This window comes from Oncorhynchus masou, chromosome 12, assembly GCF_036934945.1.
Source record: "Oncorhynchus masou masou isolate Uvic2021 chromosome 12, UVic_Omas_1.1, whole genome shotgun sequence".
In the NCBI taxonomy this organism is placed as follows: domain Eukaryota; kingdom Metazoa; phylum Chordata; class Actinopteri; order Salmoniformes; family Salmonidae; genus Oncorhynchus; species Oncorhynchus masou.
The window spans coordinates 49,890,631-50,033,252 of NC_088223.1; the positions used below are offsets into that span (position 1 = coordinate 49,890,631).

The 142,622-nt window shown below is 43.8% G+C and overlaps 7 protein-coding genes, 1 long non-coding RNA gene and 1 other non-coding gene across 13 annotated transcripts; 5 read left to right on the forward strand and 4 right to left on the reverse strand.

Moving 5' to 3' along the window:
• Nucleotides 1–20,981: 20,981 nt before the first annotated feature.
• LOC135550288 (endosialin-like) lies at nt 20,982–23,949 on the forward strand. Its single transcript, XM_064980952.1, has one exon. The coding sequence runs from the start codon at nt 21,203–21,205 to the stop codon at nt 23,264–23,266; it is 2,064 nt and encodes a 687-aa protein (XP_064837024.1). The 5' UTR covers nt 20,982–21,202; the 3' UTR covers nt 23,267–23,949.
• A 6,003-nt stretch (nt 23,950–29,952) lies between these two features.
• Nucleotides 29,953–30,034, reverse strand: trnas-gcu (transfer RNA serine (anticodon GCU)). The gene has a single exon. It is a non-coding gene; the product is annotated as a tRNA-Ser (tRNA).
• A 2,845-nt stretch (nt 30,035–32,879) lies between these two features.
• Nucleotides 32,880–41,656, forward strand: LOC135550290 (dipeptidyl peptidase 3-like). Its single transcript, XM_064980955.1, has 18 exons — nt 32,880–33,069; nt 33,610–33,946; nt 34,122–34,211; nt 34,300–34,437; nt 34,559–34,633; nt 34,707–34,797; nt 36,089–36,219; nt 36,352–36,482; nt 36,598–36,656; nt 36,752–36,946; nt 38,639–38,751; nt 38,879–38,971; nt 39,265–39,327; nt 39,559–39,683; nt 39,846–39,966; nt 40,125–40,304; nt 40,439–40,601; nt 40,779–41,656. The coding sequence occupies exons 1-18, from the start codon at nt 33,026–33,028 to the stop codon at nt 40,919–40,921; spliced, it is 2,292 nt and encodes a 763-aa protein (XP_064837027.1). The 5' UTR covers nt 32,880–33,025; the 3' UTR covers nt 40,922–41,656.
• A 212-nt stretch (nt 41,657–41,868) lies between these two features.
• On the reverse strand, nt 41,869–50,566 carry LOC135550289 (ras and Rab interactor 2-like). Of its 2 annotated transcripts, XM_064980953.1 has the most exons (10): nt 50,298–50,560; nt 48,335–48,529; nt 48,142–48,256; nt 47,954–48,026; nt 47,523–47,614; nt 46,325–47,374; nt 45,866–46,174; nt 45,627–45,758; nt 42,617–42,783; nt 41,869–42,415 (listed from the first exon to the last, which is right to left on the reverse strand). In XM_064980953.1, the coding sequence occupies exons 2-10, from the start codon at nt 48,527–48,529 to the stop codon at nt 42,101–42,103; spliced, it is 2,448 nt and encodes an 815-aa protein (XP_064837025.1). In that variant the 5' UTR covers nt 50,298–50,560; the 3' UTR covers nt 41,869–42,100. The 2 variants fall into 2 exon arrangements, with proteins under 2 accessions (XP_064837025.1, XP_064837026.1); XM_064980954.1 differs by lacking the exons at nt 41,869–42,415; nt 42,617–42,783 and adding an exon at nt 42,816–43,300 and having other exon boundaries at nt 50,298–50,566.
• A 491-nt stretch (nt 50,567–51,057) lies between these two features.
• On the forward strand, nt 51,058–55,648 carry LOC135550291 (RNA-binding protein 4B-like). Of its 2 annotated transcripts, none has more exons than XM_064980956.1 (4): nt 51,058–51,101; nt 51,949–52,318; nt 53,680–54,580; nt 54,671–55,648. In XM_064980956.1, the coding sequence occupies exons 2-4, from the start codon at nt 51,961–51,963 to the stop codon at nt 54,963–54,965; spliced, it is 1,554 nt and encodes a 517-aa protein (XP_064837028.1). In that variant the 5' UTR covers nt 51,058–51,101; nt 51,949–51,960; the 3' UTR covers nt 54,966–55,648. The 2 variants fall into 2 exon arrangements, with proteins under 2 accessions (XP_064837028.1, XP_064837029.1); XM_064980957.1 differs by lacking the exon at nt 51,058–51,101 and adding an exon at nt 51,122–51,214.
• A 6,591-nt stretch (nt 55,649–62,239) lies between these two features.
• Nucleotides 62,240–82,582, forward strand: LOC135549128 (alpha-actinin-3). The gene is made up of 21 exons (XM_064979174.1): nt 62,240–62,510; nt 74,051–74,165; nt 74,311–74,430; nt 74,547–74,633; nt 74,805–74,892; nt 75,211–75,289; nt 76,154–76,235; nt 77,882–77,967; nt 78,130–78,222; nt 78,333–78,563; nt 78,655–78,802; nt 78,973–79,123; nt 79,272–79,380; nt 79,575–79,715; nt 79,824–80,006; nt 80,201–80,335; nt 80,594–80,773; nt 80,905–81,051; nt 81,146–81,211; nt 81,763–81,921; nt 82,047–82,582. Exons 1-21 carry the CDS (start codon nt 62,382–62,384, stop codon nt 82,203–82,205), a joined length of 2,688 nt encoding a protein of 895 aa, XP_064835246.1. The 5' UTR covers nt 62,240–62,381; the 3' UTR covers nt 82,206–82,582.
• Nucleotides 82,583–85,202: 2,620 nt separating this feature from the next.
• Nucleotides 85,203–105,407, reverse strand: LOC135550292 (phosphofurin acidic cluster sorting protein 1-like). Of its 2 annotated transcripts, none has more exons than XM_064980958.1 (23): nt 104,885–105,407; nt 100,095–100,182; nt 98,336–98,425; nt 98,041–98,166; nt 97,753–97,897; nt 97,327–97,418; nt 97,102–97,185; nt 96,779–96,996; nt 96,583–96,676; nt 96,411–96,488; nt 96,114–96,265; nt 95,848–95,983; nt 95,093–95,197; nt 94,860–94,966; nt 94,581–94,756; nt 93,226–93,336; nt 92,804–92,921; nt 92,184–92,226; nt 91,954–91,996; nt 91,714–91,849; nt 91,340–91,578; nt 91,037–91,156; nt 85,203–86,309 (listed from the first exon to the last, which is right to left on the reverse strand). In XM_064980958.1, the coding sequence occupies exons 1-23, from the start codon at nt 105,079–105,081 to the stop codon at nt 86,191–86,193; spliced, it is 2,817 nt and encodes a 938-aa protein (XP_064837030.1). In that variant the 5' UTR covers nt 105,082–105,407; the 3' UTR covers nt 85,203–86,190. The 2 variants fall into 2 exon arrangements, with proteins under 2 accessions (XP_064837030.1, XP_064837031.1); XM_064980959.1 differs by having other exon boundaries at nt 94,602–94,756; nt 104,885–105,405.
• A 6,101-nt stretch (nt 105,408–111,508) lies between these two features.
• LOC135550295 (uncharacterized) lies at nt 111,509–122,581 on the forward strand. The gene is made up of 3 exons (XR_010457101.1): nt 111,509–111,563; nt 111,791–111,948; nt 120,932–122,581. It is a non-coding gene; the product is annotated as an uncharacterized LOC135550295 (long non-coding RNA).
• On the reverse strand, nt 122,492–136,590 carry LOC135550294 (complement factor B-like). Of its 2 annotated transcripts, XM_064980961.1 has the most exons (18): nt 136,480–136,590; nt 135,648–135,860; nt 135,359–135,544; nt 134,976–135,158; nt 134,753–134,839; nt 134,426–134,568; nt 131,171–131,318; nt 130,834–130,962; nt 130,573–130,668; nt 127,276–127,413; nt 127,043–127,149; nt 126,300–126,577; nt 125,569–125,648; nt 125,348–125,460; nt 124,852–124,981; nt 124,412–124,464; nt 123,979–124,175; nt 122,492–123,551 (listed from the first exon to the last, which is right to left on the reverse strand). In XM_064980961.1, the coding sequence occupies exons 1-17, from the start codon at nt 136,538–136,540 to the stop codon at nt 123,993–123,995; spliced, it is 2,328 nt and encodes a 775-aa protein (XP_064837033.1). In that variant the 5' UTR covers nt 136,541–136,590; the 3' UTR covers nt 122,492–123,551; nt 123,979–123,992. The 2 variants fall into 2 exon arrangements, with proteins under 2 accessions (XP_064837033.1, XP_064837032.1); XM_064980960.1 differs by lacking the exon at nt 122,492–123,551 and having other exon boundaries at nt 123,793–124,175.
• Nucleotides 136,591–142,622: the final 6,032 nt, after the last annotated feature.

Genomic DNA, 142,622 nt, shown 5'->3' on the forward strand with positions numbered 1-142,622 from the left:
CTGCAATCACGGCTTCCACATCTTTTAATGTCTGTTTTAATCGTTATATAATACTTTTATTACATGGTGGTTTTACCACTGTGATTTTGTTTTGTTTTGATTCTCTCTTCTAATCGAGACGGTGTGTAGGTGTGTTATTGCTGTTTGATGAATTAGAGCATAACCGAAGGTCAGCTGCATTTGGTTCTTTCTGTCTGGAATGGTAGCTGGCTGTAAGCATCAGGAGTTCTCAGGCATGTCCAATCCTTTAGCGTTGAGTTTGATCTCAAGTCACAATGCTCCTGTACCGGTACTATCAGACCTTTTACATTCTCACTATAATACCGTATGGACACCCTCTGGTTGATAAGGTAACATATTACAGTACTAACTCAATCATACCATTAGTCGCCATGGTCCAGCATCGCAACAAGGTTTGGATATTTGTTAGACAATATTTTGGGGAGAGTATGGCACATTACGTAGCCTGCCACAGTTGTTTTCACGTTTAACTGCTTCCTCAAACTTTTAGTTTCGGATATGTCTATTCTAACGACATGTTTGGGGTGAAGAGAGAGAATGGACCTCAGAGAAAAAAAATCACCAGCGTCTCATTCGTATGGGGTCTCAAATTAGTATGGGATTTCAAGCAAGAGGAACACTTTTGCTTTCCTGCGTAAATACTGTAGAGCTGATGACTGTCTGGGAATTCCACTTAAGCATCACCGTTGATATCCTTGCCTTTTTGATGAAGAAGTATCTTGCGATTGGTTGGTAAACACACAAAGGTTGCTGGGTTTTTCCATTTAGTGAAATTTGACCCATTTAAATAGTTGGCTTCCTTAATATATTCTCTCTGGTTTACATTTCCCCTTTGAATGACAAATAGATTATTTCTAATCCACTAATTCAATCTTTTGGCTTTTGGTCAGGGAAGCGATATAATGGAAAGATTGCGGCATGATGGTTATTTCTTCTTTGCTGTGGACAATGTAACATGCTCTTAATGCCCAGAAGATATTGGGAGTCCATAGTAATAAAGTATATTGTTATTATTGCCATTATTGTGTGTTTATTACTGTGTATCTGTTTTGTACATATTTTTTCAGGTGAATGTGATACCTGTAATGACCAGTAGAGGTCAGTCAGCACAGAAACAATAGCTCGTCTGAGAGTTTTACACCATTTGACATCAGAGAGTTGTGCATGCTCATGCTGTACCTCTTCTAGCTCTCGTAGGCCTACCCTGTTTCATGTCAGGGAATGACTTAAAAAAAGCATGATCTCTACACACATATGCCACAAGGATGATTAATGTAAAGATAGTTTGTTGATGCTGGATGGAGTGTGCATGGTGTCCATTCTATCCCGTTCATTTCTAGTCTGTTCTTACATATAAGTAATTGCCAAAATAAAGGAAACACTGGAGTAAATTAGGAATACAATGTCTATTGAAAGCAGGTGGTTCCTGAGTCAATTAAGCAGTTAACATCCCATCCTGCTTAAGGTCATGTGTAAAAATCCCCAGTTTACCATTATTTTGGCTATCATGCATGGAAGAAGATGTCTGTTACTTTGAAAGAGGGGTCTCGAAGGAGAATAGGGGGTTTAAAGTGTGTGTGTGCTAGTCACCAGATCACCGCAATTGAACACTAATGGGAGATTCTGGAGCGGAGCCTGAGACAGCTTTTTCCATCAACAAAACACCAAATGGTGGAGTTTCTCGAGGAAGAAAGTCGCATCACTCCAATAGAGTTCCAGACACTTGTAGAATCTATGCCAAGGCTTGAGCTGTTCTTGGGGCTCGTGGTAGCTCACCGCCCTATTAAGACACTTTATGTTGGTGTTTCCTTTATTTTGGCAGTTACCTGTATGTGGACGAGCAAGCTACAGTACCAACTGGTACCTGTGTGGACTGGGTCACAGTTGTCTGTCCATAGTGTAACATTGTGTAGTATTCAGTGTTTCCTCTATATGCATTTAGCTAAATTGTTGCCGGCACTGGGGGGAAAAAAGGTATATATTTGTTATAATGTAGACGTATATATGTATGCCCCAGGAAGACTCCATTCTCACCATAGCAGTGAGCCTGTTTTACATTCTACTTCCCACTAGGGGCGCAACTATAGTTTTAGAAGTGGAGGTTGGATAAACACTCCAAACAGCCTACCCGACCACTCGGAGGCGTCCGTATGGTCCTGAAGTACACCGTTGGCTCGTTTTGTATCACATTCCAATGAGGAAAATGCAATTTCAGAATCATGTCCTCCCCTGTCCGCAGTGAAAGTTGTGCCCCTGTTTCCCACACAAATAAATGTAAAAGTATGAAACCATGCTATTTTACAACAGTCTAAATCTGAAACATTAGTCCGGGTGATATTTGCTGGTACAGTAGGATCTGCTGTAGCCTATGAAATTCTCAACTGCATTCTGATGTCTTCTTGGTCCCCTGGCCCAGTCAGCTATGGAAAACCCCACAGAAATTGGATCAGGCCTTGGTGAGTTTGATCAAGCATGCATAAGCGTCAATATGTCTGTTGGCATGCTACTGTCAGTGTTGGTGTGTAAGTTCTCCAGAGTTGGCCTGGTGTTAGTGAGTCTGTGCAGTGTGTCGGTGTTGATATGACCACGAGTTCATGTGCTTTTTGTACCCATCACGATACTCACCCTGCTGCAGACCCCCAGGTCCTGGGCGGGTGTGTGGGGGGGACCTGGTGTGGCTGAGGAACCAGGTGGTGGCACCACTGATTGAGGAACTGGTGTTCCGGGCCTGTATGCTGCCCATGCTAGTGCCCTGCACTGGACCCACCACTGCCATCTTCATCGTTCCTCTCTTCTTTGGCGTGGGTAGAGCAATGCAGCTTATAGACATTAGTAGACTGCTTGACATTTCCACCATTATTACTATGCCCATCTCTGTTTCACATCAACATTTGTAGCCCATTTCCACCATGTTATTGAACAGCTGCACCTCAAAGAAGACACGTTGGCAGTTATCCTGCTCTCTGCCTGTAAGGCAAACAGTTACAGAAGCCTTGAAACCAGACACGTTTAATACACGCATGCACTTGAAAATACAAATATACGGTGCCTTCGGAAGGCATTCAGACTCCTTGACCTTTTCCACAATTTGTTACGTTACAGCCTCGTTCTAAAATTGATTGAATAAATGTTTTTCCTCATCGATCTACACACAATACCCAATAATGACAAAGTGAAAACAGGTTTTTAGACATTTTAGAAAATGTATTAAAAAAACTATTAAAAAATGGAAATACCTTATTGACAAAGGTATTCAGACTCTTTGCTATGAGACTTGAAATTGAGCTCAGGTGCATCCTGCAGTCCACAATCATCTCCTTTGTCTTGATCACATTGAGAGAGAGGTTGTTGTCCTGGCACCACACGGCTTGGTCTCTGACCTCCTCCATATAGGCTGTCTCATCGTTGTTGGTGATCAGGCCTACCACTGTTGTGTCATCTGCAAACTTAATGATTGTGTTGGAGTCATGCCTGGCCGTGCAGTCATGAGTGAACAGGGAGTACAGGAAGGGACTGAGCACATACCCCTGGGGGGCTCCAGTGTTGAGGATCAGCGTGGCAGATATGTTGCTACCTACCCTCACCACCTGGGGGTGGCCCGTCAGGAAGTCCAGGATCCAGTTGCAGAGGGAGGTGTTTAGTCAGTGTGGACTACTGCGCTCCAGTCCCGTCTTGGTCCTGGAGGGCAACAGTGTATATTAATCAAAGCAATGCTGGGTATAATATCAGCCACCAGATGTATTTTTTGTTGTTGAAAAGACAGTAAAATGTGATAACAACCAAGCTGTGCAAGAGCGGACATTTGCCGAATGTGTTTAAATATTTCCTGTGTCTTGTGCTATTGGAAACCCTGCTCTCCCAGTACAATGCACAAAGGCTGCTGTTCACTGACCCTGTATCATGTAAATTCTTCTCTAAATGGACTGGAATGTTATACTCCGTGGTTATTTTCCTTCTTCCTGAGTGTAAGGCATGTGTTTAGCAGCTGACCGTTTCTGCCCAAGGTGTCTTGTCATCTGAGTGGGTTCACATAAAAACCACACTTATCAATTGACGTGGGTTCAAACGACAGAAATATGTTTTTGAGTGTCTCTAAATGGACTCAGAAGCATTGGTTTAAGATGGTTTCAGTTCGAAAAACGAGTATTTCCATTCTCTCCGTTTTCTCAGTATTGAGAGAACCTGGCTCAGAGAGGCCGCTCAGGAAGACTCAAGATCCAGGAAACTTTCATTCCAGCGTCCTCATGAGGCACTGTGGCAACAGCACAAGGTCAAAGACGCCGCATCACAGAGGAGTAACTGGAGACTGCCTGGAGTGTATTAACATACGGCAACCGTCAAGCTCCGCTAATAGCCAGTTCACAGGCCAAGGGCCCCCAGAGACATCCCAGTTATCCACAGGCAGAGGGTTCAGGACCACAAGCAGAGATCAGTGGGGTGTGTATGTGAGCATGTACATGCTTCTCTGTGCATGAGGTCTTGTTAAAAAAAATAACAATAATGGCCGATATAAATGTCCCCTCCCCTATTATATGAATAAGAGAGAGAGAGAGGTTAGGAGGCATACAGATGTTAAACAAATCAAGACAGAACTGTCAATAAAATCAAGAGAGCTCTGTCAACCCCTGCCAAACAATAAAACAATTATCTGGGATATTTAAACATCTAGAATGTTGAATCACTTGGTAAGAACTATGCAAAGATAGCACAACATATTCTTCAGACAGAAAAGTTTCGTAATGCTCAAGGACCATCGAATATTATTCCAGAACCAACCATGTACATTTTAGTCATTTAGCAGATGCTCTTGTCCAGAGCGGCTTACAGTAACTAGTGCATACATTCCCCCCATGGGAATCAAACCCACAGCTACCAACTGAGCCACACAGGAAGCTCAATAATATGTTACTACGGGGGAAAAATGAAGCATTTCGACAGGAGAACAGTGTAGAGCGTGAACTTGGTCCTTCTGTATCTCTTGGGGTAACCAGTATCAAGGGCACCCTCCACCCTATCCTTTAGAGCAGGGGTGTCAAAGTCAAATGGACGGAGGGCCAAATAAAAAATTTAGCTACAAGCCGAGGGCCGGACTGTTCGAATGTTCATTGAAAAATTTTTAAATGACGCATATAGTCTAGTGAACCTAATTGAACCTACTGAAAACCTAACAAATATATTCCAATATGATCAGATAAATAAAGCAATATTTTCTTATGGCTCTGTCAGTAATCTTTAATTTTCAACAGACAGAAAAAGACAAATTTCCTTTATATAAAAATCCCCATAACATGAACATTAAATGAAAGAAACCAGAGACAGTATTCAAGGCACCATCAGTAGCCTATATTTTCTATTTTAGCAAAAGTGGGCTAAATTTACTTCAAAGAAAAAAACAATAATAGCAATTTTCTATCATCCACTCAACTGAACTCAACTGTCAGCTCACCTGTCGCGTTTTCCTCTTGCATCTTTTCCCGTATCTTCGCCACCAGTCCGCTCCTGTGTCCACACATCGCAGGTGCTCCGTCGGTTGTCAAACCCACGAGTTTTTCCCAAGGCAGCTCCATCTCATTTACACATCTTGACACCTCTTCATACAAATCATGCCCCGTAGTTGTGCCATGCATAGGACGTAAAGCCAAAAACTCCTCTGTCACGCTTAGGCTGGAGTCCACTCCGTCCGGATGAAAATTGACAACTGGGCAATGTCAGAAATGTCGGTGCTCTCATCCACAGCCAAGGAATATGCAATGAAATCTTTTCCCTTTTTCACAAGCTGCTCTTTTAGATTGATGGACAACTGGTCTACTCTCTCGGCAATGGTGTTTCTGCTCAGACTCACATTTAAAAAGAGTTGCCATTTTTCTGGGCAAACTTCGTCACAAACTTTAATCATGCAGTTTTTGATGAAATCCCCTCCGTAAATGGCCGGGCTGATTTAGCGATCTCTTCTGCCAAAAAATAAAACTGGCCTTGACAGCAGCCTGGCCTTGTGATTTGGCTAGTTTTTTGAACAGAGCCTGTCGAGATTTGAGGCCTCGTTTTAATTCCTCTGCCTTTTGTAGCCTTTGTTCCATGTCCATATTCTTGTTTTTGTCCGCGTGTTTCGTTTCATAATGTCGTCTCAGATTATACTCTTTCAGTACCGCCACACTTTCTCCACACAGAAGACACACAGGTTTTCCAGCTACCTCCGTGAACATATACTCCGACTCCCACCTTGTTTGAAACCCCGGTTCTCAGTGTCCACCTTCCGTTTTGCCATTTTTGATGGGTATCTGAAAGTTAATTTTACTGTGATGCTGACGACTGCACAAGGTCAATAAATATTGAAATGAAGCAGCCTACTGCTCGGTGCGTCACCGTTGCATTGTGGGAAATGTAGTATTGGTGCGTGACCACAAAAGATCTGCGGGCTGCCGGCTTGCTGCGGTCTGCGGGCCGGTTCTAATAATAAATCAAGATCATCCCAGGGCCGTAAAAAACCTTCTCGCGGGCCGGATGTAAAACAATTATCTGGGATATTTAAACATCTAGAATGGCCTTGACTCTGACATATGTGCTTTAGAGGGAAAGTCTGTGGACTGTTTTTCCCCACAGGCAATCATCAATAGTCTGAGGCTTATCAATAGTCTGAGGCTTAGCAATAGTCTGAGGCTTAGCAATAGTCTGAGGCTTAGCAATAGTCTGAGGCTTATCAATAGTCTGAGGCTTAGCAATAGTCTGAGGCTTATCAATAGTCTGAGGCTTATCGATAGTCTGAGGCTTAGCGATAGTCTGAGGCTTAGCGATAGTCTGAGGCTTATCAATAGTCTGAGGCTTATCAATAGTCTGAGGCTTATCAATAGTCTGAGGCTTATCAATAGTCTGAGGCATAGCAATAGTCTGAGGCTTAGCAATAGTCTGAGGCTTAGCAATAGTCTGAGGCTTAGCAATAGTCTGAGGCTTAGCAATAGTCTGAGGCTTATCAATAGTCTGAGGCTTAGCAATAGTCTGAGGCTTAGCAATAGTCTGAGGATTTGATTTCCCTAAAGCTTTAATGTGCCATTTCACCTCCTATTGTTATAGTCTGAGGATTTGATTTCCGTAAAGCTTTAATGTGCCATTTCACCTCCTATTGTTAATGCATTTACCATGATCCATTCACATAGACATGTTATAGTCCTTCACGTAGTCCCTTTTGGCCTTTTCTTCCAGCCCTCAGAAAGACACACTGATGATCGCGAAATATGGAAAAGCTGATGCTCTCTCATCTGGTAAATGAATGATCTATGAGTCATTTTGTACCCAGAATATTCTCTTACTGCAGTGATTCCTTTCGATATGATTTAAGAGAGGAGGAATGATCGCCATTTGAAAAGGACAGCAACAGAATATGTTACTGCTTTTGCTTACAGTTGTAATGATTTGAACATGTAAATCTGTCTGGCTGGACTCACTGTAAAATCACCGAAGTGACACATCTCCTAACTCTAAAATGTTAATCGCGGCATCATACTGTAGCGTTGTGAAATAAAATATGCGCAACTGTGAGTACAGAACGTACAGAACTATAAAGATTAGATGAGCATTTCAGCAAGAGCCCCGTCGCAAATGTGTTGACAAAATCCCGTGTGGAGAAGAGGTGGCGATAATAATCAGAACGTTTCAATTAACTCTTCACGGGTGTAAGTCTGAACGACAGAACAAATCAGTCTCTGGGAGAGTACTGCTCAAAGTAGGGCAATCTTTATCAATCTTAGCCACCCACCGATACACAAACACAGATCAAGTATTTACATCATTTCCCACCAAAGATAAGTCTTAATAGCTAGCCTAAACAAATGTTGATGAAGGAAACAGATATATCATTAATGTGTTGGACAGAGATTTCAGTGTTGGCCCAGGAATCGGAGTATTTCCCACTGTTAAAAAAAGCACTGCAACTATCCGGGACGTATTAAGCACTGTAACGGGAGGAGATTCTCCATTTCCACCTCTTTGCGCAAGAATTGAGACTGAACAGAGTTAAGACTGGAGGAAAACATCTGCCATTCTGCTATCTGTCATCTCAGCACTCAAACCACTTACACTATAATACGGTCATTCTCTATATGCAGATATAGCCCGGAGCCTCCACTCATCTCTCCTAGCAGGAACCCAGGGGGGCTTCAACCCCGCTGTAGCTCAACTCTGTGTATTTGTACTCTCACACTAGGCTGTATCTGCAGCCTTAGATAGCTGTGTGGACCATATAGATCCTATCATTTACATGTAATTCTATGGTGTAGACATTTCCTATAGTGATAAATAGGTCCTATTTGGGAGCTCATTATAGCTCTATTATGTTGACACGCCACCCTGATGGGACGTCTATGCGCCCCCGTCATTAACAGCAGGAACCCGGGGTAATAAACAGGGAATTCCACAATGGACACATTAACTCCATGAAACTACTGTTTACGGTCAAGGTTTCAATGTTGAATGAGTGTTTTGAATTTTGAATGTGAATGTGGATTTTTTGTTTGTGAAAGAGTGATTCCCTGGAAACATTTTCTTATTAATTGCAAACTGTTTGAGACAGGGTGTGGATAAGATGTGGATATAATTATTCAATTTTTCCTTTACTCCATACCAAAGTCAATGGGAATTTGTTCCCTTCCATTAGTTGACCATATGGCTTTAGTTAATTGTTTCAATATGTCTAATGGGAGTCTCCAGCAGCAGGGTTGGGGAGTTACTGATTACATGTGGTAAAGTTGCATGTAATCTGATTACAAAACAAATGTAATCAGTTAAGTTACCAGCTAAAATATTGTAATCCCATTACAGATACTTTTGAAAAACTAGATGATTACTTCTTGGATTACTTTTTTATTCAGATAGGATGAAAATATACATTGACACATTTCTGTTTTCTCAATGACATTCAGTGACAACCTGCTGATTAGAAGGTCCTGTGTAGATTTTATTTTCAACCAGCAATTATTAGGAGATAACACTGGTCAACTTTTTCCACACTTTTACAGTTCATCAACTGTTGTACATTATGATATGAACACAACAAAAACATAATTTTTTGACTGGGCCTTTAAGGGACTTTCGACTTAACGTCTTATCCCTGTGCCTATCAGCCTTTTATTTAGATTATGATTGAATTTCAAGTAAAATTCACAATATTTTCTTTCTTCTTTGTATATATCTCCAATCATGTGTTTTATAAATGGCGCCGGGGGAGAAGGCAGATGTTTTACGTGTCCCCAACCGATTGTGTTTTTGTTAGTTTATTTGCATTTTTTGTAACTTATTTTGTACATATTGTTGCCACTATCGTTTCTTATGACCGAAAATAACTTCTGGACATCAGGACTGGGATTACTCATCACGGACTGGCAGAATATTTATTTTCCTTTAACGAGTCTGACGAGCCCGACGCAAACTATATACTGCTTTCTCGTGAATAGGCCCAGATCCCTGTGATTTGCATGAAGAGGTGGCGGAGAAAAAGGGGCCAAAGGGCGGGCTGCCTTCTGAGAATTTGTAGGCGATCGAATAAACCCCCACTTCCTTCAATTCTGCTAGCAAACGTGCAATCTTTGGAGAAAAAAAATAGATTAAACGTGCAAGATTAAACTACCAACTGGACATTCAAAACTGTAATATCTTATGCTTCACGGAGTCGTGGCTGAACGACAACACTATCAACATACAGTTGGCTGGTCATACGCTGTACTGGCAAGGATAGAACAGCGGCGCCTGGCAAGACAAGGGACGGAGGGCTATGTATTTTTGTAAATAACAGCTGGTGCACGATATAGAGTATCTCATGATAAGCTGTAGAACACTGTCAAGGCCGTCGAAAGAAGTAGACCAAAGAGCAGCATTGTGAGCGTACATCTTACTTTATTTTAAAAGGTCGCCAACAAAACAACAAACGAAGGAAACAACCGTGACGCTTACAGGGCTAAGTGCCACAAACAAAGTTAACTACCCACACTGAAAGAAGGGAAAAAGGGCTACCTAAGTATGATTCCCAATCAGAGAAAACGATAGACAGCTGTCCCTGATTGAGAACCTTACCTGGCCAAAACATAGAAATAAAGAAACCTAGAAAACAAAAAATAGAATGCCCACCACATCACACCCTGACCTAACCAAACAGAGAGATAAAACGGCTCTCAAAGGTCAGGGCGTGACAGTACACAACCCCCCCCCAAGGTGCGGACTCCGGACTCCGGACGGTAAACCTGAACCTATAGGGTAGGGCCCGGGTGGGCATCTATCCGCGGTGGCGGCTCTGGTGCGGAACGTAGACCCCGCTCCACCTCTGGCTCACCCCGCTTTGGGCGCCTCTGGTGTGGAGACCCTCTCTGCGGGCCCCAGACTGGGAATATGTTCCGGGATTCCTCTGATGGCATTGAGGAGTACATCACATCAGTCATTGGCTTCATCAATAAGTGCATCGATGATGTCATCCCCACAGTGACCGTATGTACATACCCCAATCGGAAGCCATGGATTCGCACTGAGCTAAAGACTAGAGCTGCAGCTTTCAAGGAGCGGGACTCTAAACCAGAAATCCCGCCTTGCCCTCCGACGATCCATCAAACAGGCAAAGCGTCAATACAGGACTAAGATTGAATCATACTACACCGGCTCTGATGCTTGTCAGATGTGGCAGGGCATGCAAACCATTACAGACTACAAAGGGAAGCACAACCGAGAGCTGCACAGTGACACAAGCCTACCAGACGAGCTAAACTACTTCTATGCTCGCTTTGAGGCAAATGGCACTGAAACATGCATGAGAGCACCAGCTGTTCCGGATGACTGTGTGATCACGCCGATGTGAGTAAGACCTTTAAACAGATCTACATTCACAAGGCCGCAGGGATTACCAGTACGTGTGCTGCGAGCATGCGCTGACCAACTGGCAAGTGTCTTCACTGATATTTTCAACCTCTCCCTGTCCGAGTCTGTAATACCAACATGTTTAAGCAGACCACCATAGTGCCTGTGCCCAAGAACACTAAGTTAACTTGCCTAAATGACAACCAACTCACATCTGTAGCCATGAAGTGCTTTGAAAGGCTCGTCATGGCTCACATAAACACCATTATCCCAGAAATCCTAGGCTCACTTCAATTTGCATACCGCCCCAACAGATCCATAGATGATGCAATCTCTATTGCACTCCACACTGCCCTTTCCCACCTGGACAAAACTTTAATTAATATTGTTTTGCATTTTTTAATGTGCAAATAAATAATGTGAGAATACTATTCATTGACTACAGCTCAGCTCATCAATAAGCTAAGTACCCTGGGACTAAACACCTCCCTCTGCAACTGGATCCTGGACTTCCTGACGGGCCACCCCCAGGTGGTAAGGATAGGTAACAACACATCTGCCACGCTGATCCTCAACACAGGGGCCCCTCAAGGGTGCGTGCTCAGCTCACTCCTGTTCCCTCAGGACTGCACATCCGGGCATGACTCCAACACCATCATTAAGTTTGCCGATGACACAACAGTGGTAGGTCTAATCAACAACAACGATGAGACAGCCGATAAGGAGGAGGTTAGAGACCTGGCCATGTGGTGCCAGGACAACAACCTCTCCCTCAACGTGATCAAGACAAAGGAGAGGATTGTGGACTAGTTCCTTGGTGTCCACATCACCAACAAACTAACATGGTCCAAGCACACCAAGACAGTCATGAAGAGGGCACGAGAAAACCTATTCCCCTTCAGGAGACTGAAAAGATTTGGCATGGGTCCTCAGATCCTCAAAAGGTTGTACAGCTGCACCATCGAAAGCATCCTAACTGCTTGGCCTCCGACCGCAAGGCACTACAGAAAGGGTAGTACGAACGCCCAAGTCTAGGTCCAAGAAACCAGAAGACTCCTGAAAAGCTAATCAAATGGCTACCCAGATTATTTGCATTGCCCCCCCCCCCCATTACACCGCTGCTACTCTCTGTTGTTATCGTCTATGCATAGTCACTTTAATAATTCTACCTACATGTACATATTACCTCAACTAACCAGTGCCCCCGCACATTGATCCTGTACTGGTACCCCCCTATATATAGTCTCGCTATTGTTATTTTACTGCTGCTCTTTAATTACTTGTTACTTTATTACTTATTCTTATCTGTATTTTTTTTAACTGCATTGTTGGTTAGGGGCTCGTAAGTAAGCCTTTCACTGGAAGGTGTTCGGTGCATGTGACTAATACAATTTGATTTGATGTATCTCTCTTAAAAATCTGATAATGTTTTTTGTATGGTTTTGTTTTATAAACATTGAAAGGGGGTGCTACAAGCCTCTCGCGATTTCTTACCTCTCCTGCACATTACTTTTGTCTACCTTTTAAACTCTCCTTAATATTGTTTTGCATTTTCCTATGTGCAAATAAATAAATACAAATACATTAATTAAAATAAGGGGAAAGTAATCCAAACGTAACTTAAAGTAATCCGATTACATTGCTGAGTTTGAGTCATCTGAAAGATACATTACTGATTACAATTTTTGGACAGATAACTGGTAACGGATTACACTTAAAAAGTAACCTACCCAACCCTGCCCGGCGGCTTGTACGTGGTGCCTGGAAGCCAACGTAAAGGACATGGGCGAGAGTATGGGCGGTCTGACCAATACAAGAAAACAGCACTTCACATCGATACAAGATGTGTGAATTTGGGCATCAACTTCATCCTTAGTCAGAAAAGTCTAGGGTTAAGAGACACGTCGAGTAGCATATAGAAATAGGAAATTATTAATAATCAATTATAAAAAACAAATGTCATCTTCGCTGCAGGGTAGCCCAGTGGTTAGCGCGTTGGACTAGCAGCCGAAAGGTTGCAAGTTCAAATCCCCGAACTGACAAGGTACAAATCTGTCGTTCTGCCCCTGAACAGGCAGTTAACCCACTGTTCCTAGGCCGTCATTGAAAATAAGAATTTGTTCTTAATTGACTTGCCTAGTTAAATAAAGGTAAAAAAATATATATACAGAAATACCAAAACTAGAAAGATCAATTGAGAATACAGAGACTCAGAGTATGTCTGCTGAACAACTGAAAACAGACTGGGACAGAGTACCTGCGCTATTTTAATATCTCCAGGGTTCCTTCATACAGTAGGACTGGCTAAACAAAGGCAAGACAACCAGCCATCATTAACTTTAAAAGGCCTTATCACTGCACTGCACAGCAGACAAGGTCTGAGGTATGTGTAAATTGGCTACCAGGTCCATGGAGACGGAGGCAGCACATGGTTTACACATTAAGGAGCAATAACTTGCACTATGCGTGCGTCAGTGGTGAGGAGAGAAGGAGAAGATCACACCTGGGACCTATTCAATTGGATGATGTCTCAACGTATTTACTGTACATAGAAGAGGACAATACACATACTGTATATGTGTCTTAAAACACAATGGCTATACTGCTCTACCAAGCAAAAAGGCAGTAGCTGCTCATAGAGTGGAACTGATAAAAATGGCTTTTTATTGACCTTCGGTTTCAAATCAAAGTCAAATCAAATCTTATCAAGTCACGTGCGCTGAATACAGCAGGTGTAGACCTGACAGTGAAATGCTTACTTACTTACGAGCCCCTAACCAACAATGCCGTTTCAAAACAATACAGATAAGAGTAAGGAGATAAAAAGTAACAAACAATTAAAGAGCAGTAGTAGTGACATAATACAGAGTCAATGCGCGGCGGCACCGGTTATTTGAGGTAGTATGTGCATGTAGGTAGAGTTTACCACAGTTTCACCGTAACTTTATGCAGTGACATTAACTCATTAACTCAATGACATTAACTCATTTTCAACCAAATTAGCAGTTACTGCCTTTTTGCTTGGTCGGGCAGTAATAGTGGAATCGGCCATAAAGTTGAGAGGAAGCCCAATGCTATTTCATCAGAAGGGGACCCTAGTGATTCTAGTATATTTTGTATAGAATGTATTCTCTTCAATGTTGAGTGGATAACCCTGTCTGTTCTATCTATTGCAATTCTAAAATGCAGCTCCAGAAGTCCTTGCAGAAAAAGGCAACGGCTGGGTTCTGGCTGGATATGGAAGCAGGAGGGGCTAACAGATCTGAGACTCTCATGCAGACTAATTGAAAAGCCAGGAGAAGCGAGAGAATGAGAAGGAGAAAGAGCAAGCCCTGCCACATACAATCTTTCTTTCCTCTGTCTGAGAGCTGCACCAGAGAGGTCCGCATGGGTCTCTGGGCTCTGTCTGAGAGCTGGTCAGATGTTTTACGTCCTTGTGTCCTCCCGTCTGTTTTTAGTGCAACGGCAAGGTCAGGAGGAAAGATGTGGGGCTGAACGCCCCTGCATGTTTGGTCAGTGTCCCAGAGGGTTAGAGTTAGATAGTCTAGTCTAGTGTGCACTTGGATAGATGTCCGCTCTCAGTGGTTTCATTGTTTTACCATTCCTATTGGTTGCCTAGTTGATTCATAGATTGATCCAAGACGAGTTTGGGGGGACAAAGACAGGTCTGGTGACTATACCTTCTCTCCACACTGTAGCCTATATACCATACAAAGTGAGATGTACTGCATTTTTTCATTATTAACTACCGTGGCCCAGGGGCGTCGGCACGCCCACCCAATCAGATTGAGAAATGCCCTTTACTTGTCTGTTCTAAATGGGACATTATTTGTCTTTTTACCTCAACATGCAAACACCATCAGATATACTTGATGGCAAGAAGTGCACTGGGTTAGTCAGATTTGATGAAATATAGGAGAACATATTAACTGGAAGGATGTTCACTCTCACGGGACAGATTGCCAAAAATAACTAACTGAAAGCCACACCCCCAATAAGCCACGAATATGACTGAGACATATGTCACTGTGCTTCTATTGCTATATGCACTATGCCACTGCCTATTGCATATGTCAATTTAGAGGGCCGATTCAGGCTTAGAAATGTATGCTTTCCTATGCATGCCTTTCCTACCCACTTCTCAGTATTTGGTATTAAGACTTATCTTATTCAGTCACGTAAAGTGCTCTGCAAGTGTGGCTATGTTGCGCGCTCTGAATACATTTAATTCAATCGCCGAAACCCCTCTGGCCAACAGATTTTCTCGTGGATTTTCAATAGGGTTTCCAGTACATGTATCTTAATTAAAAGCAATCCCTTTGAATACGGTGTACCTTTTAGTTCGAATTTTGTTGACAGACTCGCTAGACTATAACGGGAGAACGGGTTCAGAATATTAGGGATCATTTGAAGATAGACATCTAAATATATGCATATTCGTCTCCGTTTCAGCACCAATTGGTTGATTTAAAAAATAGTCTGATCTTGTAGATTATTTAGGTTTAGGAAAGTATTTCTGAACCATAAAAAAAAACAGGTTTGGAGAGCCTTTACCCCCGGAAAGAAAGAAAACGGTGGTATGATTCATTCTAAAAATGTATCCATTCAGTTCTTCAACCCATTGTAAAGTTGGAAAATTAGTGTACATATCATTCCTATAGGGAGAATAGTGTACAATAGTTGGTTATGCCCTTGTCTATTGCCTGCACTAACCATGAAACTGTATGATGACACGGTCAAGTATTGCGCCGTGTGTCGAGTTCAAACTGTTCCGGCTTGGTTTGCATTGGGTTACATTGGGTCCATAACAATTGAAATAGCCTACATGTTTTTATATATTATGAACTGTTACAAATTATCCTCGGCAACAACGAAATGGACGCGACAGCGTTTACAGAAGAAGCAAATGAAGGTAAACGAAAGAATGGAATTAAATGGAATGATAATGTAAGCTCCACCAACTGAAGGGAACTAACAGTAGATTGGAAGTTGAATATATGTGGTTATTAGTCATACTGATATGTGTAGTTATTGGTCTATACTGATAGTGGCTAATATTGAACATGTTACTAATTGGAAAATGAGAAAGTCAGGGTAGCCTATAATTAAGACTTTCGAGAGTGCCCATCCCTGCAAATTAAAAGGCCTTACGATTTAAATTATGCATAATTGCACAGCATTTCGTAAACATTACTGTGGGGAAGTTGATATGTTGATACACTACCATTCAAAAGATTGGTGTCACTTAGAAATGTCATTGTTTTTGAAAGAAAAGCACATGATTTTTCCATTAAAATAACATCAAATTGATCAGAAATACAGTGCAGACATTGTTAATGTTGTAAATTTCTATTGTAGCTGGAAACGGCTGCTTTTAATGGAATATCTACATAGGCGTACAGAGGCCCATTATCGGCAACCATCACTCCTGTGTTCCAATGGCGCGTTGTGTTAGATAATCCAAGTTTATAATTTTAAAAGGCTAATTGATCATTAGAAAACCGTTTTGCAAATATGTTAGCACAGCTGAAAACTGTTGAGTTGATCAAATAAGCAATAAAACCTGCCTTCTTTAGACTAGTTGAGTATCTGGAGCATCAGCATTTGTGGGGTCGAATACAGGCTCAAAATGGCCAGAAACAAATAACTTTCTTCAGAAACTCGTCAGTCTATTCTTGTTCTGAGAAATGAAGACTATTCCATGCGAGAAATTGCCAAGAAACTGAAGATCACGTACAACGCTGTGTACTACTCCCTTCACAGAACGGTGAAAACTGGCTCTAACCAGAATAGAAAGAGGAGTGGGAGGCCCTGGTGCACAACTGAGCAAGAGGACAAGTGCATTAGTGTCTAGTTTGAGAAACAGATGCCTCACAAGTCATCAACTGGCAGCTTCATTAAATAGTAGCCGCAAAACACCAGTCTTAACGTCAACAGTGAAGAGGTGACTCCGGGATGCTGGCCTTCTTGGCAGAGTTCCTCTGTCCAGTGTCTGTTTTTTTGCGCATCTTAATCTTTTCTTTTTATTGGCCAGTCTGAGATATGGCTTTTTCTTTGGCCAGCTTCCCGGAGTCGCCTCTTCACTGTTGAGCTAAACACCAGTCTCAATGTCTTTTCCAGTTGTAAATTACAGTGCATGGAGAATGGTATTATTTCTATAGAAAAAAAAGATCTGTAAATGCATTTTTCCACTTGGAACTGGTAGGTTCACTAGATGTTATTCATGGTTTCCTCGTGGGTAAAGGTAGTGGAACTATTAGGGAATTAAATCAAGATTAGAATATGGTCTGTGTTGACACATCTCCGCCTCACCTTCATGTATTCAATCTCCATCCCGAATGAATAGCAGGTGAATAGCATGCTATCCTCATGCTTAAGATCAGAATCCACATAGAGAGAAATGTGCATAAAAATGTAATTACGGGGCTTCCCGAGTGGCGCAGCGGGCTAAGGCATTGAATCTCAGTGCTAGAGGTGCCACTACACACCCGGGTTTAATCCCCAGCTGTATCACAACCGGCCATGATCGGGAGTCCCATAGGGCAGCACACAATTGGCCCAGCGTTGTCCGGGTTAGGGGAGGGCTTGGCCAGGGGGGGCTTTACTTGGCTCACTGCGCTCGAGTGACTCATTGTGGCGGGCCCGGGGCCTGCCGGCTGACCTTGGTCGTCAGTTGAATGGTGTTTCCTCCAACACATTGGTGCAGCTGGTTTCTGGGCTTACCAGGCGGGTGTTAAGAAGCGCGGTTTGGTGGGTCGTGTTTTGGAGGACGCATTGCTCGACCTTTGCCTCCCGAGCCCTTTTGCGGAGTTGCAGCAATGAGACAAGATTGAAATTGGGGAGAAAAAAAGGGGTAAAATACAAAAAATCCATTTAATTACGTTCCATTTAAGAGCGCTTAACTCGGGTCGGAATCCACCCTTTAACAAGAAAGATAATCTAGTGCCTTTATCAGAGTCAACACACCTATATTTTTGTTTTAAAAATTCAAAATCTCCTCTCAGCCTGGTGAATATTAGGAGATTACCAACGCCGGAGATGAGAAGCAGGTACGGGGAGTTGAACATTTAATGTAGGTGAGACATAGAACAGGACTAGAACAGCGTCAGAACCAGGTAACAAATGACATACGGACATTAATGCAGCAGCGGTGAACAGAGCTGGGGAACCGACAAATATAGAGGAGGTAATAAACAGGTGATAGAGTCCAGGTGAGTCCAATAAATCGGTGATGCGTGTGACGAGGGAAGGCAGGTGCGCGTAATGATGGTGACAGGAGTGCGTAATACAGGGCAGCCTGGCGCCCTTGAGCACCAGGGGGAAGAGCGGGAGCAGGCGTGACAGTATCCCCCCCACACTCCCGGCATCCCACCCGGCATCCCACCTGGGCGAGCCTGACGGGCCGGCCGAGGCACGGACGCTGGACAAGCCGGCTGGGCGTAAAATCCCAGTGAACCGGCAGAGGCGTGGGAGCCTGGCGACCCATCTGAGGTGTGAAAGCCTGTCGATCCTGCTGCGGCATGGGAGACCGATGACCCGGCTGAGGCGTAGCAGCCTGACGAGCCAGCTGGGCATAAAAACCTGCCGATCCGGCTGAGACCTGACGCGGGATGTCCGCCTGCCAAGTCAATCGGGCCAAGGAAACCTCTCGAGCCAGCTAGGGCGTGGGAGCCTGACGAGCTGGCTTAGGCACCCCTGGTTCCATCGGCGGGGGGCCCCGGATCCAATGTCACCACCAACCGGAAAGCAAGCACATTCTGTAAGGACCGACGCCGGAGATGAGAAGCAGGTACGTAATACAGGGCAGCCTGGTGCCCTCGAGCGCCAGGGGGGGAAGAGCGGGAGCAGGCATGACAGAGATGAGAGATAAAATTGTAAATGCTCCTCTTTGCTCCATGACAAAATGTGTAAAATTGCAGGAAGTTAGCTGCTTTTTTTTGGCCCACCCAAATTTTTGCTGGTACTGAATCACTGGTATTATATAACAGATGTTGCTGAAGTTGTGAAATTGTGGAGCATAACTTCAATGTGAACTGCACTCCAAGTTTCAAACTATACAAAGATAAATGATTCAGTGTTGCCAAATCAGTGAAATGAACCATTCTATTAGTCAAGTTAGTAGAAGTTATTTATTTAGTTATGATTAAGTTTGAATAAATTAGTTTTGTTTTTTGGGTCATGTGTTCATCAACACCAGGTAGGGGAAGCTCAAACTGCCGAATGGATATATGCATGGCTTTGACAAAAAAAAAGAATCAAGAGGTGAAATTGTAAAAAACATATTTAAAAAAAGGAGAAGGAAAAAGAGAGATTAAAGGGATTCCATGCTCGATAAGATCTGCAGAGTTGGCCTGCAGGAAGTGATCTCATACAGTTCAAGTTCTCTATTTGTTTGCATTGAAACTCCAGCCAGTGGAGCAGGCCAATCTTATACACATCTGAAACGTCTTGATCAGATTCTCTTACATAATATACATACATGCATAGAGGAGCAGAGCTAAGTGTTGTTTCCCTACCACTGTGTCAAAAGACAATGGCAAGGCCTAACCTGACCATCACATTGGTCATTCCAAAAATGAAGATGAATTGATGACAAAAAGAATCTGTGGAGTACCTGAAGGTAATGTACCTGAAATAACCTAGAAAACAAATTAATCCAGATGTCAACAGCAGGAAGACTCATTCCTCTATATTTGTAGCACTCAGCATGGTACTGTATCTAGCCTACTAGCATTATGGAAAACACGATTAGATAGCCATCTGGAAGGATATTATCCTGAACCAAAATTGTTTGACTTGGAAAAGACCAGTAAGATATTGGACTGTTTGAAATATACTGTATTTTGCCCCTGGGATGGTCAAAAAAAGCAAGCCTGTCACGCCCTGACCTTAGAGTCTTTTATGTCTCTATTTGGTTTGGTCAGGGTGTGATTTGGGTGGGAAATCTATGTTCTGATTTTCTATGTTTTTGTAGGTCTATGTTTTGGCCGGGTATGGTTCTCAATCAGGGACAGCTGTCTATTGTTGTCTCTGATTGGGAATCATACTTAGGCAGCCTTTTCCCTTTGGTAATTGTGGGAAGTTATCTTTGTTAGCTTCACGTTCGTTTGTGTTATTTCTTGTTTTGTTGGCGACATTTGAACTATTAAAAGGAAAATGCACGCTCACAACGCTGCGCTTTGGTCCACTTCTTCCCATGACGGTCATGACAAAGCCAGGCAACCTGCCGTGACAGTGATGCAGTAGTGGGCCCTAAAGTATCAGAAACAAAAGGTATACTTAATTTACCCACTATAATAGAATAGATTCAGAGAACAATAACAGCCATTGCTTGAACTGTGACTGTTGGATGACCTGTACAATGGTAGAGTTCCTACTTGTATTGGGAAGGCCGCAATTAACTTCCTTGCTCTTTTTCATCTTTACCCTAAAAAGCCCTGCACACGAAAAAAGTAGTTGTCTGCATACTTTTCCATTTTGTAAACCTGCGTAGTCGCACATCTTGGTCCAATCATCTAACACTCTACCGATGTCATAATGAATTTTGTCCCTCCTGTCTTTTCACATTTTCAGGCGCCGTGTGCCGAGGATGAACTGTGTGCCGAGGATGAACTGTATTCATACATAATGAATAAATCCAGCCACGTATAAACTCTCTAAACGTCACAGACAACAGACCTTTCAAAAAAAGACCAGATGTTTACAAGAAGCTGGACATGGAATTCAGTACCCGTGATGGAGTGTCTCACGGTTGAATATACATCAGAAACAGAATAGAGGGAAAAAAATGCCTAAACGACTAGACTATAGGAGTAATCAGTCCCTGGGACAAAAACAAGGGTTTATCTGAGTCACCACTCTTCCTCTGTCTGAAAAACTGGGATAGTAAAACAGTTTCCATTATTGTGGATGGAGCTGAAGTGGTTGATGTGGTTGGTAGCAGGGTTGCAAGAAATTCCATTAAAGTTATGAAAACCATATGGCACAAGGGAAAACCAGCGTCCAGCACAGCAGCCCCCCCTCCTCCACACACTCAGTCATTACCCGCCCCCTCAAACCTTTTTCCCTTTACGCACCCTCCTTTCTTTCTTCCCTCCCTCCCCCCTCTTTTCTTTCTCCTGCAGCTCAGTTAGAATGCTGCTAACACCGCAGAGGTAGACAAGCAGGGAGCTCAGGAGAAGGCCTCGGACTAAATAACTCTGACTAATAACAGACGAGTTTTGTTCGGGAGAAGTGGTCGAACATTGAAACAAGGCTGAAATAAACTTTTTTAATTAAAACTTTTTTTTTTTTTTACTTGGAGAGGTGTAGGGAGGTGGGGGGAAAAAGACAGTGGTTCCAGATAGGGAAGATGATCTGTGCCTTGCGCTCCTTTGCTCTCCTGTGGGCCTGCTGGCTTCCCTGGACTCTGGGACAAGAGCTGCAGGAGCAAGATGCTCTCTGCGCTGCAGGTGGCTGCTACGCCGTCTATTTCCAACGCAAGACTTTTCGGGAGTCAGCAAGGTTCTGCAAGGACAAAGGTGGTTCCCTGGCAACCCTAAAGAGTTCTGAGGAGGTGACTGTGGTCCATGAGCTCCTGTCGTCTGTGGAGCAACGCGGACCACGGACCAGGGTCAGACTGTGGATGGGGCTCCATCGCCAGCCCAGGCAGTGCTCTGCCACACGCCCACTCAGGGGATTCCAATGGATCACAGGTGAACAGGACACGCAGTACACCAACTGGCTGAGGGCGGACTCACCTAGTACCTGTGCCGCGCCCCGCTGTGTCGTCATGAGTGTCAACACTGCTGCTGACACCCGGGAGCAGCACGACAACTTCAAGTGGCTGGATGGCTCCTGCTCGCTGACTGTGGATGGATTCATGTGTCACTACACCTACCGGGGGATGTGCCCTTCTCTGAAGAGTGAGGGAGGCGGACCTGCTCTGTATACCACCCCTTTCAGCCTGCTCAGCACCATCCTCACTCACATTCCCTTTGGCTCAGTGGCCAACCTTCCCTGCCCAGATAATGAAGACAGCTTAGGAGACCAGTCTGTTCTTTGCATGCTGAGGGAAGACGGGAGTGTGGGCTGGTCAAAGGATTCCCCACTCTGCTCTGATGGCCTCCAGGACTGGTGTGAAGAAGAAAATGGTGGCTGTGAACATTTCTGTCAGAATGCTGAAACACAGTATTACTGTGAGTGTTCTGACGGCTTCACACTGGCAGAGGACGGCCAGACCTGCCAGCCGAACCATTCCTGTGGCAATGCCAACTGTGAGTTTGACTGTGAGGAGACCGCTAAGGGATTCCGCTGCAAATGTCCAAACGGATACCTGCTGGCACCTGATGGACGCAACTGCCTGGATGTGGATGAGTGTCTCCGGGCCCCCTGCCTTCATATATGCGCCAATGCTCCTGGGACATTCGAGTGCCACTGTAACCAGGGCTACGAGCCCGATGAAGATGGCGAGTGTGTGGATGTTGACGAATGCAACGATTCCAGTCGCTGTGAACATCGATGTGAGAACGCACCCGGTTCCTTTGCCTGCCACTGCCGCCAAGGCTACACTGAGCTGCCCGACGATCCAGGCTTATGCCAGGACGTGGATGAGTGCCAGACCTCCGGCAGCTGCCACCAGAAGTGTCTCAACTATATGGGTGGGTTTGAGTGCTATTGTGAGGCAGGGTATGAGCTGCAGTCAGACCAGTACTCCTGCATTGCTATTCCAGAAGGCGATGACCAGTATTCATCAACAACCACCTCGTCCTACCAAACCTGGGTTACAGACCAAGACTGGATTACAGACCCCACACGTTTGGAGTGGCTGACAGAGCAGACAGTCCTTGAGAGGCTTCCGACTGACCTGGGCTGGTTTACAGAGGCCCCGCAGGAGGAGACAACATCTACACCGGTTCCTCGCAGGCCGTCGGGTGGCCATAACTCACACTGGAGTGTTCTCGCACGGAGAAAGCCCGCTCGGAACACTGTCACACCCTCGCCCAGCTCCTCCTCGCAGGAAGATGATGACACTCAAAGCCAAGCAAGTGATCCCTCAGTGGTGTCCAGGGTTAGTGACAGCCACCGCCCAGCAGTCCAGAATGACAAGGGAGCTGGGAGAGTGGTAGAAACCCCAGACATAGACTCTGATGCTAAGGCCACCACCACCACGCTCAGAGTCCCATCTCCAGCCCAAACAGTGTTTGCATCAGGGGCCCAGTGGCCTGAGAGTAAAGGCAAAAGGAAGCATGACAAAAGCTGGCTACTAGTAGCACTCCTGGTGCCCCTGTGTGTTTTCATTGTGGTGATGCTGGCTCTAGGCATTGTGTACTGCACTAGCTGTGCTGTAAAACAAAACAAGAGCATCACTGACTGTTACCGCTGGATCAGCACCTCCAAGTCAGAGGGGGAAAGCAAGGCGAAATCTCGTGCTTGACCATTAGAGGTGACACTGTCTTTTTAGTGGATAGTTCTGAAAGAGGGGGGTGAATAGGGGACAGGGTTGAATAAAAGGACACCGACAGGATCCAGACCACCCATCTGATGGCCTCTGCCGCCACCACTTGTGAAACTGGACCCCTGCAAAACTCCCGTAGAACATCCCAGCGTCTCTGAAGTCCATGTAGGAAGAATGCCTATTTTTGGTGCTCCAAAAATCACGACCACGTTTAAATGAAGCCGTGTTTTTTTTTTTTTTTTTTTGACGTTGTAAAGATCTGATAAATGGTCATGAGGACAAGGGGATATGACGTCGTCGAGAGGAAGTGGTTCCTAGTTCACTGCTGGTGCTTTTTTTTTGCCCACCGTCAGAAAATGTCTTCAGTAATTGTTAATTCAACAGGTGATAAAGTTAATGGCATTATGTGGTGTAGACCTCGTCGTTGAGGCTGCTCATAATAAACAGAATAAACTTCAGAGTACTCATTTAAGAAACCCAGATGAGAAACAATCCCATCACATGAATTGTGTGGAGGTGAAAAGAAACTCTCCAATTATATAATCTTTGGATATGTTGCCGTTTGTGATGTTTACCCACGTGTGTTAGTCAGGCCTAATCAAATTGTGTCCTTCTAGATGCACTGAATATGCGTTGGATTTGAATAAAGTCAATAAACCATTGCTGTTTTGTTTGATTGATGTACCTCATACCATGAAATGATTAGGAATATTGTGTAATTTAGACTATCCCAACAGCATAGTAGTGGTTAGAGTGTTGGGACTACCAACAGAGAGGTTTCAAGTTCAAATCCCTGAGCTGACAAGGTATAGATCTGTTGGTCTTCCCCTGAACAGGCAGTTAACCCACTGTTCCTAGGCCATCATTGAAAATAAGAATTTGTTCTTAACTGACTAGCCTAGTTAAATAAAGGTTAAAAAAACAGCAAGAGAAATTCGTATTTGTATCTGCCTCTTTTTGACTTTACTTGGGAAACAGCGCCCCCACGCGGTAGGGCCTAGGCTTACATTTGTAAAAGATCGTAGTAGATTTACAACTGTATCCCTTTCACTCACCAAAAATGTGAGGTTCTCTTCTCCTTAAGTTAAGACTCTATCTATTAGGTCAGAACACATCATAATCATCAGGACTTTTACTCAGCCTATAGTAAGTGATCATGCTATAATTGCTTATCATATCCATCTACTTATTTTTCCTAATTTTGGTAACACTTCCTATGAATACCCTCTTTATAATGCATTTGAGTAAAGTAGAGTATAGTTCAGTACAATACAGCAAAATAGAGTATAGTTCAGTACAATATATGTTACTGTATACTGTCCTCTACTCTAGTGTGCTCTACTGTACTCAACTCTACTGTACAGTACACTACGGTACTTTATTGTACTGACCTATACTCTTCTCGAATTGTCTTTTCTGTGTATTACACTCTACTGTACTATACTGTAATGTGCTGTCCAAGCCAAATGTTTGAAGCAGGCGTTTATGATTGGTTCAGAATTGGACGGACTATATTTCAAATACTTTTCAACGTCCATGGATATCCGGTGTTGTTCAGTGCTCAGCGGGTGAGAGGGCAGTTACATTAAATGGACACACGACAGAAAGAGAAAGAACACACTGAACATAACAGTAGGCCAGTGGAGGGAGGACAGTAGCAGGTGACCCAACTGTGGTTTGTGACATCTATGATTTCCCATTGTAGCCAATTCAATTGCAGTCATTCTGTTAGATTTTTTTGGTCATTCTGTTACCAATTTTGTAACAGAATGACGCATTTGAATCAATATGTAATAAACCAAATTGTTAGCAGCAAAAACACTATAGCCAATTGATAGGCCTACCTTCACTTGTTACTTCTGTGAACTTGCATTATCCTCCCTCCTCATGAGGGAGAGAAATTAGAAAATATCCTAAAGGTATGTGGGTTTTTGGTAACAGAATGACAAAACACTCGTCAATGTTTCTTAAACTTACAGAAGGCAAATCATTTCTGCTAAACTAAACAGTGCTGTGTTGGAGACCTAAAGCGAGACCGATTCAAGACCAAGACTGGGAGGTGGAGAATGTGTCCGAGACCGAATCAAGGCGAGACCAGAAAAATGTGAGTCCAATTCAAGATCATGATTGTAATTCTGTCAAATCGCCACCAAAATGTCCATTATTTCTGTGTTCATATTTCAGAAGAATATATATATATATTCTTTAGACACAAATGATCACTAACCCCAAAACAGTGGGGAAGAATGAGGACCTTCTACACCTTCAGAGAAGGGCTATAAAATAATAATAAATATTATTATGCTATTCTTTTCAATGATGTTCTGATTTAATCTCTTCAGTTTTTTAAAAGGAAAGTGTTAACACTGAAGAGAAAAAAAGTTCCAATCAGGATCCGGGTGTCACGGGCGTCGTAAGAAGTGGACCAAGGTGCAGCGTGGTAAGCGTACATATTCCTTTTTATTAGAATGTCGCCAACAAAAACAATACAAAACCACCATGAAGCTTAACAGGGCTATGATGCCTCTAACAAAGTTAACTACCCACACTGAAAGGAGGGAAAAAGGGCTATGATTCCCAATCAGAGACAACGATAGACAGCTGTCCCTGATTGAGAACCATACCCGGCCAAAACATAGAAATAAAGAAACATGGAATGCCCACCCCACATAACACCCTGACCTAACCAAATAGAGAAATGAAACGGCTCCCTAAGGTCAGGGCGTGACAGTAGTACCCCCCCCCCCTAAAGGTGCGGACTCCGGCCGCAAAACCTGAACCTATAGGGGAGGGTCCGGGTGGGCATCTATCCGCGTTGGCGGCTCTGGAGCGGGACGTAGACCCCGCTCCACCTCTGGCTCACCCCACTTTGGTGGCGCCTCTGGTGTGGGGACCCTCGCTGCAGGCCCCGGACCGGAGGCCGTCGCTGGGGGCTCCGGACCAGAGGTCGTCGCTGGAGGCTTCTTGCCATGGATCATCAATGGGCTGGAGAGACACCCACGAGGCCTGGCTCTGGGAGCAGGCACAGGACTCACCAGGCTGGGAAAGACATACAGGAGGCCTGGTTCTGGGAGCGGGCACAGGATACACTGGGCCGTGGAGGCGCCCTGGAGCTCTCGAGCGTAGGGCCTGCACAACCCGTCCTGGCTGGATGATTACTTTGGCCCAGGACGTGCGGTGTGCAGGCACAGGACGCACTGAGCTGTGCAGACGCACCGGAGACACAGTGCGCAGAGCCGGCGCAGGATAACCTGAGCCATAGAGACGTACTGGCGGCCAGATGCACTGAGCCGGCACCCTCTGACCTGGCTGGATGCCCACTCTTGCCCGGCCGATTCAGGGAGCTGGAAGGTAGCGCACCGGGCTGTGAATGTGCACTGGAGACACTGTGCGCTCTACCGCATAACACGGCGCCTGACCAGTACGGCGCTCGCCACAGTAAGCACGGAGAGTTGGCTCCGGTCTCCAACCTGACTCAGCCAAACTCCCCGTGTGCCCCCCAAAATGTTTTTTTTGGGGGGGCTGCCTCTCGGGCTTCCTTGTTAGCCGTGTTGCCTCGTAACGATGGGCACCTTTACCAGCTGCCTCCGCCTTCCTGGCTGTTTCCACCTGTTCCCATGGAAGGCGATCCCTTCCGGCCAGGATCTCCTCCCATGTCCAGGATCCTTTGCCGTCCAGGATGTCATCCCATGTCCAGTCCTCCTTTTTACCACATATTATAGCGTACATATTCCTTTTTATTAGTATGTCGCCAACAAAAACAATACAAAACGACCGTGAAGCTTAACAGGGCTATGATGCCTCAAACAAAGTTAACCACCCACACTGAAAGGAGGGAAAAAGGGCAACCTAAGTATGATTCCCAATCAGAGACAACGATAGACAGCTGTCCCTGATTGAGAACCATACCCGGCCAAAACATAGAAATAAAGAAACACAGAAAACAAAACATAGAATGCCCACCCCACATCACACCCTGACCTAACCAAATAGAGAAATAAAAACGGCTCTCTAAGGTCAGGGCGTGACACCGGGAAGATAAATCTAGCTAGCTAAGTCAGCTATTGGCTAGGCCTTCAGAAGCTAAATAGAAGGCATCTGCCCTGTATTAGAGCAACATTTTGGAGTGACAGTGGAATCAACCAATCACATTTTGACATGTAATGGTTGGGACCGTTTTTTTTACAAAAAACGAATGGAAACTTTTGCCTTCTCTAAGGTCAACGGGGCACTGCACAATAGTGAGCAGTAGTTTTCCACGGTCTAGCTATCTATCTTTTGTTGTAGGCTAGTTTGCAGCGACTGCAGCAGGTGTTGTCGAAGAGGATGTTGTTGCTAATTTGTTTGCTTCTCCCTTTTCAAGAATAACTTTCAACAACAAGTTAACCTTTTACTACATTGGGCTGAATCAGGGTCACACAGAGTGATTATTGGTTGTCTTAAACAAATCAACTTTGAAGCAAAAGTATACACCTCACACACATGGTTATGGGCTTAAAAAAACAAGACACCTGTACCATGTCAGATATAGAGTTGAAATGTATTCAATTTTGAGGTTGCATCCCAATATTCCACCTTATATAGACGTCACAGAAGACTGAAATATAAAATATAACAAAACTGTCCAAACGAGTATAACATTGTTGATGCCCGTAGCATTGAATGCAAGGGAAGCCAGCGAGCATTTGGTCTCCCTTGATAAAAAAAAAAATACATAATTATAACCAATCATCGTTGAGCTAAACTGGGTGAGTGGTCCTGGCGCACCAAAAAAAAGTGTCAAGGGAAGCCCGTTTGGATTCAACCAATCAAATTGCATTGGGAACATAATGTCATTGACAGAAAAAACTTGAATTGTTGCATCTCGTTGTGTTGTTGTACTCTGGTGGCTAGCTAGCTAGCTAAAATTGGCCCTTTCCTAAATTAGCCATGGATGGAGATAAAGATTTGGACTTGTGGTTTTACTTAATTCTTCATACTGGCCAGTGATTATAACAGTGATTCTGATCCAACCATTAAGTCATACATTGCTGTGCTCTTGGCCTGAGAAGATGGTAGTTCAATGTGTAGCTAGATCATCTAGTAGATTTAGAAGGCTAATGTTAACTAGCTAAAGTTGCCCACGAATGGAAGTTAGGCTAGCGAGCAAGCATTTTATACAGGTATCCTAGGACAACAAATAATAAAAGCATATAGTGTATGACATAGTGATAGACAGTTTTGGCAACATGAAAGGGAGGAGGATGGCATTGGCATTTCTCTACAAGTAGGGTGAGTCAACATGTTTTTCTACTTGCAAACATGCACACCCACACACACAGAAATCAGAACCATGGACAGCCACATCATATTAAGTTTATGTTGATTGGACTATATTGTTTAACGGTGTCTTTTTGTTGTCACTGTACTACACTAAGCATAGGTGATTTGATGATGTTGAAATGTTGAAGATGAAACGATGCAGGAGGCAGCTCCTGTTTTCTTTGTAACTTGCGGCCACTCTCTGTGGTTCTAAATTAATAGTTGTTCAGTGGTCCAAAAATGAGGGAAACATTAACTTGCTTGACCATGCTGTGGGTCATGTAGGTCATGTAACTGTCTGTTACATGCCATATCCTTTGTGGACAGAGGTTGTTCTCTAGTGTTGTGATGAAACAAAGGTGTGGTTCAATTTATTCTTATTGTATTCTTATTGTCTCGGCCTTTAATCATATGAACTAACAGGATTATAGAGCAAACAACGCAATTATCCCAACACAGGTTGTAATATGACTTTTTTTACTGGCTTCCCCAGTGATTTTACCCACGGATAGCTACTATACATAAGTGTTGGTATTACCGTTCGTCATTTCAGCATCATGAACCTGTCACACGCTGAAGGCCTTGGTCCAAAAGGTTCGCCACTGCGCAAACATGTCTATAATCGATATAAATACTGTTCAGGTATGAATGTTTTAGGAAGGAGTGTATATATTTGGCCTGGCGAAGCAGTGTTATGGGCTTACTGAATGGAAGCTGATAATTATGAGTTTTTTAGTACGCTGTTCTCGGCTGGTCTCCAGATGTAATTACGAGTCCTCGCTGTCCGAAACCGAGTTACGACCGACACAGACAAGACCAAGAGATTCAAAATGTGGTATTGAGACCGGACTCGTACTACAACACTAAATAAGTATACATGTTATTATTAGTTGACAGGTGTCTTTACTTCAACATTATTGTGTTTTGATATATTTCTAATAGCTTTTAAGACTTTTTCTGGTAGATGTTTTCTAAGACCATTTTCCATCTGACAAGAAATTAAAGCCTTTGCTTATTCCAAACTTTTAGGATGGAAAATGGTTGAACATTTTATATATTTGGTTCAGATTTGGACCGACAAAATCCCCCCAAAACATATGGAATTTTAGCTTTCATTTCACAATAAATATTATGTGCTCCTATTAACTTCAAGTTAGTACTTATATGGGGCTTTTTACATGGAAATGCAGCATGCCCAGTACTAGCCTAAATTACCAGGCTGTATAAAGCTATTCGCCTATGTCTTGCTTTTGTAATTCATATTATAAATAAATGCTGTTATAATTCACATGTAAAGTACCTTTTGCACACAGTCGTAGATACGAAACAACACCTACAAAAGTAATTGTTGGAAAAACATTTATCGACGAGGATGGGATTCGAACCCACGCGTGCAGAGCACAATGGATTAGCAGTCCATCGCCTTAACCACTCGGCCACCTCGTCAGTTAAAGTCATTGCGGAAAATATCAGTTTATATACATTTAAGCTACCGTAGTAAATCTAATGTAGCTATAGATTTATACAAAATTCTAAGGTGGGAAAAGCAGTCTCATCTCAGTCAGTTGCCACTGGGCGGTGTGCAAGATAGGCGTAAGCGGAATATTTGACGGAAATGCTAGCTAGCTGTCAGCAGTCTTTGCACAACAGAGCTATGGCAGTTTTTAAACTCACATTTATTGATTGAGTGGTCACTGTACAGTAAGCTAAAAAGTTTAAATCTTTATCATTGTAATAACGTGCAGTATTTAATAGGCTGTACATCAAAGTGTGTTAGTTAAGTTGAGTCCATTACATTTGTTGTAAAATTCACAATAGGACTTGTTTTGGAGAGATATATGGACCTTACAGAAATATTGGCTCCATTTCTTCTTGCCTGGAAACCCGATGTTGAATTGGAATGAATTCTATGTCTGGCAGAAAATAGCGTTTGTTTGAATCAGGAAAGTGTCCTCTCACGACCTCCACAAGACAGAATGTTGTCTATGAGATACCCTGTAAGAGCCTTATGCATAATAAATCCAATCAGTGTCATAAGTAAAACAGATTTGGTCATGTGGCAAGTATATTTTTGCCAATGGGATGAGTATTGAATACCAGCGGAGGTTATACACCATATAATCAGACGTTTATGGACACCCCTTCAAATTAGTGGATTCAGCTATTTCAGCCACACCTGTTTCTGACAGGTGTATAAAATTGGACATACCACCATGCAATCTCCATAGGAAAACATTTGGCAGTAGAATGGCCTTACTGAAGAGCTAAGTAACTTTCAACGTGGCACCATCATAGGATGCCACCTTTCCAACAAGTCAGTTCGTCAAATGTCTGCCGTGCTAGAGCTGCCCTAATCAACTATAAATGCTATTATTGTTTTTGGTATCTTTTATTGCAATGGTCAAAAACTATACAGCACAAGCAGACTTGAACATTGTTTGAGGGTTTTCATGATTTCACACTCACAGCCGAGGTCTTGCAAGGAATCGTGTCGATGACTGTTCTTCCTTCACAGGCTCCTGTTTTGGATTGGACAGTAACTGAAGGAGTGGGATGGGTTTTGTTTGTTGATGTGTCCAGTGACGTGTCCTTAAGTAAAAATACTTAAGTCGTTTTCGGGGATATCTGTACTTTACTTTACTATTTATATTTTTGACACTCGAGACCCAAACTGCTACAGACCTATATCTATCCTACGCTGCCTTTCTAAGGTCTTCGAAAGTCAAGTTAACAAACAGATTACCGACCATTTCGAAACCCACCGTACCTTCTCCGCTATGCAATCTGGTTTCAGATTTGGTCATGGCCATGCTCAAGGTCCTAAACGATATCATCATAACCGCCATCGATAAGAGACATTACTGTGCAGCCGTTTATCCCATGTGTATCTCTGTGTTGTTGTTTGTGTCGAACCGCTTTGCTTTATATTGGCCAGGTTGCAGGTGTAAATGAGAACGTGTTCTCAACTAACCTACCTGGTTAAATAAAGGTGAAATAAAATAAATACAAATAAATACTATTACTTAACTACATTCCTAAAGAAAATGATGAAAATGAAAATTACTCCATACATTTTCCCTGACACCCAAAAGTACTCGTTACATTTTTAATTCTTAGCAGGACAGGAAAATGGTCTAATTCACACACCTATCGAGAGAACATCCCTGGTCATCCCTACTGGCTCTGATCTGGCGGAGTCACTAAACACATGCTTCGTTTGTAAATTATGTCTGAGGGTTGGAGTGTGCCCCTGGCTATCGGTAAATTTAAAAAACAAGAAAATTGTGCCGTCTAGTTTGCTTAATATAAGTAATTAGAAATTATTTATAATTTTCCTTTCGATGCTTAAGTATATTTTATCAATTACATTTACTTTTGATACTTAAGTATATTTAAAACCAAATACTCAAGTAGGATTTTACTGGATGACTTTAACTTTAATCATTTTATATTAAGATATCTTTAGTTCTACTTAAGTATGATTATTGGGTACTTTTTTCCACAACAGGATGTGTCTATTTTTGTATTTTGTATGATGTTTTTCCTCGCTCAATACCCCGTCCAGTAGGTGGCGGTAATGCAGTATTTACATTGGATGCCGACTGCTTTTAAACCCCACCGAAGAAGGATACTGAGCTCACAATTTGACGTTCAGACTCGTCCACAAATAGATCAAGTTTATAGCCATTAGGCTACCTAGTGGTGTGAAACCGAGGCTTTCTGAAGCCTTTGGGGCTTTCACCAAATTGTGCCAAAAAACGGTTCATTACGCAGAGTTTTAAATACAATGGACATTAGTGACATCTGCTGGTCAGCAACGACAAGCAGCGGTTGATGTTCATATAGAATTGTTTTCAACAATATATCTAAAATCTATCAGTTACCGTACAGGTTCGCACCTTCCATTGTGCTCCCCTTTTTTGTTGTTGCTGTGAATCCCTTCTTTTTTGTTCTCAGAAACGGTGAATTGTATGGCATTTATGTAGGATGCGTAAGGCACACGTTTATACTTTACTCAATAAAACGAATTGTTTGAACAACAATGTGATGAAAGTGTATTTTTACATAAAAGATTTTTCAAATGAATATGCCTTAATCTTAATTCAACCCCAATCCCTGGTTGTAGTCCCTAGAAAGCCCAACACCCCTTGTCTAACCGTTCGACTGACCCTATGAAAGAATCCTAACTGAATGATTATGTGTCCAGTAGAGGTCAGTGTGTGAAAGCAAAGCAACGGAACCACGGCGAAATCTTGCGTTTGAAGAAAAGAAACACGTGATCAAACTGAGCTTTGGACGTAATTGATCAGGTGATAAAGTAACTTTGAAACGAGCATCAGTACTGTACATTGTTGTCGGATCACTAGTGCTTTGAAAACGTAATCGGAGCTCCGGTACCGATCGTCCCATCAATAAATATACCACAATCACTGCTGGATGTTTCGTTGTAACGTGATTCAAGGTTTGCGTATTTGGAAGAGGTAGCTACACACATTTTTTTTATGTAGCAAGCTACACAGGGACTCACAAAGCATTAGCTAGCTGACTGACTACTGGTAGCTAGCCTTGTCGAACACACGTGGTTTTGTAGGTAACGTTAGTTATAAAAAATATATATATTTGGTATAGGTACGCGAAGCTAGCTGTTAGCCTGTGTATAGTTAGATAGCTAGCTACCGGCTATTACCATGTGCTACTGTTAGATCATTGAAATTGTTTGTGGTTGCCAATTTCTCTAAGTGTATATGGTATATACTTGGGCGTTCCCTACCTTAGTTTGCTGGAAAGTTTAATCGAACTAACCTGGCTTTCGCTCGGATAGATGGATGGCACCTACTGTAACCGACACACTAGCTGTCTAGTTAGTTTTGATTGCAATGTATTTTAGTTGCCGCTAGGAAGGATGCTCGAAATGTGTCACTTGACGACTTGAGACGTACGTAACCTGTGTGTAAATCTACCCATGCAACTACAACTATTTCTTGATGCTAATAATACCATGCATTTTTGTTGACATCTAGCTACACATTCTCAGCTGTGAGCGTTGCGTCGAAAAGGAAGCCGCAAGCATCAAGACTGTTGTTCACCATGGTGGACTCTCAGTATTACCTCCCCAATGACATTGGGATCTCCGCGCTGGACTGTACTGAAGCGTTTCGCCTGCTGTCCCCTAGAGAACAGCTCTATGCGCACTACCTCTCCCGGTCTGCCTGGTACGGAGGACTGGCTGTGCTACTGCAGACCTCGCCCGAGTCTGCCTCCATCTTCGTTCTCTTACAGAGGCTGTTCCGCAAGCAGCCACCAGCACAACTGGGGAATGTGGCTACTGCAGCTGGACTCAGTCCTGAGGAGTACCAGGTAATGCAATAACCCACAGAGCCTGGAGAAAGAATGAGTCAAACAATTGTATACACCGTAGAATTGGAATGTCTAACCACACCCAGATGGTACAGGCTCAGCGATTTATCAGGTGACAGGTGCACAGGTCTCAGCCTGACTCCGAGATAATAATAGCTATTGGTTTTTTTGGCAGGCCTTTCTTGTTTATGCTGCTGGTCTCTATGCCAACATGGGCAACTACAAGTCATTTGGAGACACCAAGTTCATTCCCAACCTACCCAAGGTAGATCGTCCTCACTTTTTTTATGTCTGAATTATAAAAGCCTTGACGGAATGGTTATGTCCTCTAATAACCACACATTGCGGCGTAGGAGAACCTGAAGGCCCTTGTGTGGCAGAGCCAGGCCTTCCAGGACAGCCCCAGTGAGATGGAGGCCCTGTGGGACAGCTGCTCCACCCTCCTCTACTCCCTTGAGGACAAACAGAAACAGCTGGGCTTGGGGGACAAGGTAAGACCTCCTGGTGCCAAACACTCACCTCACGTTTGCCTTATGCTGTGTTGGGTCCGCTTAAATAAATCCTATGTACTGTAGTTGCTGATAATGATGTCGCTTTGTTTCTTGTCCGCAGGGAATCACCACGTACTTCTCGGGGAACTGTTGTTTGGAGGACGCCGAGTTGGCTCAGAAATTCTTGGACTCAAAGGTGTTTGTTCGTGTATTTAAGTTTGTTGTCTTGTGTTCGGATTGCAGGATTTAAAGTGTTGTCTCCTTTACAGAACCTGAGTGCCTACAACACGCGATTGTTCAAGAAGAAATCCGAAGGGAAGAGCTGCTATGAGGTGCGCCTTGCGTCTGCTGTGCAGGAGGGTGAGAGTGCCTTTTTCCTTTTTTTTAAAAGCTATGCGAATAAAGACGCGCTATAAATGATGTCGGAGCTCAAGCTCTGTATGCGTTTTGACTGGCGGTCGTCCTGGACTTAAGCATCCTCCAAAAACAGCATGCGACCAGAAGTTGCACCCATCCCTCCCGCTAATCGGGCAACTTTTGCACATCGTTGATCTGAGCGAGGGCAATGCTGTACATCTTAAGAGGACCCGATGTGTTTTGAAAGATGAGACGTTGGCGATTCAAATAAATACCTCTTTGATGAATTGCAAGCAAACTCAAAACAGCGGTGAGTCGAGAAAATGCATGTCACATTTCCTTATCGTTAAACTCATCACTACGTTTGATGTGCAGTTTACAAGATGACGTGGCGTCTTACCCTGGGTTGTTCTGAACAGAATGAGCCTGTTTGTCTGTTGTGATGAGAATTCATCAGGGAACACGCACTTGACCGCACGCTTGACGATTTTGTATGGCTGCCAAAATTGCGATCTCTTTCTCTGAATTGCCCCGTGAAAGCTTTAACACTGTAAGATGGTATTTTATAACATAGCTAGTCATGTTGGCAATAGAACAAGCGTTCAAATGATGCCCACCTGACCCAGGTTGCGATTTTTGTAGTGGGCCATTTTTGGATTGTGTAAATAACAACGATAATTGTGTGATGACAGAGATGCAGGGTTGTGTTCCAAACAAAACGACTACAAGTGTTCTTGCTCGAGTTCCTCAACGGCACACCTAGGAGAGCTCAAAAAAAGCACCTTATATTTAAAGACTCATAAGTGCATTGACGTTACTTAGGAACTGTGCACACCGTGGAGAGGTGTATATGTGTGGCCCTTGGAGACACCAGTTTGTCCTCACACTCAAACCCCTTGTCATTTGTTTGTTGTCTTATGTTGCACCAACCCGACATTTTCCAGGAATTGTCTTATATTACTGAATGTATCCCAGAGTATTTTCGGATTTCGTTGTCAACAAATGCAGCGAGAGGTACAGTTAATGTAAAATGCACATTGAATCAAGTGCAATGTTTGGATTCAGTCTTGATAGGTGAACTGTTGTCCTCGACTTTGGTCCAATCATTTTCTGATTATCTCAACTGTTCCCTTTTTTTAAAAATCGCTACCATGTTTACGCAGTTCATATTTCTTCTGTAAGGAACATCTCAATTTAGCCCTATCCATACAGGCCAATTCCTACACGTGTAAAGGGTTGACGTCAGTAATGAGTCCTCTCTTTATTAAATCAATTTTCTCTGTCATTGCTCTAGACTGTGCAGTGGATGGGGAGGGGGAGACCAGGTGCGGCAGATATAACTTTGAGGACCGTGTCTTCACGGTTTCCAGGGGAGACTATGATCACCTCATGAAGAAAGTGAGCGAAAATCTGGAGAAAGCTAAGGTCAGTTGAAATAGTATTTTAATTCAAATGTATGTTCATCCCTTATCGACGAAAGTACGTGACTCAAAACTACTCATGCGTCTTAACGTGTCAAGTTTGGTCCCATGCGAACCGTCTTCTCTTTAACGGAAGGACCACGCGGCCAATGAGAACCAGAAACGAATGCTGGAGGAATATTCGCGGAGTTTCACCTTTGGGTCCGTGGAGGCGCACAAGGAAGGCTCCCGTTTCTGGATCAAAGACAAGGGGCCCATTGTGGAGAGGTGAGAGAGCGCTGCCTTCCAGATTTGGCCTTCTGGTCTGTGGATCACAGAAGCAATCCCTTCCCCTGTCGTTTTTTTTCTCAACTTGATGTTTGTCTTTTCCTTTCTCTCCTAGTTATATTGGCTTTATCGAGAGCTACAGGGATCCCTTTGGTTCCAGGGGAGAGTTTGAAGGTACAAATTAAGAGGCAACGCAACCACTATTATCATTAGGTGTTTTTGAATACTCTTTTTGTGATCGCATCGGGGTTTGTCTCCTCTTTCCTCAGGTTTTGTTGCCGTGGTGAACAAGGCGATGAGCGAACGCTTCGCTAAGCTGGTGAGCTCAGCTGAAGTGCTTCTGCCAGAGCTGCCATGGCCAAAAGACTTTGAGAAGGACCGTTTCCTCCTGCCTGACTTCACCTCCCTGGACGTGCTGACGTTCGCTGGTAGCGGCATTCCAGCGGGCATTAACATTCCCAACTGTGAGTGCCACGGCCGAACTGACTCTTTATTCAGTTAATATTGACACGGCCGATCCACACCACACGTTGTTCGGGTCTCGAAAGGATCTCTAATGACTTCGACTTAATGTTGGTCAATTCCATGTGAAAAGGACCCAGGAGCACCAATATGTGAAGTTTATAGGAGCATGTCAAATGAACGTCGAGTCTGTTTTTGGATACATTTTCCAGCCATTTTCCATCTTAAAACTTAAACGATGGCTTTGATTTGTGGTCAAACAGAGAAAAAGGGTTCATAGAAAACATCCACCAGAGATGTTAAAAGTTATTATTGTCTTAAAAGTTATTGCAAATGCATCAAACCACCATGTTGAAGTAAAGACCCCCTGACAACTAATATCGACACTTACGTTTAGTTTGAGAAATGATTTGCCTTCTGTGAGAAACATTGTCATTCCGTTACCAAAAACCAACATCTTTAAGATATTTTCTCATTTATGAATGAACGTTCACAAAGTAACAAGTAAAGGTAGACCTACCAATTAGTGTTTTTACTAATATATTTTATTGTTTATGAATTTAGTGATTCAAACTCGAAATTATTTTACCGAATCGGGAACAGAATTACTGCATCTGAATTGGCTAGTGGGAAATCATAGTCACAAACCACAGTTAGGTCACCTGCTACTGCCTCACTCTCTCTCTCTCCCCTCTCTCTCTCTCCAGTTATTGTTACAGTACCTCTCCTGGCTCTTACTGACATCTACACATGAGCCTCCTCTCGTTCCGTTTACTTTAACCTGCATGCATGGACGTTTAAAAGTAGTTGAAATTTGGTCAGTCCGCCCTGGCTCTGTTTTCACCACGTCCACAGACATTTTTGGTCCGACCTTGATTTGGCTCAAACCTTAAGACGTCTGTGATTGGTTCAGATTTGATCCAGTCACCAATCAAAGACGTCTATGTTTCCCGACTTTGGACAGCACAGCGAAACAGATTACTATAGAGTACAATATAATGTACTGAACTTTACTGTACTGTGTTGTCCAGACATCTGAAACATAAACCTCTATGATTGGTTCAGATTGGGTCCAGACCAACTACGTTTGGTCTTGTTTGGGGCGGAGCTCATTAGAATAATAGCCAGGGTGTAGAATAATCCCCATATATGTAAAGGATGACATTGTGTATTTCTAACTTTTTTTCTTTCTGTACATATTCAGGATACATTACCATGAAGAGAATAGCATTTATATCCGTAATTATGCATTTCTGTGTTGTACAGATCAGTGACCCATAATGCAATTCCGTTACCGTAATTCTGTTACTGGGTGTAAATCCACTTCACTTAACTGTAGTTCGATAACCAAAATATTTAACTCGAGGTGTCGTATATCTGACACCACATTATTTCTGCAGACATCTTGGGATCTTAATTCAGAGTAGATATTAAACCGTTTTTGGAAAACGTGGTCGGGTAAAAACTGAGGGAGTTTCCATCGTCATTCTGTTACCAAACTTTGCACCTGCACATTTTTTCCAGTAAATGTGTTTCTGTGAAAAAATAAAAATTGTGTACATCTTTCAAATAAGTCCTAGTGCATAGTTTTATGGTCTGTTAAACGTTGATATCAATCTTTTTGGGGGGCATTTTAATTCCGCTACCATGGAATTATCCCCGTTATCTCTGAGTGTGTGTCTGTGTTTGTCTAGATGACGATATCAGACAGTCGGAGGGCTTTAAGAATGTCTCCCTGGGAAATGTTCTGGCTGTGGCATACGCTACCCAGAAAGACAAGCTCACCTTCCTGGATGAAGAAGACAAGGTAATCAACTTTCTAACCATGACTTTCGTGCCATACCAAATAACCACGAAGACTGAAAGGGGGGGGGTACAATTATGCCCATCAGATCTTTTTTTCCCCTTCAATGGTCTCTGTCTGTTTCTTTCAGGATGTGTACATTAAGTGGAAGGGGCCTTCCTTCGAGGTGCAGGTTGGCCTCCATGAGCTGCTGGGCCATGGCAGTGGAAAGCTCTTTGTCCAGGTGAGAGAGAGCCATCTCCATTCATGTTCATGTCCTGTATGGTCAGTCCTTGCATCTATAGCCCTTTCTATGAATTTGAGTGTTTTATGTTTCTCCAGCTCAATCGCCCAGCTGTTCACCACAACAGTGGCGGGGCGCCACCGTTTTATTGTTTGAACGGATTGCCCCTTTAGTGTGTTTAAAAAGTCTGGTTTAAAATCCATTGTGTTTACTGTTATGTAGTCTCTGAACGGGGGGATGCACAGTGCTTTGTGACTGATTGTGTTTTTTTTAATGTGTTGTCATGTGTACAGGATGAGAAGGGAACTTTCAACTTCGAGCAAGATAATGTTCGCAATCCTGAGACGGGAGAAAAGGTGAGCCTATATACCTCAGTCATTTGGGATCATACTTTTATTTATGTATATTTTCTTTATTCTTTCGCTTTGGTCTCGAGAGAGAATGATTTTGCGAGAGCGTGATGGATTGTTGTGGTTCAGTAAACTATATGTTTTAAGGCTGATGATCGTGACCAATGTTAAAATGTCTGGTTGCCGATGAAGGGGTTTAAGTGAGTATTGGTGTAGAGTATGGTTTCTGTGCTTCAGATCACCACCTGGTACAAAGGCAACGAAACATGGGACAGCAAATTCTCCACCATTTCTTGCTCCTATGAAGAGTGCAGGGCCGAGTGTGTGGGGCTCTACCTCTGTCTCAACAAACACGTGCTCAGGTCTGTTAGTCTGTGCTCTGGTCTGTTTAGCCGTGCTCTGGTCTGTTTAGCCATGCTCTGTAGTCACTAAACCTAAATTTTTAATATAAAAGCCGAATGTATTAACGGTGATCTTATGCGGGTCAGGACGCTCTAACGAGGATGTTGTCCCTGGGTTTGCAGTATCTTTGGCCATGAGGGCGAGGATGCAGAGGAGGTGGTGTACGTCAACTGGCTCAACATGGTGCGTGCTGGCCTGCTTGGGCTCGAGTTCTACACCTCCGAGAGCAAGAGCTGGAGACAGGTCAGCTACACTAAAGTTCAATCATTTACGAAGTACATCAGCCTCACTTGATCATGCTAGCTTTCTGACTCTATAGCTCATTGAATATCTTCCCCACTGCCTGTGTGTGTGTCTTATCCCGCTGTGTGTTTAACTAAACCCCCTGTTCTCTGTCTCAGGCCCACATGCAAGCTCGCTTTGTGATCCTGCGGGTGCTCCTGGAGGCTGGCGAGGGGCTGGTGACCCTGAAGGAGAGCACAGGAAAAGATGGGCGCCCAGATGCCCTTATAACGCTGGACTGCAGCAAGATCCACACTGTGGGCAAGGGTGCCATCGAGAGGTTCCTATGCAAACTACAGGTACCGCTGTAGAAGGCTTGGAAATGTCTTGATCGTGGCTGGGATTACCAGGATAGATAATCAGCCGTCAATATTCACAATAAAAGTTGAACAAAGTTTCCATTTTGACCCATTATTGTCTTTTGTCCCTGCAGGTCCTCAAGTCCACAGCCGATGTGGAGGGAGGCAGAGCTCTGTATGAGGGCTACTCGGCCGTGTCCGACGGTGGTTCTCACAACTTCCTGTGCCTGCGGGAGACGGTTCTCCAGCGCAAAGAGGCTCGCAAGATGTTTGTTCAGGCCAACACAAGGGTCAAAGGTTAGTCTTCCCTGTCTTAATGCCAAGAGGGTTATCCACATTTACATGGCACAGCTCTTCATGTCTAACATCGTCCTACTAAGTGGTCAACCTTCACGGAAAGATGGTGTATCACCCTAAACCATTCTACTGGCACACGTGTCCTTGGAATTCTTGTTGCGTGTTTGTCTGATGCAGGTGACAGTGTGGAGCTCGTGGAATACGAGGGCAGCGCGGCTGGACTGATTTGCTCTTTCACAGAACGGTTTGCCGACGACGCCGAGGAGGTGGAGGCCCACCTGCTAGAGCTGAACAAGAGGGATGCCCCCTGCTGGTTCTGAGTGAACGGTGCAGATACACAGCCAGAGCAGCGCTAAGACCCAGACATGCTGCCGTCATGCCCACGCCCACTCCTGACTGAGACACGCCCGGCCTGTGTGGACTTGTCATAGGAATTGATCTTTTGGTGCACTGTCAAAATGAATTTACAAATCAGTCGTGAGTGGAATGCGCAGGTGGTTATGGCTGTGATTTATGAGCCTGGAGACATTCTTTGCCCTCAGAGGCACAGTTTGTAACTACATTAAGCCCTTATCGTTATGCAGTTCTTCATTTCCCTCTGACGGTATCAGGAAGGATAGGAACGGTGTAAGCAATGTCATGCAAATTTGACAGCTGAAGGAACTCAAGTTCCTAGTGGTAGGAGCTTGGAGTCAGTTTGAAACGAGGCCAGGGTGTAGAAAAGAAAAGTGACTCAAGGGGACCATACACGGTTCGCCATCAACTAATCTGTCAATCAAGTCTAAACCAGTATATATTAACCTTTTTATGTCGACACTTTTCAATTGCTGTTTGTCTTAGAAAATTGACATTTTTGTTTTTAAAGAAGTCCCTCCCAATAATACTACTCATTGGTTAAGTTCTTTGTCCTTTGTGTCCAGGGCACTTGAAGCACTACTGTGACATGGTCAAAAGCAATGCATTTGTGAAAGGGTAGACAGTACTGTAAATTCTCTTGGTGAGGTTGGTAAGAAACAGCCTGCACAAAAATAAAATATCATTTTTTGTTCTTTTAATATCAATGTCTGTTCAGTTTGTTTCTCATGCATTATTAAAGGTATCTCAGGGAACTTGTGTAATGAGCTGCATGAACACATTGAAATAAGGGCATGCCTGGACACAGCCCTTAGCCATGGTAGATAGGCCATATATCACAAACCCCCAAGGTACCTTACTGCTATTATAAACTCTTTACCAACATAATTAGAGCAGTAAAAATAATTTGTCACACACGTGGTATACGGTCTGATATACCACGGCTATCAGCCAATCAGCATTCAGGGCTCGAACCAACCAGTTTATAATTTACACATAGGGAAAATGGTAAACAGAATGTCTAAGGTACTTTGCAATATCTACCCAGGCAAATGTTAATTTAACATATTTTAAGAATAAAGCACGAAGCAAGTCTTTCTTGCAGTTGAGTGGGGTTTAAGAAAATGTTCATAACGCGTGGGTACTCAAGGTGATTCCACAAGGTCCACAGCCACCTCTCTTGTTAGTTTGCAAGTCTTGAGTCCATCCTGTTTGGCTTTCTGGTATATGAGGGGTGTTCCACTGCTGCCTTGGCCCTGTAGGTCCTGGATCTGGGCCTGGGCTGGGAGGGCTTGAATCTCCCCCTCACTCCGCCAGTACAGCTTGAACAGTCCTGGGTCGTCCACCCCAAACTTAGCAGCACAGAGCTGGGTCAGGGCCTCCCCACTAACTCCTGCCCTCCACTGCAGGGTTTTTATCCAGCTGCTTTCTCCATCTTGAAACAGAACCTTGACAAACCTCTGCAACACACAATTAAAAGAAAGTTTCCCATGAGAACAGTTCACATCAAAGCAGTCCTACTGGTCACTTTGGGATACAGGGATTTCCAACTGTCACATATAATTTCACATACCTTCGGTATGTGTTGGTTTCTGTTTAGTGTTAGGGGTAGGTGTGTAATTCTATACAGCATTGGTGCTAATAAATAATTTGAGTCGTACCAGTTGCTGTTGTATTTTTTTCTGGCTCAGAGCCTGGCTGCTCCGGCGCCGGCTCCAGTCTTTCAGGGAGTCTCGGGCCCCCTGGGTCAGCCCGCTAGAGGGCATTTCTTCAGGCTGGCTCTGGATCAGGCACAGGCTGGCATACACACTGGTCAGGTAGTACCCACCTAGTACAAACATTGCAACACTGGATAATGATGGCTATTTGGCATCATATACTGTTTGAAATATTTCACATTTAAGGCATAAATACTTGTGTATATACAGTACCAGTCAAAAGTTTGGACACACCTACCTACTCATTCAACGGTTTTTCTTTATTTGTACTATTTTCAACATTATAGAATAATCCTGAAGACATCAACACTATGAAATGTCACATATGGAATCATGTATTAACCAAAAAAGTGTTAAAATATATTTTGATTTGTTTATATTTTAGATTCTTCAAATTAGCCACCCTTTGCCTTGATAACAGCTCTGCACACTTGGCATTCTCTCAACCAGCTTCACCTTGAATGCTTTTCCAAGTCTTGAAGGAGTTCCCACATATGCTGAGCACAAACTATCACAATTGGGTTGAGGTCGGGTGATTGTGGAGGCCAGGTCATCTGATGCAGCACTCCATCAATCTCCTTGGTCAAATAGCCCTTTCACAGCCTGGAGATGTGTTGGGTCATTGCCCTGTTGAAAAACAAATTATAGTCCCACTAAGCGCAAACCAGATGAGATGTCGTATCACTGCAAAATGCTGTGGTAGCCATGCTGGCTAAGTGTGCCTTAAATTCTAATTAAATCCCAGACAGTGTCACCAGCAAAGCACCCTCATGCTTCACGGTGGGAACCACAGATGCGGAGATCATTTGTTCACCTACTGTGCGTCTCACAAAGACACGGCGGTTGGAACCAAAAATCCCAAATTTGGACTCAGACCAAAAGACAGATTTCCACAGGTCGAAAGTCCATTGCTTGTGTTTCTTGGCCCAAGCACATCTCTTCTTATTATTGGTGTCCTTTAGCAGTGGTTATTTGTAGTAAATGGACTGCGAAGGCATGATTCACGCAGTCTCCTCTGAACAGTTGATGTTGAGATGTGTCTGTTACTTGAACTCTGTGAAGCATTTATTTGGGCTGCAATTTCTGAGGCTGGTAACTCAAATGAACTTAGAGTCTTCTTTTCTTGTGGTGGTTCTCATGAGAGCCTGTTTCATCATAGCACTTGAAGAAACTTTCAAAGTTCTTGAAATTTTCTGGATTGACTCACATTCATGTCTTAAAGTCATGATGGACTGTCATTTCTCTTTGCTTATTTGAGCTGTTCTTGCCATAATATGGACTTGGTCTTTTACCAAATAGGGTTATCTTTTTTTATTTTATTTTATTTTATTTCACCTTTATTTAACCAGGTAGGCTAGTTGAGAACAAGTTCTCATTTGCAACTGCGACCTGGCCAAGATAAAGCTTAGCAGTGTGAACAGACAAAACAGAGTTACACATGGAGTAAACAATTAACAAGTCAATAACACAGTACAAAAAAAGGCGAGTCTATATACATTGTGTGCAAAAGGCATGAGGAGGTAGACGAATAATTACAATTTTGCAGATTAGCACTGGAGTGTTAAATGATCAGATGGTCATGTACAGGTAGAGATACTGGTGTGCAAAAGAGCAGAAAAGTAAATAAATAAAAACAGTGTGGGGATGAGGTAGGTGAAAATGGGTGGGCTATTTACCAATAGACTATGTACTGCTGCAGCGATCGGTTAGCTGCTCAGATAGCACATGTTTGAAGTTGGTGAGGGAGATAAAAGTCTCCAACTTCAGGGATTTTTGCAATTCGTTCCAGTCACAGGCAGCAGAGTACTGGAACGAAAGGCAGCCAAATGAGGTGTTGGCTTTAGGGATGATCAGTGAGATACACCTGCTGGAGCGCGTGCTACGGATGGGTGTTGCCATCGTGACCAGTGAACTGAGATAAGGCGGAGCTTTACCTAGCATGGACTTGTAGATGACCTGGAGCCAGTGGGTCTGGCGACGAATATGTAGCGAGGGCCAGCCGACTAGAGCATACAAGTCGCAGTGGTGGGTGGTATAAGGTGCTTTAGTGACAAAAAGGATGGCACTGTGATAAACTGCATCCAGTTTGCTGAGTAGAGTGTTGGAGGCAATTTTGTAGATGACATCGCCGAAGTCGAGGATCGGTAGGATAGTCAGTTTTACTAGGGTAAGTTTGGCGGCGTGAGTGAAGGAGGCTTTGTTGCGGAATAGAAAGCCGACTCTTGATTTGATTTTCGATTGGAGATGTTTGATATGAGTCTGGAAGGAGAGTTTACAGTCTAGCCAGACACCTAGGTACTTATAGGTGTCCACATATTCAAGGTCTGTATACCACAACACAAATGCTTGGCTCAAACACATTAAGAAGGAAAGAAATTCCACAAATGAACAAGGCACACCTGTTAATTTAAATGTATTCCAGGTGACTACCTCATGAAGCTGGTTGAGAGAATGCCAAGTGTATGCAAAGCTGTCATCAAGGCAAAGGGTGGCTACTTTGAAGAATAAAATATATTTGATTTGTTAAACTTTTTTTTTGGTTCCTACATGTGGTTAGAGCGTTGAGCCAGTAACTGAAAGGTTGCTGTATTGAATCCCTGAGCTGACAAGGTAAAAATCTGTCGTTCTGCCCCTGAGCAAGGCAGTTAACCCACTGTTCCCCGGGCGCCGAAGACGTGGATTTCAATTATGGCAGCCCCCCACACCTCTCTGTGTTGGGTTAAATGCAGAAGACACCTTTCAGTTGAATGCATTAAGTTGTACACCTGACTAGGTATCCCCTTTCCCTGATTACATGGGTTAGTTCATAGTTTTGATGTCTTCACTATTATTCTACAATATAGAAAATAGTTTTTAAAAATTGAGAAAAACCCTGGAATGAGAAGGTGTGTCCAAACTTTTGACTGGTACTGTAGTTGTGGTTAACGGTTTGATTGTTTTCTGTCAGCCTTACCCTCCCCTGTCAGCCACGATGACTCCAGCAGCTCCATCATGTACTCCACCTCCACAGACAGCTCTGGCATGTTACACTGTACAATGACATAGGACAGGGCTGGTAGGAAGTCATCTGCACCGAATTCCTTGCCTGCTCATGGAGACAAAACAACTTTACCACGAATGGAAGGGATAGCAGCTGTTGGTTCTGTAAGGTTTATTTCTTTACCATGTTCTCTCATTAAAAAAATCCCTCACCTGAATTGTCCGTCATGGCTTTATAGATGAGCTTGCAGACCTGCAGTAGCAGCACAACCTTGTCAATGGGCGAGTAAGCCCGCCTCATGAGAGCTAACTTCTGCCGCACCTTCTCCACACCGGCAGCATCCGGCACTCCCACCCGCACTCCAAAACACTCCAACGGTGTCTTTCCCCTCGCCACAGCCAGGCTCTCTGCCATGCTCTGGGTGGAACCGTCTCGCTCATGCAGAGTTTGCAGTGTCCTGTCTATCTGTCCCTTCAGAGGTTTCAGCACACAGCGGAACATGGCTTTCTCCAGCACCAGGTCTGCACACAAACACACATTCATGAGGTCACATGTCATTATCTGTAGAGAGAAACATGGTAGCAATAGTTGTATTTAAAATTACTGGGCATATTTTTACTGTTTATTTGACTAATGCCTGCTGTTTGCATTGGGGATCAATGTTGCTGTACCTTTCTCATCATCAGGCACCATGGTCTCAATTGGGGGTTCTAGGTCTCCACAGTCCAGCAGGAAGGTCTTGGCCTGGGAGAGGAAGAAGCGAATGCCCTGCAGTAGCTCTACGCTAGATCTCTGGCACTGAGGCTTGATCGCCTCCCGCTGCTGCCTGAGGAAATCCTGCACCAGGACACCAAACGCAATCCTCCTGTCACGGGACAGGTCCTCCACCAGCCTCGCCACACGCTTCTCTGGCACAAAGAAGGACACGAAGACTGCACTCAGCTTGCGCAGGACTGAGACGGGCTGGCGTGGGGGCAAGGTGCATGGGGGTGAGGGGTTACTGGTGCCCCTGGTGAGGGGATTTCGCTCTGAGCTCTCCTCTGCCTCCTCCAGGCTGCTGAGGGAACTGCTGCTGTCCAGCTCACTCAGGGAGGGAGCATGCCTCTGCTCCAGCAGGAGACCCTCCTCCTCCTCACCTCCTTTTTCCTGGGCCAGTCCCTGCAGGAGACCTAAGGGCACATGGTAGTCCTCCTCTGCAGTGGGAGACAGTGTGGGTGTGACCCTGGTCTTCTGCGGAAGAACTGGAAGAACCAAGCATGGCTGCAAATAGTCTGAGTCCTCCTGGACGGGTGCTGTCTCTCCCTCACCCTCCACTCTGGCTTCTACTGCTCCACTGGCCCGCTGGACCTTCTTGCTCTTAATGTTTTTCTTGGCCAGCAGAGGTGGGGGAGGGGGAGGGGCAACTGGTGGGGACAAAGGGCTAGAGTTCTCAGTCGAGACACGCACCTTGACGCTGCGCTTGAACTGGTGGCGTTTGTGCAGTGCAGGATGGGATTGCAGGAAGAGTGGGTTAATGAAACAGAGAGCCCCTTGGCCTGCTGCCCCACAGTTCAGCTCCCGGGGGCTGCGTGTTTGGATGGGGCAGAACTCCTGGAACAGGGTGGGGCTCTCCTGGGGCGTGGCACAGTCCTCAGGGGTGGGGCTAGGGGGCAGTGGTGCCGCCTCGACTGGTGGGGGCCCATTGCGTGGACCTCTGAAGTTCAGCTGGGAACTCCAGAACTCTGAATGAAAAATAAGCAAAACTGTGTCGGCAATACTTCCTCAACGCTATCCTTGACGAGTTGTGTACGGTACACAATGGCAGCTAGCATTACAACGATTGCCAACATCTTGGTTGATCAGACCTCTGAGCCACTCTGTGGTACCTACCCACGCCCATGTGTGAAATGGACTCCAGCTGTTTGTGGGATGAAGCCTTGACTATGGCCTCAGGGAGCTCCAGTGGGAAGGGCAACACATCCCTGAAATAGACAGCACATGGGTTTTATAAACAGGTCTAATTCTAGTAGGATATGATTTGGACCAATAATGAGAGATAATGCAGATCTAGATGGATAACACTGGTTGACATTAGTTGTCTAAATGTCCTAAACCCATTCTACAGTGAAGCCAAGAATCACTGCTCTTTATTTAGCTTTACGTATCGGCCATCAAGGCCATCGGGAAACAGCAGTGTGCGGGATTCTTCTTTTTTTCCCCTCATCTTATTCAACTGTTACCATGCACCTGCAACAAAGAGAGCTCAGATGTGCAAGTGCCTTTTGAGTTTTGAACTGTGAAGCCAAGTAAAAAGCCCATACCGGCTAACACAGTAGAAGGCAATGAGCCGGAAGAGGTCAGGGAAACCGATAGCCGCTTTCTCCAAAGAGAAGGCTGTGAATGGAAGGGAGACGGAGGAGCATATACAAGGTCATTAGTTAAAAGCCCTTGTTATTCATATCAACAAGCTGTAGATACAACATCCCTGCCTTGTTCTTTCATCACTCACTGGAGTCCACTTCGCGGAGGACAAATTGTTTGACAAAGGAGGGAACGCTGTCGTCTGCAAGCCTGACACACAGCACTTTCTTCTGCGAGGTGTTGGACTTGCGCACCAGAAAGGTCTACAGAAAGGCAGAGATATACACACTTAGGTTGTGTTTTGTGTGTGCGCGTCAGTGCGGTGTGCGTGCGTGTCTCACCCCAGGCGGCTCCCGCTGTAGGATGTGCAGAGCGGTGGCAGAGTTGATGGACAGCTGCAGCCAGACGGGGTGTGTGAGAAGCAGACGGTCCAGCACACTGATGTTCTTCAGGGAGCCACGCTGAGGACAAGCCCGACTCTTTCCTACCAGCTCCCCGACCGGCTCAGGGAAATCATACACCGGGTCCTCCTGCATCTGTGGAACAGAGTGTACAGCATGCACAAACAGGTACTGTATGGTATCTATGCACCATGCAGTTATGTGGTTAGGCTTTAAGGACAAGTTGCCACAATGATGCTTCCCATTCTGCTCTTCATCATACCAATGCTTCGGAATCAGCACTCTTCCTGTTCTTTTCTGGCGCCACTAGCAGTCCTCATGTCATGACGTGCCCTGTGTTCCGTGCTGACCACTACTTCTCCATAATTTTGGGAAACTCCCACACCCTATTCCTTCCTCAGAGTAATCTGGAGGGTGTATGTCATCAGAGTAAGACTCACCACAATTGCGAGGGTGTTGTAACGTGTGCATATCCTAAGGATCCTACCATCAACAGTGAACTTGCTAGGACTGAAGTATCATTTTGTGTTCGCTTGTTAAACCCTTTGAATGTGAGAAGGTGCGGCTATATTTTAACAGAGGTGGTTTATATGCACAGGCTGTTATTATGGGAAATGACAAGGATGTCTATTCCTCCAACTTCCCTCCAGGGATTTGCTGCTGCTGTATAAGACAGTCCTGAGTCCAACACAATATTTGAGAGAAGGGGTGGTGATGCTGGCTGCCCAACTTCCCGCAAGAAGTTTGGCAAGTCTAGACTTGGTGAGGTGGTAGAGACAGGCACTGAAAACACTCCAAACCTACTGAGCCGTGTGCGAAAATGCAAATCTAACTTTGAAACAACTGAGAGGTGCAAGTCTAAAATGTAAGGCAGTATCTTCAATTTGAATTCATAAGAATGCAACAAAATGTCCAGAATGAATAGCCTATACCAGAGCCCACTTTTGAACCTCGTGAGACTATTGTAGTACTGACAATAAAACAACTGTGACCTGACAGGACCTGAATATATCACCATAACTACATAAAGTTGTAATACCAAACAAGCATTTTTATTATTGGTTTATTACTGGAGTTATACCGTTTTTTTATGTTGGGGAACCACAGGTGAAAAATATAGGCATAATTAACCGTCGACTATATTGTAATAACAGACCATGAAATCAAAGGTTATTTCAGTAAATAGAACATTTTGATTTTGTACATTTTTTTATGATAATAATACAATTACACCATTATATTTGTGGACATGGTATTGGCCTCCAACTTAAAGGGCATTCATTTTTGGAATTATAATATGTAGGCTACCCATTGATTCTTGAGGAATATAACCTATGAATGCATCATGAGCTTAGTTCAACTGTAGCACCCCATCAGAACCACAAAAAAAGAGATCAAATCACATTTTATTTGTCACATGTTTTGTAAGCAACAGGTAAAGACTAACAGTGAAATGATACTTACAGGCACTTCCCAACAAGGCAGAGAGAAAAAATATAAATAATAGAAACAATAACACAAAGAATAAATAAACAATGAGTCGCAATAACTTGGCTATATACCCGGGGTACCAGTACAGAGTCCATGTGCATGGGTACAAGGTAATTGAGGTAGATTATGTACATGTATGTAAGGGTAAAGTGACTAGGCAACAGTATAGATAATAAACAGTAGCAGCAGCGTATGTGATGAGTCAAGAGTTAGTGATGAGTCAAGAGTTACTGACACGTCTGTAACTCTGTAAGAGGTAACTCTGTAAAACTCTGTAACTTCTGTGATATGTACTCTTTTTTACATACCTTCAGTTAATCGGTGCCAGGTCTCGTGATTTCAGTAATCAAACAAAGATTCAACTGTTTCTTATTTTACACTTTAAAATAAATGGCGACATGACAAAATGTACCTTAATCTTTCCGGTCCCCTGTCGTGTGAGAGGTTATGCTGAATAGCCAACTGTAAATTCCACTTAATCCCTGGATGTCCAAATGCCACAGAAACGACTAATAGACAACTTTAATAGACCGATATCTTTTGACATGCCATGTCTGGACTGTCCAGGCAGAGATCTCTCTGTGTAGCTGTGATTCAGAAGTTCCTCGCATTCCTCTGCTCTGTCTTCCTTATATTTTCCACTCACAGTTTGGTGAGAAACAAACCTGGCTGGGACCAAGGCTAAATACGCATGCGCCCGTAACCACCTTGTGAAACATGTCCTGAATACAGTATTGTCAACGGGAAAATCGCCACTATGACACAATTCAAATCTATTGTTTATTCTGTCCTTTGTGAAAGAGGGTTATATAATTAATCTGCATAAATTATTTCTAAGCTTCTGAGTGGTCATCATCACCATTGTAAACAAATGTATGCAGCAGTCAGTAAACAGGTCAATATTTTACAGAACAAATGTCCGTTTCATTTGGCACACAGATTTTGCAACGGAGACTTAGATAGACCGACATGTTAAATGCAACAATAAGAAGGACCTAAATGGTTGAAACACTAAGTGGTAGCCTATTTGTTGTACACGCCACTCAAACAATTTCCTCATGTTCTGATGCTCACATTGTAGCAAAAATATTGTAGCCAGCCTTGTGCAGCATTAAAATCACGGGTTCTGCTCCAGTCTGTTGTAGGAACTATCACACTTCACTTGCTCAAAGATCGGAACCGGATGTGGTCATTGAAAATATTGCACCGCGTTTAGGTAAGATGGAAGCGCAGTGTGCTTCGCTATTTTTTTGTTGGTTTGAGTTAAACTATTGTTATTTTTTTGTTGAACTCGGCAATTGTTATGAATACACAATGGGGTGTTAAAATGTACAGTATGCTCTAAATTGTTGCAAATATATGTAACCGCTTATGAAAACGCGACGCAAGATTGCTAGCTTAGCTAGCCAGCAAGCTAACTTGGTTAGCTACTGTTGCTAACTCCAATCCGCGCCGATTTGATCATTTTCGCTAGCGTGCCTAGATTTATCTTGTGACCTCAACTAATTTAGGTTTTGTAATATACAGCAGTTTCTGTGGATTCTATGACCATCTCATGTTTCCCGATCTGTTGTTGCCAAGCATCTCCGAATTGATGCCACCTCGACTCGATAAGGGGGGGAGGGAACTAACAGTAACTAGTTGGTTAATTTAGCATTGCAAATGCTAGCAAGCTTTGCAAATATTAGCCAATTAACTGAATCATTGCCAGCAGGTTTGACCATGGACTAGTTTAGCTTCATGTTTAAAAAAAAATGTTAATTACACGTCAAGTTCGATTAAACTACTATATTCATTATTTGCCTATAGAGTACACGTCCCTTTTCAGTTCTGTCATTTAAAAAAATAATTTAAGAACAAATTCTTATTTACGATGACTGCCTACACCGGCCAAACCCTGAGCAAATTGTGCGCTGCCCTACGGGACTCCCAATTATGGCCGGTTGTGATACAGCCTGGATTCGAACCAGGGTGTCTGTAGTGATGCCTTAGACCGCTGCGTCACCAGCTGAAAGATAAACTAACTTAGCTAGTTCAGTGACACCCTCCTGTTCTTTCCCCAGGTGTGCCCAGCCATGGAGTCGACAGATAAGAACAATGCTATAAAGCTCTTTGTGGGGAACCTGGCGTTGGACACCTCTCAGGAGGACCTGACACAGCTCTTTGGGCCATACGGACAGGTGGTCACCTGTAGTTTACTCAGGCAGTTTGCCTTCATCCACCTTCAGGGAGATGGTGCTGCTGATCGAGCCATAAGAGAACTGAATGGACGGGAGTTCCGTGGCCGCAACCTAGTGGTTGAAGAGTCCCGCGGGCGGCCCCTGAACTCCACCAAGGTGTTTGTTGGGAACCTTAGTGCCATGTGTTCTGCTGAGGACCTACAAGAGCTCTTTCAGACCTTTGGGAAAGTTCTGGAGTGTGATAAGGTCAAAGGTGAGCCATGTTGTTTCCCCACGCCTTTTCATGCATTTACTTTGTCTACATACAGCAAAACTTCAAATTTAGTAAATAGACTAAATGTTCTTGTTTGTAGCTAGGTCTCCATCCACTTGTCAATGTTTTTTGTTTTGTTACTTTTACCCCCATTTCTCCCCAATTTCGTGGTATCCAATTGTCTTCTCTTTGCTGCAACTCCCGTATGGACTCAGGAGGGGCGACGTTTGAGAGCCTTGCGTCCTCCGAAACCCAACCAAGCCTCACTGCTTCTTGACACAGTGCCCACTTAACCCGGAAGCCAGCCGCACCAATGTGTCGGAGGAAGCACCTGGTGATGGTGTCAGCGTGCACTGCGCCCGGCCTGCCACAGGAGTCGCTAGTGTGCGATGGGACAAGGACAACCCTGCCGGCCTATGCGACAGAGCCTGGACTCGAACCCAGAATTTTTAGTGGCACAGCGATGCAGTGCCTTAGACCAATGCGCCACTCTGGAGGCACCTTGAAAGATTTAAGCGAATAATCTAATATTCGCACAAAAAAATATGCCCATTTTCATGGCAGAGCTGTTTCCATCAGACTGGCTTGTTGCGGATAAAAAGCTGTGCGTATTGACTGCACATAAAAAGCACTGTCGTATAACTTAATTTGCCAAATAGAAAAACGAAGTTCTATGTGTCGCCAGCCCATTTTTAACTCTGATGGTTTTGAGATAATCAACCAATTTGCCCACTGGTCTTGGCACATGCTCTCACGGGTAAAGTTCAGAGGGTACATGATGAGATTATGGACACGAGCAGGATTATTTTTATTGGTCAATTTGTCAAGAGTATCTCGACGTAATTGACAGCCAAGCACCGATCATCATATTACCAGCTTTCAAATTAAGATATTTAATGGAACCACGCTGTGAAGTTCATCACTTATTGTCTGTAATGCTTTTTCACCTCGTAGTAGGAGGGCCACACAACATAGCATCGCGTGAATGGAAGTTTACTTCGCTATGATGGTTATTATACAAGCAATTGGTAAAATAATATATATATATATATATATCCACCAACGTTTGTCACACGCATTATATTTTAGTCCCGCCCCCCCACACACACACACACACAATTGTTGCATGTATTTTGTTTTGTTAACATTTAGGAAAGTGTACAGACAATTTGGGTGGCAGGTAGCCTAAAGGTTCAAAAGAAACACTTTTTTTTTTTTTAGCTGTTTCTGTCAGGCTTATCTGGAGTTTATTTTTTAAATTAATCCAACAGATACTTCCTCTCATAAAAATAGTTGAGTGGAAACAGTTTGGTGGTTAAATTCATTAGCTCGGTGTGTTGTCCTCCTGTGCTTGTTTACAGCGAGGCTCTCTTCCTCGGCGGGCTATGCCTTTGTGCACATGGAGCGGAAGGAGGATGCGCTGCAGGCTATCGAGGCCCTCCATGGTACCACCTTCAAAGGCCGACCCCTCTCTGTGGAGCTCTCCAATGTGCAGCCCAGTAAACCCACCACGACTACAGCCAAGGTCCCCGTTATGAGTCACTATGCCACTGAAAGCCCCTCCATCAACCCTCATATGGAGCACCACCAGAGTCAGGCTGCTGTTCTGGCTGCTGCCGTTGCTGCAGCTGCAGGTCTGCCTCTTCAGGTGCAGCAGAGCTTGCACAACTCTGTCTACAACACAACGAGCTTTGATCCCACCTACGCTGCGCTAAAGGGCATGACGGCAGCCAGCGCCACAGATGGTACTCCAGTGAGCCCTGCGGTCTACGGTGCCCTCGCCAGCCAGGTATACGGCTCTGTTGCGGATCAGGTATACGACTCTATAGCCAACCAGGCCTCCGCCTATCAGAGTTCAGCGACACCGGACGCAGAAGGTTACAGTAACCAGTACGACGGCGCAGCTGGGGAGGCATCGTCAGCCCAGGCAGCTGGAAACCCGGCCTACGGCGGGGCCTCTGCTTTCTACAACGGTAGCTCCGCCTATGGCTCCACAGGGGGTGCAGACCCCACTGCCCAGGCCATCTTTGAGGCAGCACGGGCCCGCTTCTTCCAGCAGGGCCAGCAGGTTCTAGCTGAGCAGCAGGCGGGGACTAAGTCAGGGGACAGGGACCGCAGCCCCGTGCGGCGCTCCGCCCCTCTGCTGCCTGACCCCGTGCCCCAGCCCTTTCCCCAGCCACGCCCCAAACGCCGTGCCCTCCTCCCAACGCCACCCGGCCGACCAGAGGACCCTGCGGCTGCTGACGGAGACCCCATTGCCAGGTACGTGATGCACCTCTGAGAAATGCCTTGATATTTGCACTTTTTGAGGCAGTTTTGATATTTTGAATGCGTTATTTTTCTCAACTTCAGATGCTATGCAGAGTACTATCAGCAGGTCCAGCAGTACCAACAGTACCAGCAGTACCAACAACAGTACCAACAGTACCAGTATGGCTACCCACCACCAGCCCCGACCCAGATGCCCCCCACGATGCCCACCCATCAGATGCCTGTGCAGGCCCCGCCCCCGACGGAGGCCCCGCCCCCAGGGCCTGCCACCTATGCCCCAGCTAGAGCGTATGAGCCACCTTCATCACACAAGGAGCCCCTCCTCCGCCGCCCTGACTACTCCCACCTCCACATGCCAGAGCCCCCCTACCGATAACCCTTTAGATTGCAGTGTGTGTGTGTGTGTGGGTTTTGAATGTTGTGTGTGTGTGTGAGAGTAGTTCTGGTCCGACTGTGCATCACTGCAAAGTGCCCATTTATAAGTCCCCTGTTCTGCAGCTTTTCGTATCTGAACACATTTCTAACTAGTTAATTTGACTTTATTGTAGGCCTGGTCTTGATAAGAAAGCTGCCCCACAAAACAGTAATCTGTATTGGGAAGTCGTTATGGTAGTTTCTTCTTGATTGTGTTGCGTACTGGGTGCTCTTTAACTACAAGTAATCCTTATTCATCCCCTACATTTTAGTTTAGCAAAACAAATTCTCAAATTTGCAAGAATATTCATCCATACCAGAGGAGTGCCTTGTTAAAAGCCTAGCTGGAATATTTTGTCAAATACATTTGTGTGTGTGTGTGTGAGAGCATGGAAAGGAAGTGCCCAAATCAATCCATGCATTTTGATAGCAGGCTCTTGCCTCTATCCTCGAGGTGACCTTTAGCTCCCCCAAATTTAACCATTAGTACACGTGTATAGATGAGAATTTTTATTTTTCCATTGGCCAGATTCCATTTGTTTTTATTTGTATTGCCTTCATCAAAGACTTACTATGGAAATTCAATGTACCAATAGGTTCCAGCGTAATGTAGATATTTGGGTAATAAAGTGGTTATTGGGTTTAGCACTTGTTTTTTTTTTTTTTTTTTAAAGCAAGGGGCAAAGTAGCTTTACGTAAGGTAATCTGGACATAAGGACCGGTGTGAGTGCATGTGTGTATGTGTGGGCATGTGTAAACCATCTAGGGGAACAATATAAGCGTTTTTGATAAGTCACTTTTTATAACAATCACAGGAATACACACACACACAGACCTCAGTCATCAGTCTTTCTCTCCATAAAGTGTGGTGCTGGGGCTTTGGGAGAGACACTCGGGCGCTTTACTTGCACCGGGAAAAAAGGGGGGGAAATCACTTTTTCCTTGCACACAGCCAGCCTCTGGGGAATGTAGTCCTTGCCCATGTCTCACATGACCTTCTGTTAGATCTGATCAACCTCTCAGATAGAAAGGCCAACAAAGCAGACCATTTTAGTATCTGATAGTCTAGCTTCAAACTCACATTTTTCTTGGGGAACTAGTTTTTAATTTGCAGCCTGTGATACATGAATGCTTTCCTCTATTTGTATTATACCATGAATACTATCCTAGTGACTTTTAACTGGTTCGACCTCTTGGTCTAAATGTAAAATGGAGATGTGGCAGGTGCATGCAGAGGGCTTCCTTCAAGCATGCCTTTCAGGATCTGAGGGAATTCAACTGCCATTTTGGGCCTCACCTTCTTTTCTCCAAAGGACAAAAACGAGTGGGCTTTTCTCACACACAGTACATTGTGTGGTTTGACGGGACGAACTTTTGACGGGTTTTCTTTTTCTTTGTTTTCTGTTGGTTGAAGTGAACTTCCTGTGCGATCGTGGTAGTCATATTCTGTAAGCGTGTTTACTTCAATTGGACCACCAAATTCAGGAAGTGTCTCAAATGGAATGTGGAGCCATTAGGCTCCCCAGGTTTGAGCGAAAACATATTTGTTCCTATTATTCAGTACCTAATGAAACGTTACACTTCTCAAGCTTAAGTAATGAGAGTGATTTGGTTGGAGAACAAAGCAGCACCATGCGAACTGTAATCTTTCAAAATTAATGTTAGCCCCGTCGGCTTTAATTATGAGACATGCGATTAAACTTGCTGTAAAATCGTTTCCATGTTTTTTCAAAGGATTTACTAATTGTTTCAGCCTTGCACGTCTTAATAGAAACAGAAGGCGAGAAGTTGCTGCTCTTACATTCTTGATTATTTAATTTTCTATGAACTGTGACGATCATTTTGAACCGGTCTCAATTGGGCTCTACCACTTCATTACACCTACACTACATGACCTAAAGTATGTGGACACCTGCTCGTCGAACATCTTGTTCCAAAATGATGGGCATTTAATATGGAGTTGGTCCCTGCTTTGCTCCTGCAACAGCCTTCACTCTTCTGTGAAGGCTTTCCACTAGATGTTGGAACATTTGCTGCAGGGACTTGCTTCCATTCAGCCACAAGCGCATTAGTGATGTTGGGCGATTAGGCCTGGCTTGCAGTCGTCATTCCAATTAATCTGAAAGGTGTTTGATGGTTGAGGTCAGGGCTCTGTGCAGGCTAGTCAAGTTCTTCTACACCTATCTCGACTAACCGTTTCTCTATGGACCTTGCTTTGTGCATGGGGGCATTGTCATGCTGAAACAGGAAAGGGCCTTCCCCAAACTGCTGCCACAAAGTTGGAAGCATGGAATCATCTAGAATGTCATTGATTGCTGTAGCCTTAAGATTTCTCTTCACTGGAACTAAGGGGCCTAGCCCGAACCATAAAAAATGCCCCCGACCATTATTCCTCCTCCACCAAAATTTACAGTTGGTACTATGCATTCGGGCAGGCAACATTCTGGCATCCACCAAACCCAGGTACGCCCGTCGGACTGCAAGATGCTAAAGTGTGATTAATCTCTCCAGAGAACATGTTTCCACTGCTCTAGAGTCCAATGGTGGCGAGCTTTACACCACTCCAGCCAATGCTTGGCATTGCGCATGATTATCTTAGGCTTGTGTGCGGCCATAGAAACCCATTTCATGACGCTCCCGACGAACAGATCTTGTGCTGAAGTTTGGAACTCTGTGGCGAGTGTTGCAATAGAGGATAGACAATTTTTAATCGCTTCAGCACTCTGCGGTTCTGTTGTGTGAGCTTGTGGGCCTACCACTTCATGGCATTGTTGTTCCTAAGTGTTTCCACTTCACAATAACAGCACCCACAGTTGACTGGTGCAGCTCTAGCATGGCAGAAATTTGACAAACTGACTTGTTGGAAAGGTAGCGTCCTATGACGGTGCCACATTGAAAGTCTCTTCAGTAAGGCCAGTCTACTGCCAATGTTTGTCTATGGAGATTTCATTGCTGTGTGTTCAACTTTATACACCTGTCAGAAACCGGTGTGGCTGAAATAGTCGAATCCACTAATTTGATTGGGTGTCCACATACTTTTGTGTGTATATATAGTGTACCTCAGAACACTCAACAAACCTCATGTCAACCGTGGGTGTTGGGAAGGTCTTCAACTGTCCTGTCATTATCACATATTTTTGCAGCGTTGTAGACTACAGTTGCTTACTGGATCAGTTTTGATTTCTGTTAGGAAATTATTGATTTGTTATATATGGCTTTTTGTGATGTTAACTGTAGTGCATGACCTTGTTACTTTTACTGCACTTCCAGCCATTTTCCCTTCTCGCTAATTATTACAGCTAAAATGGCTCCTGGGCCCCTGGATGCCATGTTGCGTGTGACGGGGAAGAGAATTAGAGTCGCGCAATGCCGTGGACGCAGTCCCCACAAAGGTAAAGCCCTCTGCCCCCGACCACGCCTGCACTTCGACCATACACTTCCCCTCATTGACCCCACTCCTGCACAACGAGGCACTCCATCTTATTATTTCTTTGAGATCTGGGATGCTGGAAGCCCAACCCGCCCAGTTCAGACGTAGGGGCCTGAATGTCTGGCCATGTCCCCTCATTGGAGTCCTAGTATGGCTTATAAGGGTTAACTCCACCAGGCACTTACACTATGTAGCCTTTGCAGACTCACCTGATCTGGGTTTGATGTGACTAGAAATCATCCAGCCTTTTCATGCCTCTTTCTGATGCCATTTTCCATAAGGGAATTAGATGACCCATCTACAGTAGTCAGGGTTTTTTTTTTTTCTATTTATGTTTTTAAAGAAAGTAATCAGCCAAATTGAAATGAGCCACTAATATGTCATTCAATAAACATTGAAGTAGTCCCTCCAGATTGAAATAACCTGTAGTCAAACAGATTTAGGAAACTATCGTATTGTAATTGAGGATGATCAGGCTGGGGTTTGCCGGAGTTGTTGCGCATGTTTGTGTTGTGGCATATTTTTCTGAGGTATTTCCAGCGAGACGTGCGTTCACTCTCAAAACTGAGGTGTTCCAGCTGTGCTTTGAAAGGCTAAGGACGCAGTGGTATGCAAAAGGCCAGCTGAACGGAGGGAGGTAGGGCTATCGACAACTGTGTCCCACGCATGTTGGGTGAGTAACCAATGCACCACTGACCGGCTCAAATCCACCTACCCCCCCCCCCCCCCCCCAATCTGCAACACAACGGCCAACCCTCTCTTATCCCATAGCCAATACATCTACAGGCCTACAGCACCATGGCCGAGAGAGAACATTCCACAGCTGCATTGGCTTAGAAGGTATGAATGCAGAGAGGACACTTCAGTATTATACCTCCCATGTCTAGTTACATTGCAAAGTCTATTCTACATTTCCTAACCCGGTTAAATTGTCTAATTGCAATTTGCATACCTTGATTGGGAACCCTTAATGTTATCTCGTGGTTTATTTTTAAAGGGATACTTTGGGATTTTGGCAATGAAGCCCTTTTATCTAATTCCCCAGAGTCAGATGACCTCATGGATACCGTTTTATGTCTCTGCATCCAGTATGTTTCTCGAGCCAATTAAAGCTACCGTTGGCACAATGAACATTTATGGTATCTACTAGCATGCCAGCAGTTACCATAGATTCAGTCAGCACGCTAATGCTAGTTAGCAATTGCGCAAACAACAGTTAGCAACTTCCTTCAAACTGCACGCAGAAGCATAAGAAATGGTATCCACGAGTTCATCTGACTGGTGAAGTAGATAAAGGGCTTCATTGACAAAAGCCTGAAGTATACCTTTATGATTTCATAGGCTGCGTTTACACAGGCAGTGCAATTCTGATCTTATGCCACTAATTGGTCTTTTGACTGAGGTCTGACAATCGGACTACACTGTACAAAACATTAGGAACACCTGCTTTTTCCTTGAGACTGACCAGGTGAATCCAGGTGAATGCTGTGATCCCTTATTGATGTCACTTGTTAAATCCACTTCAGTCAGTGGGGAGGAGATGGGTTAAATAAGGATTATTATTTTATTTTTTTAGCCTTGACACTGAATGCATGGGTTGTATGTGTGCCATTCAGAGGGTGAAAGTTTTAAGTGCCTTAACAGGGGTATGGTAGTAGGTGCCAGGCGCAAGAACTGCCAGTGTGTCAAGAACTACAAGGCTGCTGGGTTTTTCATGCTCTACAGTTTCCCGTGCGTATCAAGAGTGGTCCACCACCCAAAGGACATCCAACCAACTTGACACAACTGTGGGAAGCACTGGAGTCAACATGGGGCCCGAATCCCTGTAGAACACTTTCGACACCTTGTAGAGTCCATGCCCCGACGAATTGGGGGCTGTTCTGAGAGCAAAAGAGGGTGCAACTCAATATTTGGAAGGTATTCCTAAAAAGAAATTGTGCGCTCAGCCTATGGTACACCTTGCACAGTTTTGAATCAAAGTTTCCTTACTCATCTGTTACATTCAGGTTCTAAATTGCCACTAACCACATACTACTAAACAATTGTTCTCCAGCTCCCGCTTCTCAATCGTTTGTGCATTGGAACTCCTGACAACATATTTCTATTAAGGGACTTGTTTGAGCTCATGTGGATTGAGACTGAAAAGGATATGTAAGATGAAGCTTTAATAGAAATCAGGGAAAATACGGTAAATCTGTAGCTTAGCGTTATTTGTCCATTACAGAAAAGTAAATATACAGGTTTGCTGATTGCAGAACCATTTATTTGAAATCTAAAAATGATAATAGCCTGAAATGTTTTCATTTCCTTTTTGACATATAAGACAAATTAAGACCCATTGTCCTGTGTTACTTGTAAGACTTAATAAATTTACATTTGACACGACCAGTTTGTTTTGGTTAGCCTACTTTTTGATGGGCATGGAGGGACATGTTTACTGAAAGGTTTTGCTTTGCACTATTACTGAGGAGGGTGACTGTGGATTAAAGCGTTTCATATTGGACTTTTATCCTGAGCCTGCAACCCCTGGTTAGTGGCAGTTACCCCCTGGCCCTGTCACACATGGCTACAATAAAGAATGTCATTGGGAATGTATCCTATATCTTACTTATTTGGCTGAGTTTACACAGGCAGCCCAATTCTGATCTTATTATCACATATTGGTCTTTTGGCCGATCAGGTCAGCTCTTGGAAAAAGATGTTGAGGTGAAAGATCTGATATGATTGGTCTAAATACTAATTACTGGGGTGAAAAAAATTCTGAATTGGTCTGCTTGTGTAAATGCTGCCAAAGTGACGCATATTGATCTGTAGAAAAGTCATGCATTCTATAACTGAACAAAAATATGAACACAACATGCAACAATTTAAAAAATGTTACAGTTTATAATATGAGAATCGGTCAATTTAAATAAATCCATTATGCCCTGATCTATGGATTGGGAATACAGATGCCATCTGTTGGTCACAGATGCCTTAAAATAAAATGGGCCTCGGGATCTTGTCATGGCATATATTTTTGCATTAAAATTGCTATCGATAAAATGCAATTGTGTTTGTTGTCCGTAGCCTATGCCTGCCCATACCATAACCCCACCACCACCATGGGGCACTCTTCACAACGTTGACATTAGCAAAGCGCTCGTGCACACACACAGGGCCATACACATGATCTGCTGTTGTGAGGTTGGTTGGAGTACTGCCAAATTCTAAAAAAACGGAGACTGCTTCTGGTAGAAAAATGAACATGCAATTCTCTGGCAACAGCTCTGGTGGACATTCCTGCAGTCTGCATGCCAATTGCATGCTCCCTCGACTTGAGACATCCATGTCATTGTGTTTGACAACTAAAGTGGCCAGCACAAAGTGCACCTGTTTAATAATGATCATGCCTTTTTAATCAACTTCTTGATATGTCACACACCTGTCAGGTGGATGAATTATCTTGACAAATGAGAAATGCTCACTAACAGTGATGCTAACAAAATTGTGCACAACATTTGAGAAAGTTTTTGTGCATGTGGAACATTTCTGGGATCTTTTATTTCAGCTCATGAAACTTGGGACCAACACTTTAACACATGTTGCGTTGATGTTTTTGTTCAGCGTAGAATAGATGGATGCATCTTCAAGAGGCGTAAAGACACGGATATGCACCTCTGGATATCCTGTAGTTATGCCTATATCCTTTTAGGTGTGTCATTAATAGCCTCACGTCGAGTCAGTCGTAATTAACCGGTTGTTACGTGTGTCGCCTCTGACCAGGGGTTGGAGTGCGGTCTTTACTTCGTGCGGTGGGAGTAGCATCTATAGGCAGGAATCTCTAGTCGGGCGCAGCTTTCTCTGCCACAGAAAGTGTCCCTACAAATTTGCGGGCTTAGGAGTTAAAAGGTGCAAATTAAATTGATTAGGTCGAGGGGATAAGCATCTCCCAAAGGAGACAGCGAAATGACAGCAATCGAAACTCAGGTGCAATATGGCTCCTACATGACTTCGGAGCAAGTCTACATGACCCAAGAGGATGATTGGGACAGGGACCTTCTGTTGGACCCTGCCTGGGAGAAACAGCAGCGCAAGGTAATATTTTTTTATCGGGTCATATTAAGTAGGAGGGCCTACAGGTTGCTTGGCAATATGAAAAGTACATTTCGGTCTTGATATCACGTTAAGACTTTATTCTCAATATTCATAATCGGGGCCTATGTAGCCTGCAAGGAGTAACATGGTTAGTGTGATCTCTGTGGATATGTAATGAGTTGTCAGGGAACTCATTGATTAAATGATTGCATGCACAATAACATTTTGGGGATGGTTAACATTCTCACTGATCTAAATCAGTACTGGTCATTAATTCACCTGTTTGATTTGGGAAGATTGATTGCACATAATTATACCAGCTTATACTTAAACCTCTTTTTAATGGTCAGTGCTATCTGGGATCCTTGGGACATTCCTACCCATTAACCATAACCCCTACCAAACCGTAGTCCTTACCTTAACCATTTTAAATGTCAACTTCAATGAGGTAGGGTAGGGACATCCCAAGTATCCCACATAGTTGTCATTGACCTGGGTAGGCTACATTGGTGTCCCATCAGTCTTACACTTTCTATATTTCAGAGAACTCAACAAAGTGAGAGACCGCAACAGATGGCAACACCAAAACAGTGAGACGTAGAAGTGGCAAGAGCGCTTGCTGCGTTTCAGACCTCCAAATAGACTATTGAACTATAAATACTTAACCTGTACCCCACCCTTTCTATCATGTCCCTTCAGCCCATCAATCCCAACTGCTACTTCTAGCACTTTGCTTCTTCATCACTCTCTGGGGGTTTGAGAGTACACCGTGGTGGACTCATCCATTAAGGGCCCGACGTTTCTTTAAGTAAAAACCTTTAGAGCCTCACCATACCCCTGTGCTGCTATGCCATTGTATGTTTGTCAGTATCACCGCAAATAAGGCTTTAATACTCTGGAACAGCCATCATGCTAAATTCACGCTGTTTGGGGTGCAGACATCTGACCCGGAAGGTCCTCTTCGAGTGCTTAGGGACTGTTTGCACCAAACAGTGAAGAACAAATGTGATGACTGCACAGGCCAACTTATTTCACACAAGCCTACAGAAATTCTTGTCGTAGTGGGCCTTGTGATTTCTGTGTTTGTTGCCTGTTACCAGTGGCGTAGTCGGGATGTATAGATATCAATGCATTAATCACGGCACCCAGAACCCAATCAGTCTCTCGCCATAGCCTTAAGGTAATTAGCTATGACCCCATCAGCTCTGACTATGTTGCACTGCACTCAGTAGATGCCCAGGGCCCCTATTTTGTGGATTTTGAGATCTCAGTGCATCGACTATGGTCACCTTTCGCAATGGTGTTTAAGTCCAGTATTTACCTGCAAAAAGTACATATTCCTGTATTATACTATGTATCTACACGTTTTTATCTATCTTAGGTTTATGGTTGATGACGTAACACGTGTTTGGGTGTTACCCTGGCTCAGGGTGTGGTTTAGGGATTAGACCTAATCCGTGTTTATGGAGTGCTGTCTGATCCTACCTCTGGTCTCTGGGCCCTGACTGCCACAGGACTGTCTGTCTGTCTACCTACCACCTGTTAGATATCTATTTGGAAAGCCTCCCGAGTGGTGCAATGGTCTAAGGCACTGCATCGCAGCGCTAGCTGTGCCGCTAGAAATCCTGGTTCGAGTCCAGGCTCTGTCACAGCTGGCCGCGCCCGGGAGATCCATGGGGCGGTGCACAATTTGGCCCAGCGTCGGCCGTGTTAGGGGAGGGTTTGGCCGGCAGAGATGTTCTTGTCCCATCACGCACTAGTGACTCCTGTGGCGGGCCGGGCGTAATGCTGCTGACACGGTCGCCAGGTGTACGGTGTTTCCTCCGACACATTGGTAAGGTTGGCTTCCAGGTTAAGTGGGCACTGTGCGGCTTGGCTTGGTTGTGTTTTGGAGGACGCACGGCCTCTCCCAAGTTGTAGCGAAGGGACAAGACTGTATTGGATACCGCGAAAAAGGGTTGCTGCATAGATTGCTGGATGCAGCTTCCCATGCAAGGTTTCACACCCCTCCACATGCATTAAGGTGCACAGGTGACATGCTCCGCTTCACATAGGGATTTCGATTATGTGTTATACCCACTTAAAGGAGTAGTTCACTATTTTACAGCTTGATGTTAGACTTTGAAAGTAGTCTTTATGGGCCAAGATAAAACTGTAGTCCACGGTTCAGTTCTTTAAATGGCCACTACAAACTTCAGTTAACCTTAGCCAGCACAAGCTAGCAATCAATGGAAGTGACTGTGAGGAACCATCTAACATCGAGTTGTAAAATAGGGAACTACTCCTTTAAGGATCTCCGAAGGAGTTGGGTTATATTGCTTTGCTCACACAATATTACATTTTAGTTCTAGCAAGGGAGACATTTCACTACTTGTGCACGTGACATTAAAACGTAATACTTGAAAGGTTTTGCTGTATGGATGTTTGTCAGTGATCATTTATGGAACCACAACTGCTTAAATGTTCTGATCACGTTTCAATCACTTGTCTTTTTCCAGCACATGAACCAGTGCGATGTGTGTATTCTAGTCCACTAATTGCTGTGTGAAATTACCAGCCTCTAAAACCATACCATCTCAATGTCTTATTGCGTAGTTATCAATTGGCTTTCCATGCCTCCACTGCATAGTCATTGAATATTGTAACACCCTGATACAGTATGATGCAATGCAGTAAATGCTTTTGGGTGGTCCTGGCCCACCCTGTTTGCGATGAACTACAAGCCTGGATAGCAATGAACTACAGCCAAATACGCCCATTACAACTTCCTATGGTCAACGCGATCTATTATTAACTTGTAGAAATGGTGATAACATCAGGTGTATCTTGTCTCGCCTAGTTCACCTGTCATATCTATTTATTTTCTCCCAAGGGTAACTCAAACTATGTGACTGTGAAATCATTCAATAGATTAATTTGAGCCGTTTTTCTACATTCTGAAAGATTAGCAGGGAATTATGGGGGCTGACTCTGTCGGGAGGGAGGGAGGGAGGGCAAGATGGGGGAGCCTCTTACAGGCTGTGGAGGGAGGTGGCTGAGAAAGCCATCAGTATGATCAAGTGGCAGTTGCTATTCCGGAAGAGGTGTCCTTGTAGGGCCAGCTTCTATAAACTGCCTGGTGTGGCCCAGTAGGCCAATGGGGGTGGGGAGTTATCGGTGTCAGGAGTCGAGGTCACGCAGGTATTTCTGATGACCCCATATATATATATATATATGAATTGCTTTACAATTGCAAGGCAATTTACACTAGGCAAGTGTCCAGAATGGTGGCATAACTGATGGCAGAGAAGAGCCCCAATAAAAACATTCCCAAGCTTGCTTGGTGCTAGTCAAGGGTCTACACAGAACTCTGTTGTAACATGTTCTTACGAGTGTCTCCTGTATTCCAAAACACTAAATGTGCCCATTATGGCTAATGTCACGCAAAAACATATTGTATAGGTGTTGGCCTAACTGTCTCCAATGTCCCATATAATCCACTGTCATTACGGATATTATTATAGATTTCAGATTCAGGTAAAAGGGATCTTTATGATAAATCAATTATCTTTGACCAAAAGATCTCTGTTGATCCGGTGTTACAAACTGGACCAACTGAGATTAAATGAAAGTTCCTGTGTAAAAGGTCTTTGTACACACGTGTGACACCAGAGGGTAACTGTGTCACTGTGAATGGACCTTGATGATGTCATTATTACAGCTATGTTTGCTGCTCTAGCAGTGGGCAGTGGTGGGATTCGGGAAATATGGGGCATGCTTGATGTCCTAGGTGTTTGGGGTGGGGAGGGGGGGGTCCTTCTCTGTTAAGTCTGAAATTGGATACTCACTCTTAAAGTGGGACATGTGTCATAGATTCTCACTGTCTCATTCACTGATTATTGTCTTCCATTAATCGTAAACGCCAGAATTTTGATGTATTGTATTTTGTGTGGTTTCTGTCTAATGAGATGCAAAATGTACTGCTTGTAGTAGTACCAATGCTACGTTGTTGCATAAGGCTTTTGGTTCATCTGTTGTTTTTTGTGAGCGCCATTTATAAATCCTTGTCTCTCAATTAATACCATGTTGCATCATCCATAATTGTATGGAAGCCTCCATATGTCTGTACAGTCTCATAAGACTCACTGTACTTTCGACACCAGAAGGCCTACAAATGATGCTGACGCTAGCCCTTTAGCGGTTATAAATAATCCATGGAGTTTCTGCAGCCTTCTCAAATGCTGGCAGACATGCACGCATTGCCCGTTGACTCAATGAGCTGCCGGGGCGCCACACTAGTTGACATGCTGTAAGTTATTATGCAATAGTAATTAGCCTGGTCCCAGATCTGTTTGTGCTCTTGTCAGCGCCATTGCTGTCATTTTTCAAGCCAAGCATAACAATGAGTGACGGGGGAGTTGGCATGATAGCACGAACAGACTGGCACTTGTAGGTGGTCACCTTTTTTCCTTGTAGGCATTTTGTAACCTCGGTTAACTCCGAACTCTAATTTCAAACAATTTGTTCAGTTTCTCGATTTTGCGTAGTCTGTCCACAAGAAATGAGACCTCTTGTATACGGTCTGACATGTAATGTGGTAGTGCATATAATTATGTAGGGATGGGATTATCATTTCCAGCAGTGATGGCTATATGTATATGTGCTTTATGTTATAGCAGTGATGCCCTCCCGCATGTTTTTTTAGGAATGATCATTCCGTGGAGATGCAAACAGGATAGAGGATGTCCGTTGCATTTTGATAGTCACTTGGTGCTTAGTACTCAGTCTATATAATGGGTTTATTACACGTTAGCATTAACCAAACCTATACAAGAAGTGGTGTGGAAAAGGAACTATAACCATTCAACAACTCACCTCAGACTTAACCAAACCAATATTCCATGCATGCTTTTGGCTGTACACCTAAATATAATACATCATTTATCTCCGCGGTGGTGAAGAGACCCTTGCGTTGACGTGATTGTTTTGTGCTTTAGGTTGTGATTATGGATCCTTACACTTTAATTTCATCATCTAATACCTTGTTTACAACTCATACAGCTTGTTTACAACTCTTGCCAAAGCCTTTGAGGAGTGAAGAGTGTTACTAGTCATCTCTTGTTGTGTTGTGGTTACAGCGCATTCGGAAAGTATTCAGACCCTTTTACTTTTTCCACATGTTACGTTACAGCCTTTATTCTAAAATTGAATTTAAAAAATAATAAGAATCCTCATCAATCTATACACAATACTCCATAATGACAAAGCAAAAACAGCTTTTAGAAATACCTCTTTGCTATGATACTCGAAATTGAGCTCAGGTGCATCCTCCTTCCATTGATCATCCTTGAGATGTTTCTACAACTTGAATGGAGTGCTCCTGTGGTAAATTCAATTGATTGGACATGATTTAGAAAGGCATACACCTGTCTATATAAGGTCCCACAGTTGACAGTGCATGTCAGGAAAAAAAAACAAGCCATGAGGTTGAATGAATTGTCCTTAGAGCTCCGAGACAGGATTGTCTCAAAGCACAGATCTGGGGAAGGGTACCAAAACATTTCTGCAGCATTGAAGATCCCCAAGAACACAGTGGCCTCCATTCTTAAATGGAATAAGTTTGAACCATTAAGACTCTTAGAGCTGGCCAAACTGAGCAATCGAGGGAGAAGGGCCTTGGTTAGGGAGGTGACCAAGAACCTGATGGTCATTCTGACAGAGCTCCTCTGTGGAGATGGGAGAACCTACCAGAAGGGCAACCATCTGCAGCACTCCACCAATCAGGCCTTTATGGTAGAGTGGCCAGATAGAAGTCACTCATTAGTAAAAGGCACATGACAGCCCGCTTTGAGTTTGCCAAAAGGCATCTAAAGGACTCTCGGGCCATTTATTCTCTGTTCAGATGAATTCAAGATTGAATTCTTTAGCCTGAATGTCAAGTATCACGTCTGGAGGAAACCTGGCACCATCCCTACGGTGAAGCATGGTAGTGGCAGCATGATGGCGTGGGAATGTTTTTCAGCGGCAGGGACTGAGAGACTAGTCTGGATCGAGGGAAAGGATCAAAGTACAGACATCCTTGATTTAAAAACCTACTCCCGAGAGCTCAGGACCTCAGACTGGGGCAAAGGTTCACCTTCCAACAGGACAACGACCCTTAGCACACAGCCAAGACGATGCAGGAGTGGCTTCGGGACAAGTCTCGGAATGTCCTTGAGTGGACCAGCCAGAGCCCGCACTTGAACCTGATCAAACATCTCTGGAGAGACCTGAAAAATGCTGTGCACTGACGCTCCCCATCCAACCTGACAGAGCTTGAAAGGATCTGCAGAGAAGAATGGGAGAAACACCCCAAATACAGGTCTGCCAAGCTTGTAGCGTCATACCAAAGAAGACTCAGGGCTGTAATCACTGCCAAAGGTGCTTCAACAAAGTACTGACTAAAGGGTCTGAATAATTATGTAAATGTGATATTTCAGTTCATTGTTTTATAGATTTGCACAAAATTCTAAAAACCTGTTTTGCTTTGTCACTATGGGGTATTGTGTGTAGATTCATGGGGGGGTGGAAAAACAAATCAATTTTCAAATAAGGCTGTAACGTAACAAAATGTGGAAAAATTCAAGTGTTCTGAATATTTTCGAAGTCCACTGCATATTACCATAGTAATTTACACTGATTACAAGTGTTGTGAAACGCATATTAAACACACTGGAATGTTATCGCTTATAGTATGTGTTGTTATTATTGAAAAAAGACCATCGACAAGGATTCTAATTCTTAAACTGATCTGGGCAGTAATAGAGAATTGTGGATTAGAGTAGTGCTAGCAAAGCAATTCAAGCAGAAAGGGACTGGCAACCAAGCGTTCATTATATGCTGGCAACTCAGAGGTAACTGGTAGTCATGGAAATGGTGGCAGTACATACAATACATTTTGGGGGGGAAATATTGATGCTGATGTGTAACGGTCCTCTTGTATTTCTTGCATGATGGGAGTGTTGGAATGTAGTGATTTAGTGACACCGCTGTTATTTAGCTAAATGCCAGACTCAAATGTATATTTGATAGGTTTAGGGTTGCAATTAGGGTGAGGGAAAATATGATTTTGAATGGACATCAATTATTGGTGTGTTTGTGTGTGTACACTAAGCCTATACAATCTTGTGTATGAGTCAGTGTGTCCAGCTATTGTAGATATTCATGAGTGTTTGTGTGCTCATGTTTTCTTTGTGTGTGCAGATGCCTGTCTGTTTCCTCCATCTGAGCCGCCAGGCTTACGTGTGCCATGCCATTGTATTACGCGGGCAAACCCCGTATTCTTACCCACAAGGCAATTCAACAGAATGACGCTGAGACTCCCATTTTTCACTTTATCACTCTGCCAAACAGAAAACATTGATTGCGAACCATGCAGCTATATGCACAAGGACAACTTTGAAGAATTTCCACAAAAAACACTTACTTGCAGAACATTGCAGATGTAAGGTTTGGTAACAGAATGACAGTCACATCTCCCTCTGTTTGTGACCACGTTTTCACAAAACGTATCTACTTTGAGTTAAGAGGCAAAGATGTCAGCAAGAAGAATGGTGGTCAGCTGTGATATGACACCTTGAGTTTGCAAAACATCTATTTGGGTTATTGAACTACAGTAAGTGAAGTGGATTAACACCCAGTAACAGAATGACATTATGGGTCCCTGATCTGTACTATACAGAAATACATCATTATGAATCTCATTCTCTTCATGGTGATGTATCCTGAGTAGGTACATAAAGGTAGAACATATTTTATATCCTTCTTTGCATGTTTGGGGATTATTCTACACACTGGCTATTATTCTAATGAGCTCCATCCTCAAACAAGACCACAGAGCAGAACCAAGTCTTTCCAACTACTTTTTAACATCCACGGGAGTCCGCTGTCAGTCGGTGTGCAATGGGTCAGAGGGTTTGTTACAGTAACTGGAAAGAGGGTCGGTGTCAGTAAGAGCCGGGAGAGGTGACATTGACTGGAGAGACCGGGAGGGAGAGTGTTGTCCAGACTGATTTCACGCTCTTGCTTTGACCACCACGCGACAGAAGGCAAATTTAAATCGATTATGAGCTGAGCATAACAGTAGCAGGTGACCCAACTGTGGTTTGTGACGACTACAAATTCTTATTGTAGCCAATTCAGTTGATGTCATTCTGTTACAATTTGTCATTCTGTTACCAATCTGCTAACAGAATGAGGCATTTTAATCCCTTAATACATCATAAACCTAAGTGTTATCAGTAAAAACATGGACTAATTGGTAGGTCTTCCTTTTACTTATTACTTCTGTGAACTTTCATTATTCTCCCCCATGAGGGAGAGAAATTAGAAAATATCCTGAATGACAAGACACTAGGCAATATAAAAAAAATATATATAAATATTATTAGTTGGCAGGGGTCTTTACTTCAACATTATTATGTTTTGATGTATTTCTAATACATTTTAAGACTTTTTCTGTTAGAAAACAGCTAAGACCCCTTTTCCATCTGACTAGAAATCAAAGCCTTTGCTTATTCCACATTTTTGGGATGGAACATTTTGGGAAAATGTGTATATATGCCTTAATTTCAACAACGACAACAAAAATAGACTCCTCGCTTTAATTTGACACCAAATTTGATGCACTCCTATGAACTTCACATGTTAGTGCTCATACCAGACCAAGGGCCACAGTCTCTCACTGGCCTTAGCCCCATACCTAGCCTCGTTTCCCAGGCTTCCTCACATTCAAGTGATGAACGAGACTTGGAAGGATGATATGGCTGGACTAAAGCCCCAGACTCGCTATGTTACCAACATGTTCCACAATGATAGCTACTTTATTTTTTCCCATAGTTCCCTCTGGTTTGAGGTAATAGGTTGGAGAAGCTGTTGCCCTCAGTGATGGCAACAGGCATCGTTTCTGGTGGAGTTTCTTTGCTTCAATGCTCAGTTTTAGCATTTTTCTGAAGGATGGTTTAGCCTGGAAGTTGTATTAACACCTTAGTGTTAATACAAGCGCTTGTAATATAGTCGTGGCTTGGTACAGTCACTCTCAGCTAGAGAAAGAGTTGCCCAATTACTGAATGGCATGGTGTGCCGGTATGGGAATTTGTGTTATGTGAGTTTAATGTAATGTTTAATGGTTCAGCCTTAGAAACAGGTCATTGAGACACGCATTTTGTGGTGAGGCCTTGTTTGTTATTCTGGCTTTATGTGCAATTGATATTTGGACATGAGTTACACCCCCCCCCAGCGAGCTCAGAACACAACTCAGTAAAGTTGTAGTTCAACACTGGTTATGAATTAGTCTAGAGTTTGCTTAACAAGGTAGGTGTCGGGTAGGGATAGGCCATGTTGTGTCAGTATGAATGCCTCTTTTGGTCCAAGCCTTTTTTTGCTAATGTCTTCTTATTTTTATCTTTTTTTTTTACCTGTCATACACACGAGATCCATTCCATGTTAATATTCTTTCCACAGTTCTTGGGCATTTTTTGTTATTCCTTTTTTACAAGTGAATTAAACATTATAATGATCGTGAGGAGTTGATCCATCATCAATACGAAGGTATTTTCATTTTAATGAATTCACCGGTAATAAAGAGGTTTTGAAAGAGTGGTCACTGCCTTTCACTGATTTTAAAAAGGACGGGCGAGATAGGTGTGGACGAGATAGGTGTTACTGAAAAGCTAACATTGAGAGTTGTTCAAACCACCCCCCCTCTCTCTTTTTTCCCAGCATTCCCTTTCCCCACACTGTTGGTTGAGAGTGTCTGCTGCAGGAATGCTGTGCTGTCAGCTGTCCCCTGGCTATCCGATATAGCCTCCTACACCCACTCATCCTCCTCCTTCTCTCCCCCCTCCTCCAACCCGTTCTAAAATTGGGCATCAATGGCAGTAGAGGGTGATTTGGGGGGTAGACACCTGCTGCGGAAGAGTCTCCTCTTCCAGCTTTAAATCAAATTACATTGGGCCTGAGCATTCTTCAGTCTCTCCATTTCGTCCCTCTTTCCCTCTCACGATCTCTCACTCCACTCCAGTTTATGGAAAACGGCACATGCTGTGTTATCTATTTCTTAAGCCCATAGATAAATACAAAACAGATTGGTCTTCACAACTTCCAACAGCTTCACTCTAGGTTCAGTCCTTCCCACAGACTCTGTTTTCTCTGCGTTGCATTGCCTCAGCAGCTTCTGCATCACATTGTCACGTGTTCAAAATAGTATCCATTACTATGTACTCTTCAAAATGTATAAAAGCTATATCACAGTCTTAGAAAAATAGGTAAATCCCATACTCATAAATGAATGGGCGTACTGTATCATTTACCCCATGCTTTTTTGTTGTCTCTAAATGATTTATATTTTTCAACAATATAATACAAAGACAATACGAATGGTACCTCCTCATCAGTGGGTGCTCTGGTCAGTGGGTGGGCTCGCCCCGAGACACCGGCAGGACGAACCCCGTGGCCCGAAGGGATTTTCCATGGGCGAGAAGGACCAAGCCATGCCCGGAAGTGAGCGCACCCACAACCGGCAGTAGAGGTTACACCGCGAAAACAAAATATTAATAACGTCACAAAGCATACAATAATCGCATCCACCCTCACCCCTGATTGGAGGATCTCAAATATTTATACTGTGTATGTATTAATTCCAACCTTCAGACAGACTCAGATCAACCCATATTTCCCAGTAAATGGTCTTTCTACCATTTCCTCTTTCAATACATCCCTCCGTTTACCATGGTGTCTCACTAGGGGACTTGAACCTCCCCATCTGCAACATTTCTGCCGAAATTGCCCCAAAAATAACTGACCCTTTACCCAACAGCACAATGATATTTCCTAATGACTGACTGTGGTCCTTCAAATCCCCCAACTATACAGTTTGCAGGTCCAACCACAACCATTCCTGGACCTGATTCCAAAAACAAGCCAACGATGGACAGTACCAAGAGGGATGATCTATCGATTCTGTTTCTGCGTGGCAGAGTCTGCACCGCTGACTGTTCAATGCCCCCATACACTGAGCATTCTTGTTATAGCGAGGATTTTACATAATAGCTTCAATTGAAAAGAACGAATTTGATGCTGTTTTTGTATATCAGTTCATAAACCTGATGCCATGCTATTGGGACATCGGAAATATGTTCCTCAACTATCTTGACTTTTATGCCGCATAGTTTTACTCTTATGTCTTTGTAAAAACATTCGTACCAAAGGGGTGGTTGTTGTAGTTTTGGCTTGAAAGTCTGTTATACTGTTCTACACAGTCGACAGCTGTTATACACCGTCTACATTGGTTATGACAGATGGCGTCTCATTTATGAGATCATTGTGTACTGCAGCTTTCAAGTTGATTATTTTCTAGAATTTGAAGTAACCAAAGTAGGATCAGTAGTAACTTAGATATATTGACCCATAACCCCTGAAAAGACACACATGGCGCTCTCCTGTTAAAGGTGTTTTCATAAGTGAAGCATAATGGATTTTGGCCTAAAATATTATGAAGTATTCTAACACTCTCTCTCTCTCAGACCTTCACCGCCTGGTGCAACTCTCACCTGCGTAAAGCGGGCACACAGATTGAGAACATTGAGGAGGACTTCAGGAATGGACTCAAACTCATGTTGCTGTTGGAGGTCATCTCAGGTAGTTGGACCCCACAGGCAGAGGGCTCAATTACTGTCCAACATTGACGTTTCACTCTTTTCTGCATAGTGAAATGTCTAAATACACTTCACAATTTCCATTCACTTACATTAATACAAACTCGTGTGTGTGTGTGAATGTGCAGGTGAAAGGCTTCCCAAGCCAGACAAAGGCAAAATGCGTTTCCACAAAATCGCCAACGTGAACAAGGCCCTGGACTTCATCTGCAGCAAGGGAGTCAAGCTGGTGTCCATCGGTGCCGAGGGTGAGACTTGCACCCCGAAACCCTTAACTTCTCATAGTGCTCATCTACTTCCTGCAAATGTATTTCCACATCTTATGTCTCTCTCCTCCGATCTAACTGACCCTTGACCTCGGCAGAGATTGTGGATGGTAATGTGAAGATGACTCTGGGGATGATCTGGACCATCATTCTGCGTTTCGCCATCCAGGACATCTCTGTAGAGGGTGAGCACTCTTCAAAGACACAACAACAAACCCCTCTGAGCACCTTACAATTCGTCAGTCATGTATGTGACATATGCAATAGGCATTTCTCATGGTTAGGGTTATTTCTATGCTATAAACGGATCAAACATTAAAAATAAAATTCTACCTTACATCATTGTGTGTGTTCAGAGACCTCTGCTAAGGAGGGGCTATTGCTGTGGTGCCAGAGGAAGACTGCCCCCTACAGGAATGTCAATGTGCAGAACTTCCACATCAGGTGAGCAGCCACTACTCTGTTCTGGTCACATAGCTGGCTCACAACATGTCACATGCATTCTGTAGTCACTGATGTGTTTTAGTCATGGTTTACATCCTGATTCAGAACATTACAATGTTCTGAATCTGCGCAGTTGTTAGAGGAGATTCTTCATCTCACTGTTACACTTTCACATATTCTTCTCTCTCCTTCACACATCCTGTGTTTACCTCTTTCACAGATCCTATGCATTCATCTCTTTTTGTTCTTCCTTTTCGTCTTTGATTGATTTGTATATCATTCTCTCCATCTATCTCTCTCCCTGGGTCTGTGTCTCAGTTGGAAGGATGGCCTGGCACTGTGTGCCCTCATCCACAGACACAGACCTGACCTCATTGACTACTCCAAACTGCGCAAGGTGCTGTCACTCTTCCCACCCACATCCCTGCTCCCTGCATGATTGGTCCGCACCTCCCTGGTCCACACTCAGCCAGTCTCTCCACTTGCCCACACAAACATCTCTCAAACAGCCCGCACCATTGTCCACACCCGTAGTCTCCTCTGAACCTTTTGTAATGTATTTTTTTGGTCATTTTGATTCTTCTAAAAGCTCTTTTGTTCTCTAACTGAACCGTGGTGAGGCTGGAGGAACTGGCATAGACAACTGAACGGTGCTTTGGCTAACATTACTGACGGACCGATTCTGTTAAGACACTGGTTTGAAGTAACAATCGAATACCTGCCCGAGATGGTTCAGTGTACTATTCTTTAAAACAGTGCATGTTTTATATGAATTGACACAACAACAAAAAAAGACCTTGAAATGATCCAGCAGCATCATCATCTTGAGGGAATGACTAAAATGGCAATAATGCATGGAGTGGCTTCAGACGTGATTACAATGTGATGGACTATGATAACTAATTCAATCTTAGTTATATTACCTTTAAACGTCATGAAACAAACAAAAATAAGGACCAGGGCACTTCATATAATTAAACAGCTTATAATTACAATTTATAATGTTCAACGCTACAAAGATTTGAGAACTCTGACACGTTTCGGCAGCGTTGCTTTCGCCAGGGAGTACAGTGATGCTCCATCTTCTTTTGAACAGACCGTGTTCCAAACAGTATTTCTGACATGGTGAATGGAAAGCGAGCTGCCAACGTAGTTCAGAATGTCTGAGTGCATCCTGTCTGTTTTGAACTAGTGCTGGTCTTTAGCCTTTTACTCACCGAGTCGTGTGTGTGTGTGTGTGTGTGTGTGTGTGTGTGTGTAGGATGACCCCATGGGCAATCTCAACACTGCCTTCGAGGTGGCAGAGAAGTACCTGGACATCCCCAAGATGTTGGATGCTGAAGGTGAACCACCTTTCTTACAGAACTCCAAGAATCTAAGTTATACATCGCATTCGGAAACGTATTCCGACCCCTTGGCTTTTCCCACATTTGTGTTACGTTACAGCCTTCTGCATTTCCCTCATCAATCTGCACACCATATCCCATAATGACAAAATGCGAAAACGGCTTTTTAGACATTTTAGCAAGTCTAAAAAATAAAATATATATTTTTTTAAACGAATTACCTTATTTACATAAGTATTCAGACCCTTTGCTATGAGACTCAAATTTGAGCTCAGGTGCATCCTGTTTCCATTGATTGTCCTTAGCATGTTTGTACAACTTGATTGGAGTCCACCTGTGGTAAATTCAATTGATTGGACATTATTTGGAAAGTCACACACCTGTCTATATAAAGTCCCACAGTTGACGGTGCATGTCAGAGCAAAAACCAAGCATTAAGGTTGAAGGAATTGTCGTTAGAGCTCTGAGACAGAATTGTCTCAAGGCACAGGTCTGGGGAAGGTAAATGAAAAATATCAGCATTTAAAGGCCCCAAAAACACATCATTCTTAAATGGAAGAAGTTTGGAAGCACCAAGAATCTTCCAAGAGCTGGGCCGCCCGGCCAAATTGAGCAATTGGGGGAGAAGGGCCTTGGTTAGTGAGGTGACCAAGAAACCAATGGTCACTCTGACAGAGCTCCAGAGTTCCTCTATGGAGATGGGAGAACTTACCAGAAGGACAACCATCTCTGCAGAACTCCACCAATTAGGCCTTTATGGTAGAGTGGCCAGACGGAAGCCACTCCTCAGTAAAAAGCACATGACATCCTGCTTGGAGTTCAACCAAAAGGCACCTAAAGACTCTGACTATGGAAAAACAAGATTCTCTGTTTTGATGAAACCAATAATGAACTCTTTGGCCTGAATGCCAAGCGTCACGTCTGGAGGAAACCTGGCACAATCCCTACGTTGAAACATGGTGGTCGCAACATCATGCTGTGGGGATGTTTTTCAGCGGCAGGGACTGGGAGACTAGTCAAGGTCGAGGGAAAGATGAACGGAGCCAAGCACAGAGAGATCCTTGATGAAAACCTGCTCCAGAGAGCTCAAGACCTCAGACTGGGGCGAAGGTTCACCTTCCAACAGGTCAACGACCCTAAGTACTCAGCCAAGACAACGCAGTAGTGGCTTCGGGACAAGTCTCTGAATGTCCTTGAGGAGCCCGGACTTGAATCCGATCAAACATCTATGGAGAGACCTGAAAATAGCTGTGCAGCGATGTTTCCCATCCAACCTGATAGAGCTTGAGAGGAACTGCAGAGAAGAATGGGAGAAACACCCCAAATACAGGTGTGCCAAGCTTGTAGCGTCATACTCAAAGAAACTCGAGGCTGTAATCACTCCCTAAAGGGTGATATTTCAGTTTTTTTTGTCTGAATACATTTGCAAAAATATTTAGAATAAGGCTGTAACCTAACAAAATGTGAAATATGTCGAGGGCTTTGAATACTTTCCGAATGCACTGTAGCATTAAGACGGATCTTAGCTGTTGACAAAAAGCACACATTTTCATAAGCGCTCATATTGTCTGAACCAGAATGAGGAACAAATGTTTTCTCTGGACAACGATGGCAATAATTTAGACTTTTTCTTTCCATTTGAGATATTGTGAACACCCCAAAGCCCGACGAGAAAGCCATCATGACCTATGTGTCCTGCTTCTATCATGCCTTCGCTGGAGCCGAGCAGGTGAGGTTCACCCAAGAAATTACTGGGAGTTCATATATGGAGTGTGCGACTCACTTTTATTTGTTATAGTTTGAGATTCCTCACTGACCACCATTCTACGTAGCCTTTCCCCTTAGAGGTCCAGCCTGGACATCCTCCCTGACCTCTCTTCTTGTGTCCTAGGCCGAGACGGCTGCCAACAGGATCTGCAAGGTGCTGGCTGTCAACCAGGAGAACGAGAAACTCATGGAGGAGTATGAGAAGCTGGCCAGTGAGGTGAGTGGGCAGCCTTTTTTTAGTTCTCAGTCCTCGGTCCATTCCAAATAATGTCTCTGTGTTAAGATGGCTTCAGTGGACTCATCTCAGTACTACCCTCTCCCCTTTAGCTGCTGGAGTGGATCCGTCGCACCATCCCCTGGCTGGAGAACCGTGTGGCCGAGCAAACCATGCGTGCCATGCAGCAGAAGCTGGAGGACTTCCGTGACTACCGTCGCGTCCACAAGCCTCCCAAGGTGCAGGAGAAGTGTCAGCTGGAGATTAACTTCAACACCCTGCAGACCAAGCTGAGGCTGAGCAACAGGCCAGCCTTCATGCCCTCCGAGGGCAAGATGGTGTCGGTACGTCTCCCCCCCCCCCCCCACAGCCACCCCTCCCGTCGTGTTTTCATTCACTGAGCCCCTGGTTTGTCTCGGACTTGTCTCTCCTCAGGACATTGCCAATGCCTGGAAGGGTCTGGAGCAGGTAGAGAAGGGCTATGAGGAGTGGCTGCTCACTGAGATCCGCCGCCTGGAGAGGCTGGACCACCTGGCTGAGAAGTTCAAGCAGAAGTGTTCCCTGCATGAGTCCTGGACCTCAGGTATGGGAGATGGCTCTTTCCATTTCCGAGGGGAGACTCTCAATGATCTCAAATCAAGTGGAGGGTTTGTGTTGTTTAGGTTGTAAAAATCCTGCTCTGAACTTTGTAATAGCTGTAAATGGATTTCTACTTGCGTTTTAGTCAAGTGTGTGTCTCTCTGTGGCCCTCAGGTAAGGTGGAGCTGCTGTCCATGAAGGACTATGAGTCTGCCTCACTGATGGAGATCCGTGCCCTGATGAGGAAGCACGAGGCGTTTGAGAGCGACCTGGCCGCCCACCAGGACAGAGTGGAGCAGATTGCTGCCATCGCCCAGGAGCTCAAGTAAGAAAGAGCGAGGGAAAAGAGAGCCACTGAGAGACAGACTGATCGAATGATAAAGATGTGTGAGAGAGAAAAGGAAGAAAATGCCCCTTCCTCTTTTGGCCTGAAATTACTCCGATGCTCCAATCTCATATTCTTCATGTCCTAGTGAGCTGGACTATCATGACGCCGTCACCATCAACACCCGCTGCCAGGGTATTTGTGACCAGTGGGACAACCTGGGCACCTTGACCCAGAAGAGGAGAGACTCACTGGAGGTACCCTAGAGACAGACAGGCATTACCCTATTTCTCACCTCCACATAACACCGTGCCTTCCTACCCTCTATATAACCTACCTTACTTCCAGTAAATAGGCTTCGGAAGTTGTCTTTTTCTCACCCTCCATGCAAGTCTGGGATGACCTCAATTACCAGGTGATAACACCGACTGGCTTGTGGGTGTTTTTTCAGCGTGTGGAGAAGCTGTGGGAGACCATCGACCAGCTGTACCTGGAGTTCGCCAAGAGAGCAGCCCCCTTTAACAACTGGATGGACGGAGCCATGGAGGACTTGCAGGACATGTTCATTGTGCACAGCATTGAGGAGATTCAGGTAGGAAGCAAAGAGAGGGAGGGGGCATTCTTGTTACATCCATTTATCATTCCTTCCCTCCTTCACTTTCTCCTCTTCGTCATTCCCTTTGCTCCTCCTCTTCTTCAGAGTCTGATCACAGCCCATGACCAGTTCAAGGCCACCCTGCCAGAGGCTGATAAGGAGCGCGTTGCAACCATGGGCATCCAGAATGAGATTGTGAAGATCGCTCAGACCTACGGCATCAAGCTGTCAGGAGTCAACCCCTACACCAACCTTTCCCCCCAGGACATCACCGACAAATGGGATGCTGTGAGTACATGTCCATCTCTTTTTGATATTGTCTGCTCAGGGAGAGGGATTGACCCCTCTCGTTCTAGTGACGTTCTAAACAAACTCAATGCAACGATTCTTTGGTTGTCATTTACACTTTTAACACAGATCCATCGGGATGCCTCAAGCTTCAGGTCCAGTAATCAATTATGTCCTTTATCTGCTGTGTGTAGGTGAAACACCTGGTGCCCCTCAGGGATCAGATGCTGCAGGAGGAGGTGGCCAGGCAGCAGTCCAACGAGAGGCTGAGGCGCCAGTTCGCTGCCCAGGCCAACATCATTGGACCCTGGATTCAGACCAAGATGGAGGTAACCAATACCCCACAGCTCAAACTCACATCTTCATTAGATTATTCCAGATCTGTTTTATGAGTGTTCAAGCATATCCTCTCAAGACAAAGTCGACGAATCCTGTATGTTAACACCTTTTACGTGATATCTATGTTTGGTTTGATTCTATGGAACCTAGGACTCCCTTTAAAACAGTTGCTATCCTTGGTTAAATAAATCAAATTAAATGAATGATTCGTCATTGTACTCTAACACAGCCCCTCTTTCCTCCTGTAGGAGATCAGCCACGTGTCTGTGGACATCGTTGGCTCCCTGGAGGAACAGATGAGCAACCTGAAGCAGTACGAGCAGAACATCATCAACTACAAGTGCAACATCGACAAGCTGGAGGGAGACCACCAGCTCAGCCAGGAGTCCCTCATCTTCGACAACAAGCACACCAACTACACCATGGAGGTACTGCCACGGGGTTCCCATCTTTATGTCCTCCTCTCCCCCCTCTCTCTCTCCTCTCTCCCGGTCTGTATTGTAGACCTCTGTGAAATCTTCAGATTCTAATCCTATATTCTCCCCTCTCCTCCTCTCAGCATGTGCGTGTGGGCTGGGAGCAGCTCCTGACCACCATTGCCCGCACCATCAACGAGGTGGAGAACCAGATCCTGACCCGAGATGCCAAGGGCATCAGCCAGGAGCAGCTCAACGAGTTCAGAGCCTCATTCAACCACTTTGACAGGGTAAGACCGAGCTTGCGCTAGGTATCGGTTACGCTTAACATTACATCCCTTTCCTGCCCATGTGGCTTAGTGCTCTTTGTTTTTCCTTTTGTAGAAGAGAAATGGTATGATGGACCCAGATGACTTCCGCGCCTGTCTCATCTCCATGGGATACGATCTGGTGAGTCGGACTGCTTCAAGACCAGTGTTGACAACTTAACGACTTTGTTTTTTTCAGACCCCCTCCAGTGACTTTTATTGGTAAATGATTCTAGCCACAAATTCTTCTACTTTTCAGGCTGCGGACGGTTTTGAGACTGAGGGGTTTTATGGTTTTGACAGCATTTAGCGACTTTTTCACTCAATTCTGCCGCAAATGAGAGTGGGAGAAGCTGTCTGTGCAACAGAAGTTACAGCAACGGAGCACACATTGGCAGAAAAACACCAATGGTGGAGGTGTGCAGCGAGAGAGGGGGGCGAAAACGCTATGCCGGGCAGAGAAGCACAAGGAGAGGGGCTGAACGCTATGCCGGGGACCACAGCTTTTACAAGGCAAATTGATGCCGTGACTTCATCGGAGCCAATAGCAGATCTCACTGAAATTGTTGGCAACACTGTTCAGGACCCAGTCATTTGAGGCAATGGACATATAGTGCATTGGTTTCTCTGTGTGAGTAATTATGTTGTACTTATATAATAATTTCTTCCTTTCTCTCTCTCTCTGTCCCCCAGGGTGAGGTGGAGTTTGCACGCATCATGACGCTGGTGGATTCCAACAACACAGGTGTGGTAACCTTCCAAGCCTTCATCGACTTCATGACCCGCGAGACGGCCGAGACCGACACCGCCGATCAGGTCATGGCCTCATTCAAGATCCTGGCCTCTGACAAGGTGAGTTGGGCAGCACCATTATTGCACCTATTCTTCTGCGAAGTTTGTCACATGGAGCCACTTGGTTGTGATGTCGGTGGTGGGACCCTTGATAACCCTTGTTGACCTGCGTCCTCCCCTCCCAGACATACATCACAGTGGAAGAACTGCGCAGGGAGCTGCCCCCAGAGCAGGCCGACTACTGCATCAGCCGCATGACCAGTTACATTGGCAGTGGCGCGCCCCCAGGCGCCCTGGACTACATCTCCTTCTCCAGTGCCCTGTACGGAGAGAGCGACTTATAAACACAACCCAGACCCTCTACTGTTCTGTTCCCCTTACCCTGTCCCAACCATACCCACATATTGTACACACACGCCCCCCCTCCAACCCACCCAACTCCAAGACCACCCACAGGCTTTGCTCCGATGCCCTGAACTTCATTAGTAACCATCAGGTCAACCAAGAACCCTTGCAAGAGCAAATATGAACTTTCACAATATCAGGATTTCTATATTCGTCACTGTCTGCAGTTTATGATTTTGCAATGTTTGGCCCAGCAAGGCCACTAGACTGTGAGTAGTTAAACTGAGGCACTTGTGTCAGGACCTTTTTATTCTCATTGACTAAAGCACTAGGAGCAAAGCCGCCCTCATACTCACTCGGGCGACTTTTGTTTTGGAGAAGGGAAAAATTAAAGTACTTTAAGGAAGGAACTTGGTGTCAGATGTCTCTGATTGCGACGGTCCTGTCCTACTGAGCTGTGAGGTCATCTACGTCAGGTTTGGGGTCAAATCACTACATCCAATTTCACTACTTGCAGGTGTGAAGTATCTTAGGGTATAGTCTGGAATGTATGTGTGTTCTGGCAAAGACGGTGTGGGGGAACTGACTGTAGGGGGTAATAGACTGTAGGGGGAATACAAGTATAAGGGGTCTATGACAACGTACTGCAGTAGATATAATTGTTCTCCCTCCACTGGTCAAGTCTAACTGTAGGGAAGGCTTTAGGAGAGCTCTTAAGTTTAGGTTCAGCATACGCTAGAACATAACTGTATTATGAAGTGACAGGATATAGAGGGACAATGAGAGAGCTCTTTTAACTAAGCAAGTCAGTTAAATCAAATTCTTATCTACAATGACAGCCTAGGAACAGTGGATTAACTGCTTTGTTCAGGGGCAGAACGACACATTTTTACCTTGTCAGCTCGGGGATTCAATCTAGCAACCTTTCAGTTACTGGGCCAACGCTCTAACCACTAGGCTACCTGCCGCCCCATACATACTCTAACCACTAGGCTACCTGCCGCCCCATACATACTCTAACCACTAGGCTACCTGCCGCCCCATACATACTCTAACCACTAGGCTACCTGCCGCCCCATACATACTCTAACCACTAGGCTACCTGCCGCCCCATACATACTCTAACCACTAGGCTACCTGCCGCCCCATACATACTCTAACCACTAGGCTACCTGCCGCCCCATACATACTCTAACCACTAGGCTACCTGCCACCCCATACATACTCTAACCACTAGGCTACCTGCCACCCCATACATACTCTAAACACTAGGCTACCTGCCACCCCATACATACTCTAACCACTAGGCTACCTGCCACCCCATACATACTCTAACCACTAGGCTACCTGCCACCCCATACATACTCTAACCACTAGGCTACCTGCCACCCCATACATACTCTAACCACTAGGCTACCTGCCACCCCATACATACTCTAACCACTAGGCTACCTGCCACCCCATACATACTCTAACCACTAGGCTACCTGCCACCCCATACATACTCTAACCACTAGGCTACCTGCCACCCCATACATACTCTAACCACTAGGCTACCTGCCACCCCATACATACTCTAACCACTAGGCTACCTGCCACCCCATACATACTCTAACCACTAGGCTACCTGCCACCCCATACATACTCTAACCACTAGGCTACCTGCCACCCCATACATACTCTAACCACTAGGCTACCCTGCAGCCCCATACATACTCTAACCACTAGGCTACCTGCAGCCCCATACATACTCTAACCACTAGGCTACCTGCAGCCCCATACATACTCTAACCACTAGGCTACCTGCCGCCCCATACATACTCTAACCACAAGGCTACCCTGCCGCCCCATACATACTCTAACCACTAGGCTACCCTGCCGCCCCATACATACTCTAACCACTAGGCTACCTGCCGCCCCATACATACTCTAACCACTAGGCTACCCTGCCGCCCCATACATACTCTAACCACTAGGCTACCCTGCCGCCCCATACATACTCTAACCACTAGGCTACCCTGCCGCCCCATACATAACCACTACCTACTCTAACCACAAGGCTACCCTGCCGCCCCATACATACTCTAACCACTAGGCTACCCTGCCGCCCCATACATACTCTAACCACTAGGCTACCCTGCCGCCCCATACATACTCTAACCACTAGGCTACCTGCCGCCCCATACATGTGCATTGGCATTTCCTCGGTTAACGGACACATGTTAGTGTCATATGCAATGTACGATTTGGAGGTTTGCGAGGATGAGGAGCAGAAGGTTGGAGACTAAAAAGGCATCTCAGGACACTAAAGTTCCCGAGTTCAACTGTCCTCATGTTCTGTTAGTTGCGTTTAGCCTAAGCTTGCCCATAATTTCTCTAACAGTGACACCTGACGATACTTGGTGGTACTGGTCCTTGAATCTTTGGTACAACAGTTTACAGGAGCATAAGCATTTGGTTCTGAAGATCTCACCCCATCCACAATATGACAAGCTGATACACGAGTTTATTTAGACTTTTTTTTAAAATTTTTATTCCTTGTATGTTTCTGTCTTTTACACTTTAATGACAAAACAGAAAAGTCTTCAATCAAATAAGTAAGATGACCGCTTCAAGCACATCATTGGGACAAAGGTATATCTGAAGTGCGTGTATGTATACAGTGGGGAGAACAAGTATTTGATATACTGCTGATTTTGCAGGTTTTCCTACTTACAAAGCATGTAGAGGTCTAGAATGTTTATCATAGGTACACTTAAACTGTGAGAGACGGAATCTAAAACAAAAATCTCTTACAGTTGAAGTGTACCTATAATAGAAATTACAGACCTCTACATGCTTTGTAAGTAGGAAAACCTGCAAAATCAGCAGTGTATCAAATACTTGTTCTCCCCACTGTGTGTGTGTGTGTGTGTGTGTATATATATATAAATATGTATATGTAAAAAATACTTGCTTAGCAACCACAAGCTTTGATGCAGACAAGTCTGCAAATATTCTAGATTTCTGTAGTGTTTATTTCAATGACAACCCATGCTACACACACATTCACAAGCATTTGGAGGTTCTCACACAAATAAAAACACACACTCGCAAAAGTAACAGTAACTCACAGAAAAATACTAAAAGCGAAAACAGGTCCAATTACCACAAAACATTTCTGTAAATAAGAAACAATTGGTATTACTTTCACCAAACTGAATTAACTTTTTTTTTTATGCACAGAGTAACACTGAGGGAAATTCTATCAATAATATCAATGACCACTGAAATTTGCTTCACGTAACACTGCTTGAAAAAAAGTACGACACAGCCACAAAAACAGCTGGAGTTAACCTTGCCAATCCACTGAAAGAAGAGCCATAGCATATGAATGAGGAAATGCATCTCAAAAAAAGGCAAATTAGTTATTTTGTTGCTTGAACCCACCTTAGAAAATAGGTACATGGCAAGCATTAAAATCTATGGCCACAATCCATGTCATCATGTAACAACTCTCCTTAATCAGTTTTTCTGTCCATTGAAGACTGCTCAAGCAAGATTATTATAGTAAACCATTAACAAACATGTTTGAAAAACTAAAACGATATTTGACTCCAACAGAAATCATCAAATGTTCAGTTTGAGTTTTTTTAATCTTCTAAACTTTGGACAACAATCAAATGAGGGTTTTCAAGCTTCTGAACTTGGCAGGTAAGTAATACCTGCAGATAGTGAGGTTTTGAAATAGGCCTAGCTTGTTCATCACTAACTACCAAGGAAGAAATCTGGTACTTTCTGTCCCTAACACTAAAACTGAAAATAAATAATATCAAAAATGAAATTTTTTATAAAACTCAAACTAAATAAAAAATAGTAAATCTGGTCTGAAAACTAGCAAACTGAACTTCAAACAAAAATCAAATAACGAATAGAAAAACACAACTATCATAACCTTGGTGCCCAGGAAGCATAGAGTGAGTGTGACCATGTCTGGGTTGGCCTCTAGGTGGCGGTCTTGTTGTAGCCAAACAGCCCCACTGGCAGGTACTTCACATGGGTGGGCCACTGGGCAGCCAGCTGGAAGAACTTCACATCAGTCCACTCCACGCCGTCCACAGACACTGAAAAATATCCAATAGTTTCATGACTCACATCTACAAACACTGAAAAATAAACAAGCATGTTGAATCGGGTTCAGTCCCACTGGGCACAAACTGGTTGAATCAACATGGTTTCAAATTAATTTGTCAACGTATTGTGATGTGGAAAATACATTGGATTTGAAAAACTGTTGTTTTGAGGGGGAAATGTCAACTACAAGATAGACAAACCTGGGCAACACCTCCTACTGGAGAGTTAATCTATCTACAACTTTCTATTTGGCCAACTCACCAAGGGTTTTAAGCATGCCCAGCCCTGCTTAGCATTGATATTTGTCACATGACTTCTACCAATGTGCTATCCTGAGTAGCACCTTAGAACCTGCTGCCCTAGACTTGAAATCAATGGACACTTTCATAATGGAACACTGGTCACTTTAATAATGTTGCATTACACATCAATACTGTATCTTAGTCTATGCTGCTTCAACATTGCTCGTCCAACTATGTATATATTCTTAATTCCATTCCTTTACTTTAGATTTGTGTGTATTGTTGTGAAATTGCTTGATACTTCTTGTTGGAGCTAGAAAAACAAGCATTTTGCTATACCCGCAACATCTGCTAAACACGTATGTGACCGATTTGATTATTGAGGGATCTCTTAACTAAATAGATTCACTGTTGCTATCGAAGTCATTCCAAAGGGTAGGTTTAAGAGAGCAAATTAAAAGTTACCATACTTTATAAGTCCTATATCATCAATGATACTATTTAGGCCTACAGTATATCTAGTATTTGCGAAGTCAACAGCTATTGTTTCAATTCAACTCAGGGTTCATCTTAAAATCAACCTTTTTATTTTTTACATTTTATTTCACCTTTATTTAACCAGGTCGGCAAGTTGAGAACAAGTTCTCATTTACAATTGCGACCTGGCCAAGATAAAGAAAAGCAGTTCGACACACAGACACAGTTACACATGGAGCAAAACAAACATACAGTAGAAAAATAAGTCTATATACAATGTGAGCTAGTGAGGTGAGATAATGGAGGTAAAGGCAAAAAAAAGGCCATGGTGGGGAAGTAAATACAATATAGCAAGTAAAACACTAATGGTTGATTTGCAGTGGAAGAATGTGCAAAGTAGAGATATAAATAATGGGGTGCAAAGGAGCAAAATAAATACAGTAGGGAAAGAGGTAGTTATTTGGGATAAATTATAGATGGGCTATGTACGGGTGCAGTAATCTGTGAGCTGCGCTGACAGTTGGTGCTTAAAGCTAGTTAGGGAGATAAGTGTTTCCAGTTTCAGAGGTTTTTGTACTTCGTTCCAGTCATTGGCAGCAGAGAACTGGAAGGAGAGGCGGCCAAAAGAAGAATTGGTTTTGGGGGTGACCAGAGAGATATACCTCCTGGAGCACGTGCTACAGGTGGGTGCTGCTATGGTGACCAGCGAGCTGAGAAAAGGGGGGACTTTACCTAGCAGGCTCTTGTAATTGACCTGGAGCCAGTGGGTTTGGCGACGAGTATGAAGCGAGGGCCAGCCAACGAGAGCGTACAGGTCGCAGTGGTGGGTAGTATATGGGGATTTGGTGACGAAACGGATGGCACTGTGATAGACTGCATCCAATGTATTGAGTAGGGTATTGGAGGCTATTTTGTAAATGACATCGCCGAAGTCGAGGATTGGTAGGATGGTCAGTTTTACAAGAGTATGTTTGGCAGCATGAGTGAAGGATGCTTTGTTGCAAAATAGGAAGCCATTTCGAGATTTAACTTTGGATTGGAGATGTTTGATGTGAGTCTGGAAGGAGAGTTCACAGTCTAACCAGACACCTAGGTATTTGTAGTTGTCCACGCATTCTAAGTCAGAGCCGCCCAGAGTAGTGATGTTGGACAGGCGGGCTGGTGCAGGCAGTGATCATTTGAAGAGCATGCATTTAGTTTTACTTGTATTTAAGAGCAATTGGAGGCCACAGAAGGAGAGTTGTATGGCATTGAAGCTCGCCTGGAGGGTTGTTAACAAAGAAGGGCCAGACGTATACAGAATGGTGTCTGCGTAGAAGTGGATCAGAGACTCACCAGCAGCAAGAGCGACATCATTGATGTATACAGAGAAGAGTCGGTCCAAGAATTGAACCCTGTGGCACCCCCATTGAGACTGCCAGAGGCCCGGACAACAGCCCCTCCAATTTGACACACTGAACTCTATCAGAGAAGTAGTTGGTGAACCAGGCAATCATTTGAGAAACCAAGGCTGTCGAGTCTGCCGATGAGGATGTGGTGATTGACAGAGTCGAAAGCCTTGGCCAGGTCAATGAATACGGCTGCAAAGTATTGTTTCTTATCGATGGTGGTTAAGATATCATTTAGGACCTTGAGCGTGGCTGAGGTGCACCCATGACCAGCTCTGAAACCAGATTGCATAACGGAGAAGGTATGGTGGGATTCGGTAATCTGTTTGTTAACTTGGCTTTCGAGGACCTTAGAAAGGCAGGGTAGGATAGATATAGTCTGTAGCAATTTAGGTCAAGAGCGTCCCCCCCCTTTGAAGAGGGGGATGACCGCAGCTGCTTTCCAATCTTTGGGAATCTCAGACGACACGAAAGAGGTTGAACAGGGTAGTAATAGAGGTGGCAACAATTTCGGCAGATAATTTTAGAAAGAAAGGGTCCAGATAGTCTAGCCCGGCTGATTTGAAGGGGTCCAGATTTTGCAGCTCTTTCAGAACATCAGTTGACTGGATTTGGGAGAAGGAGAAATGGGGAAGGCTTGGGCGAGTTGCTGTGGGGGGTACAGTGCTGTTGACCGGGGTAGGGGTAGCCAGGTGGAAAGCATGGCCAGCTGTAGAAAAATGCTTATTGAAATTCTCAATTATAGTGGATTTATCGGTGGTGACAGTGTTTCCTATCTTCAGTGCAGTGGGCAGCTGGGAGGAGGTGTTCTTAATCTCCATGGACTTTACAGTGTCCCAGAACTTTTGAGTTTGTGTTGCAGGAAGCAAATTTCTGCTTGAAAAAGCTAGCCTTGGCTTTTCTAACTGCCTGTGTATGTTGGTTTCTAGCTTCCCTGAAAAGTTGCACATCATGGGGGCTGTTTGATGCTTATGCAGAACGCCATAGGATGTTTTTGTGTTGGTTAAGGGCAGTCAGGTCTGGAGAGAACCAAGGGCTATATCCGTTCCTGGTTCTAAATTTCTTCAATGGGCCATGCCTATTTAAGATGGTGAGGAAGGCATTTTCTAAAAATAACCAGGCATCCTCTACTGAAGTGATGAGATCAATATCCTTCCAGGATACCCCAGCCAGGTTGATTAGAAAGGCCTGCTCGCTGAAGTGTTTGACAGTGATGAGTGAAGGTCGTTTGACCGCTGACCCATTATGGATGCAGGCAATGATCGCTGAGATCTTGGTTGAAAACAGCAGAGGTGTATTTAGAGGGCAAGTTGGTTAGGATGATATCTATGAGGGTGCCCGTGTTTACGGCTTTGGGGTGGTACCTGGTAGGTTTATTGATAATTTGTGTGAGATTGAGGGCATCAAGCTTAGATTGTAGGATGGCTGGGGTGTTAAGCATGTTCCAGTTTAGGTCGCCTAGCAGCACGAGCTCTGAAGATAGATGGGGGGGCAATCAGTTCACATATGGTGTCCAGAGCGCAGCTGAGGGCAGAGGGTGGTCTATAGCAGGCGGCAACGGTGAGAGTCTTGTTTTAAGAGGTGGATTTTTAAAAGTAGAAGTTCAAATTGTTTGGGTCCAGTAGCAAACTTGCATAGGATGGAGGTCTGTTTTTAGCCACCTCGCGTTTCCGTCGGTAAATTAGTGGGGTTCCGTGTGGTAGAGGGGATCAATCAAATTAGCAAAATAGATATAGTTATAATGACACAAGATAGACCTATTCAGATAGCAGCCGATAAGACAGTTAACGATTAGCGGGCCGCAGATGGGCGTTTCAGGTAACGTCGTGACGGAGGGGCCAGATGGATAACTCCCTTGGGTAGATAACGTCGGTAGTCCAGTCGTGAAGGCCCGGTGGGGCTCCGCATTGGCAGTAAAACGGGTCCGGATAGGTGATTGTAGCCCAGGAGTGACTGATGGAACTCTTTAGCTGGCTAGCTCCGGAATAATTGACATTTGCTCCGGGATCGACGTAAGCCAATAGTCACACGGATAGCAGCTAGCTAGCTGCGAGATCCAGGTGTAAATGTCCAGGGATATGGATCCAGGTTGAAATCCGGGGATGTGGAGATATGGATATCAAATAAAAATTGAAATGCACTTTAAATAAAGTTTGATTTGATTTAGTCCTATTCTTGCATTTACAATTTGATTTGATTTTCCTCCTATTCTTTAACATAGATTTTTGCTTCAGATGGAGACATGAATTCAACATATGAATTGTCAATTTGTGGAGATCTTCACAATTGCTATTATAAATCTGCACAGCATCTCTTAACAGCCTTGGTTACGTGCACTATGCGCTAACAATGTAATCCCAACTGCAATCCCGGTTATGTGGTTGTGCTGTTAGACGAAGCACAGTGATAACTCATTAGGTTGAAGAATAAATAAATATCGGACATTGTATTCCCGTTTGTGCTTTTAGATTGCTGAGAACACAGTTGGGAAATCAACAAACTTCTAGCTGTCTTTTGGGTGAATTAAAAACAAAAAAAGGTTGAAATGTCATTGATCAACAGCTCAACCAAATATGACCCACATGTCCACGTTGAAATGACGTGGTGTACCTTTTAGGCTGGTCTGCTGCTGCTTGGTAGAACAGATGAGTCTGGTGATGCCCTCAACCACCTGACTTTTAGAGTCCACATCCCTCTCTTTGGGCTTCTTCCCCAGGAATATGGTGGAGACTGTGGACACGGAGGAGATGAGCACACAGAGGGGGGTTCAAACCAAAACACTTAACAGCATGCATCCATTGCATACTTCTCCTTTCAGTTAGTACATTTACTTAGTTATTATCTACCCCAAATTAGTTGATTGACAAACTGCATGTGCTGGACAGTCCACTATCTTCCCACCCTCCCCCTCACCTTTCTTGTTCTTCTCCTTGGTGACCACAGTCATAGCCATGGTGTTGGCCTGGGGCTGGTTCTCAGTGGAGCCCCCTCCTGGCAGCCTGCTGACCTGCAGGGAACGGAAGGCACTCTTCAGGGTGTTCTTGGAGCCCTTGTCACACCGCTCCCCATCCTTCTTCCGCTCTGAGCATGTCGCTACCCAATAATCCACCGTCAGCCCAATGGTGTCCACCCCATGGGACATATTAGGGCTCCTGGGAGAGAGGTAGAGAGTGTGGCAGACAGTGTACGAAAAACTATTGCTCAACTATGTACTCAAAAACGTGCTTAACTGCAGGGATGGGAATTAACTTCTCATGTTAGTCTGTTGTACACTGTGGTTGTCATACCCCAGACCGCTACTCAGGGAGGGAGACGGAGGTGGGGTGACAGCCTCTCTGGTCATCCCTGTGGGAGATCCATGGGTGGGTGGGGAGGTGGAGGGAACAGCCAAGCTAACACTAACAGCCTCCTCAGAGTCTCCACCTGTAGGCCCAAATCAACACGGTCCTTAATACTGCTCAGGGACAGACTGGAGAGAGAAAGGTAAACATTAACAGACAATAGGTACTCCAGAAATATGAACCCACCTGAATAAGCCGGATTCGGTTCAATCAACCCTACTTTCACCACCTGTTTCACACACAGGGATCAGTTAATTAGCATCAGCATTACACTCCAGGGTTGTACTTGGGAATCGTTTGGATATCCCTCGTCTGTCGGTTTGCATTGAAGCAATAATTATGATAGAGGCATCATTTGCCAAATTGACTGCCTCAATGTTAGTATTGATGGAAACCATCAGTACTGACTTACTTACCCCAACAAAGGGAACAAATTTCTGGTAAGAGTCTTCGTCATATCTGGTAAGGTGGAAATAATGAGTGGCCAATAAAATATTTGTCTTCCTAAAACATACCTGATTAACATCATATAAACTGAGTGTACAAAACATTAAGAACACATTAAGAACACACCCCCCTCAATTCGTCGGGGCATGGACTCTACGAGGTGTCAAAAGCGTTCCACAGGGATGCTGGCCCATGTTGATTCCAATGCTTCCCACAGTTGTGTCAAGTTCACTGGATGTCCTTTGGGTGGTGGACCATTCTTGATGCATACAGGATGATATTGAGTATGAAAAACCCAGCAGCGTTGCAATTCTTGTCACAAACCGGTGTGCCTGGTACCTACTACCATACCCCGTTCAAAAGCACTTCAATCTTTTGTCTTGTCCATTCACCATCTGAACGGCACAAACACACAATCCATCTCTCAAGGCTTAAAACCCCTTCTTCAACCTGTCTCTTCCCCTTCATCTACATGGATTGGAGTAGGTTTTAACAAGTGACATCAATAAGGGATCATAGCTTCCTGTCGTGTGCTCTTAATGTTTAGTACACGCAGCGTAAATCAGCCACGCAGGCCACTCCCACTCACGTCTTGTACTTGCAGGTGAGCATGGCCTCAGCGATAGGCAACTGGTGTGTGACAGAGACACTGCTGATGTACTGGCTGATCCTCCCAGCCACGTCCACGCCGTCTGCAGCTGGAGCCGCTGGGAGGGAAGGGGAACAGACAGTCAGTCTGTAGGGAGCGCAAGGCTGTGACCAGATCTGAACTGACTAACCCTAGTAACTAAGGAAGAGATGGGGCTGCTTGCAGAGAGCGCATCCTTCAGTCAAATACCATTAATATGCTCATCAAGGCAGATTAAGTTCCCAAAGACACACGGTCAACTGCTTTCCAGCTCAGTGGAACTGTTTGTAAAACAAAGCATATTGATTTATAAACCTAAATGAAATAGTCCTTCAGTCTGTTGCCGAGAGAGAGAGAGAGAGAGAGAGAGATGTGGTGTTTACTAGAGTGAGGGGGCTCCAGGCGACTGAACAGGTCTCTCCAGGCATTGTCCAGGAACACAGAGCTGTAGCGAGGGTCCAGGGAGGCTAGGTGCTTAGCGACAGGGTGACAGCCTGGAGGCAGAGTAGAGGCAGCCACAATGAGTCACACACCCAACCCACTCAGTACTGCAGCTCTGAGCAGAGCAGCTGTACCATACTGCGCTTCAGCTATATGTGTCATAATGACTGGAGCAACTCATTGTCAGGAGGAGGTATCAGAACATGAGAGTGGGTGTTTTTGTAAATCTTTGTTTATGCTTCAGCTGAAGAGGCATATATATATATATATGTGTGAGCATTACATAACCATGCTAGATATGTACCATACTATCCCACTGGGCACAAACTGGTTGAATCAAGGTTGTTTCCACGTAGTTTGTCAACATACTGTAATGTGGAATCTACGTGATTTTTGGTTGAGATGGAGACGTGAATATAAAGTCTCAATTCTTAATTTGTAGACAAGTCTGGCGTTAATTCCAGTTTAAGTCAGTGGCACAGATTGAACTATCCAAGCAGGAGATTCATCTCCTTCAAATGAGCATATTGGGTTGCTTTGACAACCAACCACAATTCAATAGGACTTTTGTTATCCAGTAAATAGCCTAAAGTCAAGGCTATCTTACAAACGAATGTAACGTTCAACCTTAAAATGAGTAACACATCCATGGCCTCATTTTGAGATGACTGTAAATATGTCTTCTTATGTAATCATATAATGTGGAATGCATATAGGTGGTCGCAGGTCTGTGGAGTTCTTCACAATTGCTGTCATAAATCTGCGCAGAATCTCAAACGGCATTGATCCCTCACACCACGTACTTTTAATGTAATCTCAACTGCAATCTTGGTCATTTGGATGTGCTATTAGATGAAGCACAGAGTGGTAACACATTCATCTCTTGTAATAAGCAAACAAAATATCTGACATTGTATTCCCATTTGAACTTGGCTGTGCTTTTAAAAACGGTTGAAAGCAAAGTGAATGACCTTTGGGTGACAAGTAAGCAACAACAACAAAAATCGGACATTGTTTTTTCATTGGAATGTGGTTGTGCTTTTAGATGGTTGAAATCATAGTGATGACACGTTGGAAATGTAACTAACTTTCGGATGTCTTTTTGAGTCGGTGACTAGAGGTTGTAATCTCATTGAGCATCATCTCAACCAAATATTATCCAATTTTCCACGTTGAAATGACATGGTGTGCCCAGTGGGACACATCTTACAACAGTCACATGGTATAATACTGATATTTTAGACCCAAGCACTGTGTTAAATGGTATATAACATATTTATATTACTGTTCTCAGGACCTGAACCGGTCTCTCTCTCACCCAGGGGGACCACCAGGAAGCGGATTAGGCTGAGCCAATCAGATGTTTTGTTGGCCAGCTGAGTGACAAAGAAGTGGAGGATGGCCCCCAGGTAGCTCTGTCCCCCTGCCACCACCACCTTGACCGGCGGCGGCGTGGACGAGTTACAGTTACAGCTGCGGGGAAAAGAGGGCGGGTTAGTGGACCACAATATAATAGGTTACCTTCATTACCACACGATACATTGAACCAGCGAGTATTGATTCATTGGCTACTCACAACTTTTGGATGCGCGTGAGGAGGGTGGTGAGGACAGCCTGAATCTCCACCCCACAGCAGGTACACACTAACGGCTGTTTTTGAGCCAGCAGCACCTCGGACACATACTGCACACACGTTTACCAGAGGCCACAAACACATAGACACAGATGAACACACATATGCAAAGTAAATATGTCCACAGGGGGATGGAGGAGTGAGATAATGGAGGTGAAGATTGAAGTGAAGAATACCTGTCCCTGCCAATCACTGGTGTTGACCAGGACCAGGCTGTCCGGGAGGGTAGTGTCTGAGGAGAAGATCTGATTCAGCTGGTCATACACAGCCTTCCTGGGCACCTGCACCCACACACACACACACACACAAAGTCAAATTCTGGGCATATTCAAATACATTGTCAAAAACTGGGCGCATACACACATGCTTCAATGAAATCCATCAACACAACAGGACAGTGCCTGTATGCAGCTGTAAGCGAGAAGTCAATTGCGGGTCTCAACTTCCTGCTGAGAGTAAGAATCTCAGAACACACAAGGTGAAACTTCAATATTCGGTAGTAGTTGGTACTAGTTTTCCTCTTGTGATGTCAGTCACTGACAGTCACTCAATTAGCCCATGTCAGCTCACATTTGACAGATTGCTAGGTAAGTTAGTCTAGCCAGCTATATAAATGTTGTAGTATGTCATGGCTGACCGGGCACATCAAGGTTCGAGGCCAGTAGCCATGATCTCCTGAGGCCCCCCCCATTGATTTTGCTAGTCAGTCTCACTCAGAGATTATATGAACCTGTCAAGTAACTGCAAAATGTGTAGAATTGCAAACATTTCTCTTTGCCCCAAAGCTACATTTTTATTAACTTTAAAGCTACACATTTGCAACAGGATCACCAGCACTCTGGATCACCCTCTGCAAACAAATTCTCAGCTCCATGGTGAGTATGGGTACGGACTAGCTCTGGTCAGGGTGGGGTGGGGGGGGGGGTGTCACCTGTGGGGTGTGGCTGAGCTCCGGTGACCTTTCACTGTCAGAGCTGTTGGTGCGTTCGCTTAGTGGCTTGGACAGCGCTCGCCTCTCCTTCATTGGTGTCCCACGTCTCTGCCTGGGTGTGTGCCCGCCATCCAACCTGGAAAAAACACACACCTACTCACTGACAGTCAGTACCCACACAGAAAATATGACTACGGCAGAAAGTGAAGGAGCGCACATGTAGCACTGGAGGGTTTTGTGTGTGTGTGTGTGTGTGTTAGACTGACCTGGGGGAGGGCATGGTGGTGTAGGGCATGCTGGTGTGGCTCTCACTCTTGCTGCTCCTCAGTTCCCTCATTGGGGTCCTGGGTAGCTGCTCTGGGACAGAGACAGTGATGCAGGGGGTAGTGTCCAGAAACATCTCCGGATCAGTCAGCACCTAAACACACCGACAAGACAGCCAGACAGCAACACATCCTAACACTGCACAGGCCTCAAAACACTGAAATACAGAGGCCACCAATGAGCGAGGGGGAAAATGAGGGAGGGAGGGAGGGAGGAGGGGGGAGGTTAGAGGGTCTCACCAGGGTGTCTGTCTCAGAGTCGTCCAAGTTGCGGGAGTGAGAGCGTTTCATCTTGCCTGACGGGGGCTGCTCACCTTGCTGAAAGTCAGACAGCAGGAAAACAGTGGTAAGAGGGAGTGCCAGGGGACATCTGGACTTAGAATGCGCAGCCACCCCCATGTACTGTACTCACTGGGCTCAGGGTGTCTCTGGGCAGACTGCACCTGCTGTTCAGACTGCCAAACTCGGTCTGCGAGCTGGACTGGGACATGCCCTCAAAGAAGGGCCTGAACGTTCAGAGAGAAGAGAGATTGCCAGAGTTCTGTTAGGTGGATGTTTGTCAGAACATACATTACCGTTACCTACAGACAAGTCCGACTTCTCATGACCTGAGTTTGGGTTTGGGTGTGCTGAGGACGCTGTCCGTCTCCTCCATCTCTGGCCCGCTGTCATTGGGGTTGTACATCTCCAGACTGTCATAGAGCTCATCCAGGTCCTCCTCCACATCACGGATGTGCTCCTGGGACACGTGCTCCAGGCCAAAGTCCACCTCATCAGACACCTTAAACCTCTTCAACAAGGCCACGAACTTCTGCTTGATGTTGGGCTGCCGGGTTAAAGGAACACGTAGATATCAAACCGGTTGACTAGAACAGCGGCAGGTAGTCTCAACGCCACAAGAGACAGGAAGACGAGTAGACTGGATGCTTACATGAGCTCTGGTGATGGAGGCTGTAGAGGTGAGTTTGTGTCTGTGCTTCTTCTTCCTCATGTCATCCTCTTCGTCAAACAGATACTGGAGAAATAAAAAAAGAGGGAGGGTCAACTTCATGCTCAAACCGGACAAACCCTCCATCCACTCTGCTGTATGCCGGCTTAAATGCTTGTATTGAAGCAGTGTGGTATTTTTCTGAGTGTCGCTCCCCCCCCCCCCTACCTGGCTGTGAGCAGGGTCATCACTCCCGTCCTGCTCTGATGAATAGCTCTCCTCGTCTTCCTCCGAGTAGTTGTCAATGTCAGGGGAGCGGTCTGGCAGTTACAGGGAGCCAGATAGGGGATGTGTTATGTATGGCTGTGGGGGTCCAGTATGATGTGAAAACTATTTAAACCTTGTGTCATATGGACAAGGCAGTGGCTGACTCTCTCAAAAGACGAACATGGATGTTTGCATTTACTGACCATGGTGTGGCAAGTACACATTGAACTGTTCAATACACTGACATTCTGGATACTTAGACAACTCCATATAAGCAAATTGCCGAATAGAAATAAAAAATAATAATAATAAAAATAACATTAAAAAAATAAAAAATAATGACTTTCTGATTCCTTGTTCATGGCCTTATCGCCTTGTCTCCCTTACCAGACATCTTGGCCTTGGACATCTCGTGGTCGATGGGCTGGCTGGAGAGCGAGTAGACCCTCATCTCGGCCACAGGCACAGCCGTGTCCTTCACCGTGGTGTGGAGACCCAACACACGGGCTCCCTCACTGGGGTGCTGCATCACCTGGGGAGGAGAGAAGAAAGGGGGTCAGGGAGAGAAAGAGAGATTGGGGGGGGGGGGCAATTGATGGCGTGTTGTACAAACAAAAGCCTGAATGATCGTAGTCATGGCAGTTTAACGGCTGCGGTGAGGTGTTGCCCTCTTACCTCTGCCATGTTGATAAGGCCCAGTGCCAGGGTCTTATAGCCCAGAATGGTGCGGTTCTTGTACCTCTTCCTCCTCTGCAGCATGATCTGCAGTCTGTTGGCATCTCGCTTCAGAAAATGTGGATACTGGAGGAAGTAAAGATGAGAGATGGCGAGGTTGACAGAATCAGACATGCACTTAAATCATGCACTGAAAATAGAATCTCTGGGACATTTAAAAAAAAGTCTCTGACTCTCATCCACAATTCATTTGCATACACATAACTGTCTGTGCAAACACCCCACGGTAACTCACTTGCAAGGAGAACGTTAGCTGAAGATCGGTCTCGGTAAGTCCAGGTGATGACAACAGGATTTCATTGGACCGTAAAATGCGCTTTGATCCCTAAGAAGATATTCCAAACTCGTTACAATACATCTCCTGCATATATTATCCATGGATTACAGATAAAAGGTTCTTATAAGTCACTAGTGTATTTAAGCAATAAGGCACAAATGGGTGTGGTATATGGCCAATATACCATGGCTAAGGGCTGTTCTTATGCACAACACTTTTTATTGTGAAACAAACAAGAAATAAGAATAAAAAACAGAAAACTTGAGTGTGCATAACATTCACCCCCCCAAAGTCAATACTGTGTAGAGCCACCTTTTGCAACAATTACAGCTGCAAGTCTCTTGGGGTATGTCTCTATAAGCTTGGCACATCAAGCCACTGGGACTTTTACCCATTATTCAAGGCAAAACTGCTCCAGCTCCTTCAAGTTGGATGGATTCCGCTGGTGTACAGCAATCTTTAAGTCATACCACAGATTCTCAATTGGATTGAGGTCTGGGCTTTGACTAGGCCATTCCAAGACATTTAAATATTTCCCCTTAAACCACTCGAATGTTGCTTTAGCAGTATGCTTAGGGTCATTGTCCTGCTGGAAGGTGAACATCCATGCCAGTCTCAAATCTCTGGAAGACTGAAAGAGGTTTCCCCTCAAGAATTTCCCTGTATTTAGCGCCATCCATCATTCCTTCAATTCTGACCAGTTTCCCAGTCCCTGCCGATGAAAAACATCCACACAGCATGATGCTGCAACCACCATGCTTCACTGTGGGGATGGTGTTCTCAGGGCGAGGAGAGCTGTTGCGCTTGTGCCAGACATAGCGTTTTCGTTGATGGCCAAAAAGCTACATGTTTGTCTCATCTGACCAGAGTACCTTCTTCCATATGTTTGGGGAGACTCCCACATGCCTGTTGGCAAACGCCAAACTTGTTTGCTTATTTTTTTCTTTAAGCTTTTTTTCTGAGCACTCCTCCGTAAAGCCCAGCTCTGTGGAGTGTACAGCTTAAAGTGGTCCTATGGACAGATACTCCAATCTCCGCTGTGGAGCTTTACAGCTCCTTCAGGGTTATCTTTGGTCTCTTTGTTGCCTCTCTGATTAATGCTCTCCTTGCCTGGTCTGTGAGTTTTGGTGGGCGGCCCTCTCTTGGCAGGTTTGTTGTGGTGCCATATTCTTTCCATTTTATAATAATGGTTTTAATGGTGCTCCGTGGGATGTTCAAAGTTTCTGATATTTTTTTTATAACCCAACCCTGATCTGTACTTCTCTACAACTTTGTCCCTGACCTGTTTGGAGAGCTCCTTGGTCTTCATGGTGCCGCTTGCTTGGGGGTGCCACTTGCTTGGGGGTGCTACAGACTCTGGGGCCTTTCAGAACAGGTGTAGCTATACTGAGATCATGTGACAGATCATGTGACACTTAAATAAAGCACACCTGTGTGCAATCTAACTAATTATGTGACTTCTGAAGGTAATTGGTTGCAACAGATCTGATTTAGGGGCTTCACAGCAAAGGGGGTGAATACATATGCACTTTTCATTTTTTATTTTTTTTTCATTTTACTTCACCAATTTGGACTATTTTGTTACATGAAATCCCCCCAAAAAATCAATTTAAATTACAGGTCGTAATGCAAAATAAGAAAAAACGCCAAGGCGTTTGCAAGGCACTGTATGTACACTTTGTCGGAGGGACGGCGGTGTGTGTGTGAAGAGCGCCACCTGGAGTTTGACTGCGATGACAACAGAGGTTAGGTCTCTGTCCAGCTCCTGAAGCATCACCAGCTTCTTCAGAGTAACTGTGAAGAGCCTGGGTTTAAGGAGAGAAAAGAGGATATTCATATTTCTCTGTTTTAGTCTGTGAATTCAGTGAATAGGTACCAACAACATGAGAAAGTGTCAGTCGAGTCCTTGACAATAACAAATCTTTAAAAAAATGTTGGCTGAGAGTGGTAGAGTATCACCCTAGATTTGTAATGCAAATTGTAAGCAGGAATGGTTCGGTGAGGATGGTGGCCAACAAAAGCACTTTAGGAATATTAGGCTCCAGACATAAATCACAGATCAATGTATTCCTACGGGAAATTCGTGGTTCGAAGTACTTTATTTTTGGACAAAGCAGAGACAGATTGGCTGGCTGGGATTTATCTGCGTAGATGAGAGCTATTCAGACAGAACAGGACACTCAAGGAGAAACTAAAAAAATTGTCATCCCTCTCAAGGTAGAAGCCACTATGGGCTCCAAAAGACACAACTAGGTCTACAGCCTCATTGTTGATTCTTAGCCAAACAAACTGCAGCATTGCATCTTGAATAACCTTTAATTCCATTTGGGTCCTAGATGCAGCACTCGGCCTCACGTCACAAAGATTGGGTAATAGGAGAGGGTGCCGTATCTGCTGTTCCTCCCTAATTAAATGTCAAATTCACTTCAAACCTTGGCCTCTCCACTCACTACACCATTAGAGAGAGAGAGACGCTGGAGAGGTCTACCAGAGAACATCTGATTGGGTTAGGAGATTAATGGTTAATAATTGATATATTCACTAAAAGCCAAATGCCAAACAGATATGTGAAGTATGTGAACACCTGCTCGTCGAACATCTCATTCCAAAATCATGAGCATTAATATGGAGTTGGTCCCCCCCCCCCCCCCTTTGCTGCTATAACAGCCTCCACTCACCTAGGGAGGCTTTCCAGTAGATGTTGGAACATTGGTGCGGGGACTTGCTTCCATTCAGCCACAAGAGCTTAAGTGAGGTCGGGCAATTAGGCCTGGCTCGTAGTCGGCGTTGCAACTCATCCCAAAGGTGTTCGATGGGGTTGAGGTCAGGGCTCTGTGCATGCCAGTTAAGTTCGTCCACACTGATCTCGACAAACCATTTCTGTATGGACCTCGCTTTGTGCACGGGGGCATTGTCATGCTGAAACTGGAAAGGGCCTTCCACAAACTATTGCCACAATGTTGGAAGCACAGTATCGTATAGAATGTCATTGTATGCTGTAGCGATAAGATTTCCCTTCACTGGAACTAAGGGGCCAAGCCCAAACCATGAAAAACAGCCCCAGATCATTATTCCTCCTCCACCAATCTTTATAGTTGGCACTATGCATTGGGGCAGGTAGTGTTCTCTTGGCATCCGGCCAAACACAGATTTGTCTGTCAGATTTCCAGATGGTGAAGCATGATTCATCACTCCAGATACAGGGTTTCCACTGCTCCAGAGTCCACTGGCCGCAAACTTTACACCACTCCAGCCGACGCTTGGCATTGAGCATGGTGATCTTAGGCTTGTGTGCGGCTGCTTAGACATGGAACCCATTTCATGAAGCTCTCAACAAACAGTTCTTGTGCTGACGTTGCTGCCAGAGGCAGTTTGGAACTCGGTAGTGAATGTTGCAACCGAGGACAGACGATTTTTACGCGCTACTCGCTTCAGAGATCCCATTCTGTGAGCATGTGTAGCCTACCACTTCGCGGCTGAGCTGTTGTTGCCCCGAGACGTTTCCACTTTACAATAACAGCCCTTTCAGTTGAGTGGGGCAGCTCTAGCAGGGCAACATTTTTACAAACTGACTTGTCGGAAAGGTGGCATCCTATGACGGTGCCACGTTGAAAGTCAGGCCATTCCACTGCCAATGTTTGTCTATGGAGGTTGCATGGCTGCGTGCTCGATTTTATACACCTGTCAGCAATGGGTGTGGCTGAAATAGCCGAATCCACTAATTTGAAGGGGTGTACACTATACAGTGCATTCGGAAAGTATTCAGACCCCTTGAGTTTTTCCACATTTTGTTACATTACAGACTCATTCTAAAACAGATTGAATATTTTTTTATTCATCAATCTACACACAATACCCCATGAAAAAGCAAAAACAGGTTTTTAGAAATGTATTAAAAATAAAAAACATAAATACCTTATTTACATACACATGGGACTCGAAATTGAGCTCAGGTGCATCCTTTTTCCATTGATTATCCTTGAGATGTGTCTACAACTTAACTGGAGTTTACCTGTGGTCAATCAAATTGATTGGACATGATTTGGAAAGGCACACACCTGTCTATATAAGGTCCCACAGTTTACAGTGCATGTCAGAGCAAAAACCAAGCCATGAGTACAAAGGAATTGTCTGTAGAGCTCCAACACAGGATTGGGTCGAGGCACATTTCTGCAGCATTGAAGTTCCCCAAGAGTGGCCTGCATCATTCTTAAATGTAAGAAGTTTGGAACCACCAAGTCTATCTAGAGCTGGTTGCTTGGCCAAACTGAGCAATCAGGGGAGAAGGGCCTTGGTCAGGGAGGTGAGCAAGAACCTGATGGTCACTGACAGAGCTCCAGATTTCCTCTGTGGGGATGGGAGAACCTTCCAGAATCTCTGCAGCACTCCACCAATCAGGCCTTTATGGTAGATTGGCCAGACGGAAGCCACTCCTCAGTAAAAGTTTTCCAAAAGGCACCTAAGGGACTCTCAGACAATTAGAAACAAGATTCTCTGGTCTGATGAAACGAAGATAGAACTCTTTGGCCTGAATGCCAAGTGTCACATCTGGAGGAAACCTGGCATCATCGCTAAGATGAAGCATGGTGGTGGCAGCATCATGCTGTGGGGAAGATTTTCAGTGGCAGGACCGGGAGACTAGTCTGGATTAAGGGAAAGATGAACGGAGCAAAGTACAGAGAGATCCTTGATGAAAACCTCATCCAGAGTGCTCAGGACCTCAGACTGGGGGGAAAGGTTTGCCTTCCAACAGGACAACGACCCTTATCACACAGCCAAGACAACACAGGAGTGGCTTTGGGACAAGTCTCTGAATGTCCTTGAGCAGCCCAGCATCCAAACATAACGATGGTCATTATGGCCAAACAGTTCCATTTTTGTTTCATCAGACCAGAGGACATTTCTCCAAAAAGTACGATCTTTTTCCCCATTTGCAGTTGCAAACCGTAGTCTGGCTTTTTTTAATGGTGGTTTTGGAGCAGTGGCTTCTTCCTTGTTGAGCGGCCTTTCAGGTTATGTCGATATAGGACTCGTTTTACTGTGGACATAAATACTTTTGTACCGGTTTCATCCAGCATCTTCACAAGGTCCTTTGCAGTTGTTCTGGGATTGATTTGCACTTTTCACACCAAAGTATGTTCATCTCTAGGACACAGAATGCATCTCCTTCCTGAGCCGTATGACGGCTGCGTAGTCCCATGGTGTTTATACTTGTGTACTATTGTTTGTACAGATGAAAGTGGTATCTTCAGGTGTTTGGAAATTGCTCCCAAGGACCTTGTGGAGGTCTACAATTTTTCTTCCTGAGGTCTTGGCTGATTTATTATTTTTCTCCCATGATGTCAAGTAAAAATGCACTGAGTTTGAAGGTAGGTCTTGAAATACATCCAAATGACATCCAAGGGACTTGTCAGCATACTATTTTCAGAGCTCACCATACAGTGTGTGGACCACTTTAAGAGGAACAAATCATTTTCAACCAGCTCTTCTTCAAATCCACCCACGTCTTCTCTCCATTTTCCCTGCCAGAGAGAGCACCCCCGCAAGCAGCCTTTACCTTAATACAGGGGTCCTTCTAGAATCCACATGCAACCCCACTCCTGCCCCCTCTTTTCTATTGCTAGCCTACATCAAACACCTAACAATTCAGAGTTAGACAAAAAAACAGTATCAGAAACATTTTTGAATATTGTTCAAATTTAACATTGTTAGTAATAGTGGAGGAGTATTCCCCGATTAGCAACGGTCCGTAGGCGTATGTATATCGGTATAAAAGTGTTAGCCAATCTCTTGCCTCTAAGTATATACTGTGCTGGACAATTATTTATTCTGACAGCATGCTGTTTTCCTGTGGGGTTTAGGAGCAGCTGTCTATGGCACCCTGTCTGTGTCCCCAACTGCTCAGGGATATGTTGATTTGGCTTTACATCCTGGTCAGTCATGATCTTGCACTTCCTGATGCTGATTCTTCATAACCATGGTCCTCCAAATATAGTTTTTCACTGTAAAGTTGAATGAGATCTTCCTTTTAAAATGGCAATCGTATTGTTTGTACTGCATATTGCCCCTTTAAAGACACTCCCTAACCTTCACTACCATCAGCAATAATCTATCACTGCAGGCTAAATGTATCTATGTGAAGAGCACACTAACTTAATAACTGACAATTAATTTACAGTTGCAATCACCTGACCTGATGGTCAAAACTTGGAGTAATTTGCAGCAGTGCAAAATGTGTATTATTCAAAGGTAAATAAAGAAGTATGCTATTTACTTAAACTTTAATCATATTAAATGTTATTTTCATTAACTCATACATTTTTTACAACTTTTATTCAACCCTCCTACATAACTTCCCTTGAGGGCAAAACAGGTGACTTCTTCTCACGGATTCAAAATCATTCCGAAATCAACACCCGACCACAGAAGCCGATAACCTATATGTGATCTGATCCAGACTGGAAACCACGACTGTCAGAACCAGCCATGGAGTTTAGGCGGCCATACCTGGGCACACAGCTTGGAGATGAGCGATCAATTTCCCAGGTCGCATACAGGTTCATTTGAACCGGACGGTTCGGGACGATCGTGACGGTCTTGTACGGCTGCATATGTGGAGATGGTGTGCCCCCAGTCCGCGGGATACCCCCTCTCTCCGACATACTGGAGTTGTTTTGGATGTGGAAGAAAATACCTTCTGTCATTCAGCTTCCTGACTTGTGCATACAGATATTTTCATCATACCCTGAAGCTTCAAATTGCGCTTTCATATCCACATAATTCCATGCCTTCTTGCTTGCATTTCATGCTTTTCTGTTCTGCAGTCCACAGTTGATGTGATATGCTCACAAGTGCGATGTTTTTATTAGCAGGAAGCGGAACTTGCCCTCCAGGGAGCACAAGAGAATAGCGACGCCTCTCGTTAAAGACGCACTCTTTACTTGTACAATCTCTCAACAATAATAATGTCAGAGTCAGAGCGTCACAGCAGGTGCATACGGTATGTTGTGTGCGTGCTCGATCGCTCTCTCCCTCTCTCCCTCTCGCCCTCTGTCCAACCCACACAGTGATAGAGTGCTATTATTGTAACGCGAGCCTCTCAGAGCTGGCATCCACACTATAGGGAGAGGAGGCATGGTACCAGCAGAGTGGTCCCTTGGAGCATTAGGGTATCCTACTCATTATTACACAAAAAAATAAATAAAGACTACAGTTCATATAAGGAAACGAGTCAATTGAAATACATTCATTAGGCCCAAATCTACGGGTTTGACATGACTGGGAATACAGATATGCATCTGTTGGTCACAGATACCTTAAAAAAAGGTAGAGGCGTGGATCAGAAAACCAGTCCATATCTGGTGTGGCCACCATTCACCTCATGCAGCGCAACATATCTCCTTTGTGTAGAGTTGATCGGGCTGTTTATTGTGGCCTGTGGGATGTTGTCCCACTCCTCTTCAAAGGTTGTGCGAAGTTACTGGATTTTGGTGGAAACTGGAACACATGTCGATCCAGAGCATCCCAAACATGCTCAATGGGTGACATGTCTGGTAAGTATGCAGGCCATGGAAGAACTGGGACATTTTCAGCTTCTAGGAATCGTGTACAGATCCTTGCGACATGAGGCCGTGCATTATCATGCTGAAACATGGATGATGGCGGCAGACGAATGGCACCATTCGTATGGTATCTCTGTGCATGTAAATTGCCATTGATAAAATGCAATTGTGTTCATTGTCCGTAGCTTATGCATTCCTATACCATAACCCAACCGCCACCATGGGGCACTCTGTACATAACAGCAAACCGCTCGCCCACACAATGCCATACACGTGGTCTGCGGTTGTGAGGCCGGTTGGACTGGGGAGCCAAGTTCTTCCCCACAAAAGGGCTTTATTACAGACAGAAATACTCCTCAGTTTCATCAGCTGTCAGGGTGGCTGGTCTCAGACGATCCTGCAGGTGAAGGAGCCAGATGTGGAGGTCCTGGGCTGGCATGGTTACACATGGTCTGCGGTTGTGAGGCTGGTTGGACGTACCAAATTCTCTAAAAATGACGTAGGAGGCAGCTTACGGTAGAGAAATTAACATTCAATTCTCTGGCAACAGCTCTGGTTGACATTTCTGCATTCAGCATGCTAATTGCACGCTCCCTCAAAACTTGAGACAACTGTGGCATTGTGTTATGTGACAAAACTGAACACTTTATAGTGGCCTTTATTGTCCCCAGTACAAGGTGCACCTGTGTAATGATCATGCTGTTTAATCAGCTTCTTGATATGCCACACCTGTCAGGTGGCTCGATTATCTTGACAAATGAGAAATACATTAGTGCACAAAATTTGAGCAAAATAAGCTTTTGTGCATATGGAACATTTCTTGGATCTTTTATTTTAGCTCATGAAACATGGAATCAACACTTTACATTACGTTTATATTTTTTGTTCGGTGTATATCTCTTGCAATGCTCAAAATGACAGTAGATGTCTTATTACCTAGAGCTGCTATTGAGTGACATGCCATTTGTTCTACTTTGTTACCATTGTGCTCTGGGGTTACATTGTGCAACCTGAGACCGGGAGATGCAAGATAACACACCTGCAGACAATATTCACATGTTGCATTTACATTTTTGTTCAGTGTAGTTGTATACTCTGACCTTAAAGGGAAATTTCGAAATTGCTCTACGTCATATTCATGGTCGATGCAAGATAACACACCTGCAGACAATATTAACTGGAATGACAAACCTGTTGTTCCTGCAGCCATTTTTAAAAACCCGAACTTGTAATGGATAAGGTATCTGTTATGGTCTAGAAAGAGATATCTAAATAGATGGTAAAGTAATTGTTAGTTTGACAGGCTGCCTCGAGAGTAAAAAACAAGTGTTGATAAACAAAAGTCACCTTGTCAGAGAGTGATTTACACGGTTATCAAAACACCACGTCAGGGTACGCCTCCACGAAACACAGCCCTTATTTTTAAGTGTTTCTAAACTCCTCTATGGGAAAAACGATTAGAACCATTTCCCTGTTTAACCGCTAGATTTAATGGGTATTATGACTCATACAGTGGTACTTTATAGGCTACCTTGAAAATCAGACATTTCCTCTTCAAGGCTATTTGGTCCTTGAAAAGTCCTTGAAATCATGGGAGCCTGATTTAGAAGTTATAATGCTCCAATATACTGTAATTATTCTGTTATTTCATTTCTATTCCATTTGTATGAGAGATGTAACCGCTTTCGTTTGTTTTCCTGCCTTTTCAATTGATAGGGGTTGCGCTGATTTGTTGCGATAAAAAACATGGTTTTCCATTGAAGCGTTCCATTACAAAGGGAACCCGTTTTTCCCTCGATTTCATGTTTTAAAACATGATACAATAACTCCCTGAAATAACTCCTCATCTCAAATGGCGAGACTGACTAGCTGCAGTACCACATTGACAGACTTTATTAGGGAGTTAACACAATTTATAATAAGGGTTAAATGGAGGAAATCAGACCTCTGAAATTAAAATGGATGGCCCTCCCTTTAGCAAAATATATTTAATCTAACCCCCAACCCAAATAAGTGACCCTCCCCTATAACTAAAACAATAATTAAAAGAAAGTGGATAGCTGAGAACACAACTGTCTACCCTTTAGACAGAACCTCATATATGCAGTTTTATAAATTGTTCTTCATCCTGTCAGCATTACATGGCAACGCAGCAATTTTGATATTGCACAGGGCTGTGGGCCAGAAAGTTGTGGTTTCACTGACCACCGTGGACTATCATCGTGTTTGCAGGCCCGAGAAAAAAATGGCCTTTCATAACTTTTCATGCCATGCTACAATTTTATATATTAGTGGAATCTTTAACAGCACACACATTACCGGAATTACAGGCTAAGCATGGACAGAGAGATGGGCCTATGTGTTCATCTTATCATATTTCTCCAATGCCTGATCAGTTTGTCTTGTTCGCAATGAAACTGACACTGTTTGCAAATAATTAAAATCAGAGACCTCATTAGGAATCTGAGCATGGCACTTTCAAAGGTTAGGCCTACCTTTCCACCCCAGACAGAGTAGGCCTACAGACACAGGAAACTTTACACTTTAACTGCTGGCGACTCTTCTACTCTTCTTCACAAGTATTTCCCTAAACGCTGTCTGTGTGTAAACATCTTGTATTGTACATAAAGTGAACATCTTAAGGTTTAGCCCCTTTTTTCCAATTTGCCGCCTAAAACGACGTACCCAAATCTAACTGCCTGTAGCTCTGGCCCTGAAGCAAGGTATGCATATTCTTGGTACCATTTCAAAAGAAACACTTTGCAGTTTATGGAAATGTGAAAGGAATATTGTAGAATATAACACAATAGATCTGGTAAAAGATAATTAAAAAAAATAAAAAATGTTATTTTGTATTTTTTTTGTACCATCATCTTTGAAATGCAAGAGAAAGGCCATAATGTATTATTCCAGCCCAGGTGCAATTTATATTTTGGCCACTAGAAGGCATCAGTGTATGTGCAAAGTTTTAGACTGATCCAATGAACCATTGCATTTCTGTTCAAAATGTTGTATCAAGACTGCCCAAATGTGCCTAATTTGTTTATTAATCATTTTTCATGGTCAAAATTGTGCACTCTCCTCAAACAATAGCATGGTATTATTTCACTGTAATAGCTACTGTAAATTGGACAGTGAAGTTAGATTGACAAGAATTTAAGCTTTCTGCCAATATCCAATATGTTTGTGTCCTGGGAAAAGTTCTTCTTACTTACAACCTCATGCTAATCACATTAGCCTACGTTAGCTCAACGGATAGTGACAGAATTACATTACTTCCCCAAGCAAAGTAAATGTTTGGTCACCTCAGTTATATAAGGTTGTAGCTCTGCCTCTGAATTGTCGAAGAAACAAAACAATGATATCTCCATATGCTTTAGAGGCACGTCTTTCTCGGGTATGTTATAGCTTTTTTTCTAGCATAAAGCATCGCAGAACAAAGCTAAGGGGGTAGTGCCTATGCTTTTTGACATTTTCTTTAATAAAAAGTAGGCCTATGGCATACTCTCAATTCGAGTTTTGGTTTTAACTTAACAGCCCTTCACTGACAAGGCAACCAACCAACACGAAGGTAGTCTATTTAAAGAGTGCACGGTGGGTGGAGGAATTGACTGACAAATCTGTGGATATAGCAGCCAATAGCCTAATTTTGTCTGTTAAACAGGTAGTCCTACCTCTTATATAGGAAGAAATAGGCTCCATCACAAAGCCCTCTTGTTGGTTGAAATGAATTATGCCTTCTCGAATTTGCCTAGGCTCGTCTGCCTAGGTTATACTGTAATGAAATTATGCTCACATCATTGGCTTTCCTGTCAGATCTTGGTCACGTTTTGAACCAAATAATTGATTAAAACACTGTTTTTCATTGAAGGTCAACAGTAGCCTCAGTAGCATGGTGTAGCACCGTGGTGTAGCCGGAGGACATCTAGCTTCTGTCCTTCTCTGGGTACATTGACTTCAATACAAAACCTGCAGAGATCATCCGTTCATGCAGTCTCATCTGAACAGTTGATGTTGAGATGTGTCTGTTACTTGAACTCTTTGAAGCATTTATTTGGGCTGCAATTTCTGAGGCTGTTAAGTCTAATGAACTTATCCTCTGCAGCAGAGGCAATTCTGGGTCTTCCTTTCCTTGTGGCCTTCCTCACAAGAGCTAGTTTCATCATAGTGCTTGATGGTTTTTGTGACTGCACTTGAAGAAACTTTCAAAGTTCTTGACATTTTCCAGATTGACTGACCTTCATGTCTTAAAGAAATGATGTACTGTTTCTCTTTGCTTATTTGAGCAGTTCTTGCCATAATATGTACTTGGTCTTTTACAAAATAGTGCCATCTTCTGTATACCATCCCTACCTTGTCACAACGCAACTGATTGGCTCAAACGCATTAAGGAGGAAATAAATTACACAAACGTATCTTTAACAAGACACACCTGTTAATTGAAATGCATTCCAGGTGACGACCTCATGAAGCTGGTTGAGAGAATGCCAAGAGTGTGCAAAGCTGTCAAGGCCAAAAGGTGGCTACTTTAAAGAATCTCAAATATATTTTGATTTGTGTAACACATATCTATCATCGTCATAAGGGTTAGGCTTCAGGCTTAGGCTACATTACTTATCAACAGCAGCAGGCTGAGCTATTATTTTTAGGAAACATATGACATTACACAGATAAACAGACACCCAATGAGATACCTAGCTATTTAGTTACCGAGCTAATTATAGCTATTCGGATCATAGCTAGCTACATTTTACTGGTAAAATAGAGCAATCCTACAGCAGCATTCTCTGGTTGGCTAGCTACATATCGAATCACTAGCCAGTTCGTTTTAGCCCAATGACAAATGCTCTTCAATTTTATGTTGTACAGCTTTCAAAGAAAACATTAACATAAAGACAAGAGAAGAGCTAAATCAAGCAGTCTAGCTAGCTAACTACCTTGTCTCATTTTGGCTAATTGTCTATTTGGCTTGTTATCAAAAGTTAATTTCACAGACTCAATACTTCAAACCAATTTCTGTGTTCTTGTCACGTTCTGACCTTTATTTCCTTTGTTTTGTCATTATTTAGTATGGTCAGGGCGTGAGTTGGGGTGGGCAGTCTATGTTTGTTTTTCTATGATTTGGGTGTTTCTATGTTTCGGCCTAGTATGGTTCTCAATCAGAGGCAGGTGTCATTAGTTGTCTCTGATTGAGAATCATACTTAGGTAGCCTGGGTTTCACTGTGTGTTTGTGGGTGATTGTTCCTGTCTCTGTGTTTGCAACAGATAGGGCTGTTTTTGGTTTTCCACGTTTATTGTTTTGTAGTGTTCGTGTTTATCTTTTTTTTATTAAACATGAATCAATATAACCACGCTGCGTTTTGGTCCGCCTCTCCTTCAAGTGAAGAAAACCGTTACAGTTCTATTCATATATAGTTCTAATAACCAATTTTTATGTTCTTGCAAGTGGCTGACTGTACAAATCACACCTATCAGGAGCTGCAATTTGGCAGGACGCCCAGATGTTGTTTTGAGAACAAACGACCGTGTTTTGAGAACAATCAAAAGATCTCAGTTTCAAGGTCTCAGCTTAGAAAGGAGAAGCGGTGAGGTGTTGGTCTGTCACATGTTATGAAACAACACGGTAATGATAAATTAATTATGCTAAATCATGCAAATACAACTTCTGTGTATAACCATATATAAGACAACTGCTGGGACTGTCCCAGGGGAGCTTCTGACAGACATGTGTACTATGGTGCATTGAGTTGGTTGGAACCTCTCCAGCGCACTGACAATAAACAATAATTCATTTAAGATTGACTTCGAGTGTCCCTGTGTAAGAATATTTCTGCCTGCGGAGCTTTCCAGTTGGGGTCTGCGAGGAAAACCGGAGGCGTATTTTATGAAGCGTGAGGGAAATTCCTGTCCGACCAAAAGAGGACGAGGACCAGTCCAGATCCTTACAGTGAGCTGCCCAGGAGGAGACACATCACCCACGAACAATTGAGGGACGGCAACTGATTTCAGTAAGTCAATTTAAATTAATAAAACGGGGAATACAACAAAAAAATCAAGGTGAGTAACACGTAAAAAGGTACCCATAGTCTTATAGATTGAAGACTATTCACTAGTTTTAATAGAAGACTAGAGCGAGGGCAACCGTACTATGTAAAGCCCCGCTGACAGCTATCTATAGGTATTTAGAAGATATGTCTATGTGGTATGTAGCCACAAAAAAATATCACAATGAATTTTTGAGTACGGGGTGTGTCAAGAGGTAGCTGGTGCATCGAAGTCAGGCGTAGTAGAGCAGAGATGAGTGGACAAAGCACTTTACTAAGGCAATCATTTGCACACAACGCAACTGCTTCACAAAACAAATGCCCAACAAACCAGTGAGGCAGCACAAAGTACAAAAACACAGGTACAAAGTACAGGCTGCCCCAAAGCACGGGTAATAAAATAAACCTGGAGCAAACCAGCCGGAAGCGTGCCAACCTCAACAATAAACAATTACACACACACACAGACATGGGGGGAACAGAGGATTAAATACATGACATGTAATGAGGGAATGAATACCTGGTGTGTGGGAAAACAAGACAAAACAAATGGAAAATGAAAGTTGGATCAGCGAAGGCTAGAAGACAGGTGACGTCGATCGCTGAACGCCGCCCGAACAAGGAGAGGGACCGACTTCGGCGGAAGTCGTGACAGGGTGTTATTTATGTGCATAGCAAGTAACAACAGAGAGATTCGTTGACGATACACGTGGGTAATGAGGAGATTACTGAGTGTGTTTGGGAATAGTACTAAGTGGATGTGAACGTTGAAATTGATTGGAATTTGGCTGATTGAAATTTGGAAAACAAACGCCGATTGAAATTTGGATGGATTGAAATTATTACTAATAAGATTGGAATTTGGATGGAGATACTAAGTTGAGAAAAATGCAGATAAAATAAATGTGGATAATAAGAGGTTTGAAATTAAGCTATTGAGTGAATGGGAGCTGTCAGGGGACTAACTTACATGTGACAGAGGTGAATGAATGCAACAATCTGTTCTGTGTGAGCTGATTAGCAACATTATCTAGGGTCTGTCCAACACCGCCGTTAGATCTACAGGTAGAGGATAACGTGTCTCCGAAATCTCCAGGGATAGCATGTCTCCGAGGATAACAGGTCTCGTTAGTAAGGAGGATAACATGTCTCGTTAACGTTGAGGATAACATGCCTCGTTGGTAACGAGGATAACACGACCGTAGATAACATGTCTCATCAGTGGATTTTGATGTATAACGTTATTATGAATGGAGATATGAAAGAAGAGAACTATTTCCTGAATATGCAGTTTAAATAGAACTAGTGTAAATATCTAAACCCCTGTATGAATAGAACACTAGCCTAGAGGAGGAATTTGTGATGTAACAGGTGTATAATGGGTTACTAGAGAAAGTAACAATATTTGTATAATGGGTTATTAAGATGATCTGATTAAGTAAGAATAGAATAATTATAATAATATACAACTAGCACACCCACATGTAGACGTACGTGAGTGGTGACAAAGTATTCTGAGGGATGTTCAGAGTGGTCCCTTTATGGATCATTTGTATGATAAGGTTACAGCATTGTACAGGACTTGACTTACCCTTAACCAATAAAAACTATAAATGCTTAGATTTCCTCCACCCTGCTAATGCATTTTGCAATAAGCCCATTGTAACGGCTCTCGTTGCATGATGGATCGGACCAAAGTGCAGCGTGGTAAGTGTTCATGATTTTATTGGATCAAAAAACACTCAAACAAAATAAACCAAGAGGGAAAACCGAAACAGTCCTGTCAGGTGAAGAACACTAAACAGAAAGCGACTACCCACAAATTGCGAAAGGAAAAAAGGCTGCCTAAGTATGATTCCCAATCAGAGATAGACAGCTGTCTCTGTTTGAGAACCATACCCGGCCAAAATATAGAAACAAACAACATAGAACACCCTGACCAACCAAACAGAAAAAAAAGATTTATTGTAATCCCGATGGATTTTTTTATATCCCAAATGATGAAGTTCTAAACCAATTCGTGAGTAGGCAAAATGGATGCTGCATCTGTTTCCCTGTTATCTGAGGTGCCAGACTTATTATGGACTGAGTGCGACATCTACTGGGGACTGAGCCAGTGCAACCCAGTTAATTCATATGGATCCCTCCAAAGCATTACATATCAAAATAACAGACATTTTAATAAATATTGAAGTAGAAACTGAATATCCAACAGAGATTGGTAATAAAAATACAGTAACTTTTTGAAGGTATACTAAAATGAAAACAATGCCTTCCAATATGGAGAAAGTTATCATGTTTGTTATGTTTTGTTTTAACCCTTGCAAAAGGGTAAAAGGCTAAATGTGGTTTGAGGGTATAAGCAGTAGTGATGGGAACCTGCAGGGTTTTAGTAGAAGCAAACAGATTATGGAGACTAGTGAAAGTAACAAATAATGATAATTGGCTTTCAGATAGCAATCTAATAATTGAATATATTTGTAATTTGAAGGAGTAAAACAGAGTGATGGTGCATTGGGACTGATATTATATTAGAGGCTGCTCACTCTTCGAGGCCTGGTCCACTGCTCTTGTGTTTACGTCATCTGTTGTTTGGATTAGAGAGAACCTTCCTGTGGAACAGTAGATAGCCGCCAGTACACACTGAACTCAAAAAGCTGTGAGAGACACAGTAAGAAAATTAGGGACAGTTTGTACATAATTGTATGTCAATGCAACAGGTCAAAAAGATTAAGATTCAGCTATACGGGACACCGTAGCATCTGATATGACTGAGTATAAATGTGTCTGAAGTATATTTCTGTATACGCATGGGTTTATGAAGACTTCCTGCCCAAGATGCAGTAAACTCGATTCAATTAAGGACGTTTAGGACTTATTAAAGTGTAGCATAGTGAAAACTAAGTACATGTTTATTTTCTTTCTTTCAGGACTGATGGAATGTCCGCTAACAAGTGTTTTTTTTTTCAAGTTTATCAAGGATTCTGTATATCTCCCTTTGAAAGAGCTTCCTGAGGCAGGTGCCTTGGGAGAGCAGTTAAAAGTGCCTGATCCAGCTGTTAAGGAACCTGTCAGGATTTGGCCAGGGTTGTTCCGGGTTTTGGTCACTAGATGCCCCCATTGTGCTTTTTGACCTTGTGTTTTTTCCCTTGTTCCCCATTATTATTTGCACCTGTGCCTCGTTTTCCCCTGATTGTATTTAAACCCTTAGTTTCCCTCAGTTCTGTGCTCTGTGTTTGTATGTTAGCACCCAGCCCTAGTGTTCTGTGTATTCTTGTCGTTTCCGGTGGATGCTCTTGTGGAATTCTGTTTTTGTTTTGGAGTATCTCTTGAGGCTTTTTTGTGCTATACCTACCACCTTTTGGATTTGCCATTTTGTATTGAAGGACTTCTCCTTTTTTACTTTATTAAATACACCGTCTTAAGTACTGCTGTGTCTGCCTCATCTTCTGGGTTCTGCTGACTATTCGTGGCTCAGTTGGTTAAGTGACTGTTTCTCACTCCGGAGACCCAGGTTCGTAACCGGGTCCTGACAGAAACATAGAGCCAAAAATGAACCCAGAGGCAGCCAGTTCCCAGGACCTTTTTGCCATGCTGTCCCACCACCAGGAGACTGTCCAACGCCACGAAGCCGCCCTGGTTCAGCAAGAGGCCTTAATGGCTAGACATTCTCATCTTCTGTCGGAGATGCTGACTTCCATTAAGCAAATATCTGGTCGTCTTACCCCGGCAACAGTTCCCGTCCCAGTACCTCAGATTCACGTACCCATGGCAGTTAACCCCCTGGCTGAACCTCGTCTTCCACCTCCCCAACGGTTCTCAGGTGATCCAAGTGCTTGTAAAGGGTTTCTCACCCAATGTTCTCTCTCCTTTGAGCTACAACCCTCGTCGTTTCCCACCGACCGGTCTAAGATCGCTTATATCATCACCCTGCTGTCGGAAAAAGCCCTGGCCTGGGCTACTGCTGTGTGGGATGCCCATAGTTCCTGCTGTGCCAGCTACTCTGCCTTTGCTGAGGAATTCAAACGAGTGTTTCAAGGCCCAAGCAGTGGTTCTGACTCAGCCAAACAGCTCCTGACTCTCCACCAAGGTTGGCGCAGCGTGACGGACTATGCCATCCAGTTCCGCACGGTGGCAGCAGCAAGTGGCTGGAACAACGAGGCGCTCACGGTGTGCTTTCTGAAAGGCCTTTCCGACACTATCCAAGATGAACTGGCCACTCGGGAACCACCGGACAATCTCGAGTCCCTGATCAAGTTGGCCTCACGCATTGACCAGCGTCTGAGAGAGAGAGAACTCAACCGTAGACCTCTAGCCCCTATCAGTCCCAGCTCCGAGTCCCCACCTTTATCCTCGCTGGCTCCATCGGAACCCATGCAGATTGGACGCATCTCCCAGGCTGAGAGAGACCGCCGGATGAGGGAGCGACGCTGTCTATATTGCGGCAAACCGGGCCATTTCCGTTCCACGTGTCCCGGGCTCCAGGGAAACGCTCTGTCCCGTACAGACCGGGGGAACTGTAACGGGAAACATAACCTCCTCCCATCCGTCCAACTCCCGTCTGCTCATTCCAGTCACCCTCTCCTGGGACAACCACAAGCTTCACCTTCAAGCCTTGGTAGACTCTGGAGCCGCAGGTAACTTCATGGATGGTGTCTGGGCGAAGGAGAATGGCGTTCCCTCTGAACCTCTAAGTGAACCCATGAGGGTCACTACATTGGATGGAAGCCCTTTGGGATCTGGACTTGTCACTCATGTCACTACCTCCTTGCGACTTTCAGTTTCACAACACCAGGAATTGATGAACTTTCATTTGATCTCCTGTTCCGAGTTCCCTCTCGTCCTTGGATACCCCTGGCTTCACAGCCATAACCCTCACATCGACTGGTCTGTGGGCACTATCAAGCAGTGGGGTCCTACGTGCCAAGCTACTTGTATTTTCCAGAATTCTCTGAGTTCTACTCCCGAGTCTTTAGAATCCATCGACCTGACCCGAGTTCCCGAGTGTTACCATGACCTCAAACTGGTGTTTAGCAAACAGAGGGCCACCATGCTACCACCACATAGACCTTACGATTGCCCCATCGACCTGTTTCCGGGGACTTGCCCCCAGGGGTCGGATCTTTTCCCTATCTCCACCCGAACGAGCTGCTATGGATACCTACATCAAGGACGCTCTGGAAGCAGGCCTCATGCGTCCATCCACCTCCCCGGCGGGAGCAGGGTTTTTCTTTGTGGCCAAGAAAGACGGTGGATTACGTCCTTGCATCGACTACCGGGGACTCAATGCCATAACCGTCCGTAACCGTTACCCGCTACCCCTTATGGCCACAGCCTTCGAGCTGCTCCAGGAAGCAGTTGTTTTCACTAAGCTTGACCTGCGGAACGCATACCATCTTGTGCGGATCAGACCTGGTGACGAGTGGAAGACCGCTTTCAACACGCCTACTGGTCACTATGAATACTTGGTGATGCCCTTCGGCCTGACCAACGCCCCAGCGGTGTTCCAAGCGCTCATAAACGATGTGCTTAGGGATATGCTTAACATATTTGTGTTCGTTTACTTGGATGACATCCTCATCTTTTCGAGCTCCCTTCAAGAACACACTAAGCATGTCAGACAAGTACTCAAACGCCTCCTGGACAGCCATCTGTACGTTAAGCCGGAAAAATGTGAATTCCATTCATCCCGAGTACAATTCCTGGGATTTGTAGTGGAACCCGGTCGAGTCCAAATGGACCCCAGGAAGGTAGGGGCGGTAGCGGATTGGCCCACCCCCAAATCCGTTAAGGAAATTCAGCGTTTCCAGGGCTTCACAAAGTTTTACCGCAAGTTCATCAAGAACTTCAGCTTGGTGGCAGCCCCTCTCTCAGCTTTAACCAAGGGTGGCAATGCAAGGTTTTTGTGAGAAAGAGAAGCTGAGACGGCCTTCCAAGGACTCAAGCAGCGCGTTCTCTCTGCTCCCATCCTGATACTACCGACTACGGATGAACCATTTGTGGTGGAGGTAGACGCATCAGAGGTTGGTGTTGGAGCTGTCCTGTCTCAGAGGGGTGAAGACAAGAAGCTTCATCCGTGCGCTTTCTTCTCACACCGGCTTACCCCGACTGAGAGGAACTACGATGTGGGGGATCGTGAACTCCTAGCGGTTAAGATGGCATTGAAGGAATGGAGACACTGGCTCGAGGGGGCTTCTCACCCGTTTCAAGTGCTTACGGACCACAAAAATCTGGAGTATATCCAGCAGGCGAAGCGGTTGAACTCTAGACAAGCTAGATGGTCTCTTTTCTTCAATCGATTCCAGTTTATCCTCACCTATCGGCCCGGGTCGAAGAATGTCAAACCGGATGCCCTGTCCCGAGTCTACGCTCCTGCCATTCGAGATGACACGGACATGCCTGTCCTTCCTGCTGCTAAGATTGTGGCTCCGAACTCGTGGCAAGTTGAGGATACCGTGAGACGTGCTCAAGCTAGCGAACCGGACCCGAAAGGAGGTCCTGCCAATCGGTTGTTTGTCCCCAAGGCAGTGAGGACTCAGGTCCTTCTGTGGGGGCACTCCTCTCGCCTCACCTGTCATCCGGGCGTAGGTCGCACCTTGGAGTTCATCCAGCGTAAGTTCTGGTGGCCTACCATAAGAGAAGACGTTGCCACTTTTGTCAATGCCTGTCCCGTGTGCTGCCAGGGCAAATCTTCTCACCTCCGCCCTCAAGGACTCCTTCACCCTTTACCTGTTCCCCACAGACCCTGGTCCCATATCTCATTGGACTTTATTACTGGACTTCCTCCATCCTATGGCAATACTACTATCCTAGTCATAATCGACAGGTTTTCAAAGGCGGCCAGGTTCGTCCCTCTGACTAAGTTACCTTCTGCCAAGGAAACGGCTGAGTTGGTAATTAATCATGTGTTCCGAGTCTTCGGCATTCCTCAAGATATGGTTTCTGACAGAGGTCCCCAGTTCGCCTCAAGGTTTTGGAAGGCCTTCTGCCAACTCATGGGGGCTTCTGCCAGTCTATCTTCAGGGTACCATCCGGAGTCCAACGGCCAAACAGAGAGGATGAATCAAGAGCTGGAAACCACCCTCCGATGTATGACTCGTGACAACCCGTCCACATGGTCATCCTTTATTGTTTGGGCCGAATACGCGCACAACACCTTGCGCTCCTCCTCCACTGGTATGTCCCCGCACGAGTGTCAGTTTGGCTATGCTCCTCAATTGTTCCCGGACCAGGAGGCAGAAGTCAGAGTGCCTTCAGCCTTGAAGTTCGTCAGACGCTGTCGGCTTATGTGGAGGAAGACCCGTCTTAATCTTATGCGTTCCTCAGAGGTACCAACAACAAGCCAACAGACGTCGCCGTCCCGGGCCTACCCTGCGCCCCGGCCAGAGAGTCTGGCTCTCCACAAGAGACTTACCTCTACGGGTGGAGTCTCGCAAGCTGTCCCAAAAATACATCGGTCCCTTCAAGGTTGCCAGGAGAGTTAACCCAGTTTCTTATCGCCTACACTTACCCAGATCCCTTAAGATTAATCCCACATTTCACATTTCATTGTTAAAACCTGTTGTTTTTTCTCCCCTTGTCCCGGCAGACAGACCTCCCCCTCCGCCTCGTGTCATTGGAGGCCAGCCGGCTTATACCGTCCATCGGATACTGGATTCCCGCCGGGTGCAGCGGTCCTGGCAGTATCTGGTGGACTGGGAAGGCTACGGTCCCGAGGAGCTTTCCTGGGTTCCTGCCAAAGACATCCTGGACCCTGACCTCATTCGTCAGTTCAGGGCCCTCCACCCTGAGAGAGCTGGTAGGAACGTCAGGAGCCGTTCCTAGGGGGGGGATTCTGTCAGGATTTGGCCAGGGTTGTTCCAGGTTTTGGTCACTAGATGCCCCCATTGTGCTTTTTGACCTTATGTTTTTTCCCTTGTTCCCCATTATTATTTGCACCTGTGCCTCTTTCCCCTGATTGTATTTAAACCCTTAGTTTCCCTCAGTTCTGTGCTCTGTGTTTGTATGTTAGCACCCAGCCCTAGTGTTCTGTGTATTCTTGTCGTTTCCGGTGGATGCTCTTGTGGAATTCTGTTTTTGTTTTGGAGTATCTCTTGAGGCTTTTTTGTGCTATACCTACCACCTTTTGGATTTGCCATTTTGTATTGAAGGACTTCTCCTTTTTTACTTTATTAAATACACCGTCTTAAGTACTGCTGTGTCTGCCTCATCTTCTGGGTTCTGCTGACTATTCGTGGCTCAGTTGGTTAAGTGACTGTTTCTCACTCCGGAGACCCAGGTTCGTAACCGGGTCCTGACAGAACCTAAAGAATTAAGCAAGGCTTGGTCATTTTGTATGTGTTTACCCTATGATTTTTGACACTCACATGCCAGCACCCACACACAACCCACCTGTTAATTAATATTTGTTAGTGGTTAATACTCTGTTTGATTTAGAAGTGAGTTTTTTTTGGGGGGGGGGGGGGGTTCACAGGTTAGAAAGATGCTGTATACAAATGAACGTTTCTATTGTCAGAGTTTTGGTTGCACACATGTAAATTGTCTTGATTAGAATACATGTACTGAATAACCCAATGTAAACCTGATACACAAAATGTTTGAAATATCTTTAAATAATGTCTGAGTTACAGGAAAAATAATCACATATCACATAATAGGGCTGACTGACCTCTGACCTCAGTTCTGACTTCCTGGTGAGGCCTGATCTCCCTTACTAGGAAGATAGGAGATTTTGTTTTTATGGGCTATGTAAAAACAAATAATTAAGAAGAATTTTATAATTTATCAATAGTCCTTTGCGTGATTCAGACCATGAGAAGGACAGAGGGAGAGAGCTGTCTCTAGTCTATTTTACCATTACCTTATGGGATGCAATTATTTATTTATGGAGTTATCAAGAGATAATACAATTTTATTGATTCTAATTTATATATATTTGATTTAACAGGCAGTGTTGGAATTACCGATTCCCCTGGGGCCCTTTGGTAGATATGCAAATTGATTTTCTTCACATGCCTGCCTGTAAAAGGGGGAAAAAGAGATGTTGGTCATGGATGACAGTCAATCTAAATTAATAGAAATTTTCCCCCGCCTCGAGTGATATATGTGTATTGCTGTTGTTGTTTCCTTTTCTTTGTTTTTCACCAGATTGGGTCTGCTGGATGGTGGAGTTTTCTCCCTGAGGATTAGCCCTCTGACTCCTTGACCTGTAACTCTTCATTGAGATCGCCAAGATGATAGGAGAGTATAAGCCAATTTGTGTGTGGGGGGGGGGAAATGGTTTCAACTGTGTGGTGTTATTCTCTAAGACATTTGTCTTAGAAGTCTGGATTTCCTGAATTACAAATGCCCTAAACTAAACTGTTGTTCTGGTCTGTCCTCTCTCGAGGTAATGGCGGAGATGGTATCTAGATGCATGGAAAATAATTTGGCCGATGAACAGTGTGATCCTCAACACCCCCTCTAACCGGCTGAAAATGGTGTCCAGTATGGTCCCTCACCACTTCTACCATGAGACCTGAGTCCAGGCCAGCAACCTGTACACAGCAGTCGACGCGCTATCAACTGCCTTTTCTCCCATGTTTTTTCTCTCAGGAGCGACATGTGGTGCACGTGAGCATAGAGAGAGATCCAGTCCAAACTTCTCTCATGCTGCTGGTGTACTGGTATAAAAATGGACAAAGACATAATGAACTGTAAAGGACAGTGGCGGCACAGGTGAGAGACACTATCAAGGGCCATCCACTTTGAACATGTGCCATTAAAAAGACAAACTGAAACACTATCTGAAGAAGAACATGAAGAAACGTCAGGAAAGGAAGAATGAGTGCCCGTAATTGATTTAGGCTTGTCCAAAATTGTTTATTTGGGGTATTGGGTTGATTGTGGAGGTTTGCACACTGCAAAATGTTGTGATTTAGACTAACAATGCATTGAAATACCAATCTGTCATTACCAGGAGTGATGAGAAAAGTGAGGGTCTTAAATTAAAGTGACAGAACCAACGTGACGCACTAAGGACTGTCATTCTAAATTTGGGTTGGATAATATATCAATAATTCTGATTTGGAAAGGCAAAACTTCTGGAGACAGAACTGTGCCCTAAAAACGTGAGGAGAGACACCAGATTGTTACAAGGTTAGCCCAAGTTTCAATCTCATTCATAGCAAGGTTGGTTTGAAACTGTTATAATGGGCTCTCTTTCTCTTCCCTGTGAAATGTTATTAACATGCGATGTGCCTCTCTGGCTGATAAGATTTCAGCAGCTTTCTTGTTTTCTACTCCTCCAGAGGATGGTGAAACAGTTAGATGCCAACTCTGGATGAGCCCCCCCCCCCCCATTTCCTCCGGTTCTTTTCCTTTTAGCAAGTTGAGAGTGAGGTCATCTAAACCCTTAACCTGTTTATAATATGTGGAACACTGAGCTGATGAGCAAGTTAAACAACTGGGTTTTATGTTTTGACTAGGTGGATGTCCCAGGTGTGGAAAGAAATATGGAAACAATGGATAACATCAAGATATTTATTCACCTCTGAATCTACAGATCCGTTGTGTATTTTGGATACTCACTCCCATTAATAAAGTATAACCTTTATTATGATTATAGTATTACCATACTAAGTGGATTGTACAATGCAGAATGAAGGGTTTGAAATGATGAAGTGTCTGTTTTGTTTTTGTGTTGATTTCCCTTACTTTAATAAAGTATAGAATATTTTGATATAGAAGCTAAAATGTAAATGCTTACATTAAAATTGAATGGTTATCACACAAGAGGTAAGATAAGAGGATGGAATGTAATGGGAATTTGAGTTTGAGTTAGCTAACTAGCTTAACTTACTGTATTTATCTCGACGTAAGACATGACCAGTACAATATTGCTCAATTAATATTGCAATGATGTCCTATGATGCAGTTGTTGTTTTTTACAGCAGTGGTTTTGGCTACAGGAGCAATGGAGAAAACGTGACTATCATAAAGAGTTCTGCTTCAAAGGTCCCCTTTGTGCGAGGCTGAAGATATTATTTTCAACCTCTGTAATGTCTTCATCTTTGACATTTACATAATAATGGTGGCATATACAGTACCCACAGATTCAAAGAATATCACAAAAAATGTATCATGAGTTTGGTTGAACTGTCTATCCCATCATATAACCCAGAATATAAGATTGCCTTCAAAAGACAGAAGTCTGACATGTCTTTAATTAAACTTGTCTGAGTATGACTTCTCCTCTACTTTTGGAAACATGATGATTTCTCCGTTTAAACAAAAAAAGAAACATGCCAACCCCCCCTGTCCTGGGAAGTCCTATAAGGAAACTTTTGACCATAATCTAAAGCGGACCCTAACCTTAACCAAGCCCTTGACACTAACCTTAATCCTAACACTCATTTTAACACATTTTTAAACTAAATACCATTTTGCAGGTCAGGAGTGTCCGTATATCCCCCCCCCTGTCCTGTCCCGTCCTGTCCTGTCCCGTCCTGTCCTGTCCCAGACCTTCGACCAGATCCTGATGCTGCTTTGGTGTTTGTAGATCCGACTGACAATACCATATGTATGCACTATGGCCAACACAGAAGGGATACAGTGAAAAGGGTATTTCAGAGCTGGCGTTATTCAAGGACTACAGAAAGGAAATGCTTCAAATTCAGTCAATGAGTTTCTCAGCCATGGTTAAGAACACACTTTCATCTTAAAATTCAGTCAATGAGTTTCTCGGCCCTAGTAAAGAACACACTTTCTTCTTCAAATTCAGTCAATGAGTTTCTCAGCCCTAGTTAAGAACACACTTTCATCTTAAAATTCAATTAACGAGTTTGAGTTTATTATCAGCACTAGCAAAGAACACACTTTCATCTTCGAATTCAGTTAAATGAACACACTTTCATTGATAACTACAGTTCAGCAAACTATTTTCAGACACATGATCATGTTCATTGCCAGAACGACATCATCACAGGATCATGAAACTTTGTTAAAAACGCACACCTTCATCGCTGTCTCTATTTGTCTAAAAACTGAAGTGGTGCATAATCTTGTGTGTCATCCCCCAGATGCTTCTTCAGAAATGGCACAACTTTAAAAAGGTTGATGTGGAAATCTCTGGAGTCATCGTCAGACTCCTGTTGGACGTCGTTGTTACCATCAGGGCACAGATTTTTGGTGCCCCAGCTGATCAATCCAACCTTTGAAGAATGGAAGCGGTGTCAGTACGAATTCATGTACATCAACTGTAGATTACAGGAGACCCCAGAGGTTTACAAATACATTTTGCATAAAAAAATATGTAAAATCCCATGTACACAAAAGGATAGAGCAAAAAGTATGAGGCAAATGCACAGAAAGTTGCCACTTTCTTACTGCTCGCCTCTGTAGGTGGTGTCTAGTGCCGATTTATCTGCTGTAAATAAGTGTCTCTAACCTGGATTGTGCGATAATCATCATAGTTCTTAAACAGAGCACCACCGGAGTCACCTGTGTACACACACACACGCACACACACACACACACGCACACGCACACACACACACACACACGCACACACACGCACACGCACACACACACACACACACGCACACGCACAAACGCGCATGCGCACACGCACGCACATGCACACACGCACACGCACACACACGCACACACGCACACACACACGCGCACGCACGCACGCACACGCACACGCACACGCAAAATGAAGTGGTAACGTAAGACGAAGTAATGGGACCCTTTTCTTTTAGAAAATTACAACACTACTGTTTTAAAACTAGAGTTTTTCTCAATCCATTGATTTTTTAAATATATTTTTTTACAAACTTAGACAGTGAGTGCATCACACAATGTTCCATTATGTATTAAACATACCTTTGCAGGCAACATGATCTCTCGTAGGTTGACGACCACCCGAGCACAGGAAGTTTTCAGTGACAACATCCTTCAGATTATCTGATGTTATGCCATCTACCTTAGTAGCCAATTCAATACAATTCGCCCTCTGCACGAGACAGAAAAATGAGAGAGAGAGGGACACATACACTGCCGTTCAAGAGTTTGGGGTCACAGAGATGTCCTTGTTTTTTAAAGGAAAAATAATAATAATTCCCAACGTGCCATTGGAACACAGGAGTGATGGTTGCTGATAATGGGCCTCTGTACGCCTATGTAGATATTCCATTGAAAAACCAGCCGTTTCCAGCTACAATAGTCATTTACAACATTAACAATGTTTATACTGTATTTCTGATCAATTTTATGTTATTTTAATGGACCAAAAATGTGCTTTTCTTCCAAAAACAGGAACATTTTTAAGTGACCCTTTGGTGGTTCTGTCTGTGTGGTCAGACATCATACAAGCACTCACCTGATCCAGGAGCTTAAGTTTGGCATCGCTCCGCTGATCATTATTGTTTTCCCTGTCCTTATCATGTGACATGAAACTGACTTCTTCAAATGTATTTTTTAACAAGAGCTCTTCTGCAAGGAGAGAAATACATGAGACGAGGTAACATACGGTGCCTAATTGAACCTTTCTATATCAGGCTGTGTGCATCTTGATGGATAGGCTGTGTGCTGTAATTGCACCGTGTTGCTTGCAGGTGATTTCCTTTCCCGACAATCTTAAAGCACCACTTGTTTCCTTGGTGCAAGGTATGCAAATCGGTCTGAGGAAGACAGTAAAGTAAGAATTCATGAAAGAAACTGTGTTTCACACATTACTCCAAACAGCTGGATTACTTAGATTAAGATATATTTTAAAAAAACTTCATCACTGTGTTCATTCTTGTTTCTTCTGCATCATAACAGGTCAAATGATTGTCTCCCTTGGTAAAGATGAGCAAAAAAAGACTGTAAATAAATTATACCAATTCTGAGCTATATTGTATGCAATTTGTGTGAACATCATAGTATTTTCTACTAATACATTTGCTCAGAGAAATAGATTTTGTTCAACAAGTAAATCTCAAAAAGATAACCAAGTTGGTCTAAGATCCCTCCCAATGTACCCCCAATCTCATTAAACATTTTAGAAAAAGGCCCAGTGTCGTTATCCTCACAAGAGGAGGGTGCTGGAGTATTGTAAACAGGGGTACCAATAATTTATACCTCCATCGTTAAAAAACAAACAAACATATATATTACTTTGTTTCCAACAAAATCTCTTTCTCTGAGCAATTGTTTAGTAAAAAAGAATTTCCCAATGTATTTTAGCATGCAATATAGCTCAGTATTTGTAGGATTTATTTCATAGTCTTTTTTTGCTCATCTTTATCAAGGGTGCCAATCATTTTTGCACCTGACCGTATGTGTCTTACCTTGTGTTGATAGAGATATCCACATCATTCTTCAGTTCGATGAGAGCTACGTCATAATCATAGAATTCCTTTACCCCCTCTTTCTCCATGGCTTTGATATCATAATTAGGGTGTAATATGATGTTTTTGGAGGAGTAGCTGGTTGCACCTTCATTTTTGCCCAGCGTAATCTTGATTTTATCTGCTGTGTCTGTGAACTTGAAGCAGTGAGCAGCAGTCAAGATGAAGCGGGGAGTGACCAGAGACCCCATGCATTTACCATAACTTCCATCCTCATGCTGACGGGATCAGGAGAGAGAGGTTGAACATAAATACTGTCAATGACAACATGCAAGCATTTGCATCAATATCTAATTATAAAGGTCAACAATATTTCAATCTTGGTGTGCACTGGGATGGGACAGGATACAGTCTGGGAGGTTTGTCAGCCATCATGACGTTTATCACTCTCCCAAAGCACAAACAACCGGAGAAATGGCATTGCAGAAACACACCACGAGTGATGATTGAATTCCAGCCTAAAATGAAAGGCGAGAACTGCTGGCTAGCTATCCAATTAATTTCTAATTGGAATTCAAACTAATTTAGTACAGCTGTCATGTATTGCATTGGTAATGATACCTTAACACAGTGCACTGCACACTAAATCAAATATGATCATGAAGAAAGGCCACTGGTGCATTGATGAATAATCAAGCATTACAAATAGTTTCCATTTAGAAAAATGAGGCATGAGTAATTACCGGGATGCCAATCCTTGCCATCCAGGGATATCTTGCACGTATGGTGTCTGCGGTGTCATGATCGTAGTTTCTATGGAGCCCGCATAGACCCACAACCTTGCTCTCATCTACAGAGAGGAGAGAGGTGGCTCAACACACTGACACAAAGACACTCAAATATAGCACTCTCTGAGGGAACAAAGTCCATGCAGAGACATACTGCCATATTTGCTGGTCAAATTAGAAGGACTCACCAATTATATTATCAAAGGTTTCTTCCAATTCTGTACCATCCTTTAGTTTAAAGTAGTGGTTCTCATTATCCCGTTTTGTCACAAGTGGCTGGATATCTTCATCAAAGATTTCACTTCCAACACCAAAAATATAGATGTCTAAAAAAAACAAAAAACAAGAGGAAGTACCCAAAACATTAGGCATTAGATGAATCAAGAACATTCACATACTTAGGTAATAGACCTAGGAGTTCTGGTTCTGTTGGCATATTGAAATGTGTGGCTTTCTTTTGCAAAATAACTATGAATTAACGGACATGCTGAGCAGACCGCACGCGATGTGTGCACGAGTGCTGCAAAAATGTTACTCAATCATTTCATCCAAACTGCTGCTTGCAGCCAGGCCCTATACTATAACTTGGTTCTAATAAAGAAGATTGGCCAATGTTCTCTCTAAGCTGCACGCCTGCATGGACGCACCGTAGCCCCGAGACTGCCATGCATGCAGAAGAAATATCAGTCCACAGAGAGAAGCACGAGATTGAACTCCACTCAACTTTCTAAAGCAGTGGTTACCAACCGGTGGTTGCAATCGACTGGTTGATCTCCAAGGCATTCTTGGTTGGTCACCAAACATTTTAGTAAAACAAACAACGATAAAGCCTTGTGTTCCTATTTGTTAAAAAAAAAATCTCAGTCTGTTGGTGGTAGGTGCACTATAGTTCAGCTGCACTGTATTCTGGGTAGGCAAACTTGTGCCATTTTGAACTATTTCATGTGTCTGCATGCATCCCCTGGAGAACGGTGTCCCTTTTTGGTCAGTGGAGGAAAGGGAGAGAAGAGGGATGTTGAGAGGCTTTTTGGTCAGTGGAGGAAAGGGAGAGAAGAGGGATGTTGAGAGGCTTTTTGGTCAGTGGAGGAAAGGGAGAGAAGAGGGATGTTGAGAGGTATTTTGGTCAGTGGAGGAAAGGGAGAGAAGAGGGATGTTGAGAGGCATTTTTGGTCAGTGGAGGAAAGTGAGAAGATGGATGTTGAGAGGCATTTTTGGTCAGTGGAGGAAAGGGAGGGAGGAGGGATGTTGAGAGGGTGTTTTGGTCAGTGGAGGAAAGGGAGAGAAGAGGGATGTTGAGAGGCTTTTTGGTCAGTGGAGGAAAGGGAGAGAAGAGGGATGTTGAGAGGCTTTTTGGTCAGTGGAGGAAAGTGAGAGAAGATGGATGTTGAGAGGCTTTTTGGTCAGTGGAGGAAAGGGAGGGAAGAGGGATGTTGAGAGGCTTTTTGGTCAGTGGAGGAAAGGGAGAGAAGAGGGATGTTGAGAGGCTTTTTGGTCAGTGGAGGAAAGGGAGGGAAGAGGGATGTTGAGAGGCGGACCCTCAGTCTGCTGCTTTCTCCCTCCACTGAGATTGACGGTCAGATGGAGGCACCATCAGCCCAGAAAAATACAAATAAAAAAGCTAATTATTTAAATGTAAGCTCACTCACCTGTGCCTCACAAGTAATACAACAACGTATCTATTACCGGTGTGATCAAATAGCCTACCTCAAATGTTTAAATCTAAAAAAAAAAAATTTTTAAATGGTGCTGGAATAGCGGAGGCAGTGCTCCTGTCGTCTTTGTGCTGCCTTGCTGCAACTCCATGGTTCTAAATCAGTTGTTATTTATTTAGTAAACTGTCAAAAACATGAACTTGCTTGACCATGCTGCAATATTTGCTTTGTGGACTTCACCGGACAGATGTTGATGAAAAAAAACATACGTGCAGTTGAAATGATTCCTTCCGCCATTGTGTGACAGTTGTCTTTTTCTTGTCACGGTCTTATTGTATAACATGGTGGTGTATATGAATGAAGAGGTTCTAGAGCAATTATACAACATATGTTGTAATATGGCTTTTTATACTTGAAAGAATTTGGAAATGCTGTTAACCGTGTTAGAGCATTCTCAAGAAACCCTCTTCTCAGACCAGGTAGCTACTACTCTTTCTAAAGTCAAGACAGAACATCATTTTACTGATAAGACAGAGCAGAATTTGCCATCCATTGAGTAAGACTCAACCATTTCTTCCATGGTAATCGTCCCAGTCGTTTACCGGCCTTACAAGCTATGCAGTAATGATCAATTAACTGATAAAGCAACTATTCAATCTGAAACAGGGGAATTACCATAAGATTGCTCCAAGATTATCTCACTTCTATAAAGAACTGTACACTTCTGATTGTAAATCTACACCAAGCCAGACTAAGTCCTTTCTAAAAAAGGAAGCCACCTCGCCGGGAGCCCAAATCTCTCTCAATGAACTCCAAAAGGCATTGGATAGCATGAATAAAGGCACATTCCTTGAACGGGATGGTATTCCTCCTTAGGTCGATTTAACATTTCGGAATCAATTAGGTGGACTATTGCGCTAAATGATTAATACAGCTATTCACAAAAGTTAATTTGGGAGAAATGTGAACACAGCACTAATTTAGCTTCCATTAAAAAAAAGGTAGGGATTCCCCAGTGTTCTCACTACCCCCCCCCCCCCCATCTTTGATAAACACAAATATTAAACTGTTTTCTAAAATGTTGCCATCCCGCCTCGAGACTTACTTACCTAAATAGGTCCACTTGGACGAAAGCGGTTCGTTTATAAAGCGTTCATCCTCAGATAACCTCCTTCGACTATTACATATCTAAGATACTCCATCAGAAACAACAGCTCCTTGGGCTGTATTATCTCTCCATGCAGAAAAAGATTTTGATAGACTAGAATGGACACATCTCTGGCCTGTCTTGAAACGGAAATCGTCTCCAATTGATGATTCAAATATGCCAATCCCTCAATGGGTTGGGGTTATCTTTGGAAGCATTTTCTTTGATTTGCTTTTTTTTGTACCTGTAACTCCCCCCCCCCTCCCCCTCACACACACATTTTTTTCTTCTACAAAACGAAATAATAAGTTGGTCCCCAAAAAAAGAACATTTGAGATGGTAGCCGGCTCGAATGGATTTGAACATTGTACGGTGCCACAAACCATTGATGTTTGGATCATCCTTCTCAAGCCAACTGTTGTGTGCAAGATGTAGACCTGGGTCAGTCTATAGTTAGAAAGACAACCTGTATACAGGGAATGAATAGTTAAGACTAGAAGGTCAAGTTGTTGTTGAATGCGGTTCTGTCCTTCGGCTGTTCTCGTCTATTAATGTTCTCTATTATGTCATGCTTCACGCTTTGTGTGGACCCCCAGGAAGAGTAGCTGCTGCTTTAGGAACAGCTAATGGGGGGGGATCCTAATAAAATACCAATGTCATGACAACACAAATGACTTTGACCTCACCAAGATATTGATCCCTTTCTTCCTTTTGATTCATGTAGACCATTTCCCTGACTTTGGCCACTGTGTCTTCGGGCCTACCCCCCATGTTGAAAGCACCTGCAAGAAAAGACAGTCAAGAGATTATTACTGAGCTGACCAAATGCTGAACAGAAGCTTTTTTTAAATAAAAAAAGGATTAACAATAATAAGCTGCAATCAATAATGCAAGTCAAATACTTTCCAAACAAATATACATAGACAAGTAGTACTACAGTACAGTACCATCTGTGAAAAATATGAGGACGTGGTGGACCTCTTTGAATAAAGTTTCATTCCGTTGTTTTTGGATAGCCATGCGTTCCAGGATGGTTTTAAAAGCAAGGTTGAGATTGGTCCCAACATTTTGTCTCTCTGTGAAAAAGTTAACACACCCAAACACACACACACACACACACACACACACACACACACACACACACACACACACACACACACACACACACACACACACACACACACACACACACACACTATTTGTAAAGTTTATGGATAACTGGTTGAGTGTATAGTTTGGGCAATGATGATGATGTAAATACATGCAAGGTCAATGTTTGCTCACCTCCATAACTAAAGTTGTCCAAGTCAGCCAAGACTTCTTCAAGTGTTTTTCTTTTTTCTCCCAAAAAATCCAATATGTTGACAACTTCGAATACGTCGGATGCGAAGAAAAGGATTTCGTAATTTGGGCTGACTGCGAAGGAGCTGACCTGTGAAAGCACAAGGTGCAAGACAGAATTACATTTAGACGTGTGTCAAAGAATGTGAGTGGAAAACTGTGGTGAACAATAACTGAAGGCATAGTGTCAGTCATTTTTGTGTTATGTGCCGACATTAAGGGTTAAGAAGACATGCTCTGGAACTTTTGCGAATACTGAGTATGTTTTAAACCTCCCACTTTGGGCTGGATGTGTCAATGTGTAGTTCATAAATACATCATCTATGAGCAGAATTACTGTTTCACCTCAAATTCGCCACAAAATAACTGTTTGTCTGGAAGCTGTGCTGTGCCATTTTGCCTACATTTTCCTCACGTGGGCCAGCACAATTCGAGTTCAAACAATAAGCCAAGACTCTTCCTAGAGCTGGCCGCCTTGCCAAACTGAGCTGAACAAGAACCCAAATGGTCACTCTGACAGAGCTCCAGTGTCACGTTCGTGAGGAGAGATGGACCAAGGCGCAGAGAATGTTGAGTTCCACATATTTATTAGAAAGTGAAACTTTCTAATAAAAACAAAACAAAACAATAAATCAAATAAACTAACAACGAAACGTGAATACGTGGTGCACGTGCACGTGCACAAAACACAAAATAATATCCCACAAAACAGGTGAGAACAGGGAACCCTTAAGTACGATCCCCAATTAGAGACAACGATAATCAGCTGCCTCTAATTGGGAACCATACTCAATCCCAAAACATAGAAACAAAATGACTAGAACAGCCCCCCGAGTCACGCTCTGACCTAAACACCATAGAGAACCAAGGGCTCTCTATGGTCAGGGTGTGACATCAAGAGGTCCTCTGTGGAGATGGGAGAACCTTCCAGAAGGACAACCATCTCTGCAATACTCCACTAATCAGGCCTTTATCGTAGAGTGGCCAGACGAAAGCCACTCCTCAGTAACAGACACCTAAAGGTTGCTTGGAGTTTGACAAAAGGCACCTAAAGTCTCTCAGACCATGAGAAACAAGATTCTCTGGTCTGATGAAACCAAGATTGAACCCTTTGGCCTGAATGCCAAGTGTCACGTCTGGAAGAAACCTGGCACCATCCCTATGGTGAAGCATGGTGGTGGCGGCATCATGCTGTGGGGGTGTTTTTCAGTTGCAGGGACTGGGAGACTAGTCAGGATCGAGGGAAAGATTAACAGAGCAAAGTAAAGAGAGATCCTTAATGAAAACCTGCTCCAGAGTGCTCAGGACCTCAGACTGGGGTGAAGGTTTACCTTCCAACAGGACAACAACCCTAAGCACACAGCCAAGACAACGCAGGAGTCTCTGAATGTCCTGGAGTGGCCCAAACAAAGCCTGGACTTCAACCCGATCCAACACCTCTGGGGAGACCTGAAAATGGCTGTGCAGCGACATTCCCCATCCAACCTGACAGAGCTTGAGAGGATGTGCAGAGAGGAATGGGAGAACTACCCCAAGTTTGTAGCGTCAGGTATGCCAAGCTTGTAGCGTCATACCCAAGAAGACTCGAGGATGTAATCACTGCCAACTGTGCTTCAACATAGTACTGAGTAAAGGGTCTGAATACCTATGTAAATGTGATATTTCAGATTTGATTTTTAATAGATTTACAAAAATGTCTTAAATATTTTTTTTACATTTGCTTTATCATTATGTGGTATTGTGTGTATATTGATGAGAAAAGTGACAGCTAGCAAGTGTACACACAGCAGAGCGAGAAAAAGAGAGAAAGCAATGACATTGTGCACATATCTGCACATATGTGACGTAGTACGCATTTTTCGGGGATCACTTTTGGTTTGTGAGAGCTACTTTCAGAACCACTGGCTAAAAAGTATACAAAAGTACCAGGAAATCTCTTTAAGGGATCCCCTGCTACGACCTAATTTATTTAGCAACCACATAACATTACACTACATGATCAAAGATATGTAGGCACATGCTCATTGAACAAATTCCAATCCCCCCCCCCCCCCCCGTTGCTGCTACAATAGCCTCCACTCTCCTGGGAAGGCTTTACACTATGTTGTAACATTGCTGCGGGGACTTGCTTCCATTCAGCCACAAGAACATTAGTGAGGTCTGGCACTAATGTTGGGTGATTAGGCCTGGCTCGCAGTTGGCATTCCAATTCATTCCAAAGGTGTTCTATGGGCTCTGTGCAGGCCAGTCAAGTTCTTCCACACCAATCTCAACAAACGATTTTTGTATGTAGCTCGCTTTGTGCACGGGGGCATTGTCATGCTGAAACAGGAAAGAGCCTTCCCCAAACTGTTGCCACAAAGTTGGAAGCACAGAGTCGTCGAGAATGTCATTGTATGCTGTAGTGTTAGGATTTCCCTTCACTGGAACTAAGGGGCCTTGCCCGAACCATGACATACAGCCCTAAACCATTGTTCCTTCTCCACCAAATGTAACAGTTTGCACTGTGCATTGGGGTAGGTAGCGTTCTCCTGGCATCCGCCAAACCCAGATTTGTCTGTCGGACTGCCAGATGGTGAAGCGTGATTCATCACTCCAAAGAACTCATTTCCACTGCTCCAGAGTCCAGTGGCAGCGAGCTTTACACCACTCCAGCCGATGCTTGGCATTGCGCATGGTGATCTTAGGCTTGTGTGCGGCTGCTCAGCCATGGAAACCCATTTCATGAAGCTTCCGATGAACAGTTATTGTGCTGACGCTGCTTCCAGAGGCAGTTTTTAACTCGTAGTGAGCGTTGCAACTGAGGACAGATTTTTTTTACACGCTATGCACTTCAGCAGTCAGCGGTCCGGTTCTGTGAGCTTGTATTGCCTACCACTTCGCGGCTGAGCTGTTAGACATTTCTAGACATGCTCCTAGACATTTCTACTTCACAATAACAGCACTTACAGTTGACCGGGGCAGCTCTAGCAGGACAGAAATTTGACGAACTGACTTGTTGGAAAGGTGGCATACCTATGATAGTGCCACGTTGAAATTCATTGAGATCTTCAGTAAGGCCCTTCTACTGCAAATGATTGTCTATGGAGATTGCATGGCTGTGTGCTTGATTTTATACACCTGTCAGCAACAAGTGATGGATGAAATAGCCGAATGTATTTATATATAGTTGTACCTTGTGAGTACCTGTGAACATACCTTTGTGATAAGTTTCTTGACAGCATTTCTTGCTTTGTTAAACTGATCCTCCTTAATGCTGTCAGAGATGTCCATAGCAATGTATATGTTAAGCTTTCCAGCTTTATCGACCGTGATCTTCTTTCCTTCCTGATCTGTGTCATCTGAAAGGCACCGGCAGGATATCTTACTTTGACAATCACCGGTGGAAGAGGATGTGTGTGAGGAATGGTGCCGCAAGGAAAATACGTGAAAGGTTTGGCAAATATGTCACACACTTATGGTGATATTGACAACAGAATAAAGACTTGATAAACATCACATATTGGTTGTTACGGAGAGACCTACCGATGGGCGCTGCCAACTGAAGGCTCTCTCTGATTGCACTGCCGAATGCCTCCGTGACCTCCAGTGCAGTGTCATACGTGTGCTTGTCTGCAACCAGACAAACCACAGGGTTAAATCTCTCTTTCTCGCAGTCTATGAAATTGGACTGTACGTGACAATCTTTAGGTATATTTGTGCCGCTTGCAAAGGTGTCATTGTCGAGGGCATCTTCATGGGTCCTTACAGTAACATTTAGGCTCAGTCCCAGTCCATTGGCCATTCTCTTGACATACACGCTCCTTTGACCCCAGCAAACGTAAGCCATCGTCACAGTGGTATGTCACTTTGTCTTCTATGCCAAAACTTGACCCAGACCTCCTAGCACCGGCCGGAATCCCAGGGTCAGCACAACGCTCTCCACCTCCTGCTGTAAGACAATGGGAGAAAGTCAGCGGGAAACAGAGAGGGAGGGTGGGTAGAGAGGCAGAAAGGTCATAGCGTGACGTACTGTGCGTAAACTGTGAGGCTGAGCGTAATTTCTAACGGGTCAGTGCGACCAACAAATAAAAGCGTCCTAAGGACGAAGAGAGCGGCGCAGGCAGGGAGATGATATAGTTTGTTACTCACAGTCATGTCTGCAAATGGGTGTTCCCCCACTCCACTTCCCATGGGGTTGGCACACACGGGAGGATGAGCCACGTAATGTGTATCCAGTGTAGCACTCATATGTGGTCTCATTGTTGACAAAATATTGATTTTGTAAAGGAAAGACAGAACCCCTTTCCAAAACTAAGGGGTTTGGGCATTCAACCACTAAAGGGGGAAAAAATACGGAGGAAGCAGTGTTTAAGTAAGGTTTAGCTTATTTCAAATACTGTTTTTATTAAAAATACCAGTGCAAGGAATTGTTACTCACTCTTGCACTTTTGAACAGGCCTTTTATGGGGAGTTGGTGACCAAGTTCCACTTTTCTGACACAAGCGAGTTAAAGCTGGATAGGGATAGTACCCTTCTGGACAGTGGTATATCAGCATACTGCCATACTCAAGCTTCTTGGTAAGAGTGTAATGACCTCCTTCCACACCCACATTCTCCTCTTTACATAAGACTTCACACAGAACACTGACACCTGTGAGGTCAGTGCAGGAAGATGTTCATGTATTTTACACATATGCATGACTGGGCCCAGGTTGGGAAACTGGCTACAATACCAGAAAATGTAAGAGTTTTGTCAAATCAAAATTCTTCATAGTATACAGAAGCCTAATGGATGAGGTTCAAGGTCAAAGCTGAAGATGTTTTTTATGTGTGTGTGTGTGTGTGTGTGTGTGTGTGTGTGTGTGTGTGTGTGTGTGTGTGTGTGTGTGTGTGTGTGTGTGTGTGTGTGTGTGTGTGTGTGTGTGTGTGTGTGTGTGTGTAAGTATTTGGATTATAATACCCCAATAATCATTGATGTTGTTCATTATGACATCCAATCATTTTTCATATAATCACCCCAAACGTAAAATCCCACTTTAAATATTACCCAGTCAAAAAGTATTGGACGGTAAATTTCGATCAAACACAACACGTGTTTAAAAGAAATCCCTCTTGTATATATTCATTTTGAGTACATGTATTTCCTTTTTCCAGCCCCCTGTTATATCATCCAGAATACACAACAATTTGGAAAAATGTGCAACAAACGTTTGTAAAAGGTAACTGAAGACAACCGCAGTTGAACGTAAGAGCCATGTCAGGGCACTTACCCATATAAAGAGGACATATCAGCAGTGCTGCACACAAACTCCAGCAATCAGAAAGAATCATGGTGAATCACAGGTCCAAAAGTAATACAATCTGCAAAAGGGTGGTATTTATACACAGATGGTAGGAAGGATAAGGGGGAAGGCATGACTTTTAAAAAAAGCACACTGTCACTGATTAACCTCAAGTCAAATAAAAGATCAACGACCCACTCAACAAGAGACATACACTCACAAAAAAATGTTTTATATTGAGCCTGCGACTAACTAACAGAATTGTCTATTAAATTAAACATTATTTGTATAAGAAACTCATCGTCGGGACTGCTTTTCTCACAACAGTGTGCACTCAAGTAAATAAAGCTAGCCTTGGCTCTGGATCTGTGTGTGAGTAATTCCTGTAACGATTTCAGGATTGTTCATTATCTCTAAATTCAGTCTGTCTGAGATATGGTTGAGGAAGTTCTCTCTTCCTCAAACGTCTGACACAACTGTGGCTAGAGGACAGTCAATAGTTATTACGTTGGAAAGATTGACCAGACTATTGAAGGTTACTGTGGGTTACAGTGTAGCAACAGCCAAGACGGGGAGCTGCCTTAACCCCTCAACATATATTACAAGGGCTTTGGCTGGAGTTGACATCTGCACATAGCACACCCCTATTCGATGTCAGGACAGCTCTCGGTCCCTATTACACTGAACAAAAAATATAAACGCAACAATGCAACAATTTCAAAGATGTTTACTGAGTTACAGTTCCTCTCAGGAAATCATTAACTGAAATAAATTCATTAGGCCCTCCTCTATGGATTTCACAACTGGAGATGAAAAGCAACTGGCCTCAGGATCTCGTCACGGTATTTCTGTGCATTAAAATTGCCATCGATAAAATGCAATTGTGTTCGTTGTCTGTAGCTTATGCCTGCCCATACCATAACCCCACCGCCACCATGGGGCACTCTGTTCACAACGTTGACATCAGCAAACCGCTCGCCCATATGACGCCATACAAGTGGTCTGTGGTTGTAAGGCCATGGTAGAAAACAGTTCTGGTGGACATTCCTGCAATCAGCAATGCCAATTGCACACTCCTTCAAAACTTGATACATCTGTGGCATTGTTTTGTGTGACAAAACTGCACATTTTAGAGTGGCCTTTTATTGTCCCCAGCACAAGGTGCACCTGTGTAATAATCATGATGTTTAATCAGTTTTTTGATATGCCACACCTGTCAGGTGGATGGATTGTCTTGGCAAAGGAGACATGCTCACTAACAGGGTTTTAAACACATTTGTACACAACATTTGAGAGAAATAAGCTTTTTGTGCATATGAAACATTTCTGGGATCTTTTATTTCAGCCCATGAAACATGTGACCAACACTTTACATGTTGTGTTTATATTTTTAGTTCAGTGTATATCGTCTTACATTATCATAGGCTATAAGTCATCCTGCCATGTCAAAACAACATAGATGATTACTCATGTAAGTAACTTATCTTCGACGTTCCCCTTTAAGGCAAACAAGAAGTCATGTCCAGTAAATTGACAGACAAGGCTAGTGTAAACAAGTCAGAGTAAACAAAGAATGTAATTTCCCAAAACTCATCCAATGAGTAATGATTGAATAACGATTTGCATTTATGGAGTGCTTTTTTTCTTCTCAGTTGCAGAGTAAGACCCCAATCCCCACCAATAGGCCCACCAGTACGTGACTAGCCGACAGATACAGTATGCACTTTAACCTCATAGTCATTGTACCACTTCAAATCCAAAGTGCTGGAGTCCAGCCCCAAACAACAAAACATGTGTTACTGTCTCAATACTTTCGGAGCCCACTATTTATCAGATGTTTCTTTGTTTTGGAGCATGGTCACTTTTTGAAGTGTTTTTGTCACAGGCCAGTTCACTCTGTGAACCATCTCCATCTTGATGAATTGGTATCAACATATACAGTACCTACCAGTAAGATGCCAGTAAATAAGGAGAGATTGCTAGGTATAAAATTATATTTTCAATAATGCAGAATAAGACAAAACAATTTCATGGGAAATGACATGCTATAAATAGACACAGATTCTTGGGCCTTTCCTTCTTTCTCTTGAAAACTGTAGCCTATCTGCCATGTAGGCCTCCTCTGAGATGTGTAATGTTGTTTAATGCTTTACCTGGAACACCACACGGCAGTCCCCACTGGGAAAAAATAAAGCTATGCTATACTATTTTATTCTATTCTATCACAACATTACGAGCAGAAGTGGAAAAAGTGTTCAATTGTCATAATTGAGTAAAAGTAAAGATACCTTAATATAAAAAGACTCAAGTAAAAGTGAAATTAACCCAGTAAAATACTACTTGAGTAAAAGTCTAAAAGTATCAGATTTTGAATGCACTTAAGTACAGTGGTGGGAAAAGTACTCAATTATCATACTTGAGTAAAAGTACAAAGTAAAAGTAAATGCTACACATCAAATTCCTTATATTTAGCAAACCAGGCGGCACAATTTCCTTTTTTATTACTTTTTTTGACAGCCAGGGGCACGCTCCAACATTCAGACATGATTTACAAAGGAAGCATTTATCTTTAGTGAGTCCAACAGATCAGAGGCAGTAAGGATGACCAGGTATGTTCTCTTGATAAGTGTGCGAATTGGACCTTTTTCCTTTAAGCATTCAAATTGTAACGAGTACTTTTGGGTGTCAGGGAAAACGTATAGAGTAAAAAGTAACACATTTTCTTTAGGAATGTAGTGAAGTAAAAGTAGTCAAAAATATAAATAGAAATGTAAAGTACAGATACTCCCAAAAATGACTTAAGCAGTACTTTAAAGTATTTTTAATTAAGTACTTTACACCACTGATTACGAGGGCGTGGGACTATAAGGTTCTATCAAAAATGTTGTTATTGACATAGTTCTGTTCAATGCTCTCTACCTGTATAGTACTCTAAATACCCCAATTCATGTTGTTAAGTTCAACAGAATCAGTAGAAAGGCCTCTTTAGTGTCCTAAGTATTCATAATTGCAACCTTAATTTCCTACCATCTGTAAGCTGTTAGTGTCTTAACGACCATTCCACGGTGCATGTTCATTAATTGTTTATGGTTCATTGAACAAGCATGGGAAACAGTGTTTAAACCCTTTACATTGAGGATCTGTGAAGTTATTTGGATTTTTACGAATTATCTTTGAAAGACAGGGTCCTAAAAAAGGGAAGTTACTTTTTTTGCTGAGTTCACGCTTGGTGAATTCTGCTTCACAATGATAGGAAGAGCCGACATCGAAGGATCCTATAAATAATGGGGCCAATGTGAGACTCTGGGATGAGAATAAAAAAATGGTTTGAAACAAAAATAATGTTGATGCCGTTCCACATGTGTACTGAGAGGAATATATGCAAATTGGCCCATAACTCCACCTATAAAGCAACATAGGCCTAGGACCAGTGTTCTCTTTTTTTTCAGCACTGATCAAATTTCAGGTCGGCTGAGGGCAAACTTGAACTTTGTGAAACTTCTGTGCAACTTCCAGCATGTGTTTACTGTGAACAAAGACTGTACGCGCTTTAAGTTACCGTTTTAACAGTGGCCATGTAAGCTACTGTGGCTATTTGATCATAATGTAGGCCTACCTTCAAAAACAATGGAGAAAATGCATCCCATAACATTTTAACATGGAAATAGCTGTTATATAATTCAGCCTAAAGTAGCAGCCAATGTGTGGTCTTCAATGTAGGCCTACATTCCATGAGACTTGAAAATAAAACATGCAGTGCTTGACATTAACCCGTTTATCCACCTGTCCTTCAGACAAGGAGGTGACTGAAAATGTTGTGTTGTTTGATGCAAGAAATCACTTTACAAAATAAAATGCATTATTATTCCCATATCATTATTACAAAGAATCAGACCAATTATGCTACCTTCTGCCTATTGGCTACTTATTCAAGCCTGTCTCTAAATACAACACTGCCCCTTTAAGACAAAACAAAATATCTTTACCAGACTTGCTTTTCAAATACAGTGGGGCAAAAGATTATTTAGTCAGCCACCAATTGTGCAGTTCTCCCACTTAAAAAGATGAGAGAGGCCCCATTCATTCTTTCCTTTACACGGATCAGTCGTCCTGGTCCCTTTGCAGAAAAACAGCCCCAAAGCATGATGTTTCCACCCCCATGCTTCACAGTAGGTCTGGGTTCTTTGGATGCAACTCAGCATTCTTTGTCCTCCAAACACGATGAGTTGAGTTTTTACCGAAAAGTTATATTTTGGTTTCATCTGACCATATGACATTCTCCCAATCTTCTTCTGGATCATCCAAATGCTCTCAAGCAAACTTCAGACGGGCCTGGACATGTACTGGCTTAAGCAGGTGGACACGTCTGGCACTGCAGGATTTGAGTCCCTGGCGGTATAGTGTGTTACTGATGGTAGGCTTTGTTACTTTGGTTCCAGCTCCCTGCAGGTCATTTACTAGGTCCCCCCGTGTGGTTCTGGGATTTTTGCTCACCATTCCTGTGATCATTTTGACCCCACGGGTGAGATCTTGCGTGGAGCCCCAGATCGAGGGAAATTATCAGTGGTCTTGTATATGTCTTCCATTTCATAATAATTGCTCCCACAGTTGATTTCTTCAAACCAAGCTGCTTACCTATTGCAGATTCAGTCTTCCCAGCCTGGTGCAGGTCTACAATTTTGTTTCTGGTGTCCTTTGACAGCTCTTTGTTCTTGGCCATAGTGGAGTTTGGTGTGTGACTGTTTGAGGTTGTGGACAGGTGTCTTTTATACTGATAACAAGTTCAAACAGGTGCCATTAATACAGGTAACGAGTGGAGGACAGAGGAGCCTCTTAAAGAAGAAGTGAGAGCCAGAAATCTTGCTTGTTTGTAGGTGACCAAATACTTATTTTCCACCATAATTTGCAAATAAATTCATAAAAAAATCCTACAATCAGTCGGACACTGTTGCTTATACAACTCTTTTAGCTAGACGGCTAATACTACAGAACTGGAAGATGGCAACTCCCCCATCTTATAAATATTGGGTGAGAGACAGCTCTCTGAAACTAGAATAAATTCAATTCATGTGGGAACCCCAAACTGTTTAATGAGGCTTGGGCTCCATTCCGGTCTTACTTTATAACAGTCCATCCTCTGATGGCATTCCAATTAAAACTAAAATAAGTCTGTATTTGACCCCCCTGTGACTTAAGGGTTGGAGGAGCAACTCTCTGTGTTTTTGCTTGGGGGGCATTAAGGTCCATGTACTTATTGATTGTGACCCGCGGATGCCTTGTTCATCTTGCCCGGGCAGAGACTGAAGTGTGAGCTTGTTTTTCCCAGTTATTTTTACATTTTGTTCACGCCTTCATGAATAATCATTCTATTTTTTTTTATTTTAAAGCATTGTAAACTTTATTTTTGGTCCAGTGGATGGTCGGTCTGTGGCCATGACTGTCTGTGAGTGGTTGCATTTCTCCACCCTTATACCTTGACTGTTTATAGGAACAATGGTGAGGTGTTTGCTCTGTCCTTGTACTATAGATTACCCTTTAACCTTTGTAGCCTTCTGCCGGGTGTATTTAACTTGTCTAAAGTATGGTATCTTTAAAGCCAATTTTTTTTTTGTATTTATTTATTCTTTTATTTTTTCTAGTTGAGTATATTATTTATATTGCTTTGTGTTGTCTTGTGTATGTGTGTAAAACTTAATAAACAGAGTTTAAAAAAAAATGGGGATTTTGTTTTCTCATAATGTCTGTCTTAGTTGAAGTGTACCTATGATGAAAATTACAGGCCTCTCTCATCTTTTTAAGTGGGAAAACTTGCACAATTGGTGGCTGACTAAATACTTTTTGCACCCACTGTATGTCTAGAAATGTACACATTTTAGCAGGAAACTCCCCTATCACTCCCCTATTGCTGGCTACAAATTATCTATAACTGGGCTAATAACTCCCTAACTAGCAAAGGATATGAACAAACTATGTTCTTGCCTATTAGTTGAACTGTACTGTATTGTATTTTTCCCCTGCAATTCTCTGAATAAAAATGCAAATTTCAAGGTGACGCAACACTTGGATATACTGCGTTTGTCTAAATGTATAGTGTCTAGAGCCATGGCATCATTATGATGGTAATAAGAGGT

What these genes read in the sequence shown, in the direction of transcription:
- LOC135550288 (XM_064980952.1), top strand. Translation starts at nt 21,203, where the DNA reads ATGATCTGTGCCTTGCGCTCCTTTGCTCTCCTGTGGGCCTGCTGGCTT.
- LOC135550290 (XM_064980955.1), top strand. Translation starts at nt 33,026, where the DNA reads ATGTTTCGTTGTAACGTGATTCAAGGTTTGCGTATTTGGAAGAG. An exon ending in CTCAACAAACACGTGCTCAG is followed by an intron (nt 39,684 to 39,845) that starts GTCTGTTAGTCT and finishes CTGGGTTTGCAG; the next exon opens with TATCTTTGGCCATGAGGGCG. An exon ending in GGCCAACACAAGGGTCAAAG is followed by an intron (nt 40,602 to 40,778) that starts GTTAGTCTTCCC and finishes TGTCTGATGCAG; the next exon opens with GTGACAGTGTGGAGCTCGTG.
- LOC135550289 (XM_064980953.1), bottom strand. Translation starts at nt 48,529, where the DNA reads ATGCAGGAGGACCCGGTGTATGATTTCCCTGAGCCGGTCGGGGAGCTG. An exon ending in CCTCCGCGAAGTGGACTCCA is followed by an intron (nt 48,027 to 48,141) that starts GTGAGTGATGAA and finishes TTCCATTCACAG; the next exon opens with CCTTCTCTTTGGAGAAAGCG. An exon ending in ATCGTGGCTGACAGGGGAGG is followed by an intron (nt 42,784 to 45,626) that starts GTAAGGCTGACA and finishes TGTTTGTACTAG; the next exon opens with GTGGGTACTACCTGACCAGT.
- LOC135550291 (XM_064980956.1), top strand. Translation starts at nt 51,961, where the DNA reads ATGGAGTCGACAGATAAGAACAATGCTATAAAGCTCTTTGTGGGGAAC. An exon ending in GGAGTGTGATAAGGTCAAAG is followed by an intron (nt 52,319 to 53,679) that starts GTGAGCCATGTT and finishes GCTTGTTTACAG; the next exon opens with CGAGGCTCTCTTCCTCGGCG. An exon ending in GACGGAGACCCCATTGCCAG is followed by an intron (nt 54,581 to 54,670) that starts GTACGTGATGCA and finishes TCTCAACTTCAG; the next exon opens with ATGCTATGCAGAGTACTATC.
- LOC135549128 (XM_064979174.1), top strand. Translation starts at nt 62,382, where the DNA reads ATGACAGCAATCGAAACTCAGGTGCAATATGGCTCCTACATGACTTCG. An exon ending in GCTGTTGGAGGTCATCTCAG is followed by an intron (nt 74,166 to 74,310) that starts GTAGTTGGACCC and finishes GTGAATGTGCAG; the next exon opens with GTGAAAGGCTTCCCAAGCCA. An exon ending in CAAGATGTTGGATGCTGAAG is followed by an intron (nt 76,236 to 77,881) that starts GTGAACCACCTT and finishes TTTCCATTTGAG; the next exon opens with ATATTGTGAACACCCCAAAG.
- LOC135550292 (XM_064980958.1), bottom strand. Translation starts at nt 105,081, where the DNA reads ATGACAGAAGGTATTTTCTTCCACATCCAAAACAACTCCAGTATGTCG. An exon ending in TCATCGCAGTCAAACTCCAG is followed by an intron (nt 98,426 to 100,094) that starts GTGGCGCTCTTC and finishes ATATCTTCTTAG; the next exon opens with GGATCAAAGCGCATTTTACG. An exon ending in CCTGGAGCCCCCTCACTCTA is followed by an intron (nt 92,922 to 93,225) that starts GTAAACACCACA and finishes CTTCCCTCCCAG; the next exon opens with CGGCTCCAGCTGCAGACGGC.
- LOC135550294 (XM_064980961.1), bottom strand. Translation starts at nt 136,540, where the DNA reads ATGATTCTTTCTGATTGCTGGAGTTTGTGTGCAGCACTGCTGATATGT. An exon ending in AACCTTTGATAATATAATTG is followed by an intron (nt 127,150 to 127,275) that starts GTGAGTCCTTCT and finishes TCCTCTCTGTAG; the next exon opens with ATGAGAGCAAGGTTGTGGGT. An exon ending in ATGATTATCGCACAATCCAG is followed by an intron (nt 124,176 to 124,411) that starts GTTAGAGACACT and finishes CATTCTTCAAAG; the next exon opens with GTTGGATTGATCAGCTGGGG.